We start from the raw sequence: 117577 nt of genomic DNA, 5'->3' as shown, positions 1-117577 counted from the left end.
GAGCCTGGAGGGCGCGGGTGGGGCCCCTCCTCGCCGCCCCCAGCCCGGCAGGTGTGCGCGCCCCGCGAGAGGAGCGGAAGGGAAGGGTTGCGCCCCAGTCCCGGGGCCGTGCCCACCCCCCCCACTCTGTCCCAACCCCACGTTCAGCCCTCAGACTCGCCCAGGATGCAGGCGTCCAGTCACCTACCGACAGAGGCCTCACCCGGGGCACACACAGGCTCAGAAGGGACACACTCAGAGCCACCGGCGCACAGCGCTCAGCCTCCCACGGAGACCCTCAGATTAACACATGAACCCGCAGAGGAGCTCAGACAGGCTCCCACACGACTGCATTCACTGTGCGAGCTACACCACAGACACCCTCAGACTCATACACACACCCAGGCAGGTGCTCCCACAGACTCGCTCACTCACTCATAGAGACACTTGCGGAATCAATCCCCAGACACCCTCAGACAGACTCCAGAGACCCACACAGGTAGATATACCTACAGACACCCTCAGACTCTCACACAAGACCTGCAGAGGTAGATACATCCACAGACACACAACAGACTCCTATGGAGACGGGAGACGGGGGGGGGGGGGGGGGGGGGACGGGACAAGACGCAGAGCAAAAAACAGGGACCCCTTGGTCACAGAAGGAGACCCCCAGATCCCACACAGACCCGCAGAGACATTCAGACAGGCACATAACACCCACGTACCCACACTCCTTACAGATGTCCTAGAATTCACACACACAGACACTTGTACACTCAGATGGCACACACTCTCAGACCTGCACACAGAGACACTCAGTGCCCGCCATCATCGACTCCCTCAATGCTGATTCACACGTGCACAAACGCTGGCGGACTCCTGCACGGTTACCTTCAGACACAGACCCAGAGAGTCACTCAAACACACTTCAGTGGGCACATGCATGCTCACACCCAGACGCAGACATATAGCCTTGGTCGCTCCCGGTGGTGGGTATATTCTGACGCACAGACCCCCTCAGATGTACGCACAGTGGGACCCACTTGACCAAGTTCACAGGCTCAGACAGACACAGCCACATATACCCCTCCAGGGACCCACAGTCTTCAGACTCATATACGCCTGGGTTCAGACACTCAGAGCCCCCGGGATGAACATAATCCTAATCAGAAACCCGAACTCCATTCTCTAACCCGGGGCCTGAGGTCCCCATCCAGGCAAGCCGTGGATGTCCGACCCCTGCCAGATGTCCTCACACTCTCTTTACAAAAGCAGGCTGGGGAAGTGGCAAGATCCCAGAGTTTCAGTCCCAGCTGTGGCACTACCCTTCTGCGTGGCCTAGAGCCCTTCAACTCACTGACCTGTTCCCTCATCTGTATAATGGGGGAGACCCTCCGTTTTGGACGGTCGTGAGGATTAAGTTAAGATAGCATGTGTATTAGTTTTTTATTGCAGCATAACAAACTGAGAGGCTTAACAACACCCATGTATTAGTGTACAGGCCTGTAGGTGTAAGCAAATTTGATGGGGTTCTTTGCTTGGGGCCTCACAGGGTATCAGCCAGATGGGGCTCTTCTCTGGAGGCTCTGGGGAAGAAGCCCCTTCTAAGCTCACTCAGGTTGTTAGCAGTATACAGTTTCTTATGGCTGTGGGACTGTGACCCTTGTTTCCTTGCTGGCCTTTGGCTGGGAGCTGCTCTTAGCTCCTAGAAACGGCTCTCTGGTCCTTGTTCATGGCCTCTTCCATCCTCAAGGTCAGCATCAGGATGTCAAAAATGGAAGTCAGAGACTGCTGCTCCTCTGCCAAAAAAACAAAAAAACAAAAACAAAACAAAACAAAAAAAAACCCACCTTGGTCTATCTCACTCTGGGGTCAAAGTCCAAGTTGGACGCTCTCCTAACTCTCCTTTGGCTCTGCTCCCTATTTGTCCTACCTCTTACCACACCCCTGGCTCACTTGGCTCCAGACCCAGTGTCCTGACCTTGCTGTTCCCTCTGGCTGAAACACTCTTCCCTCACGAGAGCTGCGTGGCTCACTCTCACAGACCTGTGCTCAAACATCACTTTCTTGGTAAAGTCTTCACTCGCCGCCCTTTAGAAAGTAGCGGCATCCCTTCCTGAAATGCCAAATCCTCCTTACCCTGCTTTATTTTTCTCTTTAGCCCTTATCACTATCTGACGCATCATATATATGGAGCCTGGGCAGCCTAACTCCAAAGCCGGTGCTCTGTCCACTGCTCTGCTAACCTCCTAAGACCGTGGCAGAAGGAAGACAGGGGGAAGGCGGCAGTCAGAGGCCTTAGAGAAGGCACAAGGACGACAGAGAGGTCAGGGAAGGCTGGCCTGGAGCTGGGGAAGGAGAATCAGGGACCCATGAAGAATGTCTGATTGACCAGCCATGAGACTCCCAGGAACCAGGCCCTAAATGTCGAAAGTAGACAGTGTGGCTGGTTGAGCATTCAGACCCCGCATGGAGGTTCAGATTCTGGCTTTCCCACTTACCGTCTGAGTCACTGTGGTGGCTTTAAAACATGTGTGCACGTTCCTTGACTGTCCTCCCATTGAGAAGTAGAGTCTATGTCTCCTCCCCTTAAATCTGGGTCAACCTTAGTGACTGGCTTGTAACCAGTAGAATGCGGGAAGAAGTGGCATGCATAACTTCTGAAGCTAGGTCAGAAAGTTTCCTGCAGCTTCTTCCTGGGTCACCTGGGTTAAGCACCCTGGGAGAAGTCAGCTTCCTCATAGGAACCCTGACTACCCTGAGACACCCCTGCTAGAGAGGCCACGTAGGCCCAGCGGAGCCCCCCGCCAACAGCCAGCATCAACTCCCAGGCATATGCGCGAGTGATCTTGGGTGTCCAACTTTGATGCAGCCCGAGTGACATCTGACGGCAACTACGTGACAGATGCGTCAGCAAGAATGGCTCCGCTGAGCCCTTCCCAAATTCCTGGCCCGCAGAATAAATGCTGGTTGTTTTACACCCCGAAGTTTGGGGATAATATTTTATGCCGCAATGGAGTAGTGATCTTGAGCAAACAAATTAACTTCTTCTGGGCCTGTTTCTTCAGTTGTAAAATGGGGACAATGCCTCCCAGTGTGCACATCATCGTCGAGTGAGTAATAAAGGTGGAGCTCTCAGAACAGTGCCCAAACACAGTAAGTGCCCTGCAAGTGTGAGCTCCTACGACTAAGGACCGGACAGCCCCATCTGTCAGAGGCAGACGTCCAGAGCTGGAAGGAAACTAAAAGGTCATCCAACCCCTCCCCCACTCTGGGAGAGAGGGGAAACTGAGGCCCAGGAAGTGCCAGGGGCTGCCTAAAGCCACAGAGCCCATTGGGGCAGAGCTGTTGCCGTGACAGAAGCCTCCTGACCCGGGCCAGTGCTCTTCCTGCTGTGCTCCAGGTTGCCTGCTCACCTGGCAAGAGAAGCGGGGTGTGTGTGTGGGGGGGGGGGTGCCTGGGGCGAATGCGACAAAGCTGGCAGTGTGGAGGAGGAAAGGCAGCCAACGGAAACAGACTTGGCCTCTGGCCAGCAATATAGGCAGTGGACTCCTGGTGTGATTTCTCCTTTCCTGGTTAGCTCATGCCTAAAATTCCACCAATAGGGTTTAGGCCTGTAAGTTTACATCTTCGGTTCCTTGTAACTATGTAATTTGCCCGTGGGAAATCTAAGTCATCCACTACTTGTACCTGAGTATGGATAATGTGTTCTAAGAACAAGTTTGATGGTGGGGGGTGCTCGAGCTGGGGGGGTGGGGGGGGGGGAGTAGTGAGTCCGGAAGAGAAAACAGTGGGGGGGTGGTCAGGAACAGACTCTGAGTGCGGGCTGAGATGGAGGTTGCCAAGGGCCAGACAGCTTGGTGGATTGGAGTCAAAGGCATACTGCCTGCCTTGAGTTTGAGTGCCTCTCCTTATTTTAGCTGTGTGAACTTGAGCAAGTGCCCTCAGGGTTCTCATCTGCAAATGAGTGTAACTGGGGCGCCTGGGTGGCTCAGTCAGTTAAGCGTCTGATTCTTGGTTTGGGCTCAGGTCATGATCTCACAGTTCATGAGATCGAGCCGAGTTGGGCTCTGCACTGACAGCCCAGAGCCTGCTTGGGATTCTCTCTCCCTCTCTCTGCCCCTCTCCCACTCATGCTTTTCCTCTCTCTCTCAAAATAAATTTTTAAAAGTTTTTTTTTTAATGAGTATAATTAACATTCACTTTGCCAAGTCCTGGTGAAGAGGAATGTAAAGATAGTGCCTGGCAGGTAGTAGGTATTTAATAGATACATCTGTTGAGTAATTTCTGAGTGCCCACCGAGGCCTGTCATCATACCTGGTCCCTGAATTCATGGAGTTTATATAGTCCAACAGATAGCTATGCCAATAATTATTTAATTATAACCTTATATAATAGTTTTATTATAATAATAATTCTCATTACAGTTGTGACAAGTGTCATACAAGATATACATTTACGGGCTTTATAGTGCATGTGTGTGCATGTCTGTGCTCCTGCAAGTGAGGGGGGGTGTGAATCTCATCCAGCCTGAGGGAATCTAGGAAGTCTTCCCTGGGTAGGTGACATTTAAGCTGAAAATGGCACCAATTATATACCTGGCTCTGTTCTTGACCCTGAGGAAAAAAAATATATATATATTATATATAAAAAATATATATATGAATATATTATATATAAAATATATATATATCAATGTGTGAGGATTAAGAGACAGACTGGACTGGTAAGGACCAGGAAGGAAAAGGTGGGACAGAGGCACTGCCCAGCTTTGGAGCATCAAAACAATTTGGATGGAGCACCTCCGGTTCGGTGTATCTCCTCCAAGACAAAGCACAGAGGGGAGGGACCCTAAATTTTGCATATTTAGCAAGAACCAGGTGAGTGTCTTTCTAGGGAAAAAGGGAGGTGGCTAGAATATAGCTAAACCTGACAGGGCCCTGTTTGTAGCTTTGCCAGAGAGACGCTAATGCTGTCTGTGTTCTGCCTACTGGGGTAGGTGTGTTGTGTGTGTGTGTGTGTGTGTGTGTGTGTGTGTGTGTAAAACATCTCTGTTTATGTGTGCATGTCTCCGATAGATGGGCATTTCTGCCTGTCTCCTTGTCTGTGAATGACCTTGTCTCTAAACATGTCCTTGCAAGGTGTGTGTTCTTGTGGGAAGTAAGTCCAGTCTGGCTTTAAATGCAACATGCATCCTGGTGTTTGTATGTCCGGTTGAGTGTGTGTGCATGCATGTGTGTAACTGGGTTGTGTTAGTTATATTTGTATATCAATGTAAGATTCTGTTCTGTCCGTGTGTGTGTATCTGTCTCTCTGCATACTGGTTGGTATGAATTTATCCTTGACTGAGTGTGAATGCAGCTGTTTATGAACTTGTCCATGTAAACTGGCAGCTTGAGAGAGGACTCTTGTTATTTCCTTAACTTAATCCTTGCCTTTAAGTTGCTGATACATGACTAAGCTGATGGGGTATTAAAATCTTTTATTAGCCCCAAGTCCCTAACCAACTACCTAATGATTTATTCTTCCATCCATCCATCCTTTGATCCCTCCACCCACCTATTCATGTCAATTGCATTTACTAGCTATGCAGTTTTCTTAGACTAATTACTAAATTTCTCTGTAACTCAGTTTTCTTATCTATGAAATGGGGATGATACAAGCATCTACCTGAAAGAGCTAGTTGTGGGTGGGGTGAATTAAGTGAGATATTGCATATAAAACAATTAGTACCTTGCATAGCACATAGTAGGACTTACTATATTAATTATCATCATCACCATCATTGTGGTGGCCGGAGTATTTCAGCAAATTCTCAGCAGCATTTTACTAAGGGCTGCCCTTGAGCTAGAAGCTGGTGAGGCCCTACCTATAGCAGAAGCCACTGTCACCACCTTCTTCTGTGACCTTGGATAAAGCCTATGCGCTCCCTAGACCCATAGAATGGATAGAGCATCCTTACTGTAGAATCCCCTTTATGGAGATTCTGACAGCATGTGTACTTTAAAAACTGCAAAGAGCTCTGCACAGTTATGTAGCAGGCCAGGAGACACCCTAAAGCCTTAGGATGGCAGTCCTGGGTCATCTGGAGGGTCAGACAGAGCTGAGACAAAGCCAGGACTTGTTGCCACTGCATGGCTCAGTCTACTGCTTTCTGCTGCTTCCTTCCTACAACTTCCGGTCTCTGTTCCCCCTCTGGAGAAGCACCTGACATGCTCTAGTGGCAGGGAACAAGTGTGTGGGGGAACAGGAAGCAAAGGGGGGAGCAGGAACACACCTTCTTTACTTCTTCACGAAGAAAAGCATCTTCAGTTACTATTTGCTGAGGGGCATTATGGTTTAAAAAAAACAGAGAGAGAAGGGGCGCCTGGGTGGTTCAGTTGGTTAAGCATCTGACTTCGGCTCAGGTCATGATCTCATGGTTCATGAGTTCAAGACCCTCATCAGGCTCTCTGCTGTCAGTGCCAAGTCCCGCTTTGGATCCTCTGTCCAGTCCCCGCCCCCCCCCGCCCCCCCCCCCGCCTCTCTCTCTTTCTCTCTCAGAAATAAACATTTAAAAAATAAAAATTAAAAAAACAGAGAGAAAAAAAACTGGGTAGGAGGTGTGATTGCTGCCCCAATAAATCACCACTTTGGACAAGAGACAGAGAAAAAAGGAAACAAAGAGTTGAAAGAAACCGAGACGAGAAAAGAGACAGGGGCACAGTAACAGAGAGACCCAACAACAAAAGAGGCAGAGGCAGAAACAAGAGAGAGGGAGGGAAATCTTTGGAGACAGGAAGACAGAAGGAATGAAGTCAAGCTTTAGAGCAGACCTGGTTTGGGCTGCCCTGAAGCAAGACTTCACCGGCTGCAACCGCAGGATCAAGATTTTGCTGCTTTTCTTGGGTCACCTTGATCAGCGTGCGCGCGCGCGCACACACACACACACACACACACACACACACGCTCACCCAAACCGGGCTGTGTTGTAAGCAAGAAATAAAACTGTATCGTCTGAAGTCGCTGAGATTTCAATCACATTTGTGGCTGTTAGCCTTCCCTAGCGAATATGTTCACTGCTGGGTATTTGTACTTCAACTGGGAGAAGAAATGAAGAAGTTGAAGCTAATGGAGCCTTGTCTGGGCCATGGACCACGCGAGTGAAGAAAGCCCGACTGCCCAGAGAAGCAGGAAATTGAAAAAGAAGTCTGTGGAGATGAACAGAGCAAATCAAACTGGGGGAATGGGGAACAGGCAACCTTTGTGTCTGGTATGAAAGTTCTCGGTTCTATTCCTTCATGAGGGCATCTGAAACCTACATGGTGGGTTGTCTACCCAAACCCATCTTCCTGCCCCTTCCTCTCTTTTTATTTGGGTAATTCACCCTCCACTATGGGCATCACATTCCTCTTACCAGTGTCTGATGTATGCCCAGGACTCACTTCTGACCCATGTGAAGGGAGTGAGATTTGGGGGGCAAGCAGCTACTTGGAAATGTGCCCTCACTCTTGAAAAATATTCACTAGAGAGAAACATTACCTTTTCCATGGCCGGACATATTCTTATTGCAACCAGGAGGGAAGCTAAATTAGGACAGAGCTGAGACAGTGGATGGCAGAACAGGTAAAAGAACCCAGATCCTTAATGATGTCATTGAGCCACTGAATTAACCAACCTTGGAGCTGCCCTACTTAGTGGGTTGGTGTAATCGTTAGCATATACATTTCATTATTTTTAAATACATTTTGCCTTGGGCTTTTTGGTTTGGTTTTGTTTGTTTGTTTGTTTGTTTTGTCACCAAAAGTATCCCATGGATATACTCACCTGACTATATTTCCTGCCAATGACTCTTTGACATTCCCCTGCATCTCTCCAATATGTTTTATTAAATACCAAGTAGGGGCGCCTGGGTGGCTCAGTCGGTTAAGTGTCCGACTTCGGCTCAGGTCATGATCTCACGATCCGTGAGTTCGAGCCCCGCGTCGGGCTCTGTGCTGACCGCTCAGAGCCCGGAGCCTGTTTCAGATTCTGTGTCTCCCTCTCTCTCTGATCCTCCCCTGTTCATGCTCTGTCTCTCTCTGCCTCAAAAATAAATAAACGTTAAAAAAAATAATAATAAATAAATAAATAAATACCAAGTAAACCCAGACTCAGCCAGAGCTTCTCCAAGCCATCTCTAAATGTTGATTTTGGGGGGCAAAGGGGTAGACAGGAAGGAGAAATGTGAGTGTAGGTCCTGGACCCCTGGAGAAACGTGTGGGAGGGGAATAAGTAATGACAGCCCTCTCCCCAGCCTTGTACCTGCGAACCACGCTGACTCATGCACACATCACAGAGCACCTGAAGAGTAAATATTTACTGAGCACCTCCTTTGAGCCAGACGTTGTTCTAGGTCCCAGAGAGTGCAGAAAACAATACTCAAACAGACAAAAGTGACTGTCCTCATGAAACCGATACTCTAATGGGGAGAAACAGACAATGAAGAAGAGAAATAAGTCAAACAAACACACAAGCAACCAAACTATATTGTTTGGTTGGTGGTAAGTGCTGTTGAATGAAGTATATGAAGTAGCGAAGGATCCCTGGGGGTGTCCAGAGAGGGACCGATAATGTCATGCAGGATGGCTGGGGAAGGCGTCATGAGAAGGTGACATCTGAGGCAAAACCTGAAGGGGTGACTCATGTAGACAACTGGAGAAAGAATGTTCCAGGCAGAGGGAGCAGCTAGTGCAAAAGCCCTGAGGTGGGAGTGTGCCTGTCAGGCTGGGGAAGAGGAAGAGAGGCCAGTGCGGTGGGAGTAGCAGGTGGTATTGACGGGCCTCCTGGATGTGTGCAATGGTCGTCAGCCACAGGTATTGTTTTTGCTGCTATTCCTTAAGCTGGCTTGCTTTTTGTTTAGATGCATTTATTGGAGACCAAATCTTTACATCACTTCTATAAATGAAGAGCCAGTATCACTTGCCCTAAATAGAAGGTAACCAAAGCGGTAAATAGGACAAAACAGAAACAGCATTAAGTTGTAGGGCGATACCGTGGCCTGCAGAAGGCCTGAGTCTGAAGCCAGCGTTCTCCTTGAGAAAAGGCTCATTGACAGTCGTAGAGAAGCGATGAGACAGAGCAGCACCAAGTGAAGACGTTGTCCATGAAATGGAGACTGTCTGGTTTAGGTCGTGTGACACCACCTAAAACCATCTGTGTCCTGCCAGGCAGGGTGGCCAACTGCTCTGGTTTCCCTGGGACGTAGGGGTTTCCCAGGATGTGCTTCCAGGGCTACAACCGAAACAGTTTTGGACATCCCGTCACCAGGGGGCCCCATCCCACACCTTGGCCTCACACCCTCTTGTTTCTGCTTGTTGTTCTCCAGGTTGCCCCTTGGGTGGGCTGACTCCAAGATGATCTGCACTCCCAGGATCTGTGCCCGTGCCCTGGGCACCCATGAAATACCCTTGAATGTGGGGGTGACCTGTGACTTGCTTCTAGCCAGTAATGTGTGACCAAAGTGATGGGATGTTGGTCCCGTGATCACATCACATTTGAGAGTGGCATCTACATTGCTAACATACCCTCTCTCTTGCCCTTCCCAGTTTGCATGCTTGCTGGCGCAAATGGTCACGTCAGGCAGGTCCAAGGGCAGCCTTCGGCCAGCAGCCCACTGGGAATCAAGACGGTTCTTTTCTTGGTCCAAAAGTCCAGAGAAAACGAACGTTGCCAACAACCCGCTGAGCTTGGAGGCAGATTGAGCCCGCAGACGAGACCACGACCCAGGCCGACACCTTGACTGCAACCTCCCAAGTGACCCTGAAGCAGAAAACCCAGCAGAGCCTTGCCTAGATCCTGACCCACAGAAACTACGAGATAATAAATGTATGTGTGTGTGTGTGTGTGTGTGTGTGTGTGTGTGTGTTGTTTAAGCCCTTACGTTTATGGTAATTTGATACTCAGCAGCACCTGAGACATTCTTTCTGTCTCAGGGCTTCTCCGGGTCCTGCCCATTTGGATGGCTCATTTATGCACTCTTTAGACCTGAGGCCATTACATGTGACCCTCAGGGAACCCTCCACTGTCTCCTGGCTGCACCAAGCTGAGGCTGACAGTGGCTTAAGCCTTAAGTATTTTAAGTGGTGGACGGAGCTCCATACTTGGGGGGGGATTTTTACTCCCAGCCCGATAAACAGGACAGTTGCCAGGACATGGTGGAGTCCGGGCCACTGGGCATCTGAAGACTGGCAAGCTGCCTGTAGGGCTGGGTCAGGGCCAAGACTCAGCACCTTGACTGCTCCTCCTGGCCAAGCCCCTAGGCTGCAGAGTATAAGAGACCGCCAGGCCCTCCATTGTCTAGACTTTCTTCTTGCCCTCCCTGCTTCTGACCTCCTTGCCCATCTCCTGTTTTCCCATCCCCATAGTTTTGTGCCTCTTTCCCTCTTCTCAACCTAGTTCCTTCCATTTGACAAACCATCTAGGTAGCCTGCTCAATTTTCAAATCAAAATAAATGTATTTTATCACAAAAATAATGTTTGCACATTTTCGGAAATTCTGGGGAGAAAAGAAACAGAAAGGAAAAATTGACAATCATCTCATCGCACTACCCAGAGACAGCCAATTTTAACCTGATGTGTTTTCTTCCTCTCCCCTCCCCTTGACCGTGTTTCATTTAAGTGCTTTTTTAATGGTCTCATACTGTAAGTAGTTTCATGGCCTGTGATTTGTTTTTTTCCACTTAGCTTCCTATCATGAACATTTTCCCACAGCAATAAATACACCTCTATGTCAGTCTTTTAAATTACCGAGTAACATTTCATATGATTTAATGTTTTTGCTCTCATGTTAAAATGTAAAGAAATACTCTTGTAGTTCAGTTGCTGGACACATGCATAAAGACTTCTCTAGACGAGGAATCAACGGTCAAAAAGACGCACGATATCAAAGATTTTAAGAAGTATTGACAAATCTCCCCGAACAATACTGAACCACTCTTCACTCTCCAGAAGCATATGACATCATTCCCCATTCTCTCAAATTAGCTATTCTCTTTGTGATTCCTTTTGTTTGCCATCACAGTCCTATTACTACGTCGCTCCTACTCCCCCCCCACCACCAGACATCCACTCTGACGTGTCAGATGTACAAGCATCGGCAATCCACCCTCAAAACCTCTGTGTACGCACGTATGTGTATCCTCAAACAATATATAATACTGCTTTGGGAGGGCGTTTATAAAACCTCACAGTAAGTCCTATTGTGCTATATATTACATTCTATTACCCCTTTTTGTTCAACCAATACTGTTTGTTTTCTTAAACTGAGATCTATCCTAATTTATGTAACTTAAATTCATTTGTTTTTTTTTAATGTTTATCTATTTTTGAGAGAGAGAGAGAGAGAGAGAGAGAGAGAGAGAGAGAGACAGCGTGAACAGGGAGGAGCAGAGAGAGAGGGAGAGGATCCAAAGCAGACTCTACACAGGGATGCCTGAGTGGCTCAGTCGGTTAAGCAACTGACTTAGGCTCAGGTCATGATCTCACAGTTCATGAGTTTGAGCCCCACGTCGGGCTCTGTGCTAGCAGTTCAGACCCTGGAGCGTGCTTCAGATTCTGTGTCTCCATCTCTCTCTGCCTCCCCCACTCACTCTCTCTCTCGCAAAAATAAATATTTTTAAAAATATTTCAAAGCAGGCTGTGTGCTGACAGCAGAGAGCCCGATGCAGGGCTTGAGCTCACGAACTGCAAATCATGACCCGAGCCAAAGTCGGACGCTTAACCCACTGAGACACCCAGGTGCCCCATTGGTTTTTTTTTTTCCAAATGTTTATTTATTTTGAGGGAGTGAGAGAGAGTGCACATGTGCGTGTGCAAGTGGGAGAGGGGCAGAGAGAGAGAGAGAATCCCAAGCCAGCTCCTCACTGTCAGCACAGAGCCCAATGAGGGGCTAAATCCCAAGAACCATGAGATCATGACCTGTGCTGAAATCAAGAGTCAGACACTGAGGCAACTGAGCCATGCAGGTGCCCCTCAAATTCATTTGTTTTAACGACCATTCAATTTTTGTCTCCATTGTTTAGATTCATTTTCAGGCTGATGTAACTGGTTGCCATCATGTTGCAGTTATAAACAACACTGTGATGAATATCTTCGTTCCCCCCTCTCTATCTCAGCTAGAGTTTCCAAGCAGAAGTGGGATTGCTGGGTAGCAGGGATAGCAGTGTCTTTCAAACTCTTTTGACTGTGACCTATCATAAGAAAGACTTTTTTCCATCATAGTCTGGTAAGGCTCCCTCCACATACACAGGTAAAACAAAGTTTTGTGAAATAGTGCTTATCCTTATCATGAGAAAAACATTCTGATGTGTTTTATTCTACTTAACTTCCTTTTTAGAATGTTGATCACAACCTATTGAACTAATTTTATAACTTGTTAATGGCCCATGACCCACAATTTGAAAAGTAATGGGTTAAGGTATTTTGAATTTTGGGGCGTCTGGGTGGCTCAGTTGGTTAAGTGTCTGATTTCGGTTTAGGTCATGATCTCACAGTTTGTGAGTTCGAGCCCCGCATCGGGCTCTCTGAGGTGGGCACAGAGCCCACTTTGGATCCTCTGCTTCCCTCTTTCTCTGCCCCTCCCCAACTTGCATGCACTCTCTCTCTCTCTCTCAAAAATAAACAAACATTAAAAAATTAAAAATTAAAATAAATTAAAATGTTTTAATCTTAGTAAAATAAGATAAAATAAATTCAGTTTCACGAATATTACTTTGAAATTACTCTTCAGAGTGGCTACGCTAACTTACGAGGAATTAGGTTCTCATTTCCCTATGTCCTAACCAGCACTTGATTTTTTTTTTTTTTTGGTCAGTCTGATGAATCTAAAGCAGAATGCTGTTGTTTTGATTTTTCTTTCTCTGATTTCTTTTTTTTTTTTTTTTACTTTTTAACGTTTATTTATTTTTGAGACAGAGAGAGACAGAGCATGAACGAGGGAGGGTCAGAAAGAGGGAGACACAGAATCTGAAACAGGCTCCAGGCTCTGAGCTGTCAGCACAGAGCCCGACTCAGGGCTCGAACTCACAGTCTGTGAGATCATGACCTGAGCCGAAGTCGGCCACTTAACCGACTGAGCCACCCAGGCGCCTCTCTTCCTCTGATTTCTAAGAAGTTGTTTCTCCTCATATGTTTATTCACTCCCTGAGTTCCTCAGAAAGTGAGTTTGCCTATTTTTCTATTGGGTTGCCAGATTTTTTTTCTTGCTGATTTACTACTAAGTTTCTTATATAATTTAGATTTTAATTTTTAACCGTCTGTTGTCGTAAATATGCTGCAAATACCTTTTCTTGGTCTATTAATCATTCATTAACTTTGTCTGCGATGTCATTTATTGAGCAGAAATCCATCAGTTCTTTCCTTTATGGTTTGGACGTTTTGTATCTTATTTAAGAAATGCTTCCCTAACTCAACATCATAAAGATTTGCCTTTCGATTTTTTATAGCTTCTTAAACCATCTGAAGTTTGTCTTTACATGATATGAGATAGGATGTTATTTTATTTTTTCCATACAGCAGACTCACTTTCTCCAACACGGTTAGAATAATCTGTCCTTTCTGAATTCTTCTCTTCTGTTCCATTGGTCTACAGTGCTTGAATTAACAGCACACTTGGAAAAATTAGACTTTATAATAGGTCTTAATATCTGGTAGGGTGAGATCCCCACCTTTGCTTTTATTTTTGAGACTACTTCCTTTAGCTATTCATGGAAAGCTTATCTGCCATGCAAATTTTAGAATTGGTTTATCCAATTCCTCTCCCCCAGATATCGACTAGAATTATATAAACTGACACCATTACAATGTTGTGACTTACCTTTCACAAACATATCTCCATTTATCCAAGAAATAAACGCCTCCTTTAGTGAGCTTTCTCTGACATGCTTAGCTAGGGTAATGTCTAGGTAATTCATTTTCTTTCCTTCTTTTTAAAATATTCTCCAATTTAATATGTGGGAATGGTATCTTCTTTCAGGACAGCCAGGGTTTGGGGTTTGTTTGTTTTGGAGGGAGAGAGAGAGTTTGTGCATGTAAAAGGGCAGAGGGAGAGGGAGAGAGAGGATCTTACGCAGGCTCCACGCTTAGTGCGGAGCCCAACACAGGGCTCGAACCCACGAACTGCGAGATCATGACCTGAGCCGAAATCAAGAATCAGAGTCTCAACCGACTGAGCCACCCAGGCACCCCCAGCCCGGTTTTTTATACTCTTCTCTTCGTGACCCTGTCTCCTGGATCACCCTCTTTGGCAAGAAATGACCCCGAAGATCTCAGAAACCCAGGCCCCTATAAGGACCAGGCAGAACCAGGAAAGCAATAATCAGATGGGTAGTTGCCAAGGGTTCCAATCTATTGAAGGTGCTGTGTATATCTGGGGCTCTAAAACAACTTTACATGAAATGAGATGGAGAGAATAATACTGACCTGGGTTCCTTTCAAGGGTACCACCACCCCTGTTTGAAGGGGTTACTTAAACTGCTTGGGTGTTGGGGGAGGGAGAAGATGATTTGCAGTTAAACTGCCTTCTAAGGGAGATGAGCCTTCTTAACTGCAGGGTGCTAGTCTCATTGAGCTGGTTATACAAGTTCAAGGCTAGAGCTGAATTACTTGTTGCCACAAGGATCCTTCCTTCCCAGCTCTTTTTCTGTGCATCACCTAGCCTCTCTTCTAAACAAATGTTGAGCAAACATGCATTTAAAGGGAAAAAGAGACACTGAATTATTAGCTGTTCTGGGCACTACGCATCTCAGGCTGGCAAGGTATGGGATGGTGAGAGAGCAAGAGGTCCTGGCAAGGCCCTAGAGAAGCCCAAGCCTACAGGAACCAGGAAATCAGGTAGACCGCCAAGGTAGGAACGTGGGAATGGGGACCAAGGCCAAAGCCCTATTACAGGAACTGTAGCCCAGGCCGAATGGAACAGGACTTCTTAAACCAGATAATAGTCCCATTATTGAAACACCAGCACATGTCCCAACAGAAAAAAAAACCAGCAAAAGACCTGACCAGGCAAATCTCCAAATGAAGAAAAACAGGTGGCCAATACAAGGAAAGGAAATGATCAATCTCACTAGAAGCAAAACAATAAGAGATTCCCCCCCCTTATCTGATGGGCAAGGTTTCTTTTTTCTTTTTCCTTCTCTTTGTTCTTTCCTTCTTTCTCACTCTCTTTTTTGTGGTGATACTCATTACTGAGAGAGAGGGTGGTGGAGGGGCAATCGCACGCCCAGCCGGTAGTTCTGTGTGTTGGCACAGCTTATCCGGAGGGCAATTTGGCAGAGGCTGCGTTAAAAACCCCAAAGACAAGCACTCTTGGATCCAGCAATCCTCCTTCTAGGAAACTTTCCTAAGGAAATAATTAGAATTGAACACAAAGATGGATAATAGCCGCTTAACATTTACTGGGTGTTCAGTCTGTGCCAGGCAATATGCTGAGCTCTTTACGCTTAAACCTCAATCAGGCCTTGCAGCCACATACGGTGAGATGGGGATTGCCACGTCCATTTTCAGGTGGGGAAACTGAGGCTCAACAAAATTTGTCGAAAATTGCACAAATTCAAGCCTATCGCGTGACAGGCGGGGGCTGAAACCCCCATCTCTCTCACTCCAAACACCGTGCTCTGAACCAGCTCACTGTCCTATAGTGAAAAGCAGAAGAGCGTAAGAACTGGTGTTCCGGAAAAGTATGGAAGTGATGTTCTACACAGTACCGTTTGAAATAGCGAAAACTCAGAAATAAACTTAATTGTGTAAGAAGTGAAGGATAATTAAATAAATCCTGTAGAATAGTATGACAAAATGCAGTCATTAAAAAGAAATCTGGAAAAAATTATGACAGGGAAATATTCATGATATACTCACTGAAAAAAAAAATGTAAAACAGCTATGTCCCGTTTTAATTTTAAAAATGCATCTATACCATTTTTATGAAGTTCAAAGGTAGGAAAGACCAGAGAAGTGATCAAGATCAAGGGAAGGGGTTGTCAATTGGGAAGCCTGCTAGGGTACAGGAAATGTGCTAGATCTTGATCTGGGTTGGCTGACGCTGGTGGATGCATACCTAAATATTAATCCAGCTGTATAATTAAAACGTTAATGTAAGTGCTTTATAGAAGTAGGTTTCTCTAAAAAAGAAAAAAAATACATAAATGTATAGGAAAAGCCCTAAAGGAAAAGAACAGAAGAATGTTAGCAGTGATTGTGGCTAAGCATAATTTTCACTTTATTCTTTACAGTGTTCTCTGTACAGTTGACCATGAACTGCACGGGTGCACTTAGATGCAGATTTTTCCCCATATATACAGTCTCATACTGTACATGTCCTCTTTTTTTATGATTTTCTTAATAACACTTTTTCTCCAGCTCACTTTATCGTAAGAATCCAGTATATAATACAGACAACATGCAAAATAACTGTTAATTAACCATTTACGTTATCAATAAGGCTTCCAGTCAACAGTAGGCTATTAGCAGTTAAGTTTTGGGGGAGTCAAAAGTTATACGTGATTTTCAACTGCGTGGGCATCAGCAACGTACAAGAGTCAACTGGTACTTTCTTTCCTTCCTTCCTTTTTTTTTTTTTTTACAATTAGAAAAAAAAATAGTGTCAAGTTCATCATCAGAGGGGAGGAGGGAAGGAGAGCATGCACTTGAGAGCCAGGTATGGCCCAGACCTGGCACTCGGGGGGTGGTTCCAGTGCTGGAACGGGAGTCTGGTCTTGCAGGCAGGACGCCCCTGTTCCAAGGATGGAGAGAATGGAGGAGAGAAGCCCTGCGTGATAGGTAACGCTGAGAGAGGGGCCCTGAAGAGCCTGGGATGGACCCAATTCCTGCAACTTTAAATGCCTGCTCGGTGGGTGCTGTGCAGAGGACCCCCCCCCCCCCCCGCCCCAGTCACAGCCAAGGCTCCTGGACTCCTCATTCTGCTGCCAGTCAGATGCCTTGTTGCTCACTGCTGATGACATCAGGCCTCCCGGGAGCACACTGGCTGTCAGTCAGCCTCTTCTGGAAGCAGTAAGCCAACTCTGCCTCCTCTCTCTTTTAAAGGGACAGCTTCTGCCCGGATGAGGGAACCAGGTTGGGGCCCTCTTGACTCCCTCCTTCCATTTAGAGTCCGATTCCAGCGCAGTGGAGAAATGAGAGGGGGTGCAAGGCAGGTTTTCGTGGCTGCTTCCTGAGCCTCAGCTCATCCCTGACAATGAAACCCTGCCAACCAAGAAGTGGATCAAAATAAAGAATTTAGGTACAAAGAAGCTTTGGTATATAAGATTACCTGTAAGTATTAAATATGCCTAAATATAGAATAAGAAAAAAATAACTGGGAGAATTAGCAGCTCTTCCTTCCTTACTAAGAAATACCAATTCAGATTGGGTCCATCAAATGTACCTAGTAAAAAAAAAAAAAAAAAAAAAATCCCACATTTCCTAGCCTCTGTTACTGCCAGGGGCGGCATATAACACTGTTACAGACAATGAGATATAGACTAAGAATTTGTGGAAAGCTTTCTTGATAGTCATTTTCTCCTTCTTCTAGTGAAATAGAGACATGGTGGCTGGAGCTGCAGCAGCTGTTTTGTAATTATGAGGAAAACCCCAAAAGACTTGCAGAGACCCCAATCCTGACATTCTTGAGGCCCTGAACCTGAGGCAGTGACTGTCTAACTCTTCACTACTTGTTTATTTAAGCTACTGTTTTCTGTAACTCATGACTAAAAGCAACCTCTAACTGTTTCACTCAACAATGTAAACATAATAACATAACTAATGCAAAATGGGAAGTTTGGGGAGAAGGGATGGGGAAAAAGCATAAAAGTGCCAATGTTTCGGGGCGCCTGGGTGGCTCAGTTGGTTGGGCGTCCAGCTTCGGCTCAGGTCATGATCTCTTGATTTGTGAGTCCAAGCCCCGCATTGGGCTCTTTGCTGACAGCTCAGAGCCTGGAGCCTGCTTCGGATTCTGTGTCTCCCTCTCTCTCTCTGCCCCTCCCCCACTCGCACTCTCTCTCAAAAATAAATAAACATTAAAAACTTTTTAAAAACTGCCAATGTTTCACTGCAGGTAGTTGCTATCTGAAATTGAAATATTTAGTTAAAAATGATGTGGGGCGCCTGGGTGGCTCAGTCGGTTAAGCGTCCGACCTCAGCTCAGGTCACGATCTCGCAGTCCATGAGTTCGAGCCCCGCATCAGGCTCTGGGCTGATGGCTCAGAGCCTGGAGCCTGCTTCCGATTCTGTGTCTCCCTCTCTCTCTGCCCCTCCCCCGTTCATGCTCTGTCTCTCTCTGTCTCAAAAAAAAAAAAAAAATGATGATGGCTGCAACCTCTTGATGTTTTCCAGAGGGAACTTTGATGAGCTAATATTGTTTTTGGTGGAAAAAGAGCTATCTAAAGTTCAGATATTCTTTCATCTACAAAAATTCTATTAAATCCCAGTCAAATATATGAAATGTCTCTCAAAATTAAAGAAGAGTTTTATAATATGAAACAATTTTGATAAACCTATTTCTGATTATCTGTGTACATGCATTGAAAGATGTTGGGCATGACATTCATCTCATGTGAATTATGCAAATCTCAGGTGTTTTTGGTTTTGTTTTTCGACTTTTAAATTTGAAATAATTGTAGATTTACAGAAGAGTTGCAAAGATAGAGCAAAAAGTACCATCTCACTTATTCTTCACTTAACTTGCTCTAATGTTAACATCCTTACATAAGCACGGTACATTTATCAAAATGAAATTAACTGGGTAATATGCATAATATGATTAACTACACTACAGACTTCATTCGGATTGTCCAATTTTTCCACTGATGTCCTTTTCTCTGTCCCAGTTTCCAAACCAGGATACCATCTTGCATTCAGATGTCACGTCTCCTCTGGCCTATGACAGGTTCTCACTCTTTCCTTGTCTTTCATAGTCTTGACATTTGCAAAGAGTAGTGGTCACTTATTTTGTAGAATATCCTCAATTTCCGCTAGTCTCCCACTTCCTCATGATTAGACTGAGATTATAGGTTTGGGGGGAGTGATGTGCTCTTCATAGCAGGGGCACATAATATCAACATGTCTTACCCTTCGTGCTGTTGACCTTGATCACTTGACTTTCTCACTTCCTTCTTTGTACTTTTCCATATTGCTTTAACTCCTATAATAAGTATGTGAAGTCAACGAATCTGGAAGTGCTTCATAAACCGAAGAATCCAAAAATGTGAGGGTTAAATTTTTTATTTGAAAGAGAGAATTGATGTCCAAGCCTTGATTGGGAGAGGGAGATGGAGATAAGTATAGCTACACCATCAATGTTTAATTGGTCTGGAGGCTAGCCAGGGCGGCGGGGAAAGATAGAGATGACTTTGGGATTTATGTAACTGCTGGCAGAGCAAAGAATTGGGGCCTTGTCCGGATAGTTTTCATATAACACATTTCCCTTTCCCCTGTATCCCTGGGTAAGAGTAGAGGCCACCCCACCAGCCTAGTCAGAAACGACCTAACAAAGGAGGATTGGTTCTGTTGGGAAAGCGAGTGGATGTGGGAACTAACACTAACCAAGCACCGTCTCTGCTTACACCTCACTCGTGTAACATTCACAGTGCTGCCAACTAAGCGTGATGATCATCTCCACATCCCACGTGGGCAAATTCAGATTCAGAGACGTGAAGAGACTTGCCCGAAGCCACACTGCCAGTTAACCATCAGCTATCTCTCAGGCAAAGTACGGGGTGGCACGGGAAAGCCACCGTGTGAAATTAGATCTCTGTGACACCAAACCTATGCTCTCTGTCTTCCACTTCACGCTATCTGCTGCTTGGGAAGAACCGTGGTCAAGTACGGGAATTCCAATCCCCGGGGGAAGCTGTGGCGACTACCCACTCTCCATAAGGTTTTTCATCATCATAAGCTCTGTGTCTCCTCACTGATCAGAGAGTCACCTGGCACGAATTCCGGGTTCAGGTTCCCACCACCCTTTGGATGCCTTGGACAACTACCCTCTGCAATTGAATAGTAACAAAGGCCTAGGGTAGCTGGGAAAGCCTTTCCCTAGGATGTGTCCAGCCAGGATGCAAAGAGAAACAAAGGGGAGAGGGGGGAAAGGGAAAGGAGAGAGAGAGAGAGAGAGAGAGAGAGAGAGAGAGAGAGAATTGCATGGTTTTGGATTCTAGACTCTTCTTCCAGTCAGCCCTAAGGCCCGCCTTAGTTTTGTTCCTCCTAAGGATAGATTTGAGCCAGTGAAGAATCCTTTTTTCTTGAAGCTGATTCAAGTTTAGTTTTTTCAACTTGAAACCAAGGTGTCCTGATGAGCACATTCACCTTAATCTAGTTTCTACTCATTCTTATCATCACTGTGCCTGTGGCTTTTGCCTATCTGGGCCCCCAGATCTGTTTCACGAGTGGCTATGAATGCAGGCTCTGGAGTCAGAAAGACTGGGGGTCAAATCCCAATGCTTGCACCAATAAGCTATGTGGCCTTAGGCAAGGACTTTACCTCTAGAGCTTGTTCAATCTGATAAAATGGGGTGATAATATTCCTGCAAGGGTTATTATAAGACTTACACAAGAATAATTCATGCAAAGTGCTTAGCGCAACACAAATTTAACTTAGTATTCAATAAACGACAGCTATGATTATTAGCATTATTCAATTCTCCTTGCCAACTGGTCACAACTTATTGATTACCCAATTCCACGAGACACCTGCTGACCTAAGCCATTTTTTTCTCACCACATAATTCATACACCACTGGTAGCCTATGGATAAGTCCCCCCAGGGGTGGGAATCTACCTCAGCCCCTCAAGTGACAACTTAGGGCTGGCATTCCAACAAACGTTTGGAATTGTATGGCGGACCTGTGCCTGGTGGTATGCAGTAAATATTTAACAACTAGCACTTCAAAATGAACAATAACAAGAGTGTTTTTGCCAGCTTCCATGGTGTAAGTACTCCCACCATGTCTGATTCCAAGCTATCAACGCAATGTCACTCAGCACAGAGTTGGGAAGAAAGTGTGCAGTTGACCCTCATGAGCTAGAGCTGGCCAGTACAAGTGACTTATTGAGGGATCTCTCGGGTGATGCCTTTGAGGGGGTGAGGGAAGGAGAATACGACTAGGGAGAAAGGTAGGCAAAAAAAATATGGGTAGAGCTCCAGTCTAGCCACTGCCTAATTCCAAAGAGGGTTGTCCCAGCCTGACGCAAGGCGGTGGGGGACTGTGGATCCAGTTAGTTGGTCATTGGGTACACAGGGGCACAGGTCTTCAGGGGCACAGATTCCCAGGGATTTCCTGTCAAGGATGTTCCACTGGCTGAGGTGAATTGTCAGAAGGGAGTGGCCGTGAGCTGTGAGCAACCAACTCTCACAGCAGCTGGGGGATGAGCACAGCGGCCTAGTGAAGGGCATCTGGGTGGGGCCCCAGTGTCATTTACTAGGTAGTGATAACAATGCTGATGAGAATTTTTATGGGGAAGAAAATGGTGGTGGTGGTGGTGGTAATTGGGGAGCATGGTGACGGCGGAGCTTCTGAGGGTGACGATGAGTATAGCAAAGGTGCTGGTTATTAGAGGGACCAAGGATACCAAAATCCTTACTTCTTCAAAGTTGGTCTCTTTCTTTTCTGCGTTGTATTTCTACAGTAGCCCTGGGGAACAAAACTACTCAGAATTTCATCTCGTTGAGACTAGTGAATGAAAACATGACTGAGAAAGTCGCAATGCATTCATTTCACCAGTGATGTCCTGCTGGGTGTGTGTTTTGTTTTAACAATGCACACATTCTCCAGGGCTGTGATTTTGTTCTGTTTGCCACTCTGCGTCATGGTTCACTGGGAAACGCAGGGGTGTGGTGACTTTAGCCTTCTTAACCCATCAAACCTATCAGTAGTGTTTAACACGCCAACATTATGCCAGGAAGTCCTGGAGATTGCTAGAATGAACCTATCCTGCGCTCAACGTGGGATTGTTGTTTTCAGCGAAAGAGCCTCGCTTGTGAGGACGAGAGCAGAGTGACTGAAGTGAGTAAGCAGGTCAGCGTGCTGGTGGGGAGTGTCGGGGGAAGAGTCTGCAGAGTGGATGTCCTTTTATCTACCTCGGGGCGTCTGCCTAGATTTCTCCTCCTTCCCCTCCCTCCCCGGAGGGAGGCAGTGAGGCAGCAGGGGTGCTCACTTTCCACTTCAAGCACCTATCACGTTATATTTTCAACCAAATAGCTTCCTACATAAGAGGTATTCTGGGACAAATGTAGAGTTCATTCACTCCTTCCATAAATATGTACTTAGCATCAGCTGCAAGCATGCACTCGGCTAGGTGCTGGGGATAGAACATTTGGAGGGGGTGGGGGACAAAATCGTATGTTCTAGTAGATCTGAATACGACTCATCCTCATTACACACAGATGAGGAAATTGAGGCTTAAGAGGTTAATGGGTTTGGCCAAAGAGCAGAGCTAAGATTTTAACTAAAGTCAGGCAGCTCCCCAAACCCATCCCCTTAACCAATTCTATACTACCTGCCATGGACATTTTTTTGTTTTGTGTTGCCGCCCAACATCCTCTTGCATTATTCTGGTACTTGAACCCTCTGGTAGCTTCAGGAAAACGACTTTTTCTTTTCTAGATTTTTAGAAAATTTATTTATTTAAGCAGTCTCTACACCTGATGTGGGGCTGGAACTCACGACCTCAAGGTCAAGAGCTGCACACTCCACCGAATGAGCCAGGCAGGAGCCCCAGGAAAACCACCTTTTCCAGCACCATCTAGAAAGATGGTCAGGTAAGGCATCCTGCCCTCTTTAATTGTGGCGTGGGCCCACGACCGAAGCTACGTCATCCCAGTGCTGGAATTCTGCTATCCAGACCACCTAGAACTATGGTTCCCTTTGTTCAAGTTGGTTTCTCAGCTTCGCCTGAAATTCTGAGAGCCATCCCATATTCTTCCCCCAAACTATTTTTTTCCTCCAGCTACACAGAGTCTGCTTCTTTGCATACAACCAAATGCTCAGACTGACACACGGCCACTTCAGTCTCTGGGCCTCAGTTTGGACTTCAAGCAAGTTTTGTCACCTGCTAACTAGGAGGTGTAATACTCACCTTGAGGAAGGCGGGAGGGAAGATCTTGTTTCCTTGAGCCAGACCTTGCCAGCATCCCTGTTTTCTAGCACCTTCTTCAGACTCTAACCTCCCGGGAAAAGCTTCTCCATTCTTCGCTGGGGCTGCCAGACACGCAGAAGCTGCACACTCAGCAAAAGCAGTGAAGGAGCCTGAGCTATATTTGAGCTTCCCTGAGAACACACGGACGCAGCCTCCTGTGCTCTGGCTGGCCAAGGAGAGTGTAATTAACAGACTCTTCTTCAGAGCATGGATTGAACAGGTGATGGCTCAGCAAGTTCAGAATCACAGCCATGGCCAATTTCTCTTCCCCCCTGGTCTATTTTTGAGTCACCACAGGTGCTTATTAAGGCCACATGTCAGGCCTACAGGGCAGAGGAGAGACTTTTCTCAGAGAAACTGTCAGGATGGTATGAAGTTGACAGAACAGAAATCTGACCAAATAAAGCTTTATTTTTCTCATGTGACAAGAAGTCTAGGCAATCCAGGCTGGTACAGAGGACCGATTACACAGAAGTTTCTTTGGTCTTCCGGCTCTGCTATCCTTAGCAGGTGGCACTCACCCTCATAGTCACAAGATGGCTGCTGCACTTCCAGAAACCTCACCTATGTTCCAGGTGACGATGAAAACAAAGGCAATTTGTGCCTCGGGCTTGCTGACTTCTCCCGCCTTTTAGTATGAAGAAGATAGATCCCCAAGAATCCCCACCCAAATGTCCACTTACATCTTATTGGTCAGAACTGGGTCAGGGGACCACCTGTAAGGGTGCACCTGTAAGGGAATGCGGGCAGGTGTTTTTAAGTGGGTACATTTTATTCGAACAAAATTAGGACTCTGTTACTAAGTAAAAAGGAGAGGCCAGACATTGGTTCAGCACCTCGTAGTGTCTGTTAGAGGTGAGAGGAGGGATACGTGGTTGTGAGGGAAGTCTCTGAGGGGCTGAATCAGAGGTTCTCAGAAACACAAGAGATGGACCAGGTTCCAGAGCCCTCAAGTGGGAAGCTAGAGAGACCCATCATCCTCACTATGATGTACGGAGAAAAGCAGGTGCCTCCTAAGCATGTTCTGTAAAGACACTGTTGACCTCCAAAACGTGGAAAGGTAGAGGGGCTTATCAAAAAGAGTCAGACAGTCCTGGTTTTAAATCACAGCTCTGCCTGATACTCCGTGACCTTGGGAAAGTCACTTAACCTCTCTGGGCCTCTCCGTTTTCTCAACTATAAAATGGGGATGATACCTTGCACAGTTTTTATGTGGCTCAAATGAGACCACATGTATAAATTGTGCATTGCAGGCATTTGACACATGGGAGTTATTATTGATCTAATTCCTTCATTTTCTGAAGGTGGAACACAAAACCCAAAGAGAGGAGGCAAGATGACCTAAGTCACACGGCCAGACAGAGGTGGAGCTGAGACCAGGGCCCAACTTTCGGACTTCCGACCTGAGGTGTGTTCCATTTCACCGCCGCCTCTACCTGTTAAAAAAATTATTAACTTTCGCCAAAGTGTGGAATCAGGCCTGCACCGCGGAATAAAGTAACCGGTTCAGAATTACAGATTTTTTTAAAAAACTGAACAAAGTACTTTCAGATGCTTCCGTTACCAACAGTTAAGCAGAAAAGGAACAGACCTCCTGCTATACTGCTTCCGGCGAGTTCTCGTATTCATTATGTTTATTGTGATCAGTATTTACTGAACACAATGACCACAGGTAACATGGAGCTGAAGTTCCTCCCCAACGGCCAGAGCGAACGTTCAATGAGCGCTGCGTTAGCCTCCTACCGCTGCTGTAGCAAATGAACATAAACTCACATGAAGTCACTGATGTCTCTGTTCCTTTAGCTCATGCTCCACGGAGTTTTGACAGAGATTTCCTTGAACACCAGGAACTAAAAACAAAACAAACAAGGGGTGCCTTGGGTGGCTCAGTCAGTTAAGTGTCCGACTCTTGATTTCGGCTCGGGTCATGATCTCACAGTTAATGGGTTCGAGCCCCGTGTTGGGCTCCGTGCTGACAACATGGAACCGGCTTGGAATCCTCTATCTCCCTCTCTCTCTCTGCCCCTCCCCCGCTGGTGCTCTCTCGCTCTCTCAAATAAATAAACTTTAAAAACAAAACAAAACACACCTCTCAGAAGTGGTCATTGCCAGAGAGGAAGGAGATGGGTACAACGGGTGAAGGGGACTGGAGGATACAGGCTTCCAGTCATGGGATGAATAAGTCACAGGGATGAAAAGCACAGCATAGGGAATAGAGTCAACGGTATCTTAAGAGTGATGTCTGGTGACAGATGCTAGCTACACTTGTGAGCACAGAATAACGTATTAGAGACGGTGAATCACTATGTTGCACACCTGAAGCTAATATAACATGATGTACCAACTATACATCAATCACACGCGCGCGCACACACACACACACACCACCCAGTATTTGCAGACTGCCTCTGTGCTGGGGTGCTCCTTCAACACTCAGCCGGGCTGTTCACAACTCTGCCTCAGACGGCACCCCTGTTTGCACTGAGCCGTTTTCAAGTTGCTTTTTCCTTCGTTCAGCATTCACTTGGTTGCTATAAACCTTGACGGTTTTCCAGAGTTCTGACAAAGTTAGTTCTGATAGTGTCTGCTTGCTTTCTCAATGTTTCTCTGGGGGAGCTCGGAGCGCCTTGTCTGAGCAGTAGTTTGGATTGCTCTAACAAAAACATTACAGTCTGGGTGGCTTATAATAAACAACAGGAATTTCTTTCTTACCTTCCTGGAGGCTGGAAGTCCAAGATCAGGGTGCTGGCATGGCCAGGTTCTGGCGAGGACCCCCCTTCTAGGCTGCAGACTGCCAGCTTCTTATTGTACCCTCACAAGGCAGAGAGCAGATACAGGAAGTACAGCTCTCGGGTGAGCCCAGTAAGGGCACTAATCCCATTAAAGGGCTCCTCCCTCCCGGCCTCATCTAAGGTCAGGCCTCCCGAAGGCTCCACCTCTTAATGCCATTACATTGATAGGAGATGGGTGAGGTCTCAACACAGGAATTTGGGGATGACATTCAGTCCATAACATGCCTACTCCGCCATTTTGTTTTTTAAAGGCTTCCCTGGTGATTCTAATGGGTAGCCAAGGTTGACATCCACTACTCTAGAATCAGAACCTTGCATCACTGCTTTCAACAGGCTCCTCAGGTGATTCTGATGCAGCCCCGCCGAGCTTTGGGATCCTGCAGATTAAATAAATTCTGGGACGGACCTCAGGAAGTCCACTTTGTCTCATCTTCCTCCAGTTCCAGGGAGCCAGACGGGATGGAGAGGTCAGCCTTTGTGTGGATGGCTTTCCGTCTGTCCACCGCAGCACGTGGTGCCCACGAAGGGCTGCATTTGGAGTTAATGAGAAGAATTGCCCCTATTTGCTTCCCAAAGGAATCAGAATGGAAATACAGAAAGGAGCCCAGGATGTGCCAGATTCCTGCCTCCGAGTATGATCATTCAGTTGAAGCTTCTCAGCGGATCTCTTTTGGGACTTGGCATATGGGTCACCTGCACCCGAGCTAGAATCCCCCCAAATCACAAAGATTTCGGGTCACAAGCTTTTGGGTAAGTGCAGCTGGGAGGGTGAAGCTCTCTCAGTCCAGTTGAACTCCAGGCTTCCCCGCTCACAGACATGGGGTCCTTGAACAGTAAGTCATTCTGGGATGACCAAGAGATTTTTCTCTCTCACCACCTGTGACCATGCACCAGGCTTTAATTATCTGAGTCTCAGTTTCCTTAACTGACTGGTGAAAATAATTACCCGCCTCAATTCTTGTTATTACTATAGAAGATAAACACAGGGTAAAAAATACAATGATAATAATAAATGTGTAGTAAAAAATAAAATAATAATAAATGTGTACTTTGATTCTGTTTTTGTCAAAAATTATGTCTATGTCTTTAACTTTATTTTGTTCACATTTATTTATTTAGAGAACAAGTGATTGTGCGTAGGGGAGGAGCAGAAAGAGGGGGAGAGAGAATCACGAGCAGACTCTGTGCTGTCAGCTTGGAGCTGACTTGGGGGCTGGATCCCACAAACCGTGAGATTATGACCTGGGCCAAACCAAAAGCGGGCGCTCAGCGGACTGAGCCACCCAGGCGCCCCTATAATTACGTATATATCTTTATACATACACTGATCTTTATATGTTTGTGTGGATATACGTGTATGTTATGTGTTTATGCACACAATGCTGCCCAGAACAATGTTCGCCAAATAGGTAGTGGGATTGGAGGTGATTTTTGTTGTCCTCTTTGTACTTTTCTAGCTTATTTATGATGTGCACGTACTATTTTTAGAAAAGAAAACTGAACTTTCGGGTCAAGGGGGCTGATTAAGTCCTTCTATGATTCTCTCCCCCTCCAAATATCCCATTGCAATGACAAAATGAACATTTTAAGTACTAAGGAAAGCTATCAAAGTAATAATAATAATTACTCTTAGAATTCTGAGGTTTAAAATCTGGCACAAAGTGCTTACCGATTACAATCTCCATTCCCTAGCCATCCTAAAGAGAACCCTTCTTGTGCCCTGGACCCCTCTGCAGTCAGGTGGAGACTGTGGACCTTTTCTCAGCGTAATTATCTTTAAATGAATCAACTTCTATGCACAGGATTACAAAGGAAATCATTTACATCAACATACACTTATCAAAATATTTAAAAAACAAATCTGTCATATAGTGACATATGTGCTTCTATATTAGAAGACTTAGCAGGGTGTCTAATGACTACCATCATTTCAAAGTCACGACGAGCATAAATGATGTTATGAAATGACTCCAACAATACCATCATGGTGGGAAAATACCTGGTTTCTATTGACGATGAAGTCACAGAAACTGCTAACACTACTACAGTTTGTTGCTTATGTTTGTAAGCGAAGAAAATGCTGCCTTGAACTTAGTGAAAAGAAAGGCCATTTTTCTCTTCCAGCATTATAGACCTCCAAATTTAACAAAATACGTGCGCCCAGAGATCTTCGCTTAGATCTGTCCATCTGTTTGTTTGGTCTCTTTCGCGTTTACATTGTTCCTCGAATGTACGAGGGCCCTTGGCCGCCTGCTCATGGGGGAGGGTGGGACCTAGGCTAAGGTTACTGAATGCTATGTGATTGGCAGGGGGTCTCTTCACTGCCAATTTGGTATGACGATTAGGAAGCTCCCAATGCATGTTTAGGTCCTTCCTCCCGAGCTGGTCAAATTCCCCAGAGATGGTTCCCCCAGCTTCTTTTTAGGAGAGTGTAATTCTCCCTGCCAGCATTCTGGAATCTAGGTCAGGAAAGCAGCCTGTAAGAAGATTGGGTGGGGCATGCCAGGCTTCCATATGTAAACTTTTACTTAATCCCCCTGCTTTCCGGCGGATGTCCCATCTTCCACGACACGTGGTGTTTCCCAGCCCAGATGCCCTCTTGTCATAGTCGACCGCTGTGCCATCCAACACAGCAGCTTCTGCCAGCTACTCACATTTAAATTCATTAAAATAAATAAAATAAACGTTCAGGTCCTTAGTTGCACCAGCTACTTATCAAGGGCTCAGTAGCCACATGGAGCTAGTGGCCAGCTACCATATCGGATGGCGGTACACAACCCCTTCCGTCACTGCAGAAAGTTCCATTGGACGGTGCTGTTCTAGAGCAGGGGTTGGGATTTTTTTTTTTCCTGTAAAGGGCCGGATAGTAAATATTTTTGGCTCTGCACGCCATATGGCCTCCTTCGCACCTACTTAACTATGTCATGGTAGCGCGAGAGCAGCCGTAGACAATACATGGGACCTGCATTGGAATGCATGGCCGCGTTCCCACAAAACTTTATTTATGCACTCTGAAATCTGACTTTCATATCATTTTCACGTGTCACAGAATGTTATTCTGGTTTTGATTTTTTTCCAGCCATTTGCAAATATAGGACTATTCTTAGGACAGGCTGTCCCGAAACAGGCAGCGGGCTAGATTTGGCCTGTGGACCGTGGTTTGCAGACCTCTGTCTTTGCGTTTTGCCTTTTCAGAACAATTCCTGTACTGCTATTTTCGTAGGTTCGGGGAGGAAGCAGAGGGTAAGGGGTGTAGTTTTTCTAACCTAGAAGTCTCATTACCTGTTCAGGGCCTGTCTTCCCCCAGTGCCTTAGAACCTGTGAGCACGGAGACCCATCTCTCTTATTCACCATCCTCCACCTAATGTCCAGTACAATGTTTGACATTGACATTCAATGGAGACCTGCATTAGGCTCTTCATCAATCGAACTCAATGATCAAATGCTCGCCAAGCCACCTTCTTTGTATAATTTGGCTTTTCACTTAGATCTGCCTCCGGGAAAGAATGTGCTGGTCACACTGATGAGAGTATTCCAGTCTTCTCAGCAATTATATTTCTCGTTATCAGTGAATACACTGACGTTCCGATTTTCCACATCAGTCCCATGAGCTTGGTAAATGTAATTCCACCTCGGAGAGAAGACATCAGCTTCTAAGCCTGTGTAGAATCAAACAAATCTTGGTTACAGAAGTGGAAGTCTCAATTGAATTTGATAAGAAGACTTGTAAGGAGAGGGGAGGTAATCTGGTAGACAGAAGTACTGGGAGGTTTTAAATGCAGGGCTGAAATTGCCTTCCCAGCAAGATAAAGGAGAGAAGGTTGCAGAATGTTAACATTTCCCAGACCATAAGAGGACAATGTGCCAAGGGCATTGTCAGAAACCAAGTGGATGGGGCAACAGGCACAGGTTAAATTAAAAGTATATGTATCCCAAACTCCTAGAAGATAACAGGAGAAAATCTTGGGTCTGGTGATGGCTTTTTAAAAAACATTTATTTATTTTTGATAGAGAGAGAGCACGTGTGGGAGATGGGCAGAGAGAGAGAGGGGGACAGAGGATCTGAAGCGGGCTTTGCTCTGACAATCGTGAGCCCGATGTGGGGCTTGAACTCACAAACCGTCAGATCACGACCTGAGCCGAAATCAGTTGCTCAACTGACTGAGTCACCCAGGCACCCCTGGTGATGGCTTTTTAACTGTTTATTTATTTATTTTGAGAGAGAGAGAGAGTCTGTGCATAAGAGGGGGAGGAGCAGAAAGAGAGAGAGAGAGAGAGAAAGAATCCCAAGCAGGCTCTGAGCTGTCAGTTCAGAGCCTGACACAGGGCTCAATCCCACCAACCACGAGATTATGACCTGATCCGAAATAAAAAGTCAGATGCTTAACCACACTAAGCCACCCAGGCATTATTTTTTAATGTTTATTTCTTTCTTTTGAGAGAGAGAGGGATGATGCCTTTTAGATAGAACACCAATGGCACAATTCATGACGTAAATCATTGATTAGCTGGACGTCACTAAAATTTAAAACTTCTGCTCTGCAAAAGACAACGCGAAGAGCATGAGAAGGCAAGTAACAGGTTAGGAGAAAATATTTGCAAAAGACATACTTGATAAAGACCAGGAGCCAAGATAGGCAAAGAACTCTTAAAACTGAGCAATAAGAAAACCAATCCGATTAAGAAAGAAATCAAAGACCCTACCAGACACCTCACCAAAGATGATATATAGGGGGCGTCTGGGTGATTCAGCTGAGCATCTGGCTCTTGATTTTGGCTCAGGTCATGATCCCAGGGTTGTGGGATCGAGCCTTGTGTCGGGCTCTGTGCTGAGCACGGGACCTGCTTGAGATTCTCTCTCTCTGCCTCTCTCTTCTGCTTGCACTCTCTCTCTCTCTTAAAAAGATAAAGATGATATATACATGGCAAATAAGCATGTGAAAATATGGTCCACATTATACATCACGAGGGAAATGCAAAATAAATGCAATGAGACACCACCACTTAATCCTGAGAAGGGCCAAACTCCAGAATATTGACAACACCAGATGTTGGTGAGGACGTGTAACGACAGGAATTCTCATTCGTCGTCAAATACGGTGTCCGGAAAAAATGTCCCTCTTCCTATGTAGTGGCTTTTCACCTCCCAGTCTGCCTGACACCAGATCCCATGACCATGAGTTGTCCGCTTAATTGACTATATTACTTATTTTTGTGCCCTATCCTACCAGAGGTAAGATAAATACATGAGAGTGATTTGGGCCACAATGGGCCGTGCAGACTTAACAAACACGTCCTAGGTGCCTGTAATCTAGCACGCTCTTTCACTTGTGTCATCACTCCCGATTTACGGCGGAGGAAACTGAACCGGAACAAGGGGACAGATGAGTTGCTCCATTTATGCAGGGTTTCAAAAACAAAGGAATTATGGGGGCGCCTGGGTGGCTCAGTTGACTAAGCATCCGACTTCGGCTCAGGTCACGATCTCACGGTTCGTAAGTTCGAGCCCCGCGTTGGGATCTGTGCTGGCAGCTCAGAGCTTGGAGCCTGCTTCGAGTTCTGTGTGTGTGTCTCTCTCTCTCTCTGCCCCTTCCCTGCTCATGCTCTGTCTCTCTCAAAAATAAAATAAAAACACTAAAAAAAAATTTTTTTAAAGAAGTCAAAAGCCAGATGCCCATAATGCAGTATTTGAAAGTTCTGAAAGAGACTTTTAACCTACAATTCTATTCCCAGCCAAATGGAATCAAGTAGGAGGGTAAATAAAGACATTTTCAGACTTGTGAGGACAGAAAAAGTTTGTCTTTTTTTAAAAAAAAATCTTTGTTAAAGTATGGAGAATACATTAGCATCATGGCTATATTTGCAGGACAGAATATAATAACGTTATATTGTGTTATATTTGGGCATAAGTTAGGATATGCTTGCCTCTGCTGACAAAGCAAATAACTGCCAAACTCTTAGAGGCTTAGGACAATGAAGACTCATCTCACTCACACTACACGTTGACTGTATCCTGGTGGGGGTGCTCTGCTCTCCCGGGACTCAGACTAATGGACACTCTTCCACGTGGCAGGTGTGGCAGTGGGCAGGAGAGCATGCGTGTCTGTGTATGGGGTGAGAAACTCACACAGTCATTAAATGCTCCAGCCTAGGCTAACAAAGGTCACTCCCTCCCACAACCCATTGGCCAGCACCAGTCACATGGCTACACACAACTAAAAGCTGTGGGGGACTTTTGAAATCAGCCAGGCTGACAAAAGATGGAAAACAGAAGCAGGGGGGAAAGATGGCGGGAAAAATACTGCTCATGCCTTCATCTTAGAAAGTGAAATGTCAACTCTAGAAAACAGTATGGAGGTTCCTCAAAAGGTTACAAATAGAACTATCCTATGACCCAGCAACTGCACTACTAGGTATTTATCCAAAGGATACAAAAACGCTGATTCGAAGGGGCACATGCACCCCAGTGTTTATGGGGGCACTAAAAACAATAGCCAAAGTATGGAAAGAGCCCAAATGTCCCTCGATGGATGAATGGATAAAGAAGATGTGGTATATATATGTATACACACACACACACACACACACACACACACACACACACAAGGGAATAATACTCAGCAATCAAAAAGAGTGAAATCTTGCCATTTGCAACAATGTGGATGGAACTAGAATGTATTATGCTAAGCACAATAAGTCAATCAGAGAAAGACAAATATATGATTTCACTTGTATGCGGAATTTAAGAAACAAAACTTATGAACATAGGGGAAGAGAAGGAAAAATAAGAACAGAGAGGGAGGCAAACCATGAGACTTAAAAAAAAATTTAATGTTTATTTATTTTTGAGAGAGAGAGAGACAGAGACAGAGAGAGTGTGTGTGAGCAGGGAAATAACAGAGAGAGAGGAAGACACAGAATTCGAAGCAGGCTCCAGGCTCTGAGCTGTCAGCACAGAGCCCAACGTGGGACTCGAACCCACAAACCGCGAGATCATGACCCGAGCCAAAGTTGGAGGCTCAACTGACTGAGCCACCCAGGTGCCACAAGAGACTTTATTTTATTTATTTATTTTGAGAGAGACAGAGAGCACGAGTAGAGGAGGGGCAGAAGGAGAGAGAGAGAGAGAGAGAGAGAGAGAGAGAGAGAGAGAGAATCCCAAATAGGCTCTGCACTGTCAGTGCGGAGCCTGATGCAGGGTTTGAATCCAAGAAATCGTGGGATCATGCCCTGAACTGAAACCACAAGTCAGACGCTTAACCGACTGAGCCACTGAGCCACCCCTAAGAGACTCTTAAATATAGAGAACAAACTTAGGATTGCTGGAAGGGTGGTGGGTGGGGGGACAGACTAAATGGGTGATGGGCATTAAGGAGGGCACCTGCTGGGATGAACACTGGGTGTTGTATGTAAGTGATGAATCACTGAATTCTACCCCTGAAACCAATACTACACTGTATGTTAACTTGAATCTGAATCAAAGAGAGAGAGAGAGAGAGAGAGAAAGTGAGTTGTCAAAAGGGATTGTCCATGTGATAGAATAAGAAAATAGGGGTGCTGTTTATTGAATTTATGAGGAGAAATGAGAAATACCAATAAATATATAAATAATCAACAGTTGGAGAAAGCACAGAGTATAAGTAAACTTTACAGACAATAAATATTGTCTAGCTATTGTTTATATTTAGGGACATAATCACCTGAAAATCAAAGTGATTAAAAGAGATTGCCCCAACAGAGTTGGGCAATGGGCATGAGAGTTTGCTTTTCATGGGAAACTCTCCTGTGCTGTTTGGTATGTTACCATGTATATGAACGTATTAGCAGGGCTCTCCAGAGAAACTGAACCAATGGGTGATAGACGTTTACAGATAGATATGGATATGTGTATATGTACATGTGTGTATATGAGACAAAGAGAGAGATTTATCGCAGGAATTGGCTCACACACCATCTCATGTCTGTAGGCTGGAGAACCAGGAAAGCCAGTGCTGGAACATTCCAGTCCAGTCCAAAGGCCCGAGAACCCAGGGAGCAGACGGTCTGAGTGTAAAGACCTGAGAACCAGAAGTGCCAGTGTCCAAGGGCAGGAGAACATGGATGTCCCAGCTCAGGCAGAAAGAGCAAATTCGCCATCAACAGATTGAGCGATCCCTGCCCCTCCCTCCCAACATTGGTGATCTTTACTCAGTCTACTGATTCAGATGCTAATCATTTCCAAATATACCCTAGCAGACATACCCAAAAATAACATTTACCAGCTCTCTGGGCATCCCTTAGCCCAGCCAGGTTGACACATAGAACTCACCATCAGAATGAACTACATTTTGTTTCAAATAACATAGTTTTGGAGGTCGTACATCCCAGTTCACCATTGGGCAACTCTCCTAAACTTCAGGTCCCTTTTCTATAAAGTGGGGTAAGATTTTATGAGGACTACATGAAATCACGTATGGCAAGAGGCGGGCGTAGTGCCTGACACGTAGCACATGCTGGTTACATGGCGACACATCACGGACATCAGGTCCAGATTGACTCTGTGTGCAAGAGATTTGAGCCCTGAGCCTTGATGGAGAAGGTTCTGGGAGACCATCCAAACCACTGCTTCTGCAGGTTGGGCACAGGTGGCCTGGTCTTATCTGCAGCTACACGAGGAGTCAGTCCCCAGGACCAGGACTAGAACGGCCTCCTGTCTTCCAACCCCAGGACCTGCTGGCCATCCCTGTGGTCTCTGAATCAGAACTGCATTTGGCTCTGGACATAGAGAAAGAGCCCTTTGGGAGGAAAGGGATCATTTCCTCCGGTGCAAATTGTTTCTTTTTGTGCTGGCAAGTCCAAGGTGTTCTGACAAAGGTCAAGAGTATTTATTTTCTTTAATACTGGAGGGGTCAGAGTGAGATACAGACAAGGATGAGCCAAAGTGGGGAAAGGAGAAAGGGGGGGGGGTGTCAACTTTGAGAGCTGAAAAAGCTTCTTATCACAGGCAATGGCTGTTTTGGGGGCACAGACACAACTCCTGGTTTTCTATTAAAAACAGCAGAAATTACAATGAGGGAAAATTAAGAAATCATTAAATACAGACGATGCGGTCAAAGCCACTCTCCCATCTAGTCCTGCCCACCTCCCGATTATCTCTTCCTGCTCCCTACCCACATGTGACACCTGAGCCCTGAGCTTTGCCGCTCTGCTGGGCTCCTGACCGCTGCACTCCCCTATGCCATTCCCTCTGACTGGCTCGCCCAACCCCAGTTCCCTGGCTAGTTGGGCCCTTCCTCTAGGACTCAGGTCAGGCGTCCTCTCCTCCTCAAAGACCACCCTGCCAGCTCTTCTTCTGTGTACCCATCACATCACATCTTGGCATCTTAACACTTACCAAGCTGTGTCGAAATCGCCCAAACTCCCATCTGTCTTTCCAATTGGACTGGAGATCACACACTGGACCCTCAGACTCAGATCTGGCATTCAGAGAGAATTATGTTTTACTTGCTTGGCCTGTACTTTTTTGGGCCCACATGGTGTTTTTAAAAAATTTTTTTGCATTCATTGCCAAAAATTAAAAAGAGATTGCGCAAAAAAATTTTTTTTTCAGTTTCTGGCTTCTCTTGAACAAACTGGAAATCCAGTAAGACGGGTGCAGTTCTCCACCCTTGTGGTAGTGGCCCCCTTCGGATAGAGCACTGTTTATTTCTCCACAGTCCCCACCATGCTCTATTGTCTCTGCATTTAAGCCTCATCTCAGAGCCATTTGTCATAACTCTTGCAATATTGTGGGTTGTTTTTTTTTTTTTTTTTTACAGCGGAAGAAGAAAATAAAATATTTCTCTTACCCATGTTCCTTATTCACACCTGGTCCACTTCCCTCATTTATGTCACCAGACTAGACCCTGTAGGTACCTTGGCTTTCCACCCTTGTACCAGGAGCTCCTTGAAAACAAACAAGATGGTGGGGGGGGGGGGTACCTGGGTGGCTCAGTCGGCTGAGCGTCCGACTTCAGCTCAGGTCATGAGCTCACTGATTGTGAGTTCGAACCCTGCATCGGGCTCTGCGCTGATGGCTCGGGAGCCTAGAGCCTGCTTCGGATCCTGTGTCTCCTTCTCTCTCTGTTGCTCTCCCGCTTTCTCCCTCTCAAAAATAAATATTTTTTTTAAATAAAAAAAAAGAAAACAAACAAGATGTTTGTTCATCTCTGTCGCTCCAACAGCAAGCACAGTGCCTGGCTCAGAGTAGGTCTCCATAAATGCTTATTGGAACCATGAATGCAACTCTTGCTGTTAGAAGAGAATCCCCCTGAGCCACCCATTCAACAAATTTTACTGAGTCCATCTGTGTGTCCCTTTCCCTAACTTGGTGTTCTCTCTCTTTACCTTCAGAGTCCTGGATCCTCTCGGAATCCCCAAATAATTAAAACTTCTCTGTAGATTCATTGGGTATTTCTCATAAAACCTTGCTCTTAGCAATTACATCAGAGAAGATCGTAAGAACCATTGATCGGTAGTGGTAGTATTTTTATCAGTAATAAATAGTTATCATTTATTGAGAGCTTCCCACGTACCAGGCACTGTATATACATTTCCTCGAACAACAACCCTGTGTGGTGACCTTCAGGAAAGCACATTCATTCACTCACGGTTCTGGAGCAGGTACAAGAAGACTTGAGGTGGGCAGCCTCTGTCCCAACCACAGAATTGGACTTCTCCCGGGTCCTGGGCTGGTGGCTTCCAGGCGTGCCTCCTAGCATGACCAGAAGACCTGCGAAATGACTCCGGTCTGGGGCTCCTGACTCCAGGCCAGCTAGCTGTCTCCTCCCAAGCACTTTGACACCTCCTTTATGGATTCTTTCTTCTTTCTCCTACACGGCAGTTTTAACCAGCCCAGGGACCAGTTGTTCTGCCCTCAGATCGATAGCCTTGGGGAAGGCCTGCAGACGGCCTCTAGAAGCACCTCAGCTGCTCCTGCAGAGGGACCACTGCCTCCTGATTCTGTTCAGTCATATTATGTACTTCTTCCGCTTTATTAAAGCTGCCTCCTTTCCGAACGAGTTGGCACAAGCCCAATAGTAGTGCCTAAAACTTTTCATTTCCAAATCCAGAATCGTATTTTTCTTCCTTCCTTCCTGCCTCTCTCTCTGTCCCACCCTCTCTCTCTCTCTCTCTCTCTCCCTCTCTGTCTTGTTTGCTTCTTAGTCACCATGATGTTTTAGAAGAGATTTAAAGCCGCTCTTTGGCTGGGGTAAGTGCTCAGGAAGCATTTAAGACAAAGAGATGAAAGAATAAATGATAGAACAGTCAGCACTTGGTAAATGGTTGATGAAGGAGAATCAAATGAGATAATGCATGGAAAACTGATGTATATAATCTGTCAATGGTGGACCTTGTAACCAAGCTGGACGAGACTGCAGCCTTATCCGCTGGCGCCATCTGCTGGAAACAAGATAGCACAACAGGTCCATTTCCGCTTTACTCAGGTATGGGGACGCCGGCTTCTGGAAACGCCCGCAAAGGGCTGAGTAAAAAGGGAAGAATGCATTTCGGCAAAACCTAGTATGGGCCAGGTAGCATGCTAAGGGCTTCACACTGCTTTCCATGCATTATTTCTCTTCATCCTCTACTGTCATTAGAAGAGGCAGATACTATTATTATTGCATCTTTAGAGATGAAAAACCTGAGACTTTCAGGTTTACAGCAGATTCACGAAGTCTAAAGCCACATAGCTAGTGGGTATTTGAGATAACACTCGAACCCAGCTCTGTGTGACTTAGGAGCCTTGTGGGTTTGGTTCCTCAGGAATTAAGACCCCAACGGGGAGACGTGCATGCAGAAAGTTTCCTGCAGCGTGCTCTCAAGGTGACAGGTGGAAGGGAAAAGTCAAACTGCAATGCAGCCTCATCAGAGGTCTCAGCTGACGCCCACCCTGCGGGGAGTGGGGAGGAGTATAGAGGTGGGATGGCAGGGAGGCTGGACCTTGGGGCTCCCACTTCATACAGTCATTGGATGCAGTACTCGGGCTGGGTTGCGCTCTTCAGCCAAGGGCAAGTCCCCAAGAGGGAGGGACTCAGTTGAGTACTGTCAGCGGCCAATGCTCCCAGCAGATGGGGGAATAAGTGCCTCAGTATTAGAGCGGAGGATCTGGGCAGCATGCCAGTGTCCACTACAGAGCCTGGGCACCTATCTTACCAGCATCACTGCTCAAATAAGGGGAACAGCTGGTAGGCAGACAACGTCAGTGTCATAGATAGTGGGAGGGGGATTTAAAGCGTGAAAGTGGTTCTGCCCACCAATCGCTCAATGCACCTGTGACTCAGGCCATGCCTGCCATCCAGCTGCAATAACCAATGTACTTTGACCAATTCATACGGAAATACTATATAGATTATTTCATGGGTTCCAAACCATTAATAAAGAAGTAAAATGCAATGTTCAACTAGCTGGACAAGTGAAGTGGTTGGTGATGGATTTCTTGACATCCTCAAATAAGAAACAGAAGGACTGGGTGCCACAAACTGACTAATGCATAAATGTAACTGATTTTTTACAAAAAAATCACTTTGTGGTAAATCAAATTGTATAAAAACATTTCAGTCTTTCCCCCATGCCACCTCCATAGAAGAGTGGGTTTTTTATGTTGGAGACTGGTGGGCTTGTTCATTCTACTTCTTTAGCTTGGTGGAGAGCAGTGCATGGTTTCCCCCACTCACTGACAATAGACTTGACCACGTCTGTGATTCGCTTTTCCCAGTGGGATGTTAGCAGTTTTGACACAAGCAGAGGCTTGCAATGTTGACCTTGCATGGTTAATCTTGCCCTCTTGTGCTTCTGCAATCCCAGAGGACATGGCCTGGCTAGGCTGCTAATCTAAAGATGAGAGACGCCTAGAGCAGATCTTGACCTAGTCTACAGCTTGGAGCCACGCCCAGGCAAGCCCCACTGAGCCCAACCTAGATCAGTCAACCTACAGAAGTATACATGAAAATAAATGATGGTTGTTTTATACTACTGAGATTGGAGATGGCTCGTTATGCAGCAATAGCTGATTGATACATGTTCACAGAGTTGTAGAGGATAACACACATGGATATCTCAAGAATAATTTCAACTGTACATGATCTTTCTTCAAGAACTGTCTTTAGGGGCGCCTGGGTGGCTCAGTCGGTTAAGCGTCCGACTTCAGCTCAGGTCATGATCTCACAGTCTGTGAGTTTGAGCCCCACATCGGGCTCTGCGCTGACAGCTCAGAGCCTGGAGCTTGCTTTGGATTCTGTCTCCTTCTCTCCCTGCCCCTCCCCACGTGTGCTCTGTTTCTCTGTCTCTCAAAAATAAATAAATATTTTTTTAATTAAAAAAAAAAAAAAAAGAACTGTCTTTAGACTTAATCTCCATGTAGGATGAGACTCAGGTACTTAAACATGGAACAAATTGGGCCACACATTTTTCTTAGCATCTGTGGCAGAGACCATTAAATGTCCCCTAATAAATGTCCCTCTTTCTTCTACAAAGCAATGAGAAGTTCTATCCAAAATCTGTGTAGACCCTCCAAAGGGTGACACTAATGTCTACTAGATATGGCCATGAGGATATTGGACAAGGCAGAGTTTTCCTGAGGGAAGAGCCAGGGGTCACAGAGGTCACAGGACAGGGACATTGCTCCCAGATTAGCAGGACCAACTCACCTACCACAAAAAGATGATTTTATAATTCCTGGGATCTGAGTAGTATTTAGAGATCATCTCCCTTGTACCTAGGTACATGGTCCCCCAAATGAATGCTAATCTTCCCAGCTTCCCTTAGAGCCAAGTAGGGCCATGTAGCTGACTTTTGCCCAATAGATATAGATCAGATAATCACATTGCAGATTCTAGAACCTTTATCAAGAGACAGCTGTGTTGCACCCAATACCTCCACCATCCCCCTGGGGTCTCTGACTCTTTTCCTTTTGGCTTGGATGCAGACATAATGTCAGGAGTTGGAGCAGCTATTTTGGAACATGAGGTGAGCTTGGAAATAGCAGCTATGTGCAATGAAGCAACAAGATTAAAGGTGCCTAAGTCCTAGAAGACTTCATGGCTCAAATCAATGCCAAACTTCTTGTCTCCAACTTTTTTTTTAATGTTTATTTTTGAGAGAGAGAGAGAGAGAGACAAAGCTTGAGTGGGGGAGGGGCAGAGAGAAAGGGAGACACAGAATCCGAAGCAGGCTCCAGGCTGAGCTGTCAGCACAGAGTCTGACGCAGGGCTCGAACTCATGAATTGCAAGATCGTGACCTGAGCCTGGCATCTCTTTTAGTCAGACAAACCTAACCCTAACTGATACAGCATCCAACTATTGACAATTCATAGTCCCAACATTTAATTAGAAGGAAAAAGATCTTTTCTCTGTTGTAACTGTTAGTAGAAACAATAGCACTCTAAAAATGTATATCTGGGGGCACCTGGGTGGCTCAGTCAGTTAAGCGTCCGACTTTGGCTCAGGTCGTGATCTCGTGGTCTGTGAGTTTGAGCCCTGCACGGGGCTCTGTGCTAACAGCTTAGAGCCCAGAGCCTGCTTCGGGTTCTGTGTCTCATTCTCTCTTTGCCCCTCCCCCGCTTGTGCTCTGTCTCTGTCTTGCAAAAGTAAATACATGTAAAAAAAAAAAATTAAAAATATCTGGAAGTGGTTCAACATGCTGTAAGAAAAGAGCAGACTGGAGTTGGAACACCCAAGTTCTAAACCCAGCACTGTTGCTGATGAACTGTGTGATCTGCCATTTTCTTTCCACTGGGAAACCGAGGAGTTTGGAATAGGAAGCAGAATCATCAATAAACATAGGAAAAGATGCTTACCTTCACTAGTAAAAGAGAAATGCAAATTAAGACAAGTAGATACAATTTCACACCAATCAGACTGGCAAAATCAAAAAGCCTAATAATTCCAGGTGCTAATGTAGATATGGGAAAACAGGGATTTTCATACAATGCTGGGGGAACTGTAACTTGGTACCATCAAAAATTAATCATTTGTGGTAAAGCTGAAAGACGTGCCTATCTTGTGATGCAGCAGCTCGACTTCTAAATATATACCCTGGAGACACTCTCACAAGTGTGTCCCAGGAGATGCTCTAGTATGTTTGCCGCAGCATTGAGGAAACAGCCCATAATCTCAACGTGTGTTATAGAGATAAGTTAGGTAAGTACGTTGTGATATATTCAGGCAATGGAATACTATCACAACAGTGAAAATGAACCATATCTTTGTTCAGGTCTTGAACCCCTAATGCTGAGTGGTAAAAGCAAAGCACACAGTGATACATATGACAAGATGGCATTGATAGAAGAAAGTTTAAACCCACAAAGCAATTCTACATATTGTTCCTGGGTATATACATATGTGATAAAACTATTAAAACATGGTAGGAAAAGATATGTGACCAATTCCTGACAGTGCGTCCCCCAGGGAAATAAAATGGGGAAGGATACGAAAGGAATTTCAACTTTATGTGCAATGTTCCATATCTTGGGTGCCTGGGTAGCTTAGTCTATTCAGCATCTGACTCTTGATTTCGGCTCAGTTCACGGTCTCACAGTTTCAAGAGTTTGAGTCCCACATCGGGCTCCATGCTGACAGTGTGGAGCCTGCTTGGGATTCTCTCTCTCCCTCTCTCTCTCTTTGCCCCTCCCCCACTCTCTCTCTCCCTCTCTCAAAATAAACATGAAAAAAATCTTAAAAAAAAAAAAAAAAAGCAATGTTCCATTTCTTTACTATAAAATTAGAAGCAGGGTGCCTGGGTGGCTCGGTCGATTGAAAGTCCAACTTCGGCTCAGGTCATGAGTTTGAGTTCGAGCCCCAAGTTGGGCTTTGTGCTAATAACGAGGAGCCTGCTTTGGAATCTCTGTCTCCCTCTCTCTCTGCCCCTCCCCTCCTTTCAAAAATAAACATTAAAAAAATAAATAAATACGGGGCGCCGGGGTGGCTCGGTCGGTTAAGCGTCCGACTTCAGCCTAGGTCATGATCTCGTGATTCGTGAGTTTGAGCCCGCGTCGGGCTCGGTGCTGATGGCTCGGAGCCTGGAGCCTGCTTCCAGATTCTGTGTCTTCCTTTCTCTCTGCCCCTCCCTTGCTCATGCTCTGTCTCTCTCTGTCTCTCAAAAATAAATAATATTTAAAAATTTTTTGAAAATAAATAAATAAATAAAAGAAAATTAGAAGCAAAACTGACGAGATTTGTCACATTACTGTCTTAGGATTTTGTGTTTAAGCTTTTGAAGTTATAAATGAAAATGAAAGAATCTGAATGAAATGATATCTAAGGTCTCATTCAGCCCTAAATTTATATGCACAAAACACATACAAAGCATGGTACAATATACAAAGAATTCATCAGTTGGAGGTCTTTCAGTTATGAGTGACCAACACATACACACACATCACACCAACAACAAAACTGTCTGAAGCAAAAGGCTCATGTTACCAAATACTCATGTGTAGCCTCAGGTAAGGCTTGATCCAGGACTCAAAAGATGCCACCACATCCATTTCTCGGCTTTTCCTCTCCACTGCCCAGAAACGATTACACAATGGCTGAAGCAGTCTCTGGCTTTACATGTACCCATCACAGAGTCCAGGGAAGAAGAGATCATCTGTGTCCCTGAATTATCAGCACGAATCCTTGCTAATAATTAGGGCAATGCAAATTAAAAATGCACTTTTTAAAATCGGGGGGCCTGGTGGCTCAATCAGTGAAGGGTCCGACTCTGGCTCAGGTCATGATCTCACTGTTCGTGAGTTTGAGCCCTGCATTGGGCTCTGTGCTGACAGCTCAGAGCCTGGAGCCTGCTTCAGATTCTGTGTCTCCCTCTCTCTCTGCTCCTCCCCCTCTCACTGTCTCCTTCTATCTCAAAAATAAGTAAACATTAAAAAAATGCACTTTTTATTTTTTTATCCTATTTTTTAATTCCATTTATTTTTAAAATTTACATCCAAGTTAGTTAGGATATAGTGCAACAATGATTTCAGGAGTAGATTCCTTAGTGCCCCTTACCCCTTTAGCCCATACCCCCTCCCACAACCCCTCCAGTGACCCTCTGTTTGTTCTCCATATTTATGAGTCTCTTCTGTTTTGTCCCCCTCCCTGTTTTTATATTCTTTTTGCTTCCCTTATGTTCACCTGTTTTGTATATTAAAGTCCTCATATGAGTGAAGTCACATATTTGTCTTTCTCTGACTAATTTTGCTTAGCATAATACCCTCTAGTTCCACCCACATAGTTGCAAATGGCATGATTTCATTCTTTTTGATTGCTGAGTAGTACTCCATTGTGTGTGTGTGTGTGTGTGTGTGTGTGTGTGTGTGTGTGTGTATACACACCACATCTTCTTTATCTATTCATCCAACTATGGACATTTGGGCTCTTTCTATACTTTGGCTATTGTTGATAGTGCTGCTATAAACATTGGGGTGCATGTGTCCCTTCGAAACAGCACATCTGTATCCCTTGGACAAATACCTAGTAGCACAATTATTGGGTCGAGGGCAGTTCTATTTTTAATTTTTTGAGGAATCTCCATAATGTTTTCCAGGTGGCTGCACCACTTTTTAAAATAAAAAAAATATATTAAAAAATGCACTTAAAAAAAATTAATCTGCATCCAACGTGGGACTTAAACTCACAACTCTGAGATCACGAGTCACATGCTCTACCAACTGAGCCAGACAGGTGCCCCCAAAATGCACTTTTAAGTACTATTTTTTGCTTATGATACTGACAAACAATTAAGTCATTCCTGTACTGTGGGTAGGAGAATGGTGTGGGTATCTTCTATTTGGTCCTCCAGATTGGCTCCCTGTCCTCTCTTCCTCTTCTGTGTCCTAGGGGACAGGCGTGCATCGTCTACAACAACAGATTACCTGGCCCTCTGTCATCTGGTTCAGGTCAGCCCAGTAGAAGATCAGAGGGAAAAGAGTGATTTGAGGCATTTATTCCCTTCACTCCCTCTTTGTGGGTCCATAATGGGCTGGCTTCACCCATCCCTTCACATGACTCTCCTCCCTGTTCTCCTCCCCGCTCTCTCACTTTGCTCCTGCTGGCCCAGGAGTGGTGATAGCCCAATTGTTACCAGCCCCGGGGGTACTGTGCTGTTCTTTGTAAACAGTCCTTCTTTATTAAACTCTCTTTGGAATTCTCCTATGAGTGTGCCATATTAGGATACAGAGAGAAAACTGGCATAGAACATCCACTTCTCTGTACCCGCTCTAGACAAAAACTTGCACATATATAAAAAATTAGAGACAATTTAAACATTTTCAAACGAGGAAGCTGCTAAATAACTATAGTACATCCATATTATGACATATCATACAGCTGTTTAAAAAGGAGATGGATCTATTTGCCTAACACAGGAAGACTTCTAAGACATATTTTTGCACGCAGAAAGTAAGCCTCAGTACCATAATAAATTATATTAAAATGATACCTATTCGTATAGTTTTATGAACCCTATAAAACTACAGGAAAATTGTCACTGCCCCGCCCTGTAGCAGGACTACACATCCCCACCCTACTGAAGTCAGGTTTGGCCATAGGATTTGCTTTGACCATGGAAATGTGAGTGAACATGACAGGATACTTCCAAGCAGAAGCTTTAAAAGCTTCTACCATTCTTTCTTCTCCCTCTGCCATGAGATAGGCACATCCTGGCTGCTTCTTCACTTATGGCCAGAGAAAACGGCTGAAGCCAACCCATGACAAACATGTAAGGATCGAGAAATAAACCTTTGTTGTTGTAACGCACTAAGATTTTGAGGATGTTTATTACTGCAGCATAACCTGACCTACCGTGACTAATGCAAGCTGCTATATAATTGCTACTTGGTTACTTTCTGGGGAGGCGAAATGGCACTGGGGGGTGGTGATCACAGGGGACTTTCACTTTTAATCTTTAATATTTTAATTTTCTTACAATGGAAGCATATCCATGCATCACCACGTAATAAAAATACATGATTGAAAATGAATACAGCAGGTGTTTTCTTAAAATTCAGGGCTAAAAAAAATATCATTCTTAAAATACACACACAAACACCCAACAAATTAATGGTTCTTGTTGCCCAGCTGGCACTGTGAAGAAACAGACTGAAGGCGGATAGCTCTGTGAACTTTCCAAGGCTAGAGGAAGTACTGCAGCATGACATGCCTTGCCACTTTCCCTGCAGGTAGAAATCTGCAAAACCTACACACGCTGTGAAACTTATTTCTGGTTCTGTTATCATGAAATTGAAATAGACTCACAATTTTTTTTTTTAGGTTAATGATGCCTGCCTTTCCAGTGACCTTATTTATATGAGAGCAAAGGTGATTATATGACCAAAATTCAATTCAGAAACTCTAGTCTCCTGGCACAGTCAACTCTTATGTGGCTCTTAGTGAGAGCCATGGGAGCTCTGTTTCTGATTACACCTATAGATCTAAGTCCGGAGTTCAGCCTTGGTTCCATTAAAACAAAAGCCAAAACGGGTGGATGGATATCAAAGACCTCATGTGAGTTGACATGTCGTAGACTACCCCACAATTTCAATTTCTTGTTCAAGCCAGACAACAGCTCTCTGATCCTCGAACTCTACTTTTGAAACAAATGTCAACGGCCAGCCTCTACCATCCAGTGCCCAGTCCCCAGCTTCACATGGTCAGGAAGTTACGGTGGCAGCAGGAGTAGCTGTAACAACCCTGACCTCTCAATCACAGCTGTGATGACTTTGAAACAAGAGTTGTCCCTTCCCTCCCTGTCACCCCATCCCTGCCCTCCCCAAGTTGGAAATGCCAGATCTCTCAATGAGTCTACAAGCACCTAATTTCCGATATTAAATTCCTTTCTGCTTAAAATATTTAGAGTGGTTTCTGCCTCTGTCTCCTACACAAAATTCTGACTAAATACAGGTTGGAAGATGATATTCAGAAAGTAGACCCAAATACACAAACACTAAAGAAAAATAAGAGAGGGGGAAAAAAAAATATTAGAAAATCATTCCAAGAGTTCAGCTATCTGAATAATTAGTTCCAGAAAGTGAAGACACAGAAAATAGGGAGATGGAGGAAAGACATCACCAAAGAAAGACTTCACAAAAATATCCCAGAGCTGGGGGCGTCTGGCTGGCTTGGTCGGCTGAGTGACCAACCCTTGATTTTGGCTCAGGTCATGACCTCACTGGTTGTGAGATCAAGCCCCTCATCGGACCCTGTGCTGACAGTGCAGAGCCTGCTTAGGATTCTCTTTCTGTCCCTCTCCTGCTCACACTCTCTCTCTCTTTCAAAATAAATAAACATTAAAAAAAAAAAAGTCCCAGAGCTGAAGGAAATGGGGTTTCAAATGGAAAGAGATCATTGAGAAATAATTAGACATTATGTACCTCTTCATATGATGCAATAGGAAATACACAACCCCACCTGTAAAATATTCTTGTCAAAAATTGAACTGGAATCTAATACAGGACATTCAAGGTATTGTATCACATTTTAAAAACACCACAAAGGTCCAATCAGACAAATTCAGACTGTGAGACATTCTACAAGATAATTTACCCAGTTTCTTCAGCAAATCAATTGTAAAAAAAAGAAAAGAAAAAAGAAAGAAAGAAAAAAAAAAGGAGGAGGAGTAATTGTTACAGATTCAATGAGAATTAGCAACTAAATGCAATGGGTAGACCTTGAATCTGGACTTAAGTAGGCCAGTGTAAAAGAAGTCATTTTTGAGACAATGAGGGAATATCAAACATGGACTGTGTGTGTGTTAATTTCCTGAAGTGTGATCATGGAATTGTTATTTCATTATTCACTTTTAAATTCTCATCTGTTAGAACTACATACTAAGGTACCTACAAAGGCAAGGATGTAGTATCTGGGACTTGCTGTAAAATCCTGCTAATAGTAAGGATAGACTGAAGAGTAAAATAAAGCTGGGTGATGGGTATATGGAGATTATTGTACTATTCTCTCAACTTTTGTGTTTGCTTGAAAATTGTCATAATAAAAAGTGAAAGAAAGGAAGAGAGGATGGATGGAGGGAAAAAGGAAAGAAAAGGAAGGGTGGGGAAGGGAAGAGGAGGAAGGAAGGAAGGAAGGAAGGAAGGAAGGAAGGAAGGAAGGAAGGCAGGCAAGCCACTGGGTGTCTCAAGGCTGTTAACCATGAAATTTCAGAGTAATAGGAACAAAAAGAAACTTTGGAGAAACAAACTAGGTTCTTACTTTGTACATCCATGTAAGAATGGCTGAAATAAAAAACAAAACAAAACAAAAACAACAAGACCTAACAATACCAAATGCTGACATGGATATGAAGCATCAGGCACTCTCTTTCACTACTGGTGGAAATTGAAAATGGTACAGCCACTTTGGAAGATGGTTGGTAATATTTTACAAAGCTAAACATAGGTTTAACATGTGATTTAGCAATCGTGCTACCGGTATTCACCCGAATGAGCTGAAAACTTACGTCCACACAAACACCCGCACAAGGAGGTTTATAGCATTTTTTCTTCTCTCTCTCTCTTTTTTTAAGCTTATTTATTTTGAGAGAAGGAGAGGAGCAGAGAGAGAGAGGGAGAGAGAAAAGCCCAAGCAGGCTCCCCACTCTCTCAGTGCGGGATTCGATCTCAGATCATGCCCTGAGCCAAAACCAAGAGTCAGATGCTTGACTGACTGAGCCACCCGGGGGCCCTGGTTTATAGCAGTTTTATTCTCAACTGTTGGAAACTGAATCAAGATCTCTGTCCCTCAGTAGGTGTATCTGTTTGCTAAGGCTGCTGTAACAACGCCCCACAAAGTGGATGGCTTCAAACAACCAAATTTATTCTCTCACAGTTCTACAGGTTAGAAGTCTGAAAACCTGGTGTCAGCAGGGCCATGCTTACCTGGGACTCCGGGTAAATCCCTTCCTGCCTCTTCCTAGTTTCAGGCAGTGGTTACAAGTCCTTGGTGTTCCTTGGCTTGTGGCTGCCTCACCCCAATCGCTTTCATCACATGGCCTGTTCCTCTTTTTAGAAGGACATCCGTCATATTGGATTAAAGTCCACCCTAATGACTTCATCTTAACTAGATTACACCTGCAAAGGCTTGTCCAGATAAGGCCACAGTTCACAGGTACCAGGGACTAGGACTTCTACATTTCTTTTTGGAAGATGGGAGGTGAGGGGTACCTGGGTGGCTCAGTGGGTTAAGCATCTGCCTTTGGCTCAGGTCATGATCTCAGAGTTTGTGATTTCCACCCCTGCACTGGGCTTTCTGTTGTCAGTGCAGAACCTGCTTCAGATCCTCTGTCCCCTTCTCTCTCTCTCCCTCCCCCACTCCTGCTATCTCTCTCAAAACATAAACATTAAAAAAAAGTTTTTTTTTAAAAAAAAAAGGGGGCACCTAGGAAGCTTGGTTCGTTGGGTGTCCGACTTTGGCTCAGGTCATGATCTCATAGCTCTTGACTTCAAGCCCGTGTCAGGCTCTGTAATGACAGCTCAGAGCCTGGAGCCTGCCTCACATTCTGTGTCTCCCTCTCTTTCTGCCCCTCCCCTGCTCACACAGTCTCTCTCTCCCTCTCAAAAATAAATAAACATTAAAAAAATTAAAAATAAAATAAAAGACACAAGTCAATCCATACAGCAGGTGAATGGAAAAAATGTGGTACGTTCATACAATGGCGTATTACTCGTGATAAAAAGAAATGAACCATCAAGCCATAAAACGACATAGAGGGACCTTAAATCATATTGCTTAGTGCAAGAGTCCAGTCAGGAAAGGTGACACTCTTAGGATTCTAACGATATGACATCTGGAAAAGGCAAAATTAAAACAAAGCGTAAAAGAGAAGTGACTGCCAAGGAATTGGGGTGAGGGCAGGGGGTGAGGGTCAAGTAAGTGAATAGTTGGGTTTTTGTAGGGTTTCTTTTGTCTTTTAAAATTTTTTCATTTTAGCCTAAATGTTATTTACTGGAAAGAGCAGAGAGAGTACAGGCCCTCTAGGGACAGGAAGGAACAAAACAAGGTGTGATTCTGCCTCCTGTTCAGCATCTTCTCTGGCTGGCCCACTGGGCATAAGGCACAGGGGAGTTTTTTGTTTTTTTAATGTTTGTTTGTTTGTTTGTTTGTTTTTGAGAGACAGAAGAGAGAGAGCACACAGGGGAGAGGCAGAGAGGGAAACACAGAATCCCAAGCAGGCTCCATGTCATTAGTGCAAAAGCCTGACACTGGGGTTGAAAGTCACAAACTGTGAGATCATGACCTGAGCCAAAATCAAGTCAGAAGGACTCTTGATTGCCTGAGCCACGCAGGTGCCCCGGCACAGGGGGGTTTAAGGCAGTGAAACTGTTCTGTAGGAGATAGCAATGGTAGATACAGATATCGTGCATTTGTCAAAATTAATTGAACTGTACAAAATAAATGAGCCCTAATGTAAACTATTGCATTAATAACATATCAATATTGGTACATTGATTGTAACTAATGTACAACACTAGCCTGTTAATGTTAGGGGAAATGGGGAGGGGCAGAGATTGGGTGTATGGGAACACTGAACTTCTTAATCTTTCTGTGAACCTGAAACTGCTCTACACCAATAGCCTATTAATTTAAAAAAAAAAAAACCTTTATAGAATCTAAGGCTCAAGTATCTTCCCTTTCAAAAAGTCTTTCCTGCTCTCCCACCAACCCAAGATGGATTGTGCCTTTCTCTCAGGCTCCCAAAATATCCTGGGCTTCATCTGCCACATTGTATTTCAGTATCTGTTTGTCTGTCAATAGCTGTGGTTTGTTGACCTCTGGCCTAGAATGCAGAGATGATGAAAGCAGGTAATCCATGCAACCTGTTAGCAGACACTCAGGGGTGCCTGGCAAAAGGCACTTCTGTTCCCTCAATGCACTGATGACGTCATTTGGGTATAATTATCATGAGCCCTCTGACCCACTAAGGCATTTTCTGGATGGGGGCAGAAGCCACAGTCAGATTACACTGCATTATTTCAACCTGAGCCAATCTCTAGATTACTGATCTTTTTTTGGTTTGCCAAAGATGGATCCCCATGGAGAAGTTTTTGCACTGGAAACTCTTCTGGGGTTCAAATCCTGCGGTTTTAACATCAAATCCGTGCTGTTTACATTACACAACACTCTCTTTCAATCTTGCTCATATTAAAAGTGTAGGGGTCACTGGCACAAATGCCTACGTGCAGATACATAAATGAGAAAAGCAGACTCAGGTCGGGAGGGGACCCTGGCACTTTGAAAAGTCTCTGACCTAGAATGGACAGCCACTCCTTGGCTTCAGCCCATTGTTGCCACACAGGAATGTGAACACAGTCCTGCCAGATGGAGTACTGATGCAGATTTCTGTTCACACGGAAATTTCTGTCTTTAAAAAATGTTGGCAACTAACACAAATGGTTTAGAAATACTGGAGCTGGCATATTGGGAGGATAGGGCATCATCCAGCTGAAATGGGGTTTTATCATGGAGGGGAGAGAGCAGGGAAAGGGAGAACCTTGACTGTCACCTGTCACACTCAAGGCGCTTATCAATAGTCTTCCAGGTCTGAGTAACCACCAAAGGATTTAAGCAAGAAAGGGAAGATAAGAATGGCATTTCTTAGAGATCACTTTGGCAGTTGATGGGGGCAGGGCTGAGGGTAGGGTGGTGAGTTAGAAGTCTGTAGCATTCAGCTAAGTAAGGGTAAAGGAGAGATGACAAAGGCCTATTTACTTTGTTCTTTCTCCTACCAGACTGTAAACTCCAAGACAGCAAGGCCCGTCTGTCTCATGCTTGCTCTGTCTCCAGCACAGAGCACAAAGCCTGCTCAGTAAATATTTGTTAAAAGAATGAGAGGGAGGAGAGGTGAAAGACGTTCTGGAGAACTGAGTTTAATGGGAGTGGGGGCTGTAGAGGCCTGTTTCCTTCCCTTAAGCTTCCCCTAGGAGGCTTGGGAAGGGCGTGTCTCAACGAAGAGATCACAGAGACCCGCTTCAAAAAAAGAACCAAAGACTTGGCCGGTTCCAGTCCTGGTCCGGGCCACAAATGAGCAAAATGGTAAGTACCGTAAAGGGCTAAAGGGAAGATTAAGCGAAAATTGAGGGAAAAGCAATTTCTGTCCTTCCCTAGGTCCAGTATTCCCAAAACACATGGCGAAAGGGGACTGACCTCAGCCTCCGACCCGGTGGCGATTCCTTTTTGGGTGGGGAGGGAACGGATGACCCCGGAGACTGTGGTCCTGGTCCTGCCGGGTTCCGAGCCCAAGCAGAGAGCGCAGCACCTGGGGCTCACGCCCGCCCAAGCCCTCACCTCGCCCAGTCCCCAAGTTCCCACACGTTCCCTCCTCCCCCGGCTCCACCCCCTCTTCTCCCACCGCCTCTTTCCGCCCCCATTTCCGTCCCCCTCCTCCCGCCTCCTCCTCGCTCCGCGTCCGCGGCGTACGGGTCTCCTCTCCCCTTCTCCTCCCTCCGTCAGCGCCCCTCTCGGGCGGCCGGGGCAACCCCGTGGCCCGCTCGCCCAATGAGGAGCCGGCGCAGGGGCGGGGCGGGGCTCGGGCCGGAGCGGAAGTGGTGACCGGAGCGGAAGTGGAGCTGCCGCCACCGCCGCCGCCGATTCCGGAGCCGGGGTAGCTGCTGCCGCCGCCGCCGCCGCCGCCGCCGCCTTTGCAGCCGCCGCCGCTGCTGCCTGAGGAGTGGGCTTGGGAAGGAAGCGGTGACCCGCGCTCGGAGCTTCGCCCGCAATCACCTTTGCTCCCTGTTGTCCTCTCCCGGTGAGTGCGGTGCGGGGTCCGCCCGGGGCCCCTGGGGGCCCAAGCGCGAAGCTTTTCCCAGGCGCCGGCTGCCGTGGCGACGCGGGCGAACCCGCTGGTGGACCCCGGGAGGTGTTGGCGCGCGGCTTCCCCGGCCCCGCGAGGCCGCCTGCGGCGCAGGCCCGGCCTGGCCGCGGCCCCTCCCTGTTTCCGGGGCCGAGCCCCATCGCTCTCGGAAAGGCCTGGGCAGCCCTCGCCGCCTGCGGCCCTGCCCTGCGGGCGGGGTGCGGCTCCGAACGGGACCCGGAGGGACGTCGACCCGCGGACCCCCGACCCTCCATTCCCCCCCTCCCCAGCTTCGATCCCTGCGCGACCCCTCCCTGCTCCTTGGCGAAAACCGACCCTTTAAGCCCTATTAACCCTGTTCCTTGCTTTCTGGTTTCCAAAAATTAAAATTTAACCCAATACGGGCGAGTTTTCGAGGCCCAGGGCCTGTATTGACTCCCCTGGATGGGTAAGGGGTTTAACCTTGGGAGAGAGCAAAGGGGAAACCCCCTCCCACTTTGCAGTAAAGCCATTTCTTCATCGTTCGCTGGCTTGGGAGCCTAGCAGAACCCGAGATTCCCTGAGAAGCACAGGGTTGAGGTTTGAACCAAGAAAATGCATTTGTTGGAACCGGTTACTGAGTCAGGCCTGATGCCCGGGAAAAAAATATCAGAGACTGAAAATCGGGAGTGTTTTCCCACGGTATTTACCGTCATTTAATGCCAAAGTCTTTTGTGTCCTCACCCAACATTTACCCATACTGTGTGTTAGCACGTTTTTGGGGCTGAAATTTGCCTGGTGCCCTCCCTGGTGATGGGGAAGGGGTGGGATTGATTTGGGCCCCTTATCTTTAGAGGATTGAGTACATCTTTGTTGCAAATGGAGAACTGCATGTAATGGGGTTTTCAAAGGTGGCAGTATTGGTAATTTGCCAGCGTTTCTGTAAAAATGCATGTCTCTTGTCCTTGGCTTCACTCCCTATTTCTTTGGTAAGGCTAGGTAGCATCAGACTCTGATTTTACTTGTCCTGTGTGGGAGACGGAATTTGGCAAGATGATGTTATGAACATACAAAATCAGGCGGCCACAGGATCCAAAGCAGAAAGATGAAGCACTTTCAAGAACATGAAAATTGTCTGAATTTCTCACTGTGTCTCAATTGTTCAAATGAAACCACACACATAGGCAGTTTATAGAACTGGACACACAGCTACTCAGCTTTTTGCATTTTCTCTTTGGAAATTTATATGTATAAATAGTGCTTGATTATTAGTGATTTTCTTGACTGCTCCCAACGTACCCCATTTCTCAGGAATATCTCAGTTGTCTGAACCCTCATTTTTCTTGGATCTTTTTCCCTAGCAGCATACAGAATGGTGAGGGTAAAACGTGTCAGTTTTTACTGAACCCTACTTAGAATTTTAGGTGTGGTCTTCCAAATGGAACGCTAATAATTCGTAGCATCTACTGAATTATTTTCCTAGACTCTCTTCAGTGAGATAAGAAACCATTCACCCATCTTACAGATGAAGTCTTTATGGGAAATGAGGTAATTTGGACTAGACCACACACCTAATTTTTAGATTGAATATCCTCATTCATCAGGAGCAAATGTTTCTGGACTGTCAGCTCCTGGAGTATGGCTCCTACCCTATAATCTTCTGTACATTTCCCATCATGCAGTGCTTGTGTTATGTTGAAGCCATTTTAGAATTGGAGCTCTATAGATCAGGAAGGCAGCCTCCATAAAACCAGGCGGAGCAAATTCCCATGATGCTAGTTCCGGAGGCACAGTCTCCAGAGACTTGAGCCACTGCAAAAAGTGACTTTAGCCCAATTGGCTGTGGATATAGAAACAAAGAGCACTGGACTTGGAGTCAGATAAATTTGGTTCAGGTCTTGCCTATGGCATTTTCTAGCTGTGGGATCTTTAGCATGTTACTTAATCTCTGGTTCTTAGCTTCTCTATCTCCAGAGTTGTCCTGAGGCCTTTTTTACAAACTGTAAACTGTTAAATGTAAGTTTTTTTTTTTTTTTATTAAATCACAGAGTCCACTATTAATAGCTTTCTTTTTTCTTCAGCTGCATTCTCATGAGACCCATCCCTGCTTTATATACCTGTTGCTTTTCAAAAATCGATATATTATTGTAGAACTTTATTTTGTGTATAGCATCTCCAGTCTTTCTGAGCCTATTTGCATCTGTACAATACGAATGGTAATATAGTCTTTGTTGTGTTGTGACAAACTCAATAATTAAAATAAGCATATGGGGTATAGTAGGTGTTTAATAAATGTTAGTTGACTATATCTGTGAATATACATATATAGAGACTAGACAAAGCATAAATGCTACATAGGATAGACACAAGAATCCATCCATTTGTGGGGCACTTGGATGGCTCAGTTGGTTAAGCGTCTGACTCTTGATTTTGACTCAGGTCACAATCTCCCAGTTCGTGAGTTTGAGCCCTGATTCATGCTCTGCTCTGACAGCCTGGAGCCTGCCTAAGATTCTCTTTCCCTCTCCCTCTGCCCCTCCCCTGCTTGCTCGCACGTGAGCTCTCTCTCAAATAAACTTAAAAAAAAAGCCGTCCATTTGTAATTTATTCGTCAGCTGATGAGGTAGCATCAGGTAATTAGCCTATAATAATAGTAATCACTTACACTGCCTACTGTGTGGCAAGCTTTGTTCTAAGCACCTTACACATATTAACCAAGTCTTCATAACAACTAACGATAGGTAAGTACAATTAGCCCCATTTTACAGATAAGGAAATTGAGGCATAGAAAAGTTAGATAATTTCCCCAGGGGTGTATATACTTAGACCCATACACAGCACAAGGTAAGTAAGCGCTGCAGCCAGAAATCAAACCCAGGCACTTTGGCTCTAATAATAGGTGTCTGCTAATGGTAGAACATGTTTTGTGTGAACACCATTTAGTTCGTAATGTTTCTTTCCACATATCCTATTACAGTAAATGTGTTTGGGCAGGAATTTTAGCTATTTTTGAGGATAAATGTCATGTAATACATTGGAGGGACCGTATTCATTCTGACCTGTAGGGATGATACTGCTGGTGAGCATCAGGAAGCAAGCTTGTGAAGACCCCAGTGTTTCTAGCATTTGCTTCATATTAGGAAAAGGATTCATCAGTTACTTTGTGGCACACCGATTTATCTAATCCTAGGTTCTTTACCTAATGGGATGTGGTCAGGACTGTCATCACTGATTTTGGTTTATCATACTACTTTTTTTTGTAGATTTTGATACTTTCCCTATTTTGTTGGGGACGAAGAGATGAGAAAATAAATCTATGTAAGTAGAGAGAAAATTATAACTTCCTCTTAGGCTACCTATTCTTTCAGTGGCATCACATTAGGCAGCTGTCCTTTAAACAAGGATACCCCAGAATTAACTAAGATTTACTTGTAAAGGGACTTTACACCCCTTGGTTCCTGCATTTTTGTAGGAGAGGTGGCAGTTCACGCTAGCAAGGGGGCGAGAAATTTGCTTTTTCAAAGCACCTTCTGAGCATTACAACCATCTTGGTCTCTACAGGAATCTGGTTCTGGTAGTCATCTGTGTGTCATGAGGGAGAAACTTTACAGTTGGAGCTGGATTCTAAGGGAATTTTTCTAAGGGGAATACTTAGGGAGGAAAAAGAGACTAAAGTACTTTCTATTTTGGGATATGTGTGCTAAAAGCCAAGTAAAAAAGCTTACTGCTTTCTGGGCTAAAAGATTTTCTAATACAGGCATAGTTGTGTTTCTAATATGTACTTATAATGAGATGAGATTGATTGATGACCTCAAGAGAACAAGTCATTCCCAACAGTAAGTTAGTGAGACAACCTTTTTTTTTTTAAATAATCTGGCCAGTTCTCTCTTATGTAAGTTTTTTTCCTGTTAGTTTTATTTCATTGTTTAACCTGAGAGACCCAACAGTAAAAGTTATTTCTGAATGGCCTTGACCGGGACAGAGGTAACAATAAAGTAGATATGAATCCTGGCCATTGTTCTATTTGCCCACAGACCTCAAAGCTTATTTGACAGTCTCTTGAGTTTTTGGCATATGCTATTTTTAACTCCTTAATTTTATTTTGATTTTTAAAGCTAGATGAATTAACGTAAGGTCAATTCTGAAATCTCACTGTAATAACTTTGTATGTTTTTTGAAAAGTTGTCCATTTTATCTTTTCCTTAAGTAAGCATTGGGAATCCTAGTTGAGCATTAGGAGGTAGTGCCACATAGAGGAAAGACCATGTGGCAGCTAATACCTGTGTGACCGTGGGCAGGTTACTCCTGGCATCTGTGAAAGGGGACAATGGCACCTACCTCATAGAATACTTAGGATTAAATGAGTTGATAATAAAGGCCTAGTGCTGTACACGTTTAGGTAAACCATAAATGATGGGTATTTTTGTTATTTATTAAATCAACAATCAACTGGCATGGACTTTTGAAAAGAGGAGATGGACAGAAAATATTCTAAGGGCTTGTTGAAACCCAGTTTGAATCTATAAATATAAAAATTGGGGGGTGCCTGGATGGCTCAGTCCATTAAGTGTCTGACTTCAGCTCAGGTCATGATCTCGCAGTTCGTGGGTTTGAGCCCCGTGTCGGGCTCTGTGCTGACAGCTCAGAGCCTGGAGCCTGCTTTGGATTCTGTGTCTCCCTCTCTGTTCCTCCCCGACTCATCCTTTGTCCCTCTCCCTCTCCCTCCCTCCCTCCCTCCTTCCTTCCCTCCCTCCCTCCCTCTCTCTCTCTCTCAAAAATAAATAAACATTAAAAAATAATTCAAAAATTAGTAGCTGAGAAACATTAGTCAAAAAGTATAGTGTTGTCTTCTGATTGGAGCTAAGGTGGCTCTACTCAAAAAGTAGACTAAGGCAGAATGTAAATATAGTCTGTATTTTATAGGTCAGATGTGGTCTACTTATCTCTGTCCACATAGGAAATAACAGCCTTCTGCACTTCTTTTAAAAAAGTGCATCGATGGGGCGCCTGGGTGGCTCAGTCGGTTAAGTGGCCAACTTCAGCTCGGGTCACGATCTCGCGGTCCGTGAGTTTGAGCCCCGCATCGGACTCTGGGCTGATGGCTCAGAGCCTGGAGCCTGCTTCCGATTCTGTGTCTCCCTCTCTCTCTGCCCCTCCCCCGTTCATGCTCTGTCTCTGTCTCAAAAATAAATAAAACGTTAAAAAAAATTTTAAAAAAAAGTGCATCGAGTGGCGCCTAGGTGGCCCACTCGGTCAAGTGGCCCACTCTTGATTTTGGCTCCGGTCATGATCTCGAAGTCGTGTGATTGAGCCTGGTGTCAGGCTACATGCTGACAGCACAGAGCCTGCTTGGGATTCCCTCTCTCCCTCTCTCTCTGCCCCTTCCCCACTCATACTTGTGTTTTCTCTCTCTCTCTCTCTCTCTCTCAAAGTAAATAAATAAACTTCAAAAAAAAAAAAGGGGGGGGTGCATCAAGTGATGAAACAGTCCTACTCAGCATGGCAGGCATTATGCCACAAGTTGGGTGCCCAGAGATAAAGTCTGGATTCCTGCCTTAAACTCACAGTCCAGTGTGGGAGTCAACAAAGACATTTAGGGTAAACTATGCTAAGTGCTACTTTAGAAATAAGCATAGGTAAATTAACATGTGTCTTTCTTTTAAAAGTCTTTAAATAAATCCATTTGGATTTAAAAGAAATGAGGTGTGGGGGCGCCTGGGTCGCTCAGTCAGTTGAGCCTCTGACTTTGACTTCCTCTCAGGTCATGATCTCACAGCTCCTGACTTTGAGCCCCTAGTTAGGCTCTGTGCTGACAGCTCAGAGCCTAGAGCCTGCTTCGGATTCTGTCTCTGCCCCTCCCCTGCTTGTGCACGCACCCTGTCTCTCTTTCTCTCTCTAATAAACATTAAAAACAAAAATGAGGTCTGTAGTTAAGTGTCCCTTCCCTGGCTGACCACTTTTGTGTGGCTGCTATCTGAGTGTTCACAGTGTGTAGAGACTGTTAAGTATTTTGCATCATGAACTGGTTTACTTCTTACAAAAACCATATTGTGTAGATTTGCCTGTTTTGTGCATGAGAAAACAGACTCACAGAGGTCAGGTAACCTATAGAGTTGGGGTGTGGTACTGGTAGTTGGGCTGAGTCACTCCATTATGTAGGTGGGCTCAAAGCTTTTGAACCCTATTTACAAGATTGACCAGTTGAGCTGCGTTTATGGATCAGAATCAGCATATTGTCTCTTGGGATTGATCCTTTAAAGCCAAGATATCAATTTGTTGTCCTGTCTGCTGGGTTCACATTGTGTGACCTTGGGTATCACTTAATACCTCCATTGTTTTAGTTTTGGCTAATTGGACGTAATTAACAACAATATTCAACAACTGATGCAGAAGAGGGAAGAGATTTTGAAATAGAAGTTTTCCTCCACAATTCTGTGTTTGCTGGACATCAGCGCTAATGATTTTGTATTTCGGACATGCTGTTTCATTTTCTGACAGAGAGCCTGCAAATGTTCGGACGGAATTAAGTTGGTGACATGACTCTGAATTTTGTGTGTTGAATGGCACACAGACATGTTTAGAGTGGGTGTTTTTCAGCGAGTAGTTTTCTTTAAGAGCTAGGAGTACTTCACTTTTTCTGGGTAGCACCCCCTGACCATCAGGTCCCATTGACTTTCTCACTCCTTCCTGCTTGTAGCTTGGCATCTGTTTTTCCTTCAGCGGAGTGACTCCAGAACTGTACCTTTGGCCTTATGGTGCTGTGGATGCTCTGTCCGGAATGGTGCGGCTGAACGCTAGTCAGAATTTACGATCCCTTCCTACCCCGTGGAAACTTGGGAGTCTAGATTTTTAAGGTGCTCCTGTCAGTGAGTTCCAAGAAAAGAGTTCATACTCAAAAAGAGTTTTTTCACTTGCAGTGATTTCAACACACTGAATTATATGCACTACGTTTTTGTGAAGTAGCTTAAGGGTAAGAATGTGTCTACTTTCTTTCCTTTACTCCGACCGGGCACCTACTAGCCCTTTTTTTGCACATCATCTTATTTGATAGCAACTAATGTCTCCTTTTAACATTTGAGGAAACTGAGGCTCAGAGAAGTTACTTTAAACGTCGCCAAATTTCTCTTTTTGAAGCCCAGATTTGTTGTATGTGGGGCTTTCCTAGAAACAGATTCCATTCCCGTGTGTTTCATAATTAGACACATGATAGACCATGGCATCCTTATTTTAACTTTTCTAGCAAATTATTAAGCTCCGTTAAAGCTCAGTATTTTATTATTTAAAAAGAAATTTTTTTTAATGTTTATTTATTTTTGACAGAGAGAGAGACACACACACCCAGAGCATGAGCAGGGGAGGGGCAGAGAGAGAGAGGGAGACATAGAATCTGAAACAGGCTCCAGGCTCTGAGCTGTCAGCACAGAGCGCGACGCGGGGCTCGAACTCACGGACTGCGAGGTCATGATGAGCCAAAGTCGGACGCTCAACCGACTTTGCCACCCAGGTGCCCCAAAGCTCAGTATTTTAGAAGTGAGCATGTCCTTTTCCTTGAAGACAAAACATAACTGAAAGTTAGATATAGCTGAAGGCCACGTTTCACAAGGTCATTTTCAGTTCTTTTCTTCCTTTGCAAGGCTGCTTTTCTTTTTTTATATGGATTAGCACTGGGTAGTCATTTTTATTTTTATTTTTTTCCTTCCTGTGCTTGGATATCTGCTTCATGCTACTGCGAAATGGCCTCTCAGTATTCTGAACCTGGCTAAAAGAAATCCTCTAGGCAAAGAATTTTGAGATAGAGGGCCGTGGTTGGTTCGTAGATACTTTCATTTCAGCATTTACTGTCAGATTTGATGTTTCATGTATTTGAAGGAAATCCTGTCATTTCATGCGCACCCTCAGAATTATTCTTCATAATATCACTTAGCGGTATTTTACAAAAATGAAATACTTTTGTGCCTCTTTTTCTTCCTCTTCCGATTATATGTATCTCTTTAATAGATAAGTGACATTAATTCCCTTCTTTTAACAGGCCTGTAGTCTCGTACCAACTATCCATCTTCTTAACCGCTCTGCTCGTGGAGATTTAGCTTGTTTCCAGTTTTTCACTAAGCATTGCTGATTTAATCGGCAAATGCTTCCCAGTCCTCTAAAGTGTTTACAGGACCTCATCCAGTGGCTTAGCAGAGATAGACACCCATCATCATCATATGGCTGTGCTTGAGAACCGTTCTGAGGCATCTCTGTGTCGGCATTCCTGATTGGTGCCCAGCACAAGGAAGTCTGCTGGTACTCTGCCTGGTTTGATGTGTTGCGGCCTCCAACAGGTTTGCTCTGGCGTCTTTGAGCGGTCAGTGCCAGGCTGGATGGTGAGACCACAGCCTTTTAAGGTTTCGGGGAGGCAGATAAAAGACCTCTTGCTGATGTTTCTCTTGGTAGGACATTGGTTGAGAGTCTCAGAAGAAAAGTAGGTCCTGATTATAAACCGTCACTTCTTGGCATTCAATTCAAGAAAATTCAATTAGGAACTAATGAGCGAAGGTGTTATGGTTAACATGTGTGTCCACTTTGAGGCTGTTGAAGGCTGGAGTCTTATCTAGGAACGTTAACATTGTAACATACTCACCTCCTATACAAGAAGAATCTAGACTTGCTTTCCTTCTCCTGGGTTGAATGTTAAGTAAATAAATAAAAAACCGAGCTCACATCTGTGGGCCGACACAGGGATGTGTAGGTACTGTTAGAGGAATAATAGTGCTTCCATTGGTTTCACACTATGCATTTCTTTTTAGAAAAAGATTTCCCTTAATTCCCTGCACCACCTCATCACAGCACCTCTTGTGAGCTAGATGTCATGTCTCCAGTGCACAGATTGGAAGGCTGAGATCGAACAAGCTCACGGGGCTTTGTAGTAGCACATCCCGCTCTTACACCTGGTCCTGTTGCCTTTCTGCCATAACCACATACAGCTACCCTGCTCTTTCTGCTCTGCCGGTACTGATTTGTTGAGAAAAGTTGACAGATACTTATTCGAGCATTAGTTTTGTGCTTGGCACAGCGTTAGGCATTAAGTGAGAAACCAACGGGGAGCTTTCCTGTGAGGGCATAACACGTGGGACTGTTGGTGAAGCGACCCTGCTCATCGTGTGTACCAGAAAACATATGGAATGTAGGCCCTGGACTGTGTCATAGGCTACAGGTACATTTGGGTTCATAGGCTGGTCCATCAGCAGGGGCTGGGGTAGCCATGGAAGGCTTTCTAGCCAGGTGGATGGATAGGGTTTGCGTAGGCAGGAAGTACAGAGGAGAGCATTCTAGACCGAGGAACTAAAAAAGCCCTTTCAGGGGTGTTTGAGCCTGACACGTGTAGGGTATTCGAGGGTCTTCTCCAGCCGGAGAGGAAGATCCATGTTGGAGAGTGGCCAGTGAGAAAGCCGGACCGGTACGGAAGAGCCACATCGACAAAGGACTTCGAAGGCCGGGCAGAGTTTAGACTTGGTGGAGCTGCCAGAAGAGTCGTTGAGGGTGACTGAGTGAGGGTGGGGGCGGGACTAAGTTACTTTGGTTTTTTTCTCTTTTTCTGTTGAAGTACAGTTGACTGGCCGTGGTACACTAGTTTCAGGTGAACAAGATAGTGACTCGACAAGTCTACACGTCAGTGCTGTGCTCACCCGAGCGTAGCTGCCACCGGTCACCGTCCAGCGCTGTTACAGTACCACTAACGATATTCCCTGTGCCATGCATGCCTTTGGCAGAGTAATTTTGAAGGAGGATGCAGGCGTACAAGGAATGAGGTACACACATTATGAGGATTTAATGTGCTTGTGAAGAATAGGTACTTGGTGTTTTGAATTATCTGAGCGGAGGGAAGACTGCCACGTTTGCAGTTTTATTATTCCTTCATTTGGGGATCTGTTCATGCAGCAGATGCCAGTTGATGCGGATCGGGTGCAAGGTGCTGTGGGAGATAATGCCCTAAAGAGTTTATGGTGTGGTGAGGGACTTAGAGATAAATACATATCATTTTAGTACTGAAGAAATGTGATAAGTCGTGAAGAGAGAGATAGATGAAATGCTTTGTTGAGAATATTTTCAGCTTGGAGCAGCTCTCTCCAGTAGAAATAGAATACAGTCCTCACGTGTTAAACATTTTTTGGTGGCTACATTAAAAAAGCAAAAAGCATGTGAGATTTACTTCAATAATGTTTTATTTTTTTGTTATTTTTAATTTTTTTTTGTTCGTTGGAGAAAGAGTGTGAGCAGAGGAGGGGGGCAGAGGGAGACAGAGACTCTTAAGCCGGCACCACGCCCAGCGCGGAACCTGAGTCGGGACTTGATCCCGTGACCCTGGTATCATGACCTGAGCTGAAATCAAGAGTCCAGCACTTAACTGACTGAGCCACCCAGGTGCACCTATTTTAATAGTTTTTTTAAAAACTTAACTCCATATATCCAAAATACCATGGTTTCCACATGTGACATAGCTACATGTGGCCGGTGGCTATCAACCATGGTGGAATGACATCTCCAGCTTGGTGGTTTCAGAAAGACTTCCTGGGGGGATGGCACTCGGGCCACTCTCTGAAGAATTCTGTATGCTCAGTAGATGGGAAAGGACATTCCAGGCAGAGGGAGTGGCTTCGTGAGCAAAGACATGGAGACCGAAAAGCAGACTCCCAGGAAAACCATTTTGGCAGAAGCACAAATTGTGTGGAGGGCATGTTTTGGCAAAAGTCTGGAAAGATAGGCTGGAAAATCTTCAATGACGGGAGTGAATCCGACTACTATTGGCGGGAGGGAACTTTAAAGAATTTTGAGCAGGAAGTGACTCAGTCAGAGTTTTAAGAATGGGTCTATGCTTTAAGACACCAAGAGGGCTGAAGGTAACAGGAGACTAAAGGCCGTGGGTCTGGGGAGACTGGAAGGGAGGCTTATTGCAGATGCAGAACTAGGAACTGTTCCAGATCTCTCTCGTCTCCTGCCTTCCTCCAAACTGCTGGGTGTTGTGTAACCCATTTCCTGTTGAAATTGGTCTAGCTGCTTCAAAATCCGTGTTATATAAGTCAAAAGTTATGTAAGCAGTAGGCATCAGGACACTTGGCTGTGGATTTTGTTTGTTGTAGTTGTCGTGTGCCTGTGTGTGTATGAAATTAAAGTTTTTTAAACAGATGGGTACATTTTTGAAGACATGTATTCAGTCTTAACATATCGTGATGGCTCTCAATGTCCAAGAAGCTCTTGCAACTTCTGAAGAAGCTTGAAATACTTGGCCCCGAAACAGCCCATATTTGATTTTGAGAAATAGGGCATGTACCTTTGGGAGCTCCCAGGGAGCAGTCAGGATTCTTCAGAGAGGTAGGATTCAACTTTCACTGTTTGGGAGGGGAGCTTAAGTGGGGGGCTGGCAAGGCCAAAGAGTTTCGTGGCATCTTTGGGGCAGTGTTGATCCTTTGTGTTTCTCTACTACTCTTTTATAATCCCGCATGTGATGGCTTGGCTCTGAATTGGCTTTGGGCCAGTTCTTTATTAATTGGAATCTTTCCCGGTGGAGTTGCACAGTGCTGTTCGATGAACTTCAGAGTGGGCCACTGAGTGATCGCTAACTTTGAATTCATCCGCAAACTGGAACATTTCTGAAGTTATTGAAAGTTAGCTTCTCTCAGAATGTTTCTCACTTTGAGGAGCAGCGAAGATAGGATTATTTGCTGTCTGAGAGTGTGAAAGACTTTGTGGTCAAGAAAATTAGACATAGTGAGTAAGTGTGTAATTTGAACACGAAGGATGGCGTCCTTTTGATGGACTTTGATCAGAGTAGACTAGGCTGCGTTGTGGCAGCCAACAGCACCAGCATCTCCGTGACTTCACCCAGTGACCATACTTCCAGTCCAGGGCCAGCCTGTAGGAGTCCCTGCACGACAGTCACTCAGGGACTCGGGCTTCCGGCACTGCACAGCGTCTAGAGCACACGGCCTTCTAGGTGGCTGCTGTGTAAGAAGAGAGCCTCTCCGATGACATACAGGCTTTCAGTTGTCACCTGGAAATAGCATCATTGCCGCTGTTTGATTAGAACGAACGCTGTGCCCCTGGGGACTGCCGGAAAATGTAGGAGAGCAAATGGAATGTTTCATGAGGGTTATTATCTCTGTTACAGTCTCCCTCTAGTGACGTGGGTGAAGATGTCGGGCAGATCAGGTGAGACTTGCTTCACTGAGTGTGAGCTTAGAATTAGCAAGCCTTATGTAGGACGAGGCTCTGAGTATGACTTAGATCATAGGCAGTGGGAAGGAAAATAGTAGTTCTGAACTTAGAGAACCAAATCTGTCGGAATAGTCTAGGTTTGGGGCGTATCTTATGCTCCATCTAATAACACATTTTCATGTGATAGGGCCCTGTCTGTAGAATTTCTTGCTTAAAAATGCAGAAATACATGTCGGGCTCCGTGCTGACAGCTCAGAGCCTGGAGCCTGTTTCAGATTCTGTGTCTCCCTCTCTCTGACCCTCCCCCGTTCATGCTCCGTCTCTCTCTGTCTCAAAAATAAATAAACGTTAAAAAAATAAATAAATAAATAAATAAATAAATAAATGGAAGTGCAGAAATACTTGAGGCAAAACCATGTTGTGAGGAGAGGTTGTACTTCCTTTGCTATTTTAAAATTATTAGTCATTTTCAGAGTCTTAAATTGTGATGCTGTGTATATAGTAATGAAAGAATTTGGGTTTTCTGTTTTATCTTTTAAAGATTTTATTTTTTATTTTTTTTTTTTATTTTTTTTTTTTTTAAATTTTTTTATTTATTTTTGGGACAGAGAGAGACAGAGCATGAACGGGGGAGGGGCAGAGAGAGAGAGGGAGACACAGAATCGGAAACGGGCTCCAGGCTCCGAGCCATCAGCCCAGAGCCTGACGCGGGGCTCGAACTCACGGACCGCGAGATCGTGACCTGGCTGAAGTCGGACGCTTAACCGACTGCGCCACCCAGGCGCCCCTAAAGATTTTATTTTTAAGTAATCTCTACACCCAGCATGGGGCTCGAACTCACAACCCCAAGATCAAGAAAGAGTCTGGCTGAGCCAGCCAGTCACCCCTGAAAGAATTTGTTTTAAAAATACTGATAACTCCAGAGTGCCTGGGTGGCTCAGTTGGTTGGGCGTCTGACTCTTGATATTGGCTCAGGTCATGATCTCAGTTTGTGGAGCCTGTTTGGGATTCTCTCTCTCTCTCTCTCTCTCTCTCTCTCTCTCTCTCTCTGCCCCTCCCCCATGCGCTCTCAAAATAAGTAAACTTTAAACAGATACTGATATTCCTACTATTATTTAAAGTAGTATTTTCCCTTTTTGTACCTAAGATAATAGTATATTTGTGCACCGTGGCACAGAGGGACATATCAAAATTTAAACTAACAGTACGTAAAACAAACTTTTGGTTCGTTTTGTTTAACAAAATTTTTTAGCTACATATTATCCCAAAACTGAATTCTCTGTAAATAGTGATTATTGTGAGGAATTGACTAAGGTGAGGTGAATAATTTGAGGCGTATTCACTGATGGGTGTCTAAAAGGTGTGATAAGCTGAGGTCAGTGAAAGTGACTGTTCCAAATTTTTTTTTTAATTTTTTTTAATGTTCGTTTACTTTAGAGAGAGAGTGCACACGCCGAACGGGAAAAGGGCAGAGAGAGAAGGAGACACAAAATCTGAAGCAGGCTCCAGGCTCTGAGCTGTCAGCACAGAGCCTGATGCAGGGCGTGAATTTGGAAACAGCGTGATCATGACCTAGGCCAAAGTCAGACACTTACTTACCCGACTGAGCCACCCAGGCGCCCCTCAAAAATTTTTTTTTAAATGAACTCAGTTATGGTTTGAAGTTCTGTTGCCGTGCATCTTGAATGCATTCCTCTTACAACCTATGCCATATACAAAATTAGTGCCTGATGCTTGTTTGTAATGCTCTAAACTTCTCAAAGCACCTTCACATAGATCAGGTCTTTTGTTCCTCACGGCAGCGCTCTGGAGAGTAGGTAATGTTCTTCTTCCTTTCCAGTAAGGAAATTGAAGCTCTCAGAGGTTAAGTGATGTGACCAAGGTCATATTTCACTTGTAAGTAGCAGAGGCGATGCTGGAGAGAGCTGAATCTGCCTGCCTTTGGTTTACGCTCTTGTCTACAATGTGTCCTTGTAACAAAGTTAGCAAAGTGCAGAAGATCCGGTAACAATGGCTCCTATTTTTAGGTGCCCGCTCTTGATGGGCACTACCAAATGTAACATTTAAAGCTCTAGCTTTGCTTTAAAATTAATGGAAGCAATCATCACACTTCATCACACGTAAGGTGTTTTTCTCTATACTATGGGAAAAAAAGTCATACTGGTCAAAACCAGACAGTTCTGGAAAGAAGTTAAGGATGTGTGTTTAGCATAAGCCTCTAAAGAAATAGTTGGTACAGCAGCCTCCATGTGCTGGGAAGGCAGACAGGACACATGGGGACAGAGATGAGTCTCCAGGGGTCTCTCAGCAGGGTTGCCCGGAGCCTTCTCCGAACCTCCATTTCTTCACCTCAAAAAGGGGGAAGGGATTGTTGTGAACATATCTACTCTTGGTTAAAAAAAAAAAAAAAAAAAAAAAAAGAAACCTAGAAAGCTTAGCAAAGTTCTTAACCCTGTAAGTGCTCATGTTCAGCATTGCCGAGGGCTTTTGGAAGCACACGTTTCGTATCTAGGCATGATTCTCCCCACACGGTTGGAAGAAGATTTACATTGCATTTCCTGGGCCCTGAAACCTGACACTTGCTTCCTCTCTTTTCTCTCTCTTGCTCCTGTTCTAGGGAACGACCATGGATAAGAGTGAGCTGGTACAGAAAGCCAAACTTGCTGAGCAGGCCGAGCGCTACGACGATATGGCTGCGGCCATGAAGGCGGTCACGGAGCAGGGGCACGAACTCTCCAATGAGGAGAGAAACCTGCTCTCCGTGGCCTACAAGAACGTGGTGGGCGCCCGCCGCTCTTCCTGGCGCGTCATCTCCAGCATCGAGCAGAAGACAGAGAGGAACGAGAAGAAGCAGCAGATGGGCAAAGAGTACCGGGAGAAGATAGAGGCCGAACTGCAGGACATCTGCAATGACGTTCTGGTAAGAGGCCAGTGCTTCTGTTTCAGATAGTGATTTCCAGACAGTATCGATTTAATGTGCAAATACAAACTCTCAAACGACTTCTGAGAGAAAGGTGTTGGAATGTACTGGAAAGCTGCAAACCAGTTGCAACTAATTTGTGAGCGTATGATGTGATTTCTCTCACCTCTTATTTGATCAGAGGTCGCTCATCACAAATGGGGTGTTTTCCCCTCCCCTCAGAAAGACCTGGGATAAACAGGAACACTGAGTCAGCATCCCTCCATCTTTTCTTTAGAAACCGAGTCCAGATAGGCAGGATGTCAGGTAGGTGCAGCCACAGATAGGCTGTTCTGTATGTCAGGCTGAGTGGTGATGCCTCTCCAGCAGGGGAGACGGGAGCAAGAAGCTGAGCTCCCTTTCACCCTCTCCCAGTCGCGTCTGCACAGTGTAAAGGCCTGAAAGTTAGCCACGCCCGTCAGTTTGGCCTGCGTTCCGAAGCCAGATCAGATGCGGTTGGGGATTGTCCTCTCCTGGGTTTTAGATAAGCCTTGGTCAAGTGATTGATTCTGAACTATTTCACTCTGACCACAGTCTGGGGTTGGATGGGAGGGGTGCGTATCCTAGAGCAAGTCATGATCATATTGCCTTTCCCTCACATCCTGAGCCCACTGGGAACTTTCTTTTTCTTCCAGGTGAAATCAGGTAAAAATGAACGGTGAGGGCTGCTTTGAAGGGAAAAGGAATTCACACTTGTGGATCTACCTCCTCCCCTGCTGGCTGCCTCTCCGAATTACTGCCCATGACACCTTTCTTTTGAAAACCAGTACAAAGCTTGTCAGCCATCAGGCAGTACTCCTCCTCCCTAACCCATAAGGAGTCACACCCTGTCTGTCTGCAGAGAGTGTTAAAATGACGACTGCCCCTTGCAGCTTCTCACTCTGATTGACTAAATTCCCTTACAACTAAGCTTTTGCATTGAGCTGCCCTTCTTACGAGACTCATGGTGTAAGAGTGTCATGGCTAAATTTGTTGCCTGTTCGTAATTTGGGGGTTTGTTAATGGTGCACTAATTCCTGAATGTTAGGTACATCTGGTATTCAGATGAAGTATGGCATGCATTCCAAGGGCAAGAAAGTTCCATAATTCCTGAAATGTAGACCAGCTTTTAAGAGCATCTGAAAGAATGTGAAGAAAAGCATGGTACTTACTGCCTCTTAACCAGTTTTTCAGGATGCCACATTCTAAAACAACTCTTCGAAAATATTGCTCTGTATACGAAGCTTGGACTCCTTCAGAACTGCTTTTGTTGTAAGCATAAATGTTTAAAGGAATTTATTATTAATAATAGTATTAGCTACTTTTTGAGTGCTTACTACGTGCCAGGCAACGTGTTAAGCGCTTCATATACACTGGCTCATTTATCCTCATAATTATCCTAGAAGATGGCTATTATGCTTCTCCATTGTATAGCCGGGAAAACTAAGGCACAGGTGCTTAAATACAAGGTCACAGGTAGTAAGTGGCAGAGGAGGGATTTCTACCCAGGTCCGATTGATTTTCAACTTAGTTTTTGGCAGTTTTGCTCTATTACCGCCTTTTTCCTCCCAAAAGGTAAAGATTTTTTTTTTTTTTTTTAATTACAGAAGTAATACAAGTTTATTGTTTTTAAAAGGGGTGGGGGGAGCCAGGCAGAAGAGTATAAATAAGAGAGTAAAAATCATTTCTAATCCTGTCACATAGAGAACCATTATTAACATCTTGATAAATATCCCTCAAGAGTTTTCCCTTCCATATTTGCGTGTGCACATACATATTTTAATATTCAAATAGGATTCATGTGGTATTTATAATCCTTTTTTCTTTTTTTTTTTCCACTGACTTGTTTTGAGAACCTTACCATGTTATCAGTGTGGTTCTGCATCGTCATTTTTAAGGCCTTACGTAGCATTCCATTGTGTGGCTAGACTTTAATCAACCCCTTGTGGATGGTCAGAGTGATTTTTAACAGAAGGACACAGGCATCTGCTGTTATGACCTGGGCTAAAAACCACTTAAAAGCTTTGGATGGAAATTATGTTTTTTTAAATCTTCAAAAATATTATTTAGAAGTGGTAGTATGTGTTTTGAACCTCAAACATAGTTATAACATCTTCTAACTAATATTTCCAGATTCTTAACAGAATGTGAATCATTTTTTAGGAGCTGTTGGACAAATATCTTATTCCCAATGCTACGCAACCAGAAAGTAAGGTGTTCTACTTGAAAATGAAAGGAGATTATTTTAGATATCTTTCTGAGGTGGCATCTGGAGACAATAAACAAAGTAAGTAACTTTTTTTTCTCCTAAGAAATTTGACCAGTAGTGGAGCCAGTCTTCCTTCATAAGAATTTTAAAACCGTTTTTGCTTTGTTCCTCATAGACCCTACTGTCACAGTACTGAAGATTTTGAAGACCACAGCACTGTGCTGACCTGTGATTAGCAGGGTCATGGGGGTGACAAATCAGAATGTATCTAAGGGGAAAACAGGGCATGAAAAGTGTGGCGCAGTAGTGCATTTAAAGAGATCCTTTTCTTAAAAAAAAAAAAAAAAAGGCTCGTTATTGAAACTTGGAAGTATCTGGTAGCCTAGAACCGCTATAGTAAATAGTGATGCATTTCTTTCATCACATACGCGTTTCGTGACGGTGATAACTACAGCTGTGCTTTTATTTAAGTGCCTGCTACGTGCCAAGTATTCTAGAATCTCGTTTATTCCTTACAAAACTCTAGGAGTTGCGGTGGGAATCTGTTCCATTTTTCTGATAAGGAAACCAGGGCTCATGGAAGTTTTCACGTGCTCCAAACCCCACATCTAGTGAATAGGAGTTGGAATTCGAGTTTGGGTCTGTTGACTCCAAAGTCCATGATTCTTCCACTGGAGCATATTGTTTCCCGTGTTCTGTCTTGTTAAAGGTTATCTCTGTATTTCTTAACTGCTTTAGGAGACTTTGTCCTAATTGTTTTCATTTTCTCCCAAAGCATGTCATGTAGTACTTGGCTGAGAGTATACGTTTAACGAATGGTTGTTAATCAAGTGGCGGAGACACCCCTCATTTGATGGTTCCTCAGCCACGCCCAGTGTGGTAAAATAACTAGATGCTGGTCCAGTGTGCGATGCACCTGGGAAAGAACCTCCCCTTTAATGTTCTTATCTTTCTTACAGCCACTGTGTCGAACTCCCAGCAGGCTTACCAGGAAGCATTTGAAATTAGTAAGAAAGAAATGCAGCCTACACACCCAATTCGACTTGGCCTGGCACTGAATTTCTCAGTCTTCTACTATGAGATTCTAAACTCTCCTGAAAAGGCTTGCAGCCTGGCAAAAACGGTGAGAATGACCTTCTGTGCTTTCTGATCATAGGAAAACAGTGTTTGTGTGTGTGTGTGTTTGGTTGGTTGGTTGGTTGGTTGGTTTTGGTTTTGTGCTTGTTTTTTAAGAATTTGTTTTTATTACTGAATTTAAGAAAATTCAGGAGGAAGGTAGTGTGTTTTTTCTTGTCAAGCTCTGGGCTCTGTAGGCCGCTGTTAGGTATTCTATTTCTCATACCAAGATTTGAAGTTACTACTATGTAAACCAAAGAAAGAAATCAGACCAGGTTTTCTTTGTGTGCTGGGTTACCTCCTATCTTCTGTTGGTAACTCAGCTGCCTTTTCTACATATTTTTTAGTCTTTGAGCATGCACACTGTTGTTTAAGAATTTTTTAATCTGGAAAAGTTGTATGAAATGAATTCTCTAAGGTCTGGCACTTAATTGAATCAGATTTAGTGGTGTGAACTTCTGTTCTCACTTTATTCCCTGTATCCAGACCTTTGGAGTTTTAGTAAAGAAAGAAGAAAAAGGGTTACTGGAAATATCTTTGGCAGTTAAAAAGTTATGTGAATTTGTGCTGGGTTGACAGTAACCCCTGCTATCTTATCACATACAGTGAAGTTCTCAGCTAGGACTTTTTTGTCATTGTTCGTTGGTGCTTTATGAACATGCATTATCTGTTTGCTGAAACAGCTAACAAACAAGGTCGTAATAGCCTCAGTTCCCCCATAGTACGGTACTGGAGAAGAAATTGTATTCACTTGTTGTTAACGGAAAAAAATGGGGCTAAACTAGCTCCAGAGAACCTGTGACAGCTTTGCTAAAGGCTCTTTGTTTTAGGCATTTGATGAAGCAATTGCTGAATTGGATACACTGAATGAAGAGTCTTACAAAGACAGCACCCTGATCATGCAGTTGCTTAGGGACAATCTCACTGTAAGTATTGCTGGTTTGTGCAGCTGTTTCTGGAGGGTGTATAATCTTGTTCCTACTCACTATTGCCCAAGACTCAAGGGGAACTGTACCCTGCAAGTACATGTTAAAAGTATTAAAATTGTTAAATTGGTTAGAAATGACTGCTGAAGTTTTGACCTCTGCAGTCTCCCTGTCTTCAGTAATACAGGAAGAATTTTAAGCAGTGAAGATGGAAGGTAAGCTGACACAGGCTGGGCCTATCTCGCTGCGTGAATTTGAGTAGCCCTATTTTGATCCGAGCTCTGTTTTTCTCTTTTCAGCTGTGGACGTCGGAAAACCAGGGAGATGAAGGAGATGCTGGGGAGGGAGAGAACTAATGTCTGTTGTGCTTCGTGATCTGTTCGATGTCACTCTGTACCCTCCACATATATCCCTTTTGTGCGATAAAAAGAAAAAAAAAAAAAGGAGTCGTACGTCGACTTTTAATTTTTCACAGCCTCAGCCTAGCAAAATGGTCCATGGGATAAACAGCTGGCGTTTGTATCTAAAACTCCGATTGGTCACATAAATGCCACGGCATTCTGAAGTTTTTATTTTGATTAACATTGACAGGATTACTGTGTGTTGAATTTTTTTTTTTTTTTTTAACTGAACACTGTGATTATGGGGTTTTGTAACTTAGCAGACCTCTTACTGGTAGAAAAAAATAGACCTGAATTATGTGTAACTTTTTGGAAAGTTTAATCTGATATCCAACTGGTCCCTGAACTACAGTTCCATTGTAAAGTTGTACAGAAAGTTATAGAGATTATATTGTGACGCTGGGGCGCGGAGTGAGACACCTGTCCTGTGACATTCAATTGTGACAGCAACTCACAGTAGTTCTGCCTGTGTTTGGGGGATTACAGGCGCTTGGCCAGTCCGGGCTGTTGCCAGTCAAAAGTTCGTGACCGCAGACGTCCACAGTGTCTTCCTCTGAGTAAACTCGAAGCCTGAAATGGAAACTCTTTGTGGCAGATAATTGGGTTTTGACCCCGTGAAAAGGTCCAGTGCTCCTGGAACACGTGTTGTGTGACATGTGGCTAACACCCCCTTCCTACAGCCGTCATACTGATTTGTCTTATGCTCCCGTGGTGGAATCTGTTTTCCTTATAACCGGGAGCTAGAGGAGCAAAAAGCCGTGTGTGTAGCCTATCAAAAAGGCCGCCTCTGTTTCCTGGGTGATACCTTTAAGAGTAGTGTTCTGCAGAGACTGCCTCTCACTTGAGAAGTACTCAATCTTCAGGTGCTTCCTAGCTCCCGGCTTCTAAATTTTGAAATCGAAACGTTCTTCCCGCTGTCCCTTTTGACTGTTGACTTCGGTATTCTTTTCCCTCTTTAAGTTTCTGTCCTGCTTCCTGACACCGTTTTCTTTTTGAATTCTGCCGTTGTCTTCCGTTCATCATCGTATGTAATCCCATCTGGGCAGGGATGGGGGCCTGCAGGGAGTGAGCAGAGTTGTTGAGCACTTTGGTCAGCAGGCGGCGCTTCAAAGAGTTTCTGAGAAGAGCTCCCAGCACACAGCTCTGGCTTCCTCCGGTTCTCAGCACGCTTGTTGCTCTTCAGTCATACGGAAACCTGAATGGAAAAAGTATTTTTAAACATCCATGATTTCTCCCTGTATTGCAGCCAGCCCTGATAATGCTTGTTAGTACCTGTCACCAGATCTCCCAAGTGTGCCTCCTCCAGCCAAGTTCACAGACCTGTTTGAACAAGACCCTATGATGCAGGGAAGTTGCATGAACGCCGCAGTGGGGAGAGTCCAGAATAGCCAGGCCTACCAGTCTCACAGTTCCCCCCTCTCCCTTGAACATTCCACGTAGCCGTAGTGTCCACCTGTTTGTCCATCTGCTGAAATGAGAAAAGAAACATTCATGCACTGAATTAAAACAAACCAAAAGAAAAAAAAAAAAGGAAAAAACAAAAAAAACCCAAAAAAATCCCTGCCCCCCCCCGCCCCTTCTAGCTGAACAAAAATGTGCAGTTAATACTTGGCGCTTGAAAATGCAGTAGTGAATGTGGAACGAGCCTGTCTGTATATCTGGTAGCTCTTTCTTGCTTTGTGTTTCCTCACCAGTATTCTGCCTCACGTTTGCTTCTGTGACGGTTCTATTGCCGAGCAAGCACACCTGTGGTTGTGAAAATAGTATAGCAAAAAAAGAAAACTCCCCGGTTACCGATGTACTAGATTTGTGTATGTCTTTTCAAAGTTCTAGTTTCCACCTTACATGGAATAATCAGGAAAAGTGTAAAAATTCAAAAGTGAAATAAAAAATTTTATCAGTTGCCTGTGAATTGATCTATGGCGCCATCTCTCTCACTACCAGAACTAGCTGCCTATTCTGATCACACTATTTTTGGCTCAATTCTTTCTTTAGAAGTAGGAAACATCCTTATTTCATCCCAGTTAGAACCCCAAGTCAAGGTGTTGTAAAAGGGAAGAAATTAGCATTAATTAACAACCATTTTCCACCCATTCTGTGCCACCTCTCCACCTTCCACAACAAACCGTCTTTTTTAGCTTCTGGGATTTGTTATCTACATTTATTTTGCATCCCATTCAAGACACACACACATCCCCCCCCCCCCTTTTTTTTTTTAAACCCTGTGAGAGATGGTTGCACAAGGCCTGGTCATTTCCAGGGTTCTACGAATCCCTGTCACTGTCCTAACACTTTATGGTTCACGGTAGCCTGCAACCCTGTTTCCTTATGGCGTCTGCCCCCTTTGCAAAAACTTGCATGCTCCCACAAGGAGAGGGGGGAAAAACATCAGGGTAGAGTGTATTTCAGCCCAAGGTGAGAATGGGTTTGGGGCTGGCTTGCTACCATGTGCTGCCCAACCAGACTAGTTCCAGAACTTCCATCTGTGGCAACCACCCTCAAAGGGCCGTGGGAACCTGCCTGCCTATACTCTGTTATAGTAGGGGACGGGAGAGTCGCTGTGAGAGGTGAGGGGAAATACTGGCAAGTCGGGGCACCTGGGTGGCTCAGTCGGTTAAGCGGCCGACTTCGGCTCAGGTCATGATCTCACAGTCCGTGAGTTCGAGCCCCGCGTCGGGCTCTGTGCTGACAGCTCAGAGCCTGGAGCCTGTTTCAGATTCTGTGTCTCCCTCTCTCTGACCCTCCCCCGTTCATGCTCTGTCTCAAAAATAAATAAACGTTAAAAAAAAAAAAATACTGGCAAGTCTTAGTGGTCCACTGTGGGTTGGGATTTTTTTTTTTTTTTTATGCCCCCACACCACAGGTAGGTTAAGGCTGCAAGCTGAGCTTGGGGTCACTGTCACAACCTTGTCCTGTTAGGTCCCTGCTGTCCCTAGAGAGTAATGGTGAACCTTCCAGATGGAATGCAGGTGGAATGGCTTGTTCAAAAGAAAGGCAGACAGGGAAGGTTCCGGAAAAGATTTCAGCAACGGGAGACCCGGTGTCAAGGGAGACCTCTGTGGTCTCAAATTCTCACGTGGAGCCTTCAGTCCCCAATTCACACGGCCAGTCCCAGGAGGGGGTGCTGGATTCGGGCTGTGTCGATAAAAAGACTCCTTTCAGGAGGCGAGGTGCACAATCTTTTAAGCTGAGTTTCCGGCTCGGGATTCTGTTCGTATGTGAAACACAAAATGCGCGGTTCCCTCGAACGCTTGAGAAGAGAGCCATCCCTGTTACTGAGAAGGGCCCAGAAAGGCAATGACCGGGATTGGAACTGGGATCCGGCCCCGCTCTTACCCGCGTCCCCGCAGGCCCCGTTGAGGGCGCGCCCCGCCTCCGGAGGCGGGGTCCCAGGGGCACCACCTGGGGCCCCTGGAGCGCTGAGGGGTCCCAGCTGGGGGGGCGGGGCGGGGCGGGCGCTAAAGGGAGGGGCTGCCGCCGGAGAGGGAGAGCCCCGGAGCGGCGTCTCAGTTCCCGCCATGAACGCCAGCGGCCCGGGCTACCCGCTCGCCTCGCTCTATGTGGGCGACCTGCACCCCGACGTGACCGAGGCCATGCTGTATGAGAAGTTCTCGCCCGCCGGCCCCATCCTGTCCATCCGCGTGTGCCGCGACGTGGCCACCCGCCGCTCGCTGGGCTACGCCTACATCAACTTCCAGCAGCCCGCCGACGGTGAGCCCCCGGGGGAGGGCACAGACGCACCGACCGACAGATGGCATCTCAGGCCCGCGCTGCCATCTCTGGCTGCTCCTGCATCTCTCATTTTGCAACCAGGGACACTGAGGCCCAGAGATACAAGGGGTTGGAAGGGGCCCTGTCCCTAAGAGCCCCCCGAGACCGCTACGAGCAATTAGTGTGAGCTCACCGCGTGTTTTATTGGTGCTCCGTTGTACAGAGGAGAGCTATAAAGGCTGAGTGAAAACAGCTAAGGGGTTAAGGGGTCACGCCGGCCTCGGATCAGAAGGCCGGCAGCTGTGTGACTGAGCAATTAATCAACCGTTCTGTTTCAGTCGCATGTCTGAAAAATGGGGATCCTACCTACCTTATGTAGAGCGGTCGGGAGGGTGAGAAAGTCAAGGCACCTGGGGAGGATACAGGTGGAGTGGGGAAGCCAGGAGAGCTGGGCCTTGGGCTCCCGCCTGGCGGGGCTGCCAGACCTGAGCTTGCACCAAGAGGCTCCTCCTTGGGGAACCCTGAAAACCCCTCCACTCCAGGCCCCAACAGAGTTTTTCAGAGCTGATAGATAGGATTGATTAGAGCTTGCCAGGTGGTTACGGCCACACTTTACAGTGGAGAGGGTAAAGACTGAGAGCGCCAGGTCGGGCTGTGAGCCGGAGCAAGGGCTCACACTCAGTACCTCTTCTGTGAGATGGGGCTACGGCTTATCCCCCAGTAGCGTGGAAGGAACGAACTGTGTCTGTGACGTCTCTCCAGTATCATCTGGTGCAGCAGGAGGGCTCAGTAAGTGCTAATCTTAGAGAAGAATGGTAGCTATAACGTTCAGGCATAAGACTCCAGAAACCACCAAAAAAGGGCTGCCCCAGCCAAGTTCAAAAGCCACCACTCTTACTCTGGGTCTCCTGGGTGGATAGGGAGGTTTCCTAAACTGGGGGTTTGCTGGGGGTGGTTTTGCTGGCTTCCCAGCAGGTGACCGAGCTGGATCCCAGAGAGCCTTCTCCTTCGCTCTCTGCCTTACTCCGCACTGCCTCTAACATCTTCCTCCAAGCCCTGCACGCCCTGACCTTTTTGCCAGACTTCACAGATGGTATAAATCGAGCTCCAGGGAAGAGAAAGGAGTTTACCTCTTACTGGCAGGGAACAGGCCGTAGCAGTGGCCGGAGAATGGGCCTAGGGTGCTGTTCTCAGACACACTACCATTTACCAAACTCCTATTTTGTACCAGGCACAAAATGCAGGGCACCTTACATACCTGATTTTTTTTAAGTTTATTTATTTTGAGAGTGGGGGAGTGGGGGAGGCAGAGGGAGAGAATCCCAAGCAGGCTCTGCGCTGTCAGCAAGGACCACCCCCCCCCCCATGCGGGGGCTCTATCTCACAGTTCGTGAGACCTGAGGCAAAGTCCCACGCTTAAGTGACTGAGCCACCCAGGTGCCCCGCATACCTGATTTAATTTTCAACCCGGGGGTGGGTGGTATTCTCTCCCTTTGTTAGATGTGGGAAGGTGGGTAATAGTCTCATCATCCCCACTTTACAGGTGAAGAAACAGGCTCAGAGAGGTGTTATCCCCCAGAGTCCTGCTGCTGGGGATTGAATCTCTGCTCTGCCTCTCCGCACTTCTGAGCTTTCATTTCCCCTAACTGCTGCCACTCTTTGTCTAAAGGACCCTCCTTTACCTTTTTATCTACCCCACGTGCCCTCGAAACCGTGGTAGACCTGCTCTGCCACTGATCCTTCCCCCTTTCTGAGCCTCAGTTTCCCTCCGTGAAGTGGGGCTACGAATCCATGCTCACGCGGCTATTGTGAGGAGCTGAATGGGACCCCAACACGAGGGTGGGAGGAGCGCCATGCACGTTAATTATTTCTGCTCATCTCCTCTGAGGCTCCAGGCTCTTCTCTCAAGTGACACCCAGACAGTGGCACTGTTTTCTTTGTTCTGCTTCCAGTTAAGCGCCTCCGGGCTCAGGGAAAGAAATACCCTTACTTGCTCCCTTTTCTCCTCCTCCTCCTCCTCCTGTCCAGCGGAGCGGGCACTGGACACCATGAACTTCGAAGTGATCAGAGGACAGCCCATCCGCATCATGTGGTCCCAGCGGGACCCAGGACTCCGCAAGTCGGGTGTGGGCAACATCTTCATCAAGAACCTGGAGGACTCCATAGACAACAAGGCCTTATATGACACCTTCTCCACCTTTGGGAACATCCTCTCTTGCAAGGTGGGTGTGCCCCCTCGCGGGGGAGGGTCTGTGTCGCATACCTGTATGGTAGAGGGACGCCGAGCAACGCCTTGCCCCGCGGCCCACGGCTTTTCGGTACAGCTCAGGCGCAGCGAGCACGTTCAGTTGGTCTCTTCGCAGATCCATCGGAGGCCGCCTGTGTATCAGTCAGCTCTGGCTGCGTAACCAACGTCAGAGGTTAGGGGCTGTCAACAAGCATTTATTCAGCTCCTGATTCTGCAGTGGGCAATCTGGACGGGGTTCAGCCGGGCATTTCTGCTCTTGGCTGGGCTCCTTCGTATGCCCACTGAGAGCCGGCTGGCTCTGCTTCTAGAGGGCGGTTGGCTGCCAGCTGGAGCACCTCGGCTCCCCTCCCTACAGTCTTTCCTCCTCCAGCGGGCTAGCTCAGGCTATTCTCGTGACCGTGGCAGTGGCCCGGGGGACTGAGTGGAAGCTCACCAGGCCTCTTGAGATGTAAGCTCGGAACTGGCACACCACTGCTTCTACTGCCTTCTTTGGCCAAAGCAAGTCCTGAGACCAGCCCAGCTTCAGAGAGACAGGACAGAAATTATAAAGGGACATAGGAGGGCTGCTAACTAAGGCCATCCTGGCAGCCAAGCCTTGAGGCTTCCTCTGGACCCCTGTGGATTGGACAGAAAGCTGTATGTGACCCAGGCGAGTGTGGGAGGCCTACTGAGGACCTGCTGTGGGCCGGGTTAGCTGCAAGGCACACAAATGTCGGCCCCGCCCTGGGATCTCTCAGGCTGGTCGGAGATGGTGACACTTTTAGGAATAGCTGGAAATGGGGCTCTGAGGGAAAAGCATAGTGACCATGCAGTCAAAGGCCCAGGAAAGGTTTCCGTAGCACAGTGGGAAGAGAACCAGACCTGTAGTGCGGCCAGCTGCTGAGCAGAGTCAGCGCTACAGAGTCGGTCAGACCTTGGACTTTGGTGGCTGGGGTTCAGATCCTGCCACTTCCACTTCCTGGCTAGCAATGTACCCTTGGGCCAGTTTTCTAAGCTCTCCATACCTCAGCTTCCTCTAAAAGGGGGCGGTTGTAGAAGCCACCTCATAGGCTTGTTGTGCCTGTGTTTTACGTCTGGTAATCTTCACAACGTAAGGATACCTGGTACTCTGCTCACCGTCTAAGTGGTAGCCATAATAATCGGAAGCATGGCTGGCTAGTGACCTTGGGCTAGTCATTTATTCCTATTTTCCCCAATCAGGCTGGGGCTCAGAGGCTCAGAATTGCCTGGAGGGGTTCTTATAGTAAAATGTAACAAGATGAGCATGGGATACCCTTAGTGGTGCTCGGCCCAGAGTGGGGGCCCCAGTCACCGTGATTAAATCTGAATGGAAGAGCCGGGGCTTGAGTTAAAGGTGGAGGGACTGTGTGTGGGGCACAGAGCAAGCACTCAAATAGTAGTTGTTACCTGTGCCGTCCTTTTCCACCCGAACCCTCGGTTGCATGCTGCCTCTGTCCTTCTCCCCCGTGGTCCAGGTGGTGTGTGACAATCACGGTTCCCGAGGCTTCGGCTTCGTCCACTTTGAAACCCATGAGGCCGCTCAGCAGGCCATCGTCACCATGAACGGGATGCTGCTGAATGACCGCAAAGTGTGAGTGGTGCGCGGGGGAGGGGGGGGCCAGGGCTGCGGCCGACCTGGGGAGGGGGGCTGATGCCGTCCGTCACTGTCTGATGGGCACCAGCCACTAAGCCGCAGCCGGTACGCTCCTGGCAGTGTGACCTGAGCAGAGTTCGGGGTCTCAGGAGCTCCCTTTCCCCAAGTCAAAACGGGGCTGCCAATACTCGTGAGAGCATTGCTCCGAGGAGGGACTTTGCAGTTCCAGCAGGAACAGCTAGTGGCCACGTCACCCCTGGAGTCAGTGATTTCATCCGTTTTCCAGCCTTCTTGGCATGGCTGTGAAAATTCTTTTCGTAAACCTTTTGTGTCGTTTCATGGGATTTGGGGACAGGAAGGGAAGCAGGCCTGGGCTTAGCCCACCATCTTCATACCTTTAAGGGCAGCATCCCTCCCCCACCCCCTGCCGCCCCTCTTCACGGACGGGACAGTTGAGCTGCAGATGCTGGAGAGACCCTGCTCTGGGGTTCCCCGTCCCCACTTGTGACTCTGCCCCGGTGATGGCCGGCCCCACGCTCGGTGCCGTGGAGGCAAAGTGGCTTTGAGCCGGAAGATGCACTGAGGGTTACCTTGGCCAGTTTCTCGGGGGCGGCTCTCGTCAATGCATCTGAGCCCGGCAGGCTTTCCCCAGTTCGGCAAAGGACGTGACCTTCGTTAGCCACCGTCTGCCCGAGCTCACCTTTGCCCCTCCATCTTTAGTGCCAGCTACAGCTTATTTGTGCTAAGTGTGCCATAGACACCATTAAATGTTCTCTTTTTTCCCCCTTAATCTAGGATACTTTCCTAGATGTGTTTCCCCATGTGTAGACCATGTTGGTTCCGTTACTACTGCTTCTCTAGTGTACCCAGTACCTGTGAAGTGAATAAGCAAATGCCTGTGATCTGAGTTTCATCCCCAGTTTTTATTTTATTTATTTCTCTTTTAAAGTAATCTCTAGGGGCACCTGGGTGGCTCAGTTGGGTAAGCGTCCAGCTTCGGCTCAGGTCATGATCTCGTGGTTTGTGAGTTTGAGCCCCGCGTTGGGCTCTCTGCTGACAGTTCAGAGTCTGGAGCCCGTTTCAGACTCTGTGTCTCCCTCTCTCTCTCTCTCTGCCCTTCCCCCCACTCGCACTCGGTCTCTCAAAAATCATTTAAGAACAATTTTTTAAATTTAAATTTTAAATTAAAAAATTTAATTTAACGTGGGGCTTGAACTTACAACCCTGAGACCAAGAACCTCATGCTCTACCGACCAAGCCAGCCAAGTGTCCCTCGTCCCCAGTTTTATAAGAATGAACACTGAGGCTCAGAGAGGTGAAGTAACTTGCCCAGGGTCACACTGGTAGGCAACTGCAGAGTGGGGACTCAAGCCCTCCTCTGTAGGACTCTTTATTAAATTTTTTTTTTTCAACGTTTTTTATTTATTTTTGGGACAGGGAGAGACAGAGCATGAACGGGGGAGGGGCAGAGAGAGAGGGAGACACAGAATCGGAAACAGGCTCCGAGCCATCAGCCCAGAGCCTGACGCGGGGCTCGAACTCACGGAGCGCGAGATCGTGACCTGGCTGAAGTCGGACGCTTAACCGACTGCGCCACCCAGGCGCCCCTCCTCTGTAGGACTCTTTAGTTCCTGCTCTTCCCTCGTGTACACTCAACTGCCTGGTGTATGGTAGGAGGTCTCTGTGCATTTGCCACAAGAATAAAATCTTTTTTAAATAAAGTTTATTTTGAGAGAGCGAGAGGAGCAGAGAGAGAGAGAGAATCCCAAACAGGCTCCATGCCGTCAGTGCAGAGCCTGATGCGGGGCTTGAACTCAAGAACCGTGAGATCATGACCCGAGCTGAGAACAAGAGTCCGATGCTTAACTGACTGAGCCACCCAGGCGCCCCAAGAATGAAATCTTTTTTTTTTTTTTTTTTTTTTTAGCATTTATTTATTTTTGAGAGAGAGAGACAGAGCATGAGTGGGGGGTGAGGGGAGAGAGGGAGACACAGAATCTGAAGCAGGCCCCAGGCTCAGAGCTGTCAGAGCCCAATGTGGGGCTTGAACTCACGGACTGCGAGCTCATGACCTGAGGTGAAGTCCGACACTTAATGGAATGAGCCACCCAGGTGCCCCATAGAATGAAATCTTCTTAACCCGATGCTAGAACATAGAATCTTGGCTGTTGGAAGTGGTCTGGCCTTGGATGTAATTCATCTAAAGAGTATTGCCCTTCCCAGCCTTTCGATGAGGGATATAGGTGCCTGGAGGCTGATGGCAATTGACCCAAGTGACCCAGGGTTGCTGGGTGGAATGGGGGTGACTAATGGCTGGCAGCTACCTACCCTGTCAGTGTGTCCACAGCTTTGTTGGCCACTTCAAGTCTCGACGGGAGAGGGAAGCAGAGCTGGGAGCTCGGGCCATGGAGTTCACCAACATTTATGTGAAGAACCTCCACGTGGACGTGGATGAGCAGGGCCTACAGGACCTCTTCTCCCAGTTTGGTGGGCATGTTCCCCAAGGGAATCGGGCATCACTTTGTCTTCTGTCCCCAGGTTGGGCTGGGCGGAGGGGCCTTTCTGGAGCTTCTTGAGGAACTGGGGGAAGGAAGGGAAGCATCTTGGGGCTTCCCCAACTCCCTTTGAGCCAGGTTGGCCCTTCCCAGGGAAGATGCTGAGTGTGAAGGTGATGAGGGATGACAGCGGCCACTCCCGCGGCTTCGGCTTTGTCAACTTTGAGAAGCATGAGGAAGCCCAGAAGGTAGGAGCCTCCCCGTGGCCGTTTCCTGGAGGAGGTACCACACCAGTACTAGGAAGAAAGGAGATCAGGAGGAGGGGGCTCCAGCTGCCCACAGAGGAGAAGAAAGTTCCTCCCCAGCCTGGGCCCACAACAGTCAGGGCCCTGCCTGCCTGTGGCGAAGGCAGAAGGTTGCAACCTCACCTGGTGCTTCTAAACCCTAAGGCTGACTGCTTTTCATAGATTCTTGTCACCCAGGGGAAGTAGAGGGGTCTCTGAGACAGCCACCACCCTCTTCTTGAATTGATGGTGGGATTGAGGCCAGGGAGGGGAAGCGCTTAGGTTATTTCTTGCTTCCAGACCTTTGCAGATAAATGCTGTTTCTCAAAACCTTTCCCTTCTCTTACTCTTTAGATTAGTGCTATCCAGTAGAAATATAATGGGAGCCACGTGTGAGATTTAAAATTTTCCAGTAGCCATATTAAAAGGGGTAAAAAAAAAAAAAACAACCCACCAGAAATTGATTTTAATAATGTCTACCATTCAATTTAACATATTGAAATTATCACTCCAGTGAATATTCAATATAAAAACAGATATTTACATTCCCCCTTTTTTGGTACTAATTCTTTGAAACCTGGTACTTCCAGTACATGTCAACTCAGACTAGCCATATTTCAAGTGCTCAGGTAGCTGCACGCGGCTAGTGACCACCGTATCAGATGGTGTGGCTTCAGACTTAGTGCTTATCCTGTGGGTCTCGGCTTATGCTTTCCCTCCACCGAGGAGCCTCTTCTTTCATCCCGTGCTTCTGGTGAGGTGCCCTTTCTGTCTCTCTCCATCATTAACACAGATTTCCATGTAATAGGACTGAGGGTAGGGGCCGGATCTCATTTCACCCTTAAATCTCCAGCATTGCACCTGCCAGTACGTACTAGCTACCTATTGGCTGAACAAGTGAATGGTACAAGGTCACACAGTGACCGAGCTGGAGTGATGTTGTCCCATTTGCCTTCCTACCCTAAAGCTCTTTCCTTGGATGCTGCCCCATGAAGACCGTTGGACAAGGGGATCTCAGCTCATTGTGGGTTCTGGCTAGAGACCCTACCTGGTGCCATCTTGACGGCAGCCACTTCTTGCTGGGCGCTTGCCATGGGCCGGGCACTGTGCTGAGGGCTGCATACGCTCTCCTCGCTGCTTCACCAGTGTGGGCTAAACTGTTTTCAGGCTCCACAGGGTGGTAGCTAGCAAGAGGCAACATGGGGATTAGAACCAGCTCTTTCTGACTCAGAAGTCTTGTTCTTAAGTGAATGGCTCCTTTTGAAAGGTGACTTCTTGTGTGTCCTTGGACAAATGCCACTCTCTCTCTCTAGGCTTTGGTTTGCTCACCTGTAAAACGACAAGTTGGAATAGGTGGGTGAAGCCTCAGGGGTCTATAGACTCCACAGTCTTAGAGGCTTTGGTAATGACTTTTATGTTAATGATTTCTGTAAGCATGACTTTCTTTTGTACAGTGTTGTATTAGCTTCAGGTGTACAATATAGTGATTCAACAATTCTATATGCACCCTGATGTTTGTAGCAGCATTATCTACAATAGCCAAGTTATGGAATCAGCCCAAGTGTCCATCAGTTGACAAGTAGATAAAGAAGATGTGGGGTCACACACACATACACACACACAATGGAGTATTACCCATAAAAAACAATGAAATCTTGTTAAATAGGTGATGGGGAATTAAGGAGTGTACTTGTGATGAGCACCGGGTGATGAAGTGTTGAATCACTATACTGTACACCTGAAACTAATATTACGCTGTATGTTAACTAACCTATTTAACCCACCCGCCCCTTCCCCTCTGGTAACCATGAGTTTATTCTCTATAGTTGAGAGTCTGTTTCTTGGTTTGCCTCCCTCTCCCTCCCTCTCCCTCCCTCTCCCTCCCTCTCCCTCCCTCTCCCTCCCTCTCCCTCCCTCTCCCTCCCTCTCCCTCCCTCTCCCTCCCTCTCCCTCCCTCTCCCTCCCTCTCCCTCCCTCTCCCCCCCTCTCCCCCCCTCTCTCCCCCCCCTCTCCCCCCCCTCCCCCCCCTCTCCCCCCCTCTCCCCCCCCTCTCCCGCCCTCTCCCGCCCTCTCCCGCCCTCTCCCCCCCCTCTCCCGCCTTCTCCCCCCCTCTCTGCTCATTTTTTCCCTTAAATTCCACAAATGAGTGAAATCATACAGTATTTGCCTTACTCTATTTTGCTTAGCATTATACTCTCTAGCTCCATCTATGACCTTGAAATGGCAATATTTCCTTCTTGCTAATCGCTGAGTGATATTCCATTGTTATATTACAAAACTGTAGTAATCAAAACTGTGGTACTGGCAGAAAAATAGACATGTAGACCAGTGGAACAGAATAGAAAACCCAGGTAATGACCTTAAAGACTGACGTACAACTAGCAGTTTCTGTGGCCTTCGACTATGTTTACATAGATTTGCATATTTAGGTAAGGAAATATCCTCATGATGTAAAAATATTTACTAACTAGTTGGCCACTTAAAAAATTCCCTTTTTTTCAAGCCCCACTTTGGGTGTTAGAGCTTAAAAAAGGTCCTTTTCAAACATCTCCTCACTAACACTAGTGTCTAACCCTAACCATCGAGCTGGTACAGACACGAGTCTACCTTTTTGCTGATTTTTTTTTTTTTTTTTTTTTTTTGCAGATAAGTCCATGTAAATTCAGTTCAGTATAAATGCATTAAGAGAAGTTGCACATCTTGTAGAAGATGTAGGATTCCGTGCAATCAAAGCCACTGACCATTTAGGATGTGGCCTGCTTAGGCCAGCTATCTGAAGAAAAGAAGAAAAAAGGGTTAAGACGTGTTTCTTAACAAAAACGAAAGCCTTCGTAGTTAGCAAAAAGGATTCTTTGTGCTGTGAAATCCAGCATGAAGTGAAGGATGTTGATTATGCGCTCATGCCGTTTTGAAAGAATTCTGCTCCCTGCTCTGTTCAGATCATCAGTGTGTACATAAAGTTAAGAACCTAAAGGTTAACTGTGGGAAACTTTGCAAATTTCAATTTCACTTCTTAAAGTAGTGCGCAAATCAAGTTTGTTTGTTTTTTTTAAATCTATGGTTTACTCTGAAATTTTGTCCCATGTTTTTAAAAAAGTGGATTCTTTAAGTGGCTTTTATCCTGATACTAATTATTCTCAGCTAACAAGGCTGGCCTGGTTTGCAGGGACTGGAGGCCAGGGCCTCATGGGGGTGGTTACCAAGGACGCTCGCTCCCTCTCTGCCCAGGCCGTGACGGACATGAATGGGAAGGAGGTGAGAGGGCGGCTACTGTACGTGGGCCGGGCCCAGAAGCGGGTGGAAAGGCAGAATGAGCTGAAGCGTAGGTTCGAGCAGATGAAGCAGGACCGGCTGACCCGTTACCAGGTGAGGGTCAGTCCCCTGGTGACCGCTGCAGCCATGTGAGAGTGTGTGTGTGGAGGTCCTGAATATGAAGCCTTTCTCCAGCAATCCCACCCCCAGGAAGCTGGCTTTAGGGGCCATGGGGGCTGCAGCTTCCAGTGATGGGCACGCTGGCTGGGGGCGTGGGTGCCATGCCAGACTGGAAGCAGGAGGCTTGGTGGCCAAGGCTTCCAGGGCCCCCGTGGCCTACATTGGTCCCCGACATGAGGTAACCTGGGGCGTGGAGGGGAAGGGACACATCCACAGTAACCTCTCTTTCTAGGGTGTGAACCTGTATGTTAAGAACCTGGATGACTCCATCGATGATGAGAAGCTAAGAAGAGAGTTCTCTCCCTATGGAGTGATTACCAGTGCCAAGGTGAGGGCTGGGGGTGGGGCACCTACAGGGGATAGAGAGCCTGCCCCTCCATCTTCCTGCTGCCTATACACCCCTTCTTCCAGGGAGTTGGTGCTGAGCTACTCCTTTTAAGAGTTTGGGGGGCTATGTCTGACCCCCCCATTGGAACTTGACGTCCATCTGCAGCCTTGTCTGCTCTGGAGGGGAAGAGGGTTGAAGTCCAGTCCCAATCATACAGCTGGACTTATTGGGGCTCACTGTAACCTTGGTTCATTTAATAAGCATTTATTGAGTGCCTACTGTATGCCAGATTCTAGAAATTCATGTTTCAGAATTTCCACTGCTTGTTTTGTTGTCTCTCGGACCCCCGTCCCCCCATCTGGAAAATGAGAAGGTTGGGCTGCTATATTCTTCATTCGTTCATTCATTCCCCGTTTACTGAGCACCTACCACCTGCCCAGCCCCCTTAGCACCTGATAAGTGATGATTGGCTGTTCTACTCAGTAGCTCTGTGACTTTTAGCAGGTGTCTTCTGACCTTCATCCCCACAAGGAGAGTGTTGGGCTCATTGGATGGTTCTCAACCCTGGCTTATTAAAACTCCCCTGGGGAGCTCTTAAAGACAGACACCTGAGTCAGACGACTCACGATCTCTGAGTAGGGCCTGGGCATTTTATTTTAAAAGCTCCCCAGGTGATTTTAAGATGACCCAGCATTCATTCATTCCATCCTTAAGCACCTCCTGTCTTACCGGGCCCTCTGGGAAGTATACAGTAACAAGTTAGATGTGGTTCTTGCCCTCGAGTAGCTTATAGTCAAGTGGGGAAGTCAGACACATCACTAACTCAAATCTATTATAAGGTGTTTTTGTAGTGAGGGTGGGAGTACTGGAGGCAGAGGTATGGTAGCCCAGGGGAACAGGAAGGAGGGCTTCCTGTAAGAAGTGTGAGAAACATTTGGCTTGGCTGTGAGGAGGTAGGGAGCTGCAGGTGGGAATGAGGAACTTTCCAAAGAGATCAGTGTGAGTAATGGGGCTGGAGACCAGCACATGTGATGCAATGGTTGGGTTCTTAGGAAGTTCTTTTGCCTGTTAAATCCCATTTTTTTAAGTTTATTTTTATTTATTTAGAGAGTGAGAGCAGGGAAGGGGCAGAGAGAGAGAATACCAAGTAGGCTCCATGCTGTCAGTACAGAACCTGCTGTGAGGCTTGATCCTGCGAACCGCGAGATCATGACCTGAGCCAAAATCAAGAGTCAGATGCTTGGGGAGCCTGGGTGGCTCAGTAAGTTAAGCATCTGACTTCGGCTCAGGTCATGGTCCCATGGTTTGTGAGTTTGAGCCCTGCGTCAGGCTCTGTGCTGACAGCCCAGAGCCTGGAGCCTGCTTCAGATTCTGTGTCTCCCTCTCTCTCTCTCTGCCCTTCCCCTGCTCATGCTCTGTCTCTCAAAAATAAACATTAAAAAAATTTTTTTTCTTTTAATGTTTACTTATTCCTGAGCGAGCGAGAGAGAGACAGTGACAGTGTGAGCAGGGGCAGAGGAGAGGCAGAGAGAGAGACACAGAACTCGAAGTGGGCTCCAGGTTCTGGGCTGTCAGCACAGAGGCTGATGTGGGGCTTGAACTGTGAGATCATGATCTGAGCCGAAGTCTGATGCTTAACCAACTGAGCTACCTAGGCAGCCCTGTTGAATCCAATTTTAAATGGCTGGTGTTTGGGGAAGAGGTTCTAACAGTTTTTGAGTTAAGGACTCAAATGTGACCGAGCTGTGGGACATGTAAATTAAGCATCAATAAATTTGCTTAAACATTATAAAAAAGCCGTGGGCCCTCTTGCCCAGCAAATTTATATTTTGGGTATAAATTTGGGTAGTATTGTGGTCTAAATCCCAGTCCTACCATTAACTAGCTGTAGGATCTGCAGGAAGTGACTTTGCCGCTTGGAGCCCGTTTACCCGTCTGTAAAGTGGGAGCAACCTTCCCTACCTCTCGAGGTGTCCTGAGCACTAAAGAGTCAGCATGTAGAGCGCCTGCCCACAACAAGTGGTAAAATAGTGATCTGATTATTCACACATTGTGTATAATTTCTGGGGATTCACCCACCTCCTTGAGGACTCCTCGAGTGGAGGGAATTCTAAAAATCTGGGTTACTTAGAGTTGTGGCACTATCTTGTTAGTTGACCAATTAGGTTATAAAATGGGGGTTTTATGTAGGCTTACATATTTATATGATTTCTATTATATATAAAATACAGTGATTATGAAAACAAGTTAAGGTATATAAAGTGCTAATAACACTGTCACATTCATAGCAGCTATATAAGTGCATTTTATCATTATTTACTACCTAACAGAAGTTTTTATTACCTTGCTAAGACAATACTTTTGTGTCAAGAAAATTTGGCTGTTTGATGATAGCCTACAGATCCCTTCTGAGAATATCCTTAAATGCCTAAAAGAAAATTCACAGGATTGCAGAGAAACAATTCTACTGAAATATAATTATCAAAATGCTAAGGTAACAGCAGTATGGGGTTCATAATTACATCAAACGAGAAGGTCTAGAGAGGTACCAATTAGCACAAATGATATTTTGAGATCCGCAGTGGTTGACATATGAAAATATCTTCTTTCTCCTCCTGACAAAATCACCAGCACAGCCAAGACTCCCCTATTTTTGTTGCCTGTGTTCAAAATAGAAGGAAACACTACTGTGAAAATTAAGATGCCATTTTTCCCCCCATCCAAGTTCACAGACCCCCTGAATTCTATCCATTGGCCTCCCTCGGTGTGGTGGGGGGGGGGGGGTGGGGATCTGTGAACCCTCAGGGTCAGGCCCCCGTATGAATGGGTTGCAAGGTGCAGTTTGAAAATTGATGATGTGTAGAGAATGGGCTTTAATAGAGCAGATTTAAAAAGTATGTCAGTTCAGATCTAAATGCATGGGCCAGGCCAATGTCTAGACCTCCCCCTACCCCCAAAATTAAGAACCATAAATGCAATGTGGATTGGATCCTGGAAAAGAAAAAAAAATATTAGAAAAACTAGGGGAATCCCAATGAAATCTGCAGTTCAGTCAATAGCATTGTAGCTAATAACAACCGTATCGATGTTAACATCCTGGTTTTGACACATGTGGACTGGTCTCGGCCAAGTCCCTCTGACTCGTTCACACTGGGGCAACCCTGGGTGAAAGATGGCTGCCCTGTACTGTTTTTGCAACTTTTCTGTATACCTAGAGGTATTGCAAAATAAAAAGGTTATTTTAATAACAACACTAAGAATGCCTTCCCCAGAAGGAGAAATCCCCAGATTTCTCCTAAAGAATCTGGCTCAGTGCCTTGCAGAGGCAATGGAAGTCACCAGAATGCTGCATTGGGTTCAAATTCTGGCTGATGGGTGCCCACAGGCTGGGTGACCCTGGACGAGTTCCCACCCACCTTTTTTTCCCCCCCCCAATTGTAATAAGGATTTTTATTTCCACCACAAAGAAAATTAACAGAATAGGCACAAAAAGTATAAATTTAAACCTTTTAATTTTTATATTCCATACCGTTTTTTAACTTTAATTTTTTTAATTATTAACTTTTTGAATAAATAAATATTTATTTATTTATTTACAAGTTTATTTTAGAGAGCAAGCGTGTGTGAGTGGTAGAAGGAAAGAGACTCTTAAGCAGGCTCCACACCCAGTGCAAAGCCCAACACAAGGCTCCACCTCCCGACGCTGAGATCATGACCGGAGCTGAAATCAAGAGTCAGATGCTTAACCGACTGAGCCATCCACGTGCCCCCATTCAAATCTAAGTTTTTATTGGAGTCTAGGATACCTAACTCTTAAGAACATTTTATTTCCATAATTTCACAAATGAACTAAAGAATCCTAAGAATTAAAATAATCAGAGGGTAGTCGAAATGCAGATTTTCATCACAGTGACCTCAAACGAAGTGTTTAAGATCGTGGCTCTGGCTAAGGACCCCTGCCTGCCCTGTTCTTGGATTTTAACCAATCCTAAACTGTCCTCTTCATCCTAGCCCCTCTGATGAGGGTAGATACCATTTAAACCGGCCTTCCATCACAGCCTAGGAAAATCATTTCAGAAAGAAAATTTAAATATAAAAAAAAAAATTCTGAAATGCTGCTGTTCTCACGGACTCTAGGGAATGTCCTGTTAAACAGTGAGCAGCTGGGGTGCCTGGGTGGCTGAGTCGGTTAAGCGTCCGACTTCGGCTCAGGTCATGATCTCACGGTCCATGAGTTTGAGCCCCATGTCGGGCTCTGTGCTGACAGCTCAGAGCCTGGAGCCTGCTTCAGATTCTGTGTCTCCCCCTCTGACCCTCCCCCGTTCGTGCTCTGTCTCTGTCTCAAAAATAAATAAACATTAAAAAAAAATTTTTTTAAAAACAGCGAGCAGCCCTCAGTTAGCAAGTTGACTGGTCTCAGCCAAGTCACTCCTGAGCCCCCGCTTCCGTCACCTGTGAAGCGGGAGTCGTGGTGCCCCCCACGATCAGGTGGCGGCGCCTGTGGAGCAAGAAGGCAGTCCGGCATCTGGCATGCGGTGGGCCTCAGTCAATGTCAGGGTGACAGTTTCTCCTGGGCCTGCTCACTGCCCGGCTGGGCCCCGGGGGAGGAGGGGGACACAGCCCCAGGAGTCTTCCTTCCCCACCCCCAGCAGCCCTTGTCTTGTCTTGCTTTTAGGTGATGACAGAGGGTGGCCACAGCAAGGGGTTTGGCTTTGTGTGTTTTTCCTCTCCAGAAGAGGCGACAAAGGCCGTGACAGAGATGAACGGGCGCATCGTGGGCACCAAGCCGCTGTACGTGGCCCTGGCCCAGCGCAAAGAGGAACGGAAGGCCATCTTGACCAACCAGTACATGCAGCGCCTGTCTACTGTGCGGGCCCTGGGTGGCCCCCTCTTGGGCTCCTTCCAGCAGCCCGCCAGCTACTTCCTGCCCGCTGTGCCCCAGGTGATGGCCTGCCCGAACCCCACTGCACCCCTTCCCTGACAGCCAGGTAGAGCAGGAAGACAGCCTCACAGGTAGATGTAGCTTCTCAACTTGTTTCTGCTGGAAACTTGGCAGGCAGGCCACTTTAACCCCACCTGGTAACGGGGGGTAAGAGTGTGTGTCCCCAACCAGGGAGAGGTTCGTGTTGTGCTAAAAAACATGCTCCCCGGTCAAATAAGTTTGAGAAACCCTGCATTAAGGAAAAGGAACTAGCTTTCCTTATTATACAATGCTTTACCGCACACATTATTCTACCCTAACGTGCTGGTGTGCGTCAGGACTTTCCCAAACCAGCAGAGAGCATGTAGCATTTCCCCAGCTTAGATGGTCCTGTTTTGTGGGCTGCCTGCCAACCTCTCTCCTGGAGGCCAATGTTCTGAGCGGCCCCCCTTGGGAAGGGAGCTCCCAGGACTTGGAGTGGAAAGGTGTTGGCCATTTGCAGCTGCGGGGATGGACGTATCTGCTCCCCTGCTCCTTTTACTTATTTTTAATTTTTTAAAGTTTTATTTATTTTGAGAGCGAGCATGAACAGGGGAGGGACAAAGAGAGGGAGAGAGCGAATCCCAAGCAGGCTCCATGCTGTCAGCACAGAGTCCAGTGCGGGGCTCAAACTCCCAAACTGAGATCGTGACCTGAGCTGAAATCAGGAGGTGAACGCTTAACCAACTATGCCACCCAGGCGCCCCACCCCCCACTCCTCTTAGCAGTAGCTTAAGCTGGCACAAGTCTGAGTAGGTCTGTCAGCATTTTATGCTGCTGTTTGGGCCAGTGGCTCTGATGATAAGGGGCGAGGATTGAACCTGACACCTTGCCCTGGAAGGCTCGGGGCTAACGAATAGCCTGAACTGGGGTAGCGGAGATTTCATCCCAGCTTGTGGGTCTTTACTAATCAGTAACCCTGGAGGGGGGCGGTGGAGTTTCCGCAGGGGTGTCCATGAGGGGATGCGGTTTCTCACCTGCTGCGACCCCCTCACCCCCAGTCTTCTCCCGCACAGCCTCCTGCCCAGACTGCGTACTATGCGTCCAGCTCTCCCATGCAGCCTGCCCCCAGGTGGACGGCCCAGCCTCCAAGACCCTCGTGTGAGTGACTCCGCCCCTTGTACCCTTAGCCTGGCCCACGGACGGTGGACCCCTCAGGGCAGCGTGGAACCTGGGGCTATGAACACAGGCTTTGGGGGCAAGCCTGGCTCTACTTCCCAGGGTGTTCATTTGGGTGGGTAACTTCACCTCTCTGAACCTCAGTTTCCTCTTCTGAATGAGGTGTGCATAAAGCCCCAAGCAGTGCCGACCTTGTGAAAGACTAGCGGTGCAGCCATTCTCTTCAGTTAGCTCCCAAGACTTGTCTGATCTGTGACCATGAGAACGCACTCCCATGGCAGTCTTGCCCCTCCGGCCCCTCTCTGGGAGCAGAGCTCGCCCTCCCTTGCAGCTGCTTGGGGACCCAGCGGGTGTGATCATGCGGTCTGTGCGTCCTGGGGCTTGTGTAGAAACAAGTCGGCTTTGTAATTGAAGACTTCCACACACTCCCCTTCCCTGGAGTTCTGGGTCTGCCTGACTAGGTGAATTCACCCATCTTTTTTGCTGCGAATGTTCTACTTCCCTTTCCCACCCATTGCCTTTCTCACCCCAGAACCTTCAGGGCGCAGTGTGCCGCTCTGATTGTCCTGCCCCTGCCCCACCGACCTTTCTCTCCGTGTTCTTTGTGCCACAAGCCACCTACCCTCCAGCTGCCTCAATGATCCGACCACCAGCCATGTTGCGGCGCCCCCCGGCGCAGGTCAGCGGTGTCAGGCAGGCCTCCACCCAGGTGCCACCCACGGTGCCCCACACCCAGAGAGTGGGTGAGTGTGGGCTGGGTCAAGAGGAACGGGTGTGCGCGGAGGGTGGGGTAGGGGCTTGGTGCTGGGTTGGCACAGGCGGGGAGTCAGGACTGGCCTCCGTGGTGACCTTGCCGTTTGCCTCTTGGAGGGTAGAGCTGACTTTGGAGGCCGTGAGGCACAGTAGTTCGTTTGGGCTCCAGAGTCCCACAGACCCGGTTCCTGGGGCCAACTCGCTCTGTGGCCTTGCTAACTACTGTATCTGATCACCTACCTCATCTTTTTAAAATAGGGATGAAAATAGCCCTCCTGTTTTGTCGTGTGGGTGAATGAGATCACACATGGCGGGGCTTAGCATCACATCAGAACCTTAGCAAGTACTGCGGCAGCTGTGAACAAGGGCGTAGGTTTGAGCTGTAAGGCCAGCACATCTGTTCCTTCATTCGGCAAATGTTTGTACATCTGCGTGCCGGCCTCACAGTCGGTGCTGGGGATTCTACATGAATGCTTGTCTTTAGGCTTCCTGGCTTTAGATCACTGTCAGGCCCTAACTCCCCTGCTTACTCCTTACAGCCAATATTGGCACCCAGACCACAGGAGCCAGCGGGGCGGGATATCCTGCACCAAGTGGGCCTCTGCTGACACACAAATATTCCTCAGCAACATACAACCACGGGGTAAGGCTGGCCTGACTGCCCTCTTAGTCTGGGCTCCTGGGGCCTTGGCTCAGAACCTTGGCTAAGGCACTGGCCCTCGTTTGTTTGCTTCTCTTCTTGAATTATAAACGAGCAAAGTTTCATTTAGTAACGTGTACAATTGAGAAACAATCCCCCTTACTAACAGAAGGAGGGAAAGAGCCAAGATCATGTTTGGTTTATTAATTATGATTTGCTCTGCCTGGATTATTAACAAAAGTAATCTGTATTTCCTTCGTATTCAGTGTTGAGCAGCAAGGAAAAATATCCTAGCGATATGCTGAATATTGAAGGGATGGGATTAATCTACAAAACAGAACTAAAAATACCTACTGTGATTAAATTAAAAGGTTATGTATTTATCTTCCTGCCCAAGTCTCAAACTCGGCATTATCATATCCTGTCTAGAATTTTAATGTGTATACTTCAGACTCTTCCTTGCAAAAGAAACAAGGGAGTAGTCTTTAAACAGCAACATGCTTTTAAAGTTACCAGGATAGGGAAAGGTCAGAAGTATGCCGGGGATGTGGCCATAAAGCTACTTGATAAAAAGTGCCTTATTTGGCATGAAGTGGTTAGTAATGTGTGACTTTCACTTGGCAACATCCAGTGGGGCCTTGACAGGTTCCTGGCACCGTGGAAGGCGTCGGAATTAGAGGGTGACTTTGTCTATCCCACTGTGCCCTTGTTAGGGACTCTGTCCCACCCGATTGTCCATACCTTGCCCCCTGGGAGGCCTGTGCTCACCTGACAGGGTGAGGGTTTTGAGGCCTTGCCCATCTGTGGTGGTGAAGGGATGTGTCCCCGGCACCATTGCAGGTCCAGGAGCCTGCTGTGCGCATCCCGGGACAGGAGCCCCTGACGGCGTCCATGCTGGCCGCAGCGCCACTGCACGAACAAAAGCAGATGATTGGTGAGTGGCTGGAGCAGGAAGCAGGGGGAGTTGGCCAGCCTGGCAGGAAACATGTTGAGTGGAGGTGAGACACGTGGACGAGGTCCAGCTTTGCCGCTGACCAACCTGCCGGGTGGCTTGGTCCGGGTTGCCTCTGCTCTCCTCGGCTTCCCTCTCGTCTTAAAGCACTGGTCAGACCAGATGGTCCTGAGGTTTCCTCAGTTCTGCTGTTCAAGGGCCGTGACAGGCTTGGAGAGATCGCAGCTGTGGGCAGATCTGCGGCCAGGACTAAGGGTTTCTGTTGGTGGGTGTTGCCGTTTCTTACATCTCCTGAATGGGAAGAAGCCATCACCACATGTCCTCTGTCTCCCAGTGCCCGCTGCAGGGAGGTGGGAAATAAATGTGCAGAAATTCGTATTTGCACATTCTCCACTGGACTGCGAGTTCCTTGTGCAATTCTCCTCCAGCCCAGTGTCTACGGCAAGCCCTGCTAAAGGATGCCGCTAACTGCTGAGTGAATAACTTGCCAGGTTCTTGCCTTCACGGCCACCAAGATTTCCAGAACCTCTCTGAAGTCCATCCCGATTCCCTCCACTTGTTTTCTCGGCTCACTTGGGGTTTTGCCACTTTACTACCCACTCTTCAAAGGAAGATTCTAAATGGGCTTAATGGAGGCAGAAGGCTCTGTTAGCAGTTCCCTGTAAACCTCTTCACTTTCCTCACGGGGAAACTCTCCCACCCAGCACACAATCCTGGCCAGACCCTCCACACATGGCCAAGATGGGCTGACCACCAACGCTAGGCTCTGCCACCAGAAGTGCCTGATGGCGGAAGGTGAATTTATCTCGTGTGTGTGGCTCCTCCTACCCCCAAAAAAGTCTAGTCCCAAAAAAGCCTGTCTTGTCTAGAATCTCAATGTGTTTATTGGAACTATTTCTTGCAAAATGAACAAGAGTAGTCTTGGAAATTTTTTTTTTTTTTTTAATGTTCACTTATTTTTGAGGGAGGGAGAGAGCATGAGTGTGAGCGGGGAAGGGGCAGAGAGAGTGAGGGAGACACAGACTCGGAAGCAGGCTCCAGGCTCCGAGCTGTCAGCACAGAGCCCGACGTGGGGCTCGAACTCACGAGCTGTGAGATCATGACCTGAGCTGAAGTCGGAAGCTTAACCGACTGAGCCACCCAGCTGCCCCAAACAAGAGTAGTCTTTAAACACCAACCAAGTTTGTGTCAGGCTCTGTGTAGATTCGTTCATGTAGAATGTCAAATTTGATTCTTCAAACTAGCCTCCGAAGCGGGGTTTGCTCTGCGCACTTTACAGTTGGGAGAGAGCCTCCCAGTGAGGCTAAGTGACACAGGTCAGAAGGAGCAGTTCTGGGACGGCCCCCCACCACATGCCTTACTGCTCCCTTCCACAGTACCCCCTGCCTCCCTGGGGCTGCTGGGGTATCAGCCAGGTGTTCTGTACAGGTGAGCGTCTGTACCCCCTTATCTACGATGCCCACACCCAGCTGGCTGGCAAGATCACGGGCATGCTGCTGGAGATCGACAACTCGGAGTTGCTGCTCATGCTGGAGTCCCCGGAGTCCCTCAATGCCAAGGTGGGCTGGGGCCTGGGTGGCAGGGTGCCTCGCGAGGACAGGAGGAGAGCTCATGACGAACACCTCTCCTAGAGGACTTAGCAAAGTTTACCTTCCCGCTGACGCCAGCTCGTACGGGCTGCATCTGCGAGCGGGAGGCCTCGGGGTTGGCCCCTCCGGCCCCTCCAGGTTAATTCTCTGCAGCTCCACGTGCAAGGTGTCGGTACAGGCACGTGTTCTGAGGACCGGGCTCAGGTTCTCCCAGCTGTCCGGCGGCGTCCATCTGTCTGGAGAAGGCAACCGACGACCCGCTCATCACGGGCGCTCGCCAACGGCAGTGCCGTGGAGGGAGGCGACTTGTGGCATCTAGCACGCGGGGGCAGTGGGCGGCCAGGGCTCTCCCGGGGACCCCGCTGGGCAGCTGCACTAACCCCCACTCACGACCCACAGGTGGAAGAGGCTTTGGCGGTGCTGCAGGCACACCAGGCCGCGGAGCTGACAAAAGTGCTCTGAAACCAGGTGGGTGGCTGGGGGTGGGAGAGAAGGAGATGGAAGCAGCGGTGGGCCCAAGAGAAGCCGGGAAGAGGCGGGCAGGGGCTGACTTTGAGAAACCCGCGGAGAAACCATGTTGGCGCCGGCTCGCTCTCTGGAGCACCGAGGAGTTTGGGGGAAGCTGCGAGGCGCAAAGGAGCGGACAGACCGTGGGAGGAGAATGAGTGTTGACCACCGTGCGAAGTGCGGGTGTTTTCTCGCCAGCTGCCCTGCCTGGCGTCCCTGGGGATAGGCTGGGCTGTCCCTGGGCACTGGGTGAATTTATCTTGTGTATGTGGCCTGCTTCGTCTGCTCTGCCTTCTCCGTTGAGACCAGGTGTCTGCTGTATGTTAGAAGGATGCATTCCTCTCCTTTCATCCCCAGACAGCGGGATCCTCACTCCCTCGGCTGAACAGCGCTTCCTGCTCTTGGCTCTCTGTCCCCGGGAGCTGTAACTTATTTCCCACTCAGGCTGTATCTGTACTTGAGCTCTGTATGTGGAATGAAGGCCGGTCCCCCCCCGCCAGCCTGTCACCCTTTCCTTTTGTGCATTAAAAGTGCTGCAAACCGTCTTGTCTCCCAGGAGGCCTTCTTGTGTCTGAGGGAGGTGGGCCAGAGCCAAGGGTGGACTTGACTGGGTTGGGGATGTGGCTCGAAGGAACAGAAGCCCAAAGAGTTATGGGAGAAGCTGTGTGTGCGCCAGACCAAGGTCGCCAGGAACTGAGCAGGACCGTCTGGAACGGCCCCAGAGGAGCAGACGCCCACCAGGCAGTGGCTCAGTGCGGGACTGAATGGTTGTCCTCACACGGCACCGAGAGAAGGAGCTAAAGCTACAGGTGCCCACATGTGACGTACACGGAGGTTTCTGGACCCCGGGCTTGAGTACCCCGCAATGCAGGTATACACCCCGGAAGCAGCAACTACTTGTAGGCTCTGGGCTGGCTGGCTGAGGGCTCTGTAACACCATCAGAGACGAACCCATGTAGAATTGCTTTAGGATCCCTTCCCGGGTCCTGGTTTTACCTTCTATGTTTTCCTTAGTAAATCAAGATGCCTGCCTTTTAGACTTCAAGAAGAAAAAGTCAGTTGTGAATGGATGGCACCACTAACCCTGCCTCAAATCAGGTAAGAGTCGTGCCTGCCTAAGAGGTGGCTCAGTCGGTTGAGCGTCCGACTTCGGCTCAGGTCACGATCTCGAGGTCTGTGAGTTTGAGCCCCACGTCGGGCTCTGTGCTGACAGCTCGGAGCCTGGAGCCTGCTTCGGATTCTGTGTCTCCCTCTCTCTCTGTCCCTCCCCTGCTTGTGCACAGACACTCTCTCTCAAAAATAAACATTAAAAAAAAAAAAAATCATACCCAAGGAGCTCAAGATAATTGATCTAAAAAATACCTTAAAGACATTTATAATATTCAAACACATAAAGGAAAAACATTTGTTAAGACTAGATATCACAGGAAGAAAAACCAGATTTAAAAATAACTAAAACTTCTAGGAAGCAAAAAAAGTAGTCACAGAAATAAACTCAATGTCTGGGTCAAACAGTTGATTACATATGGGTAAAAAAAGAATGATAGATGATAAATTTAGAGAAAACACCCAGAAAGTAGCACAGAGATCTAAAACATGGGAAATGTGGAAATAAAAAGGAGAAATGACCATAAAGGGAAGAAACCAAGGGTCCTGACAGCTGCTATTATCTTTGTGGGATATAAAGTGGTATGACAGTTGGAGGACAATATACCAGCGTCACAATATGACAAATACACATGAAACTATTCAAATACTTCAGAAAACTTCTAGGAGGGGAGCCTGGGTGGCTCAGTTGGTTAAGTGTCCAACTTCAGTTCAAGTCATGATCTCAGTTTGTTGAGTTCGAGCCCCGCATCGGGCTCTGTGCTGACAGCTTGGAGCCTGGAGCCTGCTTGGGATTCTGTGTCTCCCTCTCTGCTTCTCCCCTGCTCGTGCTCTCTCAAAAATAAATGTTAAAAAAATTTCCTAGGAAATACTAAAAAAGAAGGAACATTTGTATGTAAGGTGTTCCCTGCAGTTATTTATAATAGTGAAAAATTAGGAACAACCAAAATGTCCAGCAACGGATAAATGATTAAAAAACACTTAAGTGTGATAAATATAATAAAGCGTTGTATTCTCTCAAAAAAAAGGCGGGGGGCAATAATAGGGGTCCAGCTCCCCACTTTAGTCCCTTGGCCATGCCCACGGAGTCTGTCCAGACCCTGAAATCTGCTTAGCTCAGAGGTCTGTGGCTGCTCACAGGAAAGCATCTCCTCCTTCCAAAAGGTCAGAATCAGTGTGCTAACAGCTGAGTGGGGCTCAACATGCTATGTGACAGGGAGCAAAGGGACAATGAAAACCCTGTCTTTAGAGTCCTCAAATTTCTGCTTAAGGGGAAAACAATTTAATTGGGACACAGCCCAGGAAAGGGTAGCAGCCCTTAGTTCTGGACAAATCCTAAAGCGCCCTCCAGCCTCATCCACACCACGTTTTGTGAACTCGAGGGGTACTTTCTGTCCTGGTCCTCACCCTGTCCTCCTACCTAGGGCCTTTACAAATGTCTGTTTCGTCTGCTTGGATTGTTTTTCTGCCTTCTTTACCAGTTAAACTCCCACATTAGAACTCAATTCGAGCTCTACTTCCTCAGGGACCCCTTTCCCTCCACAGGGTCCAATCCCCCCCGTGAGGCAGGGAAAGCATCGTGTGGCGGCTTGTCTACAACGCTCAATCTGGCTGCTGTTTGTTCCTGGGATTATCTGATTACCTTCTTGCTGTTCCACTAGAGCCTCAGCCCTCTGAGAGCAGGGACCATGTCTATTGACTATGATTTCACCAGCACTATACACAGAGCCTGGCCCATGCGGATGCTCCAGGAAGTGTGTTCAGTGAGTGGATGAGTGCTGAGCAGGCAGTGGCTTTTATTATTGCAAAGTTCAAAGCACAGAGCAGAAAAAGCACAAACATAAGCACAGCACACCTTTCTTGTACAAGAAAGATGTTTAATGCAAAAGCTCAAGTACACAGTTCGACATCAGTCTAGTTCAAATTAAGTTCGTATTACAAAGAACCAAGAAGCTTGGAGGGGGCCACTGTTGAGGTCAAAAGGAAGTCTCTGCCCAAACTGGAAGAACACTGACTTCAAGAAGGGCTTTCTCTCTTGGAAAGGCCCACCTTTGGAAGTGCCCTCACCCCTGGACTCTTCAAACACCTCAGGCACCTCCGTGCAGGTGCAGCAGCACAGAGCCACAGGCAAAGCCACCCCCCGGTCAGGATTCCGCATCCCCACCAGAGGAGGGCCCAGCCAAAAGGCACTGGGGCTCAGAACACAGGGACTCTGCCAAGGACGGGGTGGGCATGGCAGCCCTGGAGAACCAGCTCAACAGGCTGCTTTGGGTGTAGGTGGGCCGGGGTCTTCTGGTTTATCCCTCACCCGCCCCCACCCCGGAGCTCAGTTTGCTCAGATGAACCACAGTGAGAAGGGTCTGGTGAAGAAGCTACAAGGGCAGCGGTCGGTAGTATGCTTGGGGCGGGGACAGAGCCAAGTGCTCTGCCGAGGAGGACCTATTTCTGCCGTCCTGCTAGCTGACTGGGTGGGTGCGGGGGGGGGGGGGGAAACAATAGGGCTCTAGTGGGGACCATTCCAGCAAAACATCGTTTTTGGTTTTTTACTACACTGGGCTTGATTTGAACGAGCCAAGCCTCTTACAAGGTGGGAAGCCATCACCTCTGAGTTGCTTCAGAGCTCACTCTGGGGCAGGCGAGGTCCCAGGAGCAGGCACGGAGGAGGGAGCTCAGGCAGAGGTTTCCCGCTGCCCTTCTGGGCGTTTAGTTTAAGCTCTGGTTAACTTCCTGCTGCAACTTCTGGGCAGGGCCATTCCCGGGCTCAAGTTGCAGGAGACAACTGATGTCTTCAAAGCTGGATTTATAGTCCTGAGAGAAGAGAGCAGGGGGTGAGGATGTGGCCCTGATGGAGGCGAGATGAAGTGGAGACGGCAGGCCTGCCCTGAGCCACGTGGGGGCCCCTGGAGAAGGGACGTGGCACCACCTCGCCCTGCTCTGGGAGGACCGCCACCAGCACGGACGTTTCTGACGGTGCCTTTCAGTCAGGGTCTTCTTACCTTGAGTGCCTTGTAGGCTTGAGCTCGTCTGTAGAACGCCTTCACGTTCCTTCCATCCAGCCTGAGGGCTTCTGTGCAATCCTTCACTGCTTCCTTGTACTGCTTCAGAACCAAATGGCAGAGCGCTCTGATGGGGAAAGACCGTTTGGAGGTTTCAATCACTGCTTGGAGGCCACCCACCAGCCACAAGGAGGTTTGAGGGCTGACCTCGGACTCGGACTCGCCGAACACCTGCTCTGTGCTGCATACTTTTTAGCTTCCTCACCCTCGAAGCAAACCACCGGCTCGGCCCGGAGGGGCCAGGGGCCCCGTGCACGCACCAGTGCCAGCGTAAGGCAGAGCCCGGACGGGAGCCTGGTGTGCAGGTCTCCATCCCCTAACCACATCCAGTCATCACTTGGTCTACTTCACGCTCCCATCCTGTGCTCTTTTCACATCAAGAAAAGGATCCTGAAACCTCCCCCTTGATGGACTAAAAAGTCATCTGCCTTAAACAAATACTGGACTCCGAGGATATGCATGCGGACGTGTTAGCAGTGAGAAGTAAAGATGCCTCCAGCTCACCCTGAAATGCGCCTAAACTAAGAATCGATAGCTAAACAGCGATAAAGCAAATGTGACAAAACGTTAAGGAGGAATTGACGGTAGGTACGCGGGTGTCCGGTGTCCAGTTCTTTCAACTGATACTGTGAAAATTTTCACAATCGTGGGAAAAAACAGTTGCATACATCATACAAGACGCTCGACACCTACGGGGAAAGAAGTATGTATATCTTCATCCATTTTCAATTATTTTCCCCAAGGATGGTCATGAAAAACAGGTGTCCTGGAACTCATTTGCTATTTTCAGTGAGAATAGAGTATTTGCTTAGTTGGATGAACCATAACTTATTTTACCAATTCCTTAACTACAGATCTTTTTCATTTCTTCCAGTTTGTAAACACAAGGTGCTGGCATGAGCATCCTTGTGCATAAAGCTTAGCGCCTATCACGAGGGACAGATGGGTCAACAGATACACGCATTGAAAATCTTGACTCTTACTCCCAAAATGTTCTCCAAAAGAGCTGCTCTCGTACAACCAGTTACTGATAGAGCCTATTTTCCTGTAAGTGAACTAATCCTGGGTCTCAACCTTTAACTTATTAATATTGGAAGAAAACAGTGTCTCACTATTTTAACGTAGTCGCTTTAAATATGGGCAAAGCTCTGTGTCTTTACATAAGACTTTTTAACCTTATGAAACAAAATTTACCTTTAATGACCTCTGTGGTCCCCACCTCCCCATTCCCTAGCTCTATAATACATTCCACACTGCAAAATAATTAACCCACGCATTCTTCTAGAACATAATTTTTAATTTCTACATTTGAAACCGTGGTCCACTTAGGATTTATTTCAATAAGGAGTGAGGTAGGGATTCAGGCTTATTTTTAACTCCTATCCAGTCAACCCAACACTACTCATTGGAAAATCCCTCTTTTCCCTACACTTTATCATATGCTAAATTCTCATAGGCTGCTATTCTCATTTTTTCCTGACAAACTTCAGAATCATTATCGTGAACTAAAAAAACTCTAATGTTTTTACTGAGACTGCATGGGTTTATAAATTAGAAAAAGCTCCCCCTTGCATCAATTTTTTTAAAGTAACCTCTGTGCCCAGCAATGGAACCTGAACATATGAAATCGAGAGCCAGAGCTCCATGCTCCGCTGGCAGAGACAGCCAGACCTCCGTGCCCCCCAGCATCCCAATTTAAAAGCCGGCACAACAGGGGTGCTTAGATGGCTCAGTCAGTTAAGCATCTGACTTCGGTTCAGGTCATGATCTCACGGTTTGCGTGTTGGAGCCCCACGTCGGGCTCTGTGCTGACAGCTCAGAGCCTGGAGCCTGCTTCGGATTCTGTGTCTCCCTCTCTCTCTCTGCCCCTTCCCAGCTCGCACGCTGTCTATCTCTCTTCAAAAATAAACATTAAAAAAATTTTTTTTTGTTGTTAATAAAAGCAGGCACAAATTCTTTGTCATTCTTCCCACTGAAGGAGTCCTATGTTCTCTCCCCTCTAAATCAGGTAGGTTTGGGGACTGACCAGCAGAGAGGAAAGGGCATGGTAGAGCATTAAAATGGCATCTGGGGGGTGGCTGGGTGGCTCAGTCAGTTAAGTGTCTGACTTTGGCTCAGGTCATGATCTCACGGTTCATGAGTTCAAGCCCTGCCTTGGGGGAGCCCCACTTCTGTTTCTTGTTCACTTATGCGCTCTCTCTCAAAAAAAAAAAAAAAAAAAAAGCATCTGGGATGAGGTATAATTTCAGTCTCAGTGGATGGAAAATTCATAAATATAAAATATAAAGTTATCAGTCCCCTAAATTTTTATTTGAGAGAGAAAGCGTGAGCGGGAGAGGGGCCGACAGGGAGAGAGAGAATCCCATGCAGGCTTCACGATGTCAGCACGGAGCCCGACGTGAGGCTCGATCCCACAACCATTGGATCATGACTGAGCTGAAATCAACAGTTGGACGTTTAACCAACTGAGCCACTCAGGTGTCCCACAGTCCTGTAAGTTAAAAATTCTTTAAGTTTGTTTATTTTTGAGAGACAGAGAGAGAGAGAGAATATCCCAAGCAGGCTCTGCACTAACAGTGCAGAGCCAAAGGCAGGGCTTGAACCCACGAACCAGGAGATCATGGCCTGAGGCAAAATCAAGAGTCAGACGCTTAACCAACTAAGCCGCCCAGGCACCTCTAAATTAAATTTATAAATTCAATGTAACCATAACCAAAAGCGCACCAAGATACTTTCTGGAGTCTGTCAAGATGATCCTAAGGTTTAGCCAGAACGAACCTGGGAAAACAGTCAGTGATGCTCTGAGTAAGAAGAATAAGGAAAAGACTAGCTCTACAAGATATTATAAAGCAGTAATAATTGAAACAGTGTGGCATGGACACATTTGCATGAAAACTGTATTTAAACAAAACAAAACATTGTCCCCAAAGTGGTAAAACTCCAGGAAAACAGGCTGGCAGGAGTCTCTAGCAGGATGAGGTCAGCGAGTCAGGCAGGCCCAGAGATAGAGGAATCAAGCTGCCACTGCGTCAACACAGAACAGTAGGCAGCAGCCCTTTCTTCCAGGTTAGCCGGGCAGGCTGAGGCACCAGGCACTCCTGGTCCAATCAGCCAGTAAAACCACAGGGCCAAAGCCCCAAATCCACTCTTTTGTAAGTTCTCTTTTCACCTCATTTGACACCGACACCTGACCTGCACGGACGTGAGGCTACTTGGTCGTTCTTTAACACCGCCCCGTGACAAGTGGAATTCTGCTATGTTTCACGGCAGAAATGTTAACAGCGAGTTTCAGCAAGCTGCCCCAGACTCTGTGCGAGCATTATGTGATTCGGGATATGGACCGTGTCACCTGACTCAAACCTGGAATGCCTTTTATCCCAAGAATTTTGCATAGGGAATGGAGACACTACAGTAGAGCCAAGGTTTTTTTTATTTTTTTAAATGTTGATTTTTGAGAGAGGGAGAGAGGTGAGCAGGGGAGGGGCAGAGAGAGAGAGAGAAAGATTCTCAAGCAGGCTCTGCACTGTCAGCACAGAGCCCAATTTGGGGCTCAAACTTACAAACCGTGAGATCATGACCTGAGCCAAAACCAAGAGTCAGATGCTTAACCGATTGAGCCACCCAGGTACCCTGACCCAAGGTTTTTGAACAAGAGTAACATGTGTGTGTGAGCAGGAGAGGAGAGACAGATTCACAACATTTTATCGTAAATCTTTTATGACAAATGATTGGATCAGACATGGTCCCTTGCTGAATATTTCAACTTCTGACAGTAAAACTAATAGAAAGATCTCACCGGAGCCAGGTTCCAATTCTGTCTCCACCATTTAATGGCTGGGTGAGCTGAGGTAAAGCCCTTTCTGCTCTGAGCCTCCGATTTCTTGACTCTACAGGGGAAGACCACCTACCAATACGTCGGGAGTGTGCTGCAAAGCAGTGACTCCCACACAATAAAAGGGATGGTGTCCTCACTGTGGGTGGAAAGAAGCACCAGCCACAGATAGCAGTTCATGGTGCAGAGCGCTCAACGGCGCCACCCACAGGTCAAACCCTTCAGGCAAGACCTTCTCTCTTGCTCCTGGGCCAGGTGACCATTAGTCCACGGCCTGGGTCGTGCCCTAGGGCTGGGACAGTGCCAACACTTCTAACCAGAGGGGCTTAGAGAAGCCGTGGGGCTAGGGGGAAGGGGGAAGGCGGACAGACATGTATTGAGGCTTTTACTTTCGGAGTGTGCTTATTTGGGTGGTTCAGGAAAATCAAATCTGAGGGGGAGAAGGCCCGACAAAGCCCAGGCTCCACACTGGCACCACGCTTTCTATTCCTCTAAGGTAGCAGATGCCACGGGCAACACCTGCCTCACGATGACCAAAACCCATGTGAAGGTAGGTTTGGAGCTACAACATGCTGACCAAAACGCTAGGAATGAAGAGCCCACCCCAGTCCGAGAGAAGACTCTGGAACAGTATCCAATGTCCTAAAATCCCCCGGGCCAGCAGCTACATGGAAGATACCTGTTGCTGTATGTGGCGGACTCCACGTCACTGAATGAGAGGCTTTCACTGTACTTCTCAATAGCTTTCTTATGGTTTCCCTTCTTTACAAGCTCATTGCCTTCTTCCTTCAGAACTCTGGCTCTCTCCACATCCCCAGCAGAAGGCACTAGATACAAATTCAGAAGAGGAAAAAGCCATGGAGCGGGTGCCCAAGCGAGACCCACGAGGCCTCGCCGGCCCCGTCTCTTCCAAGTCATCTGCCACCCTCCCCCACTGTCAAGATCCCTGCGCTGCCCTAAAGCAGCCTCCCTGATGAAGGAGTCCCCCATGTGGCTTCTGGGAAATTAAACAATTTTTCAGTCATAGGAGGTTGGGGACTCCCATACAAACATACTTAGACATGCACATAAGAATAGACAGAACTCGGGTTCTAGTCCCGGTGCTGCCACTTAGGAGCTGGGGATCTCGTGGGGCCCAAGTCTTCTGGACCTTAGTCTCTCCATCCACCGGGGCACTACCTGCCCCACACGTGGCTAGTTTAGGATGAAATCTGAGCATGCAGAACATCCTATAAACTTAAAGCAGGAGAGTAAGTAAATGAGATTTAAATAAGCAAGCATCTGAGAAAAAAAGGGTATAGCCCCCAGGCTTCAGAAAAGGGCAGAAGAGCCCGCCAGTCTTCACGGTGGCTTTGGCCCGGGCCTGTACCCTCCCTCACGAAGTGCGTGCAGCTTCCCCACCCCCGCCCTGACAGGGAGACAAGGTGAAATGCAAGCTGCTCACTTGGCTTTCCTGCCCTTCACTGAGCAGCCCCACATCGTCATTCCAGACCTCACTCCCATTTCACCTGTTTTTGTAATTTTTAAAAACTACCTTTATAAAATACTGGGTATGTATGGCACGGGTAAGGTTTTAGGAACTGAACTAACACCCTTGAACTTATCCCTCACCTTAAGAAACAGAACATTCACTAAGACCTTTAAAGCCCTGTGGGGCCCCCTCCCCAAATCAATCCACTCCTGGAGGAAACCATTATCGCCAATCCTGTGCTCCCTTCCCCCGCTTTTTTCTTGGTAGCTTAACTATATACAACAGTTTCTATAAACCATTTGCTGTTTGTTTTGTTTTTAAACTTCGTATAAAAGAATAAACGATTCTAACTATGCTTCTCTGATCTGGTTTTGCCTTCTCCCCTCACCAACGTGATCCTGAGATTCACCTGTGTTGATACGGATGCCTGGAGTTCATTCACTCTCACTGCTGTGGTACAACTGATTTATCTGTTCTATTTACAGATTTGGGTTGTTTTCCAGTTGTGTTTTTTGCTGCTGCAAACATTCTTGTACACGTCTCCTCTGCGCACATGCATGAGGTTCTCTAGAAGCAGAGCCAACGGGCTGCCGCGTACACACGTCTTCAGCCTGACCTCGGCTCTGCGACACAGCTCGCTGCAGGCACGCGGATTCCCACTGTTCACCCGCGATGCCCACAGGCTGCATTCTCTCACGTTCTCTGGCACCTCCCCCAGAAGCCATTCCCCAAACCCCTCAGTGCACACGTTAGTTCACGTTTTGAACTCCCCAGATACTAAAGACTCTAAAGCACTTATTCTTCCTCCTATATTTTCTTTTTTTTTAAGCAGGCTCTACCGCCAATGTGGGGCTTGAACCTACAACCCTGAGATCAAGAGTCATGTGCTCCACAGACTGAGCCAGCCAGGCACCCCTTTCCTCCTGTATTTTAAAATGCTGTTTATGTGTCCCAGTCTCATCAGACTGAGAGCTGCCTGAGGGCCGAGACTGCCTGCCTTCTCTATGTCACACTGCCTAGCACAGCACCTGCAAAACATACGGCTCAGTGGCTCTGAAAGAAGGAAATTAATGGTAGGTGCCCTGAAGCCATCTAGTTCATCAGCACCCCACATTTTCATTCCGGAGAAGAACGGGGGACACTTAGCAGGTTTCCACAAACCAGAGTGAGTGCTGCCCATGGTCAGATAGGTTCCCTCCTGGGAAGGGGAGTTAACTCTGCCCTCCCCTGACACCCATGGCTGGGCTCCAGCCCGCACACCTGCTGCACCTCCTCCCCTCACCACCTAGCTTGCTGGGCCCACCTGAGGCCCCTGGAGCACTGGTGAGCCTGTGCCTCAAAAATGGCCTCTTACTCAGTCTCCTGTCTTTGGGTTACCTGACTTTCATCTCCCTTCTCTTATTCATCCTCCAGGGACTCCTTGCACGCGTGTGGGTGTGTGTTCGTTCTTGGGGAAGCATCACCTTCTGGTTAAGAAGCTGGGACAGATGGCTTACGGTGGAGCTCATCACAAAATCTCAGCCCCTGGTCACGGTGACTAATTCAGACAATAGCCTGTGACCAAATGGGCCGGAATCGTTGAGAAAACATGTGACCTAGGGATTTAAAGGAAAGAAACTCTCCTTCTTAGGGGGCTATTGGAAGAAGAAACCGACCTTCTTCTCCTCCTCTGAGCCATGAGGCACGGCATATGGACATGAGGCCAGGAGCTGCTACAGCCGCTTCACTACTAGGAGGGAAGACTGCCCCAAGACAAAGCCAACACACTAGAGGAGAGAGCGGAGAGAGCACGGAGGAATGGACTCAGAGTCTGAGAATGTTGTGAGCGGCTGGAGCAAACCCTGCCTGAACCTGAACTCTGAACTTCTCAGTTTCATGAGCCAGTACATTCTCTTTGTTGTTTTCACCACGTTGAGTCTTCTGCTCTTGCTACCAAAACAGCCTGGACGATCCATCCCCAGCGCCGCCAGAGGAACTAATGCCGTACGTACACCGACGCACCAGGCTGGGAGTTCCAGGCGTCTTCTATCGCTTCACCCGTACGGCGGTGGGTGGGCTTTCTCATCACCTCAGTCTCTAAGAGGTTAGGACTTTTCGTTTTGTATTTTTTCTTTCAGATACTTTTTATAGCGCAGCTTAACCAAGGCCGATTTTTATAGGATTACTCTAGAGAAAGTGGCTACGGGGAGACTATGCCACTCCGGGCAGCAAGTCACAACTTACCTCTGCTCTTTGCCGTTGTGGTTTCTCTGAGTTTGCTTTTAGCTCTTTCTCTGCGGCATTCGGAGGGCAAGGACTCCCACCTCTTCTGAGCCGAAACAGGCACCAAGGGGGTCAAGGGCAGCTTCAGGCGCCACTCGGGCCCAAGTGAGTCCATGAGAGCTCTGCTCATCCTGGAAAGGCAGACAGGATTACAGGGAGGTTTCCGGCTGGGTCCGGAAGATATTCCCCCTCTCATAAATCCAAAGCGGGTGTACGAGAGCCACCATCCCTTTCCGGCCTTCTAACACACAGTGGGAAAGGGACAGAAGTCTGCACACGACAGTACCCCCTGCTGCCATGACATTACTCATCTACATTAACTTCAAAGTGGTGACCGCTGCTCGTGAAGCGTACTCCACCTTATCCCCAGAGGACCACACATGCCCCAAGAAAGGAAATGTTTTACATCTTCCTAATGGATCTATGACAAGGCCACGCAAGCACCTGACACTGGATTTTTAAAAAGTGAAATCTTCTGTCATTCTCTCATTTTAAAACCCTTCAGTGGTTCCCGCTTCCCTGGGCTGACGGGGCCTGACACCTGGTCCCTTCCCGCCTCTCCGCTTTTACCGTGTGCCACGTTCCCTCTTGATCCCTATGTTCCAGGCTTTGCACATGCTCTTCCCTCTACCCAGAACAATCTCTTCCACCTCCCGTTCCCCATCTCCCCCTTCTGGCCCAGCTAACTTGCTTCAAATGCTGCTCGGGGACCTCGTCCATCTTGTATGTGCTCAACCAGCGAACAGAGCCAACTGCGTGCTTTTTCGGCTCCTACGACTGCCTCCTAGAGGCAGCGTGACTAGAATGAAAGCGTCACAGGCCGGCATCACTGCAAACTCATGTCCTTGGACTCTGATTGGCACGGCTGTTTCAAACCTCCACCCTCCTCGGCCCGGCTCCCTCACCCTCCTCCTTCTTCGGGGCAAACGTCCCCATCCTGAAAATGTGCAAGGTCACCCGACCCTTCCCATTTCTCTCCCGTCACAAAGGAAGAAGTGACGAGGCCAACCTCTCCACCGAAGCTCCGGGCCTCCCCTCTCCCTGCCTCTAGCAGCAACCACGGCCAGCACCTCTTCTACAGCTTCAACCTTTCTCCGTGCCCGGAGGGCCGCCTGGAGGCCCCACTTGACTGCACAGCTGGACTCCTCTGCCTCTCCTCAGCCAGACCTCTTGAACTGCTGCTGTCACATCCACCAGTGACTTCATTCTTAAACCCAGAAGTCCTCGTAAGCTCCCTGCCACACCCGACAGGAAGGATGTCTTCGTCCTTCTGGAAACACTTTCTCCCGAAATGCTCCAAGTTCCCTCCTACCCTCCAGCTGCTGTTCTCCTGGAAGTCCCTCAAATGTTGCGATTTTCAAAGCTCCATCCTCTCCCCCCAGCTCACTTGCCGTGGGGGTCGTCTTCTCTCCCACAACCTCAATCCACCTCGACGCCGATGACCTCTGAATCCAAATGTCTGCCCTGTATTCTCCTTTGCCCCCAAACCCATGGAACTACCCAACCACTGTCCTTACATCTCCCGTCTCGGGTCCCCTCCAACGCAACCTGTCAGCCTCCGGGATGTCTCTTCTATTCTTCCCTCTCACCACCCTCCTAACACCAAATCTCACCGAACTACTACCCAAATGTCCCCAGAACTGGTCCCACTGTCCTCCTTCCACCACTATCCCTACCGTCTCTTCTGAGTTACTGCTGGGCCCTTCCTACCCTGCTCTCCTTCGTGTCATCCCTCAGCACGGAAGCTAGTCAGCTTTTCTCTCAAATCTGCTCCCGCTGTCCCCCTGTTAAAGCCCCTTTCACAAAGCCTCACCATGCCTGGATTAGGTCCAGGCCCCTGAGTGCCAGGCCCCGTGTGATCTGGTCTCACCTCACCCGCCCGAGCTGAGCTCCTCACCAGCAGCGCCAAGCAAAATGGGACTTCTCGCAATTCCTGGAATCCATCATCCTCGCTCACCCTGCGCAGGCGGCCTCGTGGCTGCCCCGATCCCGGATTTCTATTCATTTCTCAGCCACGGCTCGCCTCCTCTGGAAAGTCCTGACCAGTCTCCTCCCTCCCCCTGGCTGGTCAGGTGCCCCTTTCTGCCCCTACAGCCCCCTGGGCCGCCGCCTACCACAGCACTCGACATACACGGGTGCACTTGGCTACTACTGGGGTTCCCCATGAGACTGGGGGCTCCATTACGGCAGCAAGAGCTATGTGTCAGGCATCAGCCCAGGCCCCAGGGCAAAGACGGGCACACGAGTGGCAGATTCTGTTGAAGGACAGAAACTACAAGGAGGCAGAGAGAAAACGAGTGAAGCTAAAAATGACGCACTAAATACATACCACGAAGTCCTGTGAAGGGTTTGCTACGGTGTCACGTTCGGCTTTCTAGCAGCCCGTGCAAAGAGGGGAAACATGCTCAGTCACACAAATGAGGGTATCCGTGCGGTACAACCACTCAGAAGCCCAGAAAGCAGTGCTGCCCGACGGACCACCTGAAGGGGTCACAGTACAACATACAGAGCCATCCCCGCGAACACCACCCGTAGCCTTGTGCTGCGGCTGCCTGTGCCCCTGTCTCACTTTCCCTGCTCTAGGTAGGTCTGCGGAGCAAGTGGGATCTGTACCTGGTTGTTACTGCGGTCTTCCCCTCCGAACCTGGCACAATCCTTCCAACAGAGCTCAGTAAGTGGTTACAGCGTGAATGACCCGGAGCAGCTAGGCAACAATCCACCAGTCCTCTAAGTCTGACCCCGAACACACCTGCTAAACATGACAGCTGACTGTCCTTCTGCGCTTTCCCCACGTGCTCATTAGGAGTTTCTAAGCCTAGCCCAAAGGGACCCCCAGGAGATGCCCAAAGCAGTGGCCCCAAGTGCATCCGGAGGACAGGGAGTCCCAGAGAGACTGCGGGCGGTGGCTCAGGCTCACCTGTTGATGCCTTCCAAGGCCGACGTCACGCGGTCATCAATCTGCAGTGCGGTCTTGTAGTCAACATAGGCCAGGGGGTACTTCTCCAGAGCCTCGTAGGCGGACGCTCGCCGCAGCAGGGGCTTCAGGCTGAAGGGAACCAGGGCCAGCGCTCTAGGGCAGGAGGCACAAATGTCACCTGGCTGCTGAGTCACCAGGGCTCCCCTGCAGCTCCTTCCAGGCAGGGTCATGTGCAGCATTCAGTATACAGGAGGTCGCATCTGGTAGAGACACTGCTAAAATGTCAAACCTTAGAGGAGGGACTTTCGAACTTGGACTGAGGTGGAGAAGGGCTGATGGACAGAAGGCCACTCGTACTGTGAAATCTGTGTGCCCGTCCGTCAGTTTTCATGGTTGCAATCCACCCTGCAACCCCACCCCAAGTCAAGCACAAGTGCCTTGTAGTTCTCATTCTTCGATGTGCTTCTACGGAGGCTGACCCGGTGGGAAAACAGGCTCTGGAGTCAGATGGGGAGCGGTGTTGGAATTCTACCTCTGCCACCAACCACGTGACCCCAGGCAGGTCACTTTACCATCTCGGTCCCCTGCAACCCAGCGCTAGCCTGGGCAGGGTGGTAAACTTACCCCACAGAGTGGTCATGAGCACTCCCAGAAGGAAACCTAGCACGGGCCTGGTACAAATGACCTTAGCACAGGCTCCATGAGCCTGCTCACCTCTCCTCCTCTCCCACCTATCACCAGGGCATGAATCTAAGGCAATACCACAGGACACAGGATCTGAGAACATGAAGTCCCATGTGCTAGTTCAGTGAGGAGGAAAGAAGGCAGGGTCAGACTAGCTCGGAGAAGAAAGAAGTATGAAAAACTGTTTAATGTTTAACATCCTTTACCCCTGGTCACCGATGAATACCTCTTAGTTTCTTTTGAGACCATTCACTAACCTCTATCCCTCTTTCTTTCCCTCCCTTGCTCCCACACACATCCACCGCAGAAAAATCCTGGGCAAGCCAGTCACCAGTCTGCAGCTCAATCTCACCCTCAGGTCCCAAACCTCAAAGGCCTTTAAGGCCCACCTCTAACTTCCCACCCTACTCCTTTTTCGGCAGACTCCAAAGACATTAAGGCAGGGGCCACGAGGACCAAGTAGAGCCTCCTATCCTCAGTGACCTAGCGGTTGCTTCTGAATTATCTGGCATGGCCGTAACTGGTGGGATCGGTCCAAACAATAATACAGGCCAGATAAACCCAGCCTCCTCTCCTGAGACCCCCAGGCCCCAAGGTCACCCCTGCCCACTTACAAAGTGCAATCCTTGATGCAGTCCTTGCAGTTGCCATCCTTTAAGTGGCACACTGCACGGTTAGAGTAGAGAATACTTTCTTCTCCAGGGTTCAAAGAACCTGCCCAGGGGGAAGCAGACAGCAGGAGATTAACAGGGTGGGAAATGGATGCCCTGGGGCTCTGGGATGTATTTCATACCAGTCCTGATCAGGCTTGTCGGTCTGATGGGCTGCTGGGGTTTGTCATTCTCAAGTGGAGCCAGAACGGGAGGCTTCCTGCCACTCACAAGGAGAGTGAGCCTCATTCTACTAACCACAGCCCGTTGCCCCAAACCTCTTCTCCAGCACTGAACTTGGGACCAGCCAAGAGACAAGACACGAAATAGCTGCCTTCTGCTCAGAGAAGTCCATGCTGTAACTACACGTGTGTGTGTGAGAATTTTATTACAAAAATCACGTAAACCCAATAAAAGCGTTCCTAAAAAAGAAAAGAAAAATGTGATACATAGACTGAACAAGGGTCGTGGGGACATAAAAGACAAGAGTAATTCCACCTGGTCAAATCAGACAGGACTTTGCCAGGGAAAAGTCCTCTGGGTGTGGCAGGATTAAGCAGAACTTAATCAAAGGAAGGATTCGAGCTACCAACAAGCCTGATCAAGAAGCCCAGAGGGAGAATTATCAGGCATTTCTCTAAAGGCAGTCCTTATCCTCAGGAATCTCAGAAGCCTTTGTCTTTCATTGTGTGGCCACAATGACTTTCATTTTTTTATATGTTTATTTTTGAGACACACACACACACACACACACACACACACACACACACAGAACAGGAGCGGGGGAGGGGCAGAGAGAGAGAGAGACACACACACACACAGAACAGGAGCGGGGGAGGGGGGGAGAGAGAGAGAGAGAGAGAGAGAGAGAGAGAAGGAAAGAGAGACAGACACAGAATCCGAAGCAGGCTCCAGGCTCCGTGCTGTCAGCACAAAGCCTGACTCGAGGCTTGAACTCACAATCCGTGAGATCATGCCCTGTGTCAAAGTCGGACGCTTAACCGACTGAGCCACCCAGGCGCCCCAACTTCCATTTTTAAAATAATTTTTCAACTACTTTATACCCACTAGCATAGACCATAATGGAAAACACACGAAAAACCCTGAAAACTACCAAGTGCTGATCCAGTAATTCCATCCTGGGTATATACACAAAAGAATTAGAAACAAACTCTCTTTTGAAAATTATGAAATAGCTAGAAGAAAACAGTGTAACAGGAACTTGACATCCACCACTGGACTTAGCACATGTTATAGTTGTTTCCAGCCTTTTGAATTTTTGATACGGCCAAAGCTCCACTCAACCTCATCCTTCTCTCTTGCTCCCTCCTCAGACGCCCAGCGCTCAGCACAGTCCTGAGGTTGGGATGTGACATCCTCCTGCATGCCTGTGTGCCTGCTGCCATTACAGCTGCATTCCTAAGCTTTTCCCAAGTGGCACGCTATTGTCTATCCTTCAGCAATTTGCTTTTTTTCCATTAAGTATGTTTCCATGTTGAGGCATGACAGCTTTCATTCAACATCAACGGTGACAAACCTGATAAAATAATAACTTTTCCGCCCTTATCTTGCCAGGCCCTGAGGGAGACAGCAGAGTACAGAAAAAAGTAAACTATATCCTGGCCTTTAAGGGAAGAGTACAATTACTCACAACTTGCAGTGCACGTCAAGTCACTGGAACGCACAGAAACAGCAGTGGGGCAGTGGCAAGGGCGCTGGGACCTAGAATCCCACCACTCAATCCCGCTGATCGAACGTGCCCACGTGACTATCACATGAAGACACCACTTCACAGACCTGCTGGAAGGGTTCATTTTGTTAGGTTACTCCCTGCTGTCCTTTCAAGAGCCGCAAAACTGTTCACAGAAATCCAGGGATTTGCCCAGAAATTATCTGGACAATCAACAGCAAGGTCAGAACCGAACGCTGGTCCCCTACTAAATCCAGACACTAGGCCCTTCTAAGGATCCAGAATAAATCCACCCAAAAGCACCAGCTTTTTTCCAGGCTGGCTGGAGTAGGATGAAAGAAAAAGGCAGAAATAGCAGTCTCGCAGATTCATCCGGGACTTCATCAAGTGACGCTGAGATGAGGAGGTGGGCCTAAAAAGGAGTGTTCTAGAAGAATAAGAGGTGGGCAAACGAGTGGCTTCAAACTGCAAAAGTTCAAACAAGAAAGACTGGAATTTGGAGAAGATTTGGGGAGAAGTCTAGCAAAGTGACTCAAAACTTGGACTTGCGAATCAGACCCATATTCAAATCCTGCCTCTGACATGTCTTTATTGTGTAATTCTTCTGGACTCATCTAGAAAGTATATTATCCACAGGTTTGTATGAAGATCAAAGAATTGACGTCTGTAATGTCTGGCACACAGTAAAGCACTCAACCAATGCCAGCCAAGAAAGGGAGAGGAGGAAAACACAGGGAAATTGGTCCTACGGAAAATGAGGGCTCACGGGTAAGACACTTTTGGAGAAGAGGTTTGGGGCAATGGGCTGTGGTTGGTAGAATGAGGCTCACCACTTCTCCAAAGTGTCTCACCCATGAGCTGGAGGTTGGGAGAATGGACAAGGACATGCTATACCTCTATTAAAAGTTATTTTTAAATGTTTATTTTTGAGAGAGAAAAAGAGACAGAGAACGAGCAGGGAAGGGGCAGAAAGAGAGGGAGACACAGACTCCAAAGCAGGCTCTAGGCTCTAAGCTGTCAGCACAGGGCCCGATGTGGGGCTCGAACTCACGAACCACAAGATCATGACCTGAGCTGAAGTCGGACGCTTAACCGACTGAGCCACCCAGGTGCCCATGCTACACCTCTATTTATAGCAAAACTTCCCAGTAGCCTCCCATCAGGGAATAAAATCCAAACTCCTTACCGCAGACTATTGTGTAAAATAAGGCCAGTAAGTCTCTGCTGCTCAAACTGCCCTCAACACTTCCTGTTCTTCCACAGCTCACTATACGCTGTGGCGCCTGGGACACACCGTGCTTATTCATCTGGGGCCCTTGGAATGAACAGTTCCTCCACCTGGAACACGCAGCACCCAAAACTTTGTGCACCTGGCTTCTTCTCATCATTCAGACGTCACTTCAAATGTCACTGCTTCAAAGCTGTCCTTGACCTTCCACTCTAAAGGAGCTCCCCAGTCTCCTGCCTTACCACATCACTGTATTTGTCTTCTTTGCAGTCCTAATTACGATCAGACAGGCCTTGTTTACATCTGGATAAAGAAAATGTGAAATATCCACACAATGGAAATTATATGGCCTTAAAAAGTTAGTAAGAAATTCTGTCACATGCTACAACACCGATTGCAACGTCCTCGAGGCCATTCTGCTAAGCAAAATAAGCCAGTCCCAAAAGACAAATACCATAGGACTTCACTCATTTGAAGTATCTAATCAAAACCAAGGATACACGAAGTAGAAAGGTGGAAAACAAGGGCTGAGGGGGAGGAAAGGAAGATGACAGTGTTCAATGCGTAGAGTTTCAGTGTCGCAGATGAAAAAGTTCTAGCGATCTGTTGCACAACAATGTGAACTTACCTGCACTTAAAAATGGTTACGAAGATAAATTTAAGGTTGTGGGGTTGTTTTTTTTTTTACAGCAATAAAACATGAGATCAAACATCCATTAATACGGAGATATGTTTGTGATATGTCAGCAAGTGAAAAAGAACCAGTAACAAAACCATATTACCATTAGGAAAAAAGGGGGTGGGGGGCAGGCGAAGAAAGAGCTAAGGAAGTCTCTCGCAGGATGCCAGAGCAGGGAGCGGGCGGGAAGGGTGCCGGGTGGCCCTGGTGAGCCAGACGACCGCTGAGAACGCAGGCCCCGGGGGGGTCGGGGGCCGAGCGAGGTCTGGGCGGCCGCGGGGCCGTGGGGGAGGAAACACCGGAGGGGGGAGGCAGGCCTGGCGGAGAAACGGGGGCCAGGGTCGTACCTTGCGCCTCCAGCTCCCGCAGCGCGCGGCTGTACAGCGCCGCGGCCTCGGCGAACTGGCCGTTGCGGAAGCTCTGGTTGCCGGCGGCGCGGAGCCCCTCCACGGAGTCTGAGAGCTTGGGGGCCATCCCGGGGCCGGGCCGGAGAACCGGGGGGCGCATCAGTTACCGCGCTGAGGCGTGCGCAACTGCGAGCGAGCGGGAGCACCCGCTGGCGAGGACTCAGATCCCATGGCCAACCAGCCCATGAGGGGGCGGGACGGACGGGGCGGGGCCGGGCGCCGCGCGCCAGAAGCCCTCTGCGCATGCTCAGCTGCGGACGTCCCTGGTGAAGCGCGCTTGGGTCGCCGGAGTTGCGCCGGGTCCCTGGGGATGCTGAAGGTCTGTGGATGCTGAAGGTCTGTGGATGAAGAAGATGAAAAGGGGCCAGGGCCCTGCTCGCGAGGAGCTTACACTCCAGTGGCAACTGGCAGGCTGTTAACTCTTGAGCAGACGAAGATGATAATCTCATAATGTGATTAGTGCTAGAAGGAAAGCAAAACAGTGATGTAAAGCCAAGTGTCCACGTGGGGGCTGTTTTAGGTAAGGGAAGTGGGGAAAACGTCTCTGAGGGACTAATTGAGCTGAAGCCTGAGAAGATTTAGGGAGTGCTGTTCCAGGCAGAGAGTGCAAAGGCACCGAGGCTGGAGGGTGGCTGGTACCTAGTGCTGTGTAGATAATCATTTAATAAATGAATGGACTGATAGGTTGATGAGGATCTTTCCCTAAACTTATTTATCTTCAGCCTCATCTGACTTCACTGTATGTCCCACTTCATACTCCAGTGTTTTTTATTGCTTGTTGCTACCTGCGGACATTAAGCTTTTTCTCTTGCTTCCTAACGTTTGCTTATGCGCCGCCCCCCGCCCAGTCTTTTCCAAACACTTCCTCTTGCCCAGTCCTGACTCCACCTATAATCGACTCAACCATCGTCTCTGAAAGCCTTTCTTGCCTCCTCTCCTCTTTTACCTTGTTTCTCCTCTGCTCCTATTGCAACCAGGGTTTACGCTTATTTAGCACTTAACACTCTGTGATTGTAAGTTCACAGTTTTTCTCAAAGACTGAGGTCGTTAAAGGCAGGAGCTAGGTCTTTATTTTTGTCTCCACAAGACCCAATGGGATCTGGCACCAAACCTGCAGTTATAAAGGCTTGTTGACAAACACCTGGTCTCTCAGGAATTTAGTTACAATTATTTATGTAAATTCAACCAGACTGTAAACTTTCTGAGGGCGGAGTGACTGTTGCCTATGAATCCCCTCAGTCCAGCACAGACCACACAAGAACGAACGAACACTTAGTGTGGTGGGAAAACTCGAGGCCGCACACACACAGCTGCTCATCTACTCCACAGCTTCCATCTTTGCTTCTAGAAGTTTGAATTTCGCCTGAGATTCTCCTGGCCCAGGGGATGCATCAGATTTCTTTAAGGGAATCAATACTCTCTCTCCCTTTTACCAGTGATTGGTCAGGGGTGGACATGACCCTGATCTGGTCCGTGATATGGGATGTTTGCTGAGTGTTTAATGAGAAAGTTTTTC

At 47.1% G+C, this 117577-nt stretch overlaps 3 protein-coding genes and 1 long non-coding RNA gene across 7 annotated transcripts; 2 read left to right on the top strand and 2 right to left on the bottom strand.

Moving 5' to 3' along the window:
• Positions 1-23436: 23436 nt before the first annotated feature.
• On the bottom strand, positions 23437-35922 carry LOC102962606. 2 transcript variants are annotated; one of them, XR_006215416.1, is made up of 4 exons: positions 35880-35922; positions 35293-35374; positions 29202-29578; positions 23437-24977 (listed from the first exon to the last, which is right to left on the bottom strand). It is a non-coding gene; the product is annotated as an uncharacterized LOC102962606 (long non-coding RNA). The 2 variants fall into 2 exon arrangements; XR_006215417.1 differs by lacking the exon at positions 35880-35922 and adding an exon at positions 35747-35845.
• Positions 35923-51465: 15543 nt separating this feature from the next.
• On the top strand, positions 51466-73369 carry YWHAB (tyrosine 3-monooxygenase/tryptophan 5-monooxygenase activation protein beta). The gene is made up of 6 exons (XM_042980320.1): positions 51466-51657; positions 66494-66796; positions 68978-69101; positions 69983-70146; positions 70970-71065; positions 71365-73369. Exons 2-6 carry the CDS (start codon positions 66503-66505, stop codon positions 71419-71421), a joined length of 735 nt encoding a protein of 244 aa, XP_042836254.1. The 5' UTR covers positions 51466-51657; positions 66494-66502; the 3' UTR covers positions 71422-73369.
• A 1615-nt stretch (positions 73370-74984) lies between these two features.
• Positions 74985-96865, top strand: PABPC1L (poly(A) binding protein cytoplasmic 1 like). 2 transcript variants are annotated; one of them, XM_042980319.1, is made up of 15 exons: positions 74985-75177; positions 77206-77399; positions 78901-79016; positions 81367-81506; positions 81668-81762; positions 85027-85164; positions 85463-85558; positions 90234-90500; positions 91535-91619; positions 92252-92380; positions 92930-93033; positions 93871-93964; positions 95411-95541; positions 95971-96039; positions 96436-96865. In XM_042980319.1, the coding sequence occupies exons 1-14, from the start codon at positions 74985-74987 to the stop codon at positions 96031-96033; spliced, it is 1845 nt and encodes a 614-aa protein (XP_042836253.1). In that variant the 3' UTR covers positions 96034-96039; positions 96436-96865. The 2 variants fall into 2 exon arrangements, with proteins under 2 accessions (XP_042836253.1, XP_007077871.2); XM_007077809.3 differs by lacking the exon at positions 96436-96865 and having other exon boundaries at positions 95971-96171.
• Positions 96866-99045: 2180 nt separating this feature from the next.
• TOMM34 (translocase of outer mitochondrial membrane 34) lies at positions 99046-116523 on the bottom strand. 2 transcript variants are annotated; one of them, XM_042980318.1, is made up of 7 exons: positions 116002-116250; positions 112022-112121; positions 110724-110876; positions 107768-107937; positions 104753-104900; positions 100182-100308; positions 99046-99993 (listed from the first exon to the last, which is right to left on the bottom strand). In XM_042980318.1, exons 1-7 carry the CDS (start codon positions 116159-116161, stop codon positions 99889-99891), a joined length of 963 nt encoding a protein of 320 aa, XP_042836252.1. In that variant the 5' UTR covers positions 116162-116250; the 3' UTR covers positions 99046-99888. The 2 variants fall into 2 exon arrangements, with proteins under 2 accessions (XP_042836252.1, XP_042836251.1); XM_042980317.1 differs by lacking the exon at positions 112022-112121 and having other exon boundaries at positions 116002-116523.
• Between the last annotated feature and the right edge of the window lie 1054 nt (positions 116524-117577).

The sequence above is a fragment of the Panthera tigris genome, chromosome A3 (genome assembly GCF_018350195.1).
Source record: "Panthera tigris isolate Pti1 chromosome A3, P.tigris_Pti1_mat1.1, whole genome shotgun sequence".
Taxonomy (NCBI): Eukaryota; Metazoa; Chordata; class Mammalia; order Carnivora; family Felidae; genus Panthera; species Panthera tigris.
The sequence above is the reverse complement of the archived record's forward strand: the minus strand, read 5'-3'. Positions and strand labels throughout refer to the sequence as shown.

What these genes read in the sequence shown, in the direction of transcription:
- YWHAB (XM_042980320.1), top strand. Translation starts at nt 66,503, where the DNA reads ATGGATAAGAGTGAGCTGGTACAGAAAGCCAAACTTGCTGAGCAGGCC. An exon ending in ACATCTGCAATGACGTTCTG is followed by an intron (nt 66,797 to 68,977) that starts GTAAGAGGCCAG and finishes ATCATTTTTTAG; the next exon opens with GAGCTGTTGGACAAATATCT. An exon ending in ATCTGGAGACAATAAACAAA is followed by an intron (nt 69,102 to 69,982) that starts GTAAGTAACTTT and finishes TCTTTCTTACAG; the next exon opens with CCACTGTGTCGAACTCCCAG.
- PABPC1L (XM_042980319.1), top strand. Translation starts at nt 74,985, where the DNA reads ATGAACGCCAGCGGCCCGGGCTACCCGCTCGCCTCGCTCTATGTGGGC. An exon ending in CTGCTGAATGACCGCAAAGT is followed by an intron (nt 79,017 to 81,366) that starts GTGAGTGGTGCG and finishes GTGTGTCCACAG; the next exon opens with CTTTGTTGGCCACTTCAAGT. An exon ending in GGACCTCTTCTCCCAGTTTG is followed by an intron (nt 81,507 to 81,667) that starts GTGGGCATGTTC and finishes GGCCCTTCCCAG; the next exon opens with GGAAGATGCTGAGTGTGAAG.
- TOMM34 (XM_042980317.1), bottom strand. Translation starts at nt 116,510, where the DNA reads ATGAGATTATCATCTTCGTCTGCTCAAGAGTTAACAGCCTGCCAGTTG. An exon ending in GCGGGAGCTGGAGGCGCAAG is followed by an intron (nt 110,877 to 116,001) that starts GTACGACCCTGG and finishes CTCCTGCCCTAG; the next exon opens with AGCGCTGGCCCTGGTTCCCT. An exon ending in CACAACGGCAAAGAGCAGAG is followed by an intron (nt 104,901 to 107,767) that starts GTAAGTTGTGAC and finishes ATTTGTATCTAG; the next exon opens with TGCCTTCTGCTGGGGATGTG.